This window comes from Nannobrachium achirus (assembly GCF_963921795.1).
Source record: "Nannobrachium achirus genome assembly, chromosome: 12".
NCBI lineage: Eukaryota > Metazoa > Chordata > Actinopteri > Myctophiformes > Myctophidae > Nannobrachium > Nannobrachium achirus.
In genome coordinates, this window is record NC_137832.1 from 5,922,822 (window position 1) to 6,067,000 (window position 144,179).

Consider the following 144,179-nt stretch of genomic DNA (forward strand, 5'->3'; position numbering starts at 1 on the left):
TTGAATTTTCAAACGCTTCGTATAGCGCCACCCTTTGGCCAATTGGAATAAGATTGGTTTCAGTGATATTTTGACTAACCCTCTACATCTTTGCCAAATGCCATGAACGCGTAACTTTGCATGTATGATTTAGAGGCAAAAGAATAATTTGCATAAAACCGCAATATTGATTGAATTATTAAAAAATTATATTTCACTTTAAAAGAAATCCGACCAGACAGTTTGACCGTATTGGTCCAAAGTTCATGTGAAAAAAGTTTTGTGCACTTGACGCGAAAATCCCAGGAGGAGATAGATTTTTACTGTTTTTCATATAATTCCGAATTGTGGGAGACCTAAAGGTCAGAGGTCAAAAGTTAGAGGGTAAAAGTTGTTCGGCATGAGGAGACGCATAAGTGTATACAGGTTTCATGGCTGTATTTATAACACAGCATGAGCTATACCTGTTCAAAGATCGCACTTTCGAAGGCTTCCTACAGCGCCACCATTTGGCCGATTGCTGTAAAAAGTAATAGCATACTTCGCCACAGTAAGCTGAACACATTGATGTTTTTATTTTCATTTTCTCACTAAGTATGTAGGAGTAGAAAGGAACCGAAGTTTTTTGATACTTGATATGCCTGCCTAGTATAGAAATAATGACAATATCTAAAGTGTGCTCGCCTTATAGGCGAGCCCACAACTAGAAAAATATTGTTCCTTCGAAACAATAGTGGGCTCGCTTCAAGCCGGAAAACAATGGCTATAAAAGCACAAAATGTCAAGATCGCAGGCAGTGCTCTCTTTGACGTTACTGACGTCAAAGATTGGTCCATTTTGTTCCAAAAATGTGTTGTGCAAAAGTTGACCCGCTGGTGGCGCTATAACAGGCCAATGTGAGAAGGTTGGTATCTGTTCCTTGACCTATTGGGAATGTGCTTGCAAGATTTCACGCACATCCCAGGCTGTGTTCATGATTTGAGGTGTTTTTGGCTTTGGACACATTATCGCTGCTTGCAGCTATATTTATTATTATTATTTTATAATTTTTTTGTGTGCACTTCATAGGCATGTTAGATAAAGGTCCTTAGATTGCGTGTAGAATGTTTCATGCAAATTGCAAAAAAAAATCCTAGAATAAAAACGGGTTTAAGCGTTTTACAAACTGCTCAAAATTATATAGCGCCCCCCTTTGGCCATTTGGGGTAAGATTGGTTTCAGTGATATTTGAACTAACCCTCTACACTATTTTGTCATGAAAATGTGACTTTGCATGTATGTTTTAGAGGCAGAAGAATAATTTGCATAAAAATGCAATATTGTTTGAATTATTTAAAAAAGCATGTTTCAATGTTAAAGAAATCCGATCTGACAGATCTTTAGATATCGGTCCAAAGTTCACGTAAAAAAAGTTTTGTGCACGTGACGCGAAAATTCCAGAATAAAAGCGGGTTTACGCGTTTTACAAACTGCTCAAAATGGCGGAAAATCAAAGGGCGGAGCTTACTTAACAACGACACAGATGTCTTCCGCTTGAGTCAAAGCACGCGTGTAACAAGTTGCATGTCTTCGAACGAAACGAGTCATGACTTATGCCCGTTTGAAGTTTGAATTTTCAGACGCTTCGTATAGCGCCCCCCTTTGGCCGATTGGAATAAAATTGGTTTCAGTGATACTTTGACTAACCCTCTACATCTTTGCCAAATGCCATGAACGTGTAACTTTGCATGTATGATTTAGAGACCGAAGAATAATTTGCATAAAACCGCAATATTGATTGAATTATTAAAAAATTATATTTCACTTTAAAAAAAATCTGGTTGATCAATCTCACCGTATTGGTCCAAAGTTCATGTGAAAAAAGTTTCGTGCGCGTAACAAAAAAAACCCAGGAGGAGATAGATTTTTACTGTTTTTCATATAATTCCGAATTGTGGGAGACCTAAAGGTCAGAGGTCAAAAGTTAGAGGGTAAAAGTTGTTCGGCATGAGGAGACGCATACGTGTATACAGGTTTCATGGCTGTACCTAAAACACAGCATGAGCTATACCTGTTCAAAGATCGCACTTTCGAAGGCTTCCTACAGCGCCACCATTTGGCCGATTGCTATAGAAAATGATAGCACACTTCGCCACTGTAAACTGAACACATTGATGTTTTTATTTTCATTTTCTCACTAAGTATGTAGGAGTTGAAAGCGGACAAAGTATTGAGGAGAACTTGATATGCTCTGGTTGATAGATAAATAATGACAATATCTAAAGTGTGCTCGCCAGGTACTGGCGAGCCCACAACTAGAAAAATATTGTTCCTTCGAAACAATTGTGGGCTCGCTTCAAGCCAGAAAACAATGGCTATAAAAGTACAAAATGTGAAGATCGCAGGCAGTGCTCTCTTTGACGTTACTGACGTCAAAGATTGGTCCATTTTGTTCCAAAAATGTGTTGTGCAAAAGTTGACCCGCTGGTGGCGCTATAACAGGCCAATGTGAGAAGGGTGGTATCTGTTCCTTGACCTATTGGGAATGTGCTTGTAAGATTTCACGCACATTGCAGGCTGTGTTCATGATTTGAGGTGTTTTTGGCTTTGGCCACTTTATCGCTGCTTGCAGCTATATTCATTATTATTATTTTTTTGTGTGTGTGTGCACTTCATAGGCATATTATATAAAGGTCCTTAGATTGTGTGTAGAATGTTTCATGCAAATTGCAAAAAGAAATCCTAACGGGTTTAAGCGTTTCACAAACTGCTCAAAATGATATAGCGCCCCCCTTTGGCCAATTGGGGTAAGATTGGTTTTAGTGATATTTGGACTAACACTCTACATCTTTGCCAAATACCATGAACATGTTACTTTGCATGTATGATTTAGAGGCAGAAGAATAATTTGCATAAAACTGCAATATTCATTGAATTTATTTAAAAAAAGCATGTTTCAATTTTAAAGAAATCCGATCTGACAGATCTTTAGATATCGGTCCAAAGTTCACGTAAAAAAAGTTTTGTGCACGTGGAGCGAAAATTCCAGAATAAAAGCGGGTTTACGCGTTTTACAAACTGCTCACAAAGGCGGAAAATCGAAGGGCGGAGCTTACTTAACAACGACACAGATGTCTTCCGCTTGAGTCAAAGCACGCGTGTAACAAGTTGCATGTCTTCAAACGAAACGAGTCATGACTTATGCCCGTTTGAAGTTTGAATTTTCAAACGCTTCGTATAGCGCCCCCCTTTGGCCGATTGGAATAAAATTGGTTTCAGTGATACTTTGACTAACCCTCCACATCTTTGCCAAATGCCATGAACGTGTAACTTTGCATGTATGATTTAGAGGCTGAAGAATAATTTGCATAAAACCGCAATATTGATTGAAGTATTAAAAAATTATATTTCACTTTAAAAGAAATCCGCCGAGACTAGTTTGACCGTATTGGTCCAAAGTTCATGTGAAAAAAGTTTCATGCGCGTATCGCAAAGATCCCAGGAGGAGATAGATTTTTACTGTTTTTCATATAATTCCAAATTCTGAGGGATCTAAAGATCAGAGGTCAAAAGTCAGAGCGTAAAAATTGTTCGGCATGAGGAGACGCATACGTGTATACAGGTTTCATGGCTGTACGTATAACAGAGCATGAGCTATACCTGTTCAAAGTTCGCACTTTCGAAGGCTTCCTACAGCGCCACCATTTGGCCGATTGCTGTAAAAAGTAATAGCACACGTCGCCACAGTAAGCTGAACACATTGATGTTTATATTTTCATTTTCTCACTAAGTATGTAGGAGTAGAAAGGAACCGAAGTTTTGAGGAGAACTTGATATGACGGTTAGATATTGTCACTAGAAAAATATTGTTCCTTCGAAACAATTGTGGGCTCGCTTCAAGCCGGAAAACAATGGCTATAAAAGCACAAAATGTCAAGATCGCAGGCAGTGCTCTCTTTGACGTTACTGACGTCAAAGTTTGTCCATTTTTTCCCAAAAATGTGTTGTGCAAAAGTTGACCCGCTGGTGGCGCTATAACAGGCCAATGTGAGAAGGTTGGTATCTGTTCCTTGACCTATTGGGAATGTGCTTGCAAGATTTCACGCACATCCCAGGCTGTGTTCATGATTTGAGGTGTTTTTGGCTTTGGACACTTTATCGCTGCTTGCAGCTATATTTATTATTATTATTTTATAATTTTTTTGTGTGCACTTCATAGGCATGTTAGATAAAGGTCCTTAGATTGCGTGTAGAATGTTTCATGCAAATTGCAAAAAAAAATCCTAGAATAAAAACTGGTTTAAGCGTTTTACAAACTGCTCAAAATTATATAGCGCCCCCCTTTGGCCATTTGGGGTAAGATTGGTTTCAGTGATATTTGAACTAACCCTCTACACTATTTTGTCATGAAAATGTGACTTTGCTTGTATGTTTTAGAGGCAGAAGAATAATTTGCATAAAAATGCAATATTGTTTGAATTATTTAAAAAAGCATGTTTCAATGTTAAAGAAATCCGATCTGACAGATCTTTAGATATCAGTCCAAAGTTCACGTAAAAAAAGTTTTGTGCACGTGACGCGAAAATTCCAGAATAAAAGCGGGTTTACGCGTTTTACAAACTGCTCAAAGTGGCGGAAAATCGAAGGGCGGAGCTTACTTAACAACGACACAGATGTCTTCCGCTTGAGTCAAAGCACGCGTGTAACAAGTTGCATGTCTTCAAACAAAACGAGTCATGACTTATGCCCGTTTGAAGTTTGAATTTTCAAACGCTTCGTATAGCGCCCCCCTTTGGCCGATTGGAATAAAATTGGTTTCAGTGATACTTTGACTAACCCTCCACATCTTTGCCAAATGCCATGAACGTGTAACTTTGCATGTATGATTTAGAGGCCGAAGAATAATTTGCATAAAACCGCAATATTGATTGAATTATTAAAAAATGATATTTCACTTTAAAAGAAATCCACCGAGATAAATCTGACCGTATTGGTCCAAAGTTCATGTGAAAAAAGTTTTGTGCGCGTAACAAAAAAAACCCAGGAGGAGATAGATTTTTACTGTTTTTCATATAATTCCGAATTGTGGGAGACCTAAAGGTCAGAGGTCAAAAGTTAGAGGGTAAAAGTTGTTCGGCATGAGGAGACGCATAAGTGTATACAGGTTTCATGGCTGTATGTATAACACAGCATGAGCTATACCTGTTCAAAGTTCGCACTTTCGAAGGCTTCCTACAGCGCCACCATTTGGCCGATTGCTGTAAAAAGTAATAGCACACTTCGCCACTGTAAACTGAACACATTGATGTTTTTATTTTCATTTTCTCACTAAGTATGTAGGAGTAGAAAGGAACCGAAGTTTTTTGATACTTGATATGCCTGCCTGATAGATAAATAAATAAATAAATAATGACAATATCTAAAGTGTGCTCGCCTTATAGGCGAGCCCACAACTAGAAAAATATTGTTCCTTCGAAACAATAGTGGGCTCGCTTCAAGCCGGAAAACAATGGCTATAAAAGCACAAAATGTCAAGATCGCAGGCAGTGCTCTCTTTGACGTTACTGACGTCAAAGATTGGTCCATTTTGTTCCAAAAATGTGTTGTGCAAAAGTTGACCCGCTGGTGGCTCTATAACAGGCCAATGTGAGAAGGTTGGTATCTGTTCCTTGACCTATTGGGAATGTGCTTGCAAGATTTCACGCACATCCCAGGCTGTGTTCATGATTTGAGGTGTTTTTGGCTTTGGACACTTTATCGCTGCTTGCAGCTATATTTATTATTATTATTTTATAATTTTTTTGTGTGCACTTCATAGGCATGTTAGATAAAGGTCCTTAGATTGCGTGTAGAATGTTTCATGCAAATTGCAAAAAAAAATCCTAGAATAAAAACGGGTTTAAGCGTTTTACAAACTGCTCAAAATTATATAGCGCCCCCCTTTGGCCATTTGGGGTAAGATTGGTTTCAGTGATATTTGAACTAACCCTCTACACTATTTTGTCATGAAAATGTGACTTTGCATGTATGTTTTAGAGGCAGAAGAATAATTTGCATAAAAATGCAATATTGTTTGAATTATTTAAAAAAGCATGTTTCAATGTTAAAGAAATCCGATCTGACAGATCTTTAGATATCGGTCCAAAGTTCACGTAAAAAAAGTTTTGTGCACGTGACGCGAAAATTCCAGAATAAAAGCGGGTTTACGCGTTTTACAAACTGCTCAAAATGGCGGAAAATCAAAGGGCGGAGCTTACTTAAAAACGACACAGATGTCTTCCGCTCGAGTCAAAGCACGCGTGTAACAAGTTGCATGTCTTCAAATGAAACGAGTCATGACTTATGCCCGTTTGAAGTTTGAATTTTCAAACGCTTCGTATAGCGCCCCCCTTTGGCCGATTGGAATAAAATTGGTTTCAGTGATACTTTGACTAACCCTCTACATCTTTGCCAAATGCCATGAACGTGTAACTTTGCATGTATGATTTAGAGACCGAAGAATAATTTGCATAAAACCGCAATATTGATTGAATTATTAAAAAATTATATTTCACTTTAAAAAAAATCTGGTTGATCAATCTCACCGTATTGGTCCAAAGTTCATGTGAAAAAAGTTTCGTGCGCGTAACAAAAAAAACCCAGGAGGAGATAGATTTTTACTGTTTTTCATATTATTCCGAATTGTGGGAGACCTAAAGGTCAGAGGTCAAAAGTTAGAGGGTAAAAGTTGTTCGGCATGAGGAGACGCATACGTGTATACAGGTTTCATGCCTGTACCTCAAACACAGCATGAGCTATACCTGTTCAAAGTTCGCACTTTCGAAGGCTTCGTGCAGCGCCACCATTTGGCCGATTGCTATAAAAAATAATAGCGCACTTCGCCACTGTAAACTGAACACATTGATGTTTTTATTTTCATTTTCTCACTAAGTATGTAGGAGTAGAAAGGAACCGAAGTTCCCGTCTACTGTCTGACTGACTGACTGACTGATAGATAAATAATGACAATATCTAAAGTGTGCTCGCCTTATAGGCGAGCCCACAATAATGACAATATCTAAAGTGTGCTCGCCTTATAGGCGAGCCCACAATAATGACAATATCTAAAGTGTGCTCGCCTTATAGGCGAGCCCACAACTATAGGATAGCATGTGTCTATACAACATGCTATCTAAATAACACTACATTAAACTATAGGATAGCATGTGTTTAAACATCATGCTATCTAAATAACATTCTGCTGTACATAGAATTTGGGGCAGGGAACATGGACCCTCACAGAGGAGTCAGTACTGAGACATGGACCCTCACAGAGGAGTCAGTACTGCTGTATGAGACATGGACCCTCACAGAGGAGTCAGTACTGCTGTATGAGACATGGACCCTCACAGAAGAGTCAGTACTGCTGTATGAGACATGGACCCTCACAGTGGAGTCAGTACTGCTGTATGAGACATGGACCCTCACAGTGGAGTCAGTACTGCTGTATGAGACATGGACCCTCACAGTGGAGTTAGTACTGCTGTATGAGACATGGACCCTCACAGTGGAGTCAGTGCTGCTGTATGAGACATTGGCCCTCACAGTGGAGTCAGTATACTGCTGTATGAGACATGGACCCTCACAGTGGAGTCAGTACTGCTGTATTTACACTTATCTCAGATTATTGTGGGCTCGCCTATAAGGCGAGCACACTTTAGATATTGTCATTGTGGGCTCGCCTATAAGGCGAGCACACTTTAGATATTGTCATTATTTATTTATTTATTTATATACTATATCAAGTTCTCCTCAAAACTTCGGTTCCTTTCTACTCCTACATACTTAGTGAGAAAATGAAAATAAAAACATCAATGTGTTCAGTTTACAGTGGCGAAGTGTGCTATTATTTTCTATAGCAATCGGCCAAATGGTGGCGCTGTAGGAAGCCTTCGAAAGTGCGATCTTTGAACAGGTATAGCTCATGCTGTGTTATACATACAGCCATGAAACCTGTATACACTTATGCGTCTCCTCATGCCGAACAACTTTTACCCTCTAACTTTTGACCTCTGACCTTTAGGTCTCCCACAATTCGGAATTATATGAAAAACAGTAAAAATCTATCTCCTCCTGGGATTTTCGCGTCAAGTGCACACAACTTTTTTCACATGAACTTTGGACCAATACGGTCAGATTGATCAACCAGATTTTTTTTAAAGTGAAATATAATTTTTTAATAATTCAATCAATATTGCGGTTTTATGCAAATTATTCTTCGGCCTCTAAATCATACATGCAAAGTTACACGTTCATGGCATTTGGCAAAGATGTGGAGGGTTAGTCAAAGTATCACTGAAACCAATTTTATTCCAATCGGCCAAAGGGGGGCGCTATACGAAGCGTTTGAAAATTCAAACTTCAAACGGGCATAAGTCATGACTCGTTTCGTTTGAAGACATGCAACTTGTTACACGCGTGCTTTGACTCAAGCGGAAGACATCTGTGTCGTTGTTAAGTAAGCTCCGCCCTTCGATTTTCCACCATTTTGAGCAGTTTGTAAAACGCGTAAACCCGCTTTTATTCTGGAATTTTCGCTCCACGTGCACAAAACTTTTTTTATGTGAACTTTGGACCGATATCTAAAGATCTGTCAGATCGGATTTCTTTAAAATTGAAACATGCTTTTTTAAATAAATTCAATGAATATTGCAGTTTTATGCAAATTATTCTTCTGCCTCTAAATCAAAAATGCAAAGTAACATGTTCATGGCATTTGGCAAAGATGTAGAGTGTTAGTCCAAATATCACTAAAACCAATCTTACCCCAATTGGCCAAAGGGGGGCGCTATATCATTTTGAGCAGTTTGTGAAACGCTTAAACCCGTTAGGATTTTTTTTTGCAATTTGCATGAAACATTCTACACACAATCTAAGGACCTTTATCTAATATGCCTATGAAGTGCACACACACACAAAAAAAATAATAATGAATATAGCTGCAAGCAGCGATAAAGTGGCCAAAGCCAAAAACACCTCAAATCATGAACACAGCCTGCAATGTGCGTGAAATCTTGCAAGCACATTCCCAATAGGTCAAGGAACAGATACCACCCTTCTTACATTGGCCTGTTATAGCGCCATCAGCGGGTCAACTTTAGCACAACACATTTTTGGAACAAAATGGACCAATCTTTGACGTCAGTAACGTCAAAGAGAGCACTGCCTGCGATCTTGACGTTTTGTACTTTTATAGCCATTGTTTTCTGGCTTGAAGCGAGCCCACAATTGTTTCGAAGGAACAATATTTTTCTAGTTGTGGGCTCGCCTAAAGGCGAGCACACTTTAGTTATTGTCATTATTGTGGGCTCGCCTATAAGGCGAGCACACTTTAGATATTGTCATTATTTCTTTATTAGTGTGGTTGCCCTTACAGGGCAACACACTATAGTCCTCGGGAAACTTTATTTATTCCTTATTTATTTCTAGATAAACTTTTTTTTCGGCGCGTTTCACAGCCCACAGTTTTTGTCCCACACACTCGCGCCATATGTCAAATCGACCGGCTTCATCGGGAATCGAGTGCTTCCATTTTGCTAAGAGAAAGGTTCTATCGTTTAATTGATATTAATTTATTAGTGAATTAATTTCCCCCATTGACTTATAATGGGAATAGCAAAAACTCACATTCAATTATTTTCTCTCTCTTAAACCATAGGGTCTAAAGTTTCAAAACTTGGAGAGGAGATTCATAATAATTTTAAAAATTAATTAAAAAATAATTACATCATTCGGCCACATGGTGGCGCTATAACACCCCACTTTACGTTTTGCCCTATAACTCTTGAACCGTAGGTCGGAAAATTAAAATTATTTTTTCCCTGGATTCCTTGGGTCATGACGCATCTCCCCATATAGGCCACGCCCATTTGCGTCAGGATAGATTTTCCGCCATTTTGAATTTTCTTCAAAACACACTTTTTGCCTCTTTTCCCACATATTTTCTCCAAACGTCACAAAAATCGGTACACAAGATCTCTGAACCCACGCGATAAACATAACCAAGCGATATTTCGATAGTCCATACCGTTCGTCCGGAACACGCTTCCGAAGTTAGCGAGAGGGGCCCGTTTTTCCAAAAATAGCCATAAATCATAAACGAAACATCCAGTCAACACCAAATTTTAACCACAAGTTGCGGGTGGGATATTCAACAAATCCCCAAAAGCATTTCCACTTCGACCCTTAGGGGGCGCCACAAACGCACAAAACGTAACCGTTTCAGGCCAAAACGCGTTTTTCAGGGGGAACAACCCTCTCAAAACGAAAGACAAACGATCTCGGGAGCGACGTGACAACATAATCGTCTTGCAAAACTCGTGGGAGGGGGGCGGGGCGAGCAACCACACTCGCAATTTCCCAAATTGCACATTTTCTAGTTTATATACTAGTGCAAGTATCAAAAACTTCGGTTCCTTTCTACTCCTACATACTTAGTGAGAAAATGAAAATAAAAACATCAATGTGTTCAGCTTACAGTGGCGACATGTGCTATTACTTTATACAGCAATCGGCCAAATGGTGGCGCTGTAGGAAGCCTTCGAAAGTGCGATCTTTGAACAGGTATAGCTCATGCTCTGTTATACGTACAGCCATGAAACCTGTATACACTTATGCGTCTCCTCATGCCGAACAACTTTTACCCTCTAACTTTTGACCTCTGACCTTTAGGTCTCCCACAATTCGGAATTATATGAAAAACAGTAAAAATCTATCTCCTCCTGGGATTTTCGCGTCAAGTGCACGAAACTTTTTTCACATGAACTTTGGACCAATACGGTCAGATTGATCAACCAGATTTTTTTTAAAGTGAAATATAATTTTTTAATAATTCAACCAATATTGCGGTTTTATGCAAATTATTCTTCGGCCTCTAAATCATACATGCAAAGTTACACGTTCATGGCATTTGGCAAAGATGTGGAGGGTTAGTCAAAGTATCACTGAAACCAATTTTATTCCAATCGGCCAAAGGGGGGCGCTATACGAAGCGTCTGAAAATTCAAACTTCAAACGGGCACAAGTCATGACTCGTTTCGTTTGAAGACATGCAACTTGTTACACGCGTGCTTTGACTCGAGCGGAAGACATCTGTGTCGTTGTTAAGTAAGCTCCGCCCTTCGATTTTCCGCCACTTTGAGCAGTTTGTAAAACGCGTAAACCCGCTTTTATTCTGGAATTTTCGCGTCACGTGCACAAAACTTTTTTTACGTGAACTTTGGACCGATATCTAAAGATCTGTCAGATCGGATTTCTTTAACATTGAAACATGCTTTTTTAAATAATTCAAACAATATTGCATTTTTATGCAAATTATTCTTCTGCCTCTAAAACATACAAGCAAAGTCACATTTTCATGACAAAATAGTGTAGAGGGTTAGTTCAAATATCACTGAAACCAATCTTACCCCAAATGGCCAAAGGGGGGCGCTATATAATTTTGAGCAGTTTGTAAAACGCTTAAACCCGTTTTTATTCTAGGATTTTTTTTGCAATTTGCATGAAACATTCTACACGCAATATAAGGACCTTTATCTAACATGCCTATGAAGTGCACACAAAAAAATTATAAAATAATAATAATAAATATAGCTGCAAGCAGCGATAAAGTGTCCAAAGCCAAAAACACCTCAAATCATGAACACAGCCTGGGATGTGCGTGAAATCTTGCAAGCACATTCCCAATAGGTCAAGGAACAGATACCAACCTTCTCACATTGGCCTGTTATAGCGCCACCAGCGGGTCAACTTTTGCACAACACATTTTTGGAACAAAATGGACCAATCTTTGACGTCAGTAACGTCAAAGAGAGCACTGCCTGCGATCTTGACATTTTGTGCTTTTATAGCCATTGTTTTCCGGCTTGAAGCGAGCCCACAATTGTTTCGAAGGAACAATATTTTTCTAGTTTATTTCTATACTAGATCAAGTAGACCAAAAACTTCGGTTCCGTTCTACTCCTACATACTTAGTGAGAAAATGAAAATAAAAACATCAATGTGTTCAGTTTACAGTGGCGAAGTGTGCTATTATTTTCTATAGCAATCGGCCAAATGGTGGCGCTGTAGGAAGCCTTCGAAAGTGCGATCTTTGAACAGGTATAGCTCATGCTGTGTTATACATACAGCCATGAAACCTGTATACACTTATGCGTCTCCTCATGCCGAACAACTTTTACCCTCTAACTTTTGACCTCTGACCTTTAGGTCTCCCACAATTCGGAATTATATGAAAAACAGTAAAAATCTATCTCCTCCTGGGATTTTCGCGTCAAGTGCACAAAACTTTTTTCACATGAACTTTGGACCAATACGGTCAGATTGATCAACCAGATTTTTTTTAAAGTGAAATATAATTTTTTAATAATTCAATCAATATTGCGGTTTTATGCAAATTATTCTTCGGCCTCTAAATCATACATGCAAAGTTACACGTTCATGGCAATTGGCAAAGATGTGGAGGGTTAGTCAAAGTATCGCTGAAACCAATTTTATTCCAATCGGCCAAAGGGGGGCGCTATACGAAGCATTTGAAAATTCAAACTTCAAACGGGCATAAGTCATGACTCGTTTCGTTTGAAGACATGCAACTTGTTACACGCGTGCTTTGACTCAAGCGGAAGACATCTGTGTTGTTGTTAAGTAAGCTCCGCCCTTCGATTTTCCGCAATTTTGAGCAGTTTGTAAAACGCGTAAACCCGCTTTTATTCTGGAACTTTCGCTCCATGTGCACAAAACTTTTTTTACGTGAACTTTGGACCGATATCTAAAGATCTGTCACATCGGATTTCTTTAAAATTGAAACATGCTTTTTTAAATAAATTCAATGAATATTGCAGTTTTATGCAAATTATTCTTCTGCCTCTAAATCATACATGCAAAGTAACATGTTCATGGCATTTGGCAAAGATGTAGAGTGTTAGTCCAAATATCACTAAAACCAATCTTACCCCAATTGGCCAAAGGGGGGCGCTATATCATTTTGAGCAGTTTGTGAAACGCTTAAACCCGTTAGGATTTTTTTTTGCAATTTGCATGAAACATTCTACACACAATCTAAGGACCTTTATCTAATATGCCTATGAAGTGCACACACACAAAAAATATAATAATAATTATAAATATAGCTGCAAGCAGCGATAAAGTGGCCAAGGCCAAAAACACCTCAAATCAGGAACACAGCCTGCAATGTGCGTGAAATCTTGCAAGCACATTCCCAATAGGTGAAGGAACAGATACCACCCTTCTCACATTGGCCTGTTATAGCGCCACCAGCGGGTCAACTTTTGCACAACACATTTTTGGAACAAAATGGACCAATCTTTGACGTCAGTAACGTCAAAGAGAGCACTGCCTGCGATCTTGACATTTTGTACTTTTATAGCCATTGTTTTCCGGCTTGAAGCGAGCCCACAATTGTTTCGAAGGAACAATATTTTCTAGTGACAATATCTAACCGTCATATCAAGTTCTCCTCAAAACTTCGGTTCCTTTCTACTCCTACATACTTAGTGAGAAAATGAAAATAAAAACATCAATGTGTTCAGCTTACAGTGGTGAAGTGTGCTATTATTTTTTACAGCAATCGGCCAAATGGTGGCGCTGTAGGAAGCCTTCGAAAGTGCGATCTTTGAAAAGGTATAGCTCATGCTGTCATTGCTGTGTTATACGTACAGCCATGAAACCTGTATACACTTATGCGTCTCCTCATGCCGAACAACTTTTACCCTCTAACTTTTGACCTCTGACCTTTAGGTCTCCCACAATTTGGAATTATATGAAAAACAGTAAAAATCTATCTCCTCCTGGGATTTTTGCATAACGCGCACAAAACTTTTTTCACATGAACTTTGGACCAATACGGTCAAACTAGTCTCGGCGGATTTCTTTTAAAGTGAAATATATTTTTTTAATAATTCAATCAATATTGCGGTTTTATGCAAATTATTCTTCGGCCTCTAAATCATACATGCAAAGTTACACGTTCATGGCATTTGGCAAAGATGTGGAGGGTTAGTCAAAGTATCACTGAAACCAATTTTATTCCAATCGGCCAAAGGGGGGCGCTATACGAAGCGTTTGAAAATTCAAACTTCAAACGGGCATAAGTCATGACTCGTTTCGTTTGAAGACATGCAACTTGTTACACGCGTGCTTTGACTCAAGCGGAAGACATCTGTGTCGTTGTTAAGTAAGCTCCGCCCTTCAATTTTCCGCCATTTTGAGCAGTTTGTAAAACGCGTAAACCCGCTTTTATTCTGGAATTTTCGCGTCACGTGCACAAAACTTTTTTTACGTGAACTTTGGACCGATATCTAAAGATCTGTCAGATCGGATTTCTTTAACATTGAAACATGCTTTTTTAAATAATTCAAACAATATTGCATTTTCATGCAAATTATTCTTCTGCCTCTAAAACATACATGCAAAGTCACATTTTCATGACAAAATAGTGTAGAGGGTTAGTTCAAATATCACTGAAACCAATTTTACCCCAAATGGCCAAAGGGGGGCGCTATATAATTTTGAGCAGTTTGTAAAACGCTTAAACCCGTTTTTATTCTAGGATTTTTTTTGCAATTTGCATGAAACATTCTACACGCAATCTAAGGACCTTTATCTAACATGCCTATGAAGTGCACACAAAAAATATATAAAATAATAATAATAAATTTAGCTGCAAGCAGCGATAAAGTGGCCAAAGCCAAAAACACCTCAAATCATGAACACAGCCTGGGATGTGCGTGAAATCTTGCAAGCACATTCCCAATAGGTCAAGGAACAGATACTAACCTTCTCACATTGGCCTGTTATAGCGCCACCAGCGGGTCAACTTTTGCACAACACATTTTTGGAACAAAATGGACCAATCTTTGACGTCAGTAACGTCAAAGAGAGCACTGCCTGCGATCTTGACATTTTGTGCTTTTATAGCCATTGTTTTCTGGCTTGAAGCGAGCCCACAATTGTTTCGAAGGAACAATATTTTTCTAGTTGTGGGCTCGCCTATAAGGCGAGCACACTTTAGATATTGTCATTATTTATTTATCTATCAGTCATATAGTAGACGGGAACTTCGGTTCCTTTCTACTCCTACATACTTAGTGAGAAAATGAAAATAAAAACATCAATGTGTTCAGCTTACTGTGGCGCAGTGTGCTATTACTTTTTACAGCAATCGGCCAAATGGTGGCGCTGTAGGAAGCCTTCGAAAGTGCGAACTTTGAACAGGTATAGCTCATGCTGTGTTATACATACAGCCATGAAACCTGTATACACTTATGCGTCTCCTCATGCCAAACAACTTTTACCCTCTAACTTTTGACCTCTGACCTTTAGGTCTCCCACAATTCGGAATAATATGAAAAACAGTAAAAACCTATCTCCTCCTGGGTTTTTTTCGTTACGCGCACGAAACTTTTTTCACATGAACTTCGGACCAATACGGTCAGATTGATCAACCAGATTTTCTTTAAAGTGAAATATAATTTTGTAATAATTCAATCAATATTGCGGTTTTATGCAAATTATTCTTCGGCCTCTAAATCATACATGCAAAGTTACACGTTCATGGCATTTGGCAAAGATGTAGAGGGTTAGTCAAAGTATCACTGAAACCAATTTTATTCCAATCGGCCAAAGGGGGGCGCTATACGAAGCGTTTGAAAATTCAAACTTCAAACGGGCATAAGTCATGACTCGTTTCGTTTGAAGACATGCAACTTGTTACACGCGTGCTTTGACTCAAGCGGAAGACATCTGTGTCGTTGTTAAGTAAGCTCCGCCCTTTGATTTTCCACCATTTTGAGCAGTTTGTAAAACGCGTAAACCCGCTTTTATTCTGGAATCTTCGCATCACGTGCACAAAACTTTTTTTACTTGAACTTTGGACCAATATCTAAAGATCTGTCAGATCGGATTTCTTCAAAATTGAAACATGCTTTTTTTTAATAATTCAATGAATATTGCAGTTTTATGCAAATTATTCTTCTGCCTCTAAATCATACATGCAAAGTAACATGTTCATGGCATTTGGCAAAGATGTAGAGTGTTAGTCCAAAACCAATCTTACTCCAATTGGCCAAAGGGGGGCGCTATATCATTTTGAGTAGTTTGTGAAACGCTTAAACCCGTTAGGATTTTTTTTCCGCAATTTGCATGAAACATTCTACACACAATCTAAGGACCTTTATCTAATATGCCTATGAAGTGCACACACAAAAAATATACAATAATAATTATAAATATAGCTGCAAGCAGCGATAAAGTGGCCAAGGCCAAAAACACCTCAAATCATGAACACAGCCTGCAATGTGCGTGAAATCTTGCAAGCACATTCCCAATAGGCCAAGGAACAGATACCACCCTTCTCACATTGGCCTGTTATAGCGCCACCAGTGGGTCAACTTTTGCACAACACATTTTTGGAACAAAATGGACCAATCTTTGACGTCAGTAACATCAAAGAGAGCACTGCCTGCGATCTTGACATTTTGTACTTTTATAGCCATTGTTTTCTGGCTTGAAGCGAGCCCACAATTGTTTCGAAGGAACAATATTTTCTAGTTATTTATTTATTCCTAGATCAAGTTCTCCTCAAAACTTCGGTTCCTTTCTACTCCTACATACTTAGTGAGAAAATGAAAATAAAAACATCAATGTGTTCAGTTTACTGTGGCGAAGTGTGCTATTACTTTTTACAGCAATCGGCCAAATGGTGGCGCTGTAGGAAGCCTTCGAAAGTGCGTTCTTTGAACAGGTATAGCTCATGCTGTGTTATACGTACAGCCATGAAACCTGTATACACTTATGCGTCTCCTCATGCCGAACAACTTTTACCCTCTAACTTTTGACCTCTGACCTTTAGGTCTCCCACAATTTGGAATTATATGATAAACAGTAAAAATCTATCTCCTCCTGGAATTTTTGCGTTAAGCGCACAAAACTTTTTTCACATGAACTTTGGACCAATACGGTCAGATTGATCAACCAGATTTTTTTTAAAGTGAAATATAATTTTTTAATGATTCAATCAATATTGCGGTTTTATGCAAATTATTCTTCGGCCTCTAAATCATACATGTAAAGCTACACTTTCATGGCATTTGGCAAAGATGTGGAGGGTTAGTCAAAGTATCACTGAAACCAATTTTATTCCAATCGGCCAAAGGGGGGCGCTATACGAAGCGTCTGAAAATTCAAACTTCAAACGGCCATAAGTCATGACTCGTTTCGTTTGAAGACATGCAACTTGTTACATGCGTGCTTTGACTCAAGCGGAAGACATCTGTGTCGTTGTTAAGTAAGCTCCGCCCTTCAATTTTCCGCCATTTTGAGCAGTTTGTAAAACGCGTAAACCCGCTTTTATTCTGGAATTTTCGCGTCACGTGCACAAAACTTTTTTTACGTGAACTTTGGACCGATATCTAAAGATCTGTCAGATCGGATTTCTTTAACATTGAAACATGCTTTTTAAAATAATTCAAACAATATTGCATTTTTATGCAAATTATTCTTCTGCCTCTAAAACATACATGCAAAGTCACATTTTCATGACAAAATAGTGTAGAGGGTTAGTTCAAATATCACTGAAACCAATCTTACCCCAAATGGCCAAAGGGGGGCGCTATATAATTTTGAGCAGTTTGTAAAACGCTTAAACCCGTTTTTATTCTAGGATTTTTTTTGCAATTTGCATGAAACATTCTACACGCAATCTAAGGACCTTTATCTAACATGCCTATGAAGTGCACACAAAAAAATTATGAAATAATAATAATAAATATAGCTGCAAGCAGCGATAAAGTGTCCAAAGCCAAAAACACCTCAAATCATGAACACAGCCTGGGATGTGCGTGAAATCTTGCAAGCACATTCCCAATAGGTCAAGGAACAGATACCAACCTTCTCACATTGGCCTGTTATAGCGCCACCAGCGGGTCAACTTTTGCACAACACATTTTTGGAACAAAATGGACAAACTTTGATGTCAGTAACGTCAAAGAGAGCACTGCCTGCGATCTTGACATTTTGTGCTTTTATAGCCATTGTTTTCTGGCTTGAAGCGAGCCCACAATTGTTCCGAAGGAACAATATTTTTCTAGTTGTTTGTGGGCTCGCCTATAAGGCGAGCACACTTTAGATATTGTCATTATTAGTGTGGTTGCCCTTACAGGGCAACACACTATAGTTCTAGGGAAACTTTATTTATTCTTTGGGGGATAAACTTTTTTTCGGCGCGTTTCACGGCCCGCAGTTTTTGCGCCACACACTCGCGCCATATGTCAAATCGACCGGCTTCATCGGGAATCGTGTGCTATTATTGCGATAAGAGAAAAGTTGTATCGTTTAATTGATATGAATTTATTAGTGAATTAATTTCCCCCATTGACTTATAATGGGAATAGCAAAAACTCACATTCAATTATTTTCTCTCTCTTAAACCATAGGGTCTAAAGTTTCAAAACTTGGAGAGGAGATTCATAATAATTTTAAGAATTAATTAAAAAATAATTACATCATTCGGCCACATGGTGGCGCTATAACACCCCACTTTACGTTTTGCCCTATAACTCTTGAACCGTAGGTCGGAAAATTAAAATTATTTTTTCCCTGGATTCCTTGGGTCATGACGCATCTCCCTATATAGGCCACGCCCATTTGCGTCAGGATAGATTTTCCGCCATTTTGAATTTTCTTCAAAACACACTTTTTGCTCCTTTTCCTACATATTTTCTCCAAATGTCACAAAAATCGGTACACATGATCTATGGACTCATGTGATAAACATATTCAAACGATATTTTGATAGTCCATACCGTTCTTCCGTAACAGGGTTCCAAAGTTAGCGGGAGGAGCCTGTTTTGTAAGAAGTAGCCATAAATCACAAACAAAACATCCAGTCAACACCAAATTTTAACCACAAGTGGCCGGCGCTATACTGAACATATACCCAAAAGCATTTCCACTTCGACCCATAGGGGGCGCCACAAATGCGCAAAACGTAACCGTTTCATGCCAAAACGTGTTTTTCAGGGGGAACGACCCTCTCAAAACAAAACACAAACGATCTCGGGAGAGACGCGACAACGTAATCGCCTCGCGGAACTCGTGGGAGGAGCCTATTTCTTAAAAACAAGAAACCACATCCTTACTTCAGGAACGCAGGATCCGACCGGCACCTTTTCCAATCGCGCGTCGCACGGCCCCGACGCTATCCATCCCGACGTCGTCTCCCTCGGACCCCTGCGTTTTGCTCAGGGTCCCGGCGGCGCATCCCAGCGACTCGCGCCGGGGCAGGGAAGGCAACCACACTCGCAATTTCCCAAATTGCACATTTTCTAGTTTATATACTAGAGCAAGTTCTCCTCAAAACTTCGGTTCCTTTCAACTCCTACATACTTAGTGAGAAAATGAAAATAAAAACATCAATTTGTTCGGTTTACAGTGGCGAAGTGTGCTATTACTTTTTAAAGCAATCGGCCAAATGGTGGCGCTGTAGGAAGCCTTCGAAAGTGCAAACTTTGAACAGGTATAGCTCATGCTGTGTTTGAGGTACAGGCATGAAACCTGTATACACTTATGCGTCTCCTCATGCCGAACAACTTTTACCCTCTAACTTTTGACCTCTGACCTTTAGGTCTCCCACAATTCGGAATTATATGAAAAACAGTAAAAATCTATCTCCTCCTGGGATTTTCGCGTCAAGTGCATAAAACTTTTTTCACATGAACTTTGGACCAATACGGTCAGATTGATCAACCAGATTTTTTTTAAAGTGAAATATAATTTTTTAATGATTCAATCAATATTGAGGTTTTATGCAAATTATTCTTCGGCCTCTAAATCATACATGCAAAGCTACACTTTCATGGCATTTGGCAAAGATGTGGAGGGTTAGTCAAAGTATCACTGAAACCAATTTTATTCCAATCGGCCAAAGGGGGGCGTTATACGAAGCGTCTGAAAATTCAAACTTCAAACGGCCATAAGTCATGACTCGTTTCGTTTGAAGACATGCAACTTGTTACACGCGTGCTTTGACTCAAGCGGAAGACATCTGTGTCATTGTTAAGTAAGCTCCGCCCTTCAATTTTCCGCCATTTTGAGCAGTTTGTAAAACGTGTAAACCCGCTTTTATTCTGGAATTTTCGCGTCACGTGCACAAAACTTTTTTTACGTGAACTTTGGACCGATATCTAAAGATCTGTCAGATCGGATTTCTTTAACATTGAAACATGCTTTTTTAAATAATTCAAACAATATTGCATTTTTATGCAAATTATTCTTCTGCCTCTAAAACATACATGCAAAGTCACATTTTCATGACAAAATAGTGTAGAGGGTTAGTTCAAATATCACTGAAACCAATCTTACCCCAAATGGCCAAAGGGGGGCGCTATATCATTTTGAGCAGTTTGTAAAACGCTTAAACCCGTTTTTATTCTAGGATTTTTTTTGCAATTTGCATGAAACATTCTACACGCAATCTAAGGACCTTTATCTAACATGCCTATGAAGTGCACACAAAAAAATTATAAAATAATAATAATAAATATAGCTGCAAGCAGCGATAAAGTGTCCAAAGCCAAAAACACCTCAAATCATGAACACAGCCTGGGATGTGCGTGAAATCTTGCAAGCACATTCCCAATAGGTCAAGGAACAGATACCAACCTTCTCACATTGGCCTGTTATAGCGCCACCAGCGGGTCAACTTTTGCACAACACATTTTTGGAACAAAATGGACAAACTTTGATGTCAGTAACGTCAAAGAGAGCACTGCCTGCGATCTTGACATTTTGTGCTTTTATAGCCATTGTTTTCTGGCTTGAAGCGAGCCCACAATTGTTTCGAAGGAACAATATTTTTCTAGTTATTATTATTATTTACGTTTTTAAATTGACATTAAATGAAGGAGTCCAGTAGGTGGCAGTATGAGTCTACCTTTTATACCAGAGGGTGGTTTAAGTCTCAGCTCAACTCAAACTTTATTTATAAAGCACATTACAAGGAGCCAAAGGTCGACCAAAGTGCTGTAAGGGTTAAAACAAAGAAACAAACTAAGAAAACACATTTAAACAAGAAAACAAATAGAGGCTTTACAAATAAGCCATTAGAAAGAGAAATAAAAAGGGCTAAACCAATCACCTAATGTGTTTTTGTATCTCTTTTGTGCAGTTTCTGTTTTTATTGCTAGATAACTTGTATTATTGTATTGTTCTTATTGAACTTTTAATCAGTTTAATTAATGACCTCTTCCACTAAGGAAAGGATTCCAAATAAGCTTGATGGCTTCTTCCTCTCCTTGCACAGTATTGTGTTTCCTTGATATATATTGTTCTATTTTTTTATAACAATGTGATAATAAAAGTAAACTAATAAAGGAAGTGAAATTAAAGTTTGGGGACTTTCCAGTAAGAAGCTTCAACCACACACACACACACACACACACACACACACACACACACACACACACACACACACACACACACACACACACACACACACACACACACACACACACACACACACACACACACACACTCTCTCACACATCTCACATGACCAGAGTGTTTTAAAGACATGATGGTTTCAGCAGTCAGATGTAATGAGGCTTGGATTGATGTTTAATGAACATGAACAGCATTTTACCAGCGACGCTGAACAGCGTGAGCTTGTACATCTACAAGTACACCATTCAGACATTTAATGTCTGAACATGAATCCATCACACAAATTAAAATCATTCATTGACAAAACACTGATGACAGTTGCTGTCAAACAAGTCTATGAATCTATCTATGAAATCTGCAACATGACATCATTGTACAATATGTAGTGGGGTCCCAGCTACATCTCTTTCTCTCAGCTAAGGGGTCCCTGCTTCATCTCTCTCAGCTGAAGGCCCTTGGTCTAAAAAAAAACGCTAAAAACCTCTGATCTAGACATTGAAATCAGTAAAGGTGTCTTATTGTCATGATAAACATGTTTACAAAAAAAGTAAAAAGAAAAAAAGAATGTACAGTCTGTCAGGTTAATCAACATTTCTCCCTGGTAACTGGTGATGTTTAATACAAGAATAACTCTGATTGGCTGTTGAAGCTGGGGTTTTGTGGATGTATTGTAGCTTGAAGAGATTTCAATAAATACGTCTTAGAAATTGTGAAAACAATGCAAGTGTTAAAATAATGTCTCTTTCTCTCTGAAGAATAATTCTGATTGACTGCTGAGTGAATCAGGAAGTGAAATTCAGGTTTCCTGTCAGAAGCTTCAGTGGTTCAACCACACACGCACGCACGCACGCACGCACGCACACACACACACACACACACACACACACACACACACACACACACACACACACACACACACACACACACACACACACACACACACACAACAAGCTGACAGTTACCCATCTGATTAATTAATGGCTTCTACTTCAGCTGCTTAGTGAGGAAGGCTTCCCCCAGGCTAAAATCAAAAGTACAGCCTAGGACAACTTCCCTGCAATCCTCATCAATTTTAAATTATTTGCAGAAATATTTACAAATGCATGGGGATTATTGTTTTCTTTTATGATATTCTCTTTTGTCATTCTAGTTTTTCTAGGATAATTTCTATGTTGTCATTTAGTGCTGTGTGAAGCGCTTTTTAAAAAGTGCTTTGACTGTTCAGTTTAATTAATTAGACACAATTCACAAATATTAATCCAACTGTAATTGAACTGTTTTCTGGGCCTCTAGATGTTTATTAGTGTTGTGTTATTGTTGTATTATTAGTGGCCAAGGGCCACGAAGTGGCCAAGCCCTTGGCCACTTATAGATATTGGACTTCATCTCCTTCTTCCGCCACTTTTTCTCTAGCGGCTAGACCGTGCAGTCGCTTTTTACGAAACCTGTATACACTTATGCGTCTCCTCATGCCGAACAACTTTTACGCTCTGACTTTTGACCTCTGACCTTTACTTCTCCCACAATTTTGAATTATATGAAAAACAGTCAAAATCTATCTCCTCCTGGGATTTTCGCGTAACGTGCGCGAAACTTTTTTTACATGAACTTTGGACCAACGCGGTCATCGCACAGCGTCCGGATTTCTTTTAAAGCGAAACATTATTTTTTAATAATTCACTGTATAATGCAGTTTTATGCAAATTATTCTTCTGCCTCTAAATCATACATGCAAAGTGACACGTTCATGGCATTTGGCAAATATGTAGAGGGTTAGTCCAAATATCACTGAAAGCAATCTTACTCCAATTGGCCAAAGGGGGGCGCTATACGAAGCGTTTGAAAACTCAAACTTTAAAGGGGCATAAGTCATGCCTCGTTTCGTTTGAAGACATGCAACTTGCTTACACGCGTGCCTTCACTCAAGCGGAAGACATCTGTGTCTTTGTTAAGTAAGCTCCGCCCTTAGATTTTCCGCCATTTTGAGCAGTTCGTAAAACGCTTAAACCCACTTTTATTCCGGATTTTTCGCGTCACGTGCACAGAACTTTTTTTACATGAACTTTGGACCAATATCTAAAGATCTGTCAGATCGGATTTTTTAAACATTGAAACATGCTTTTTTAATAATTCAATCAACATTGCAAGTTTTATGCAAATTATTCTTCTGCCTCTAAAACAAACATTCAAAGTAATATTTTCTCACTGTGCAGAGCTGTGCATAGTTCACCTGGTAAGGCCTTTGTCTATCATTCCAGAAGTCCCCTGTTCAAGCCTTACCTCATGCATTTAAAATACATTTTACAACATTTTGCCGTGAAAACCCTGGTATTGCAACTAAACATGGCAACCCGACCAAACATGGCAACCTTCTTAAGCAAGGGTATAAATAGTGGTTGAGTTGAAGCCACTCCCCCCCTCTCAGATTGTTTGGAGGCCGCATGATGCTGCTGGTTGCTGCTACTCACTGCTACATTATGCAGCAGCTGCAGGTCTGTACACTGTTCATTATTCCAACAACTATTCCAATTTCTAACAGTTTCATTCATTATACTTACCCATACACCTGAACAGTTCACTGGACTGGTCGAACAACGCAGAGGCGATTCACAGCAAGGGGAAAAGCAGGTTGTTCTTCCTGAGAAGACTGAGATCGTTTGGCGTGTGCAATAGGATGCTACAGATGTTCTACCAGTCTGTCATGGCAAGTGTCCTCTTTTTTGGAATAACCTGCTGGGGTGGCAACAACAGAGCGGGCGACACCTTTAACCTAAATAGACTGGTGAGGAAAGCGGGCTCTGTTGTTGGGTCCTCTCTGCAGGGGGTGGAGGAAGTTGGACTCCATCTTGAACAACTCCTCCCACCCCCTCCATCTTGAGATCTTCAGTTACTGGAGTAAGAGAGGAAATGACCGTTTTGTCTAACCAGGGCGGAGATGCGAGAGACTAGGAAAGTCTTTTGTACCGACTGCTCTCAAGCTGTACAACGAGACACACAACGGTCGATTGACAAGGACTACCTTCCGATGGTAGCCTTTTTTTTCCTTACTGGAACTATATCTGCACTGACTTTGACCTCTAAGGACCTTCCAGGGAGGGTGTTTTTTTGTGCATCTTGCCGCATCACCCTTTCTTGTTTATTTTTATTCTTTTTTGCTAGTTGTTTTTATCACTCTGACCATTGGACACTGCACTATTAGGTTGTGTTAGTAGTTTTCTTTTAGTATTTCTGCTTGTGTTTGACATGATGTAGAGATACTTGTTGCACTAACTAGCATTGACTGTATGGTCACTTGATTTGGGCACTGTATTATTTTTTGATAGTCGTGCTTTAAGACACTTTATGTATATATATTATTCGTTCCCTTTCCTGTTGTACCTTGCTCTTACTGTACTTACTGTACTCTGTACTCTGTTCTTGTTTTTTCTTTTTATCTTTTTCATACTTCTCTGTAACTTTGTAAATAACCTTATACTGCTGTGCTGCCTCTGGGCAACAAATTTTCCCCCTTGGGATAATAAAGGTATCTATCTATCTATCTACTATAATTTGGCTTTTAGATTTACCTCATACCTACCTGATCCACTCGATACACTGGCTGTGTGTGATGGAGGAACAATGTGACTTGGTAAGCTGACCATGTGCTCTGAAATGTTATGTTGTTTTTGGTTTTGGGATCTAAATGTTAAACGATTTCTTTTGGAATGTAATGCTTGTATGTTAGCTGCAACGTTGATTATTGAATTGATGTATTTTGAGTTTAATGCCAATGCCTAGTTGGGCAGATTAATGGAATTATTTTGTTTCAAGCCTGTAGTGCAGCAGATTATTTGAATTTGTTGTTCTATTCATTTGGCCCTTTTCTTTGATCCAGGCCAGGTTTATTGCCTAGAACTGAATCTGAAAGATGGCGAGCCTGCAGAAAGACTGATACAATCCTGTCTGACCTATGGTTATGGGTAGGAAAAAGCAGCCGCAGTGACACTTATTCCTAGTTTGATTTGATTTTGAAGTAATGACTTTGAGTTTCTTTATAAAGTAATGATGTTTGAGTGCATTCATTTATTCATTTATTGTTTCAAACCATGCAGGGGAAGCTCAGCCACACACCTGAAGGCCATCTGACGATCAGCTGACAATCAGTACCAGCTCCCAGATTGCTTCATTGGAGCCAAAGAAAGGCAGTGTAAGTGGGTTCATTATTCTGAACTGTGTGGAACGGGCAGTTTGAACACCTCTTCTCTACCTTGTGGCTTAACTGTAATTATTCTGAAGCTCACCTGATTTCTCTCTCCCTCCCCCACCTAGGCTGGCTGGGTTCCAACACCCCCCAATTGGAATCCATATTCTGCTCTGCCCACAGGACAGCAGCCCCATGTGAGCCCCTAAAGTTCCAAGTTTTGACCCCCAGCGGCCTTCCCCTCAACGTTTTTCAATAAAAACAATTTAAGTTTAGTTAAATCTGACTCTGCTAGCCACTTATAGAAAACAATGTTGCTATAATATTTTGCAATTGCAAATCCTTTGTGTAAATAAACTGAAATTCATACTATTGCATGACTATTTCTTTATCATGTTTCACAAGCATATGGGTCTACAATGCCAGTGGTGTAAAAGTAACGGAGTACATTTACTCAAATACTATCCTTAGTATAATTTTGAGGTATTTTATACTTCACTTTTATAGTCTTACTTCTAGGCTACTCCAGTAAATGCTCTTGCGTTGCATTGCATTGTGAGCTTGTAGATCTGCTATTTTCAAAAAATGTCAAGTTGATGCCAATACCTTTGTACTTTTATTCAGTATTTATCTCTATATATTCATGTTATTCCTGGCACCACCCCTGTTATCCTGTTAATATCCTGAAAGAGGAGGAGGCTGAAAAAGCTGTCCTGAAAAACATCATTTGATTTCCTGTTGTCCTTGCAATAAAGTGTCAGTAGTTGGCGTTCTGGGCTCTGAATGTACCTGGGTTGCCATGTCTGCTTATAATAAGCAATTTGTGTCTTGTTAAGATTTTTATTTATCCAGCCCCCACCATACAGTTTTGTACAGTGTAACCCAAAATGCCAAAAATCGAAAAATAGAGAACGTGGGAACGGGAACAAAAGGCAAAACTCAAGAAAAAGGCAAAAATAACAAACACTGCACTAGGCTATGGGGCCCTTGCAACTCTCACTGAGATGTGTTCATCTAGCTCTGCTGAGCATAACAGAGTTGCCCTGGTTTGCAGCCTCCCTTTAAAGGAGTGGATCCTACCACTAACCAGGAAACCAATTACCTTGAAATGGCTGATATAGCAGCTTACAGTCTCTCTCTCTGAATACATTACCCTTTCAATAAATGTGAAAGTGTTTTACACTACATATTCAGGTTGGAATTCATGTACAGAGCTGTTAGAAAAACTTTGCTCAATGTCTTTGTCTAACACCCCCCCTCCTCCACAGTATTGGCAACCTCCACCCCTATTTAAGTGGAGTGGTACAGCCCTGTTCTGTTTGACTTGCACTGTCACGACCTGGCCCGTAGGCAATGACAAATTGAGGAGGACACATGGTAGGGGTATAAATAATAACAATAATTTATTAACTAAAAGGGTTAACTCATATTTACAAGAGTATGAGGTGTGTAAGTCAGTAGTCAGTAGTGTCAGCAATGCATGTATGTGTGGTAAGTATGATGTGGGGTGAAGTGCTCACCAAAATATGTTATTTTCATTAGTTTTAGGTAAAGCAGCTGAGGTAGGGGGGTCATCGCACCTGTAGGCGCACCTGTAGCAGCTGTCCTGGCTTTGGCAGGGTTTTAGAGAGAGCATTTGTTTTTTGTCAATTGTTTTTTGGTTAATGGTAATCTAAAAAGTCACTTGTCCTCAGTTTTGTCCTCATAGGTTTTCCCTTTCGGTATGTATTGTTGTGGTCCAGTATTTTGTCAGTACTTAAATCTTGAGAGCTCCATGTGTGGGAGCTTAGATCAGTTTATAGTTGGGAAAGTAATGGCAGGAGTTGTCTTCACCAGGCCGGTGCAGCTGGGAGGCAGAGTGTGTTTCTGCCAGGCTGTAGGTGGCTGGGAGGTGTAGATTTGGTTTTATCCTGGCCTAAGTTTGTGATTTGTCTTGCCAGGCCGGAATGGCTGGCAGACAGTGTTAGTTTGGTTTGATTCTGTACGAAGTTTGCGATTTGTCTTGCCAGGCCAAAATGGCTGGGGGACAGTGTTCGCTTCCCCTTGTCCTTCTGACATATGGGTCGGTTGGGATGGGGGGGGGGGGGTTGGGTTCGGGCAACGCTGGATATATTGGTGTGGGGCTTTGTGCGCACACTCCCGGTGAGCTGGGAGGAGCCTCCACTCTGGGCTTATTCAGGTTGGCCTGTTAAAGGGTACTTGATGACTTATGTGGATCAGAAAATGTTGCAGGGGAGGTAATGTGACCTGTGTTTTGACCTGTGTTTTGACCTATCTTGTGGTTCTGCCTTTCTTGCTGTTAATGGCTCTGTTCCTGTCCCTATCCTCTTAGATGCTTCAAGTAATTCCGGATCTTGTTTGCTGGGGATGGTGGGCTGGTATGCCATGGGCAGATTGTATTGGTTAGAGTGACATTTATTTAAGTGGTTTGTTACATTTTCAAAACATGGTTTGTGTTATGCATAGTGGTTTTGGGTGTGCATATTGGCTATTATATGGGATACTTGGTGACAAATGGGTAGACTGAAATTAATTTGGGTTTGTCTTTAAATTGTAGATAATGGTCTGATTGTTTCAATTTTGGAAGTTTACTAAATGACACGTTTAGTATGATATGTTTTGGTTTAGCTGTTGGTGTCTCGGTCCCTTAAGGGTCCTCGTTTTGTAGGGGGAGGGTGTCACGGCCCCTGTAGTCGGCCTACTAGGGCCTGTGTGGTTGCTCTGTCTAACCTTTACTCCCACAGGTCCTGATTGCCAATCGGGTGCATTGGGAGCACCTGGCCAGTGTTCCCAGGGTGCTCTATAAAAGGCTGGGTGTGGCCGCACTCTCATTCTCTCTCTCCTGCCATGAGAGCAGCAGCACTTTTGGCTTCATAGCCTAGTTTTGGTTTGCACCATTCAACACCACCACACTACATCTTCCACACATCCACACACTGCTGACACTACTGATTACTCTCATTGACACACCCCATAGGATTATTTGTTTAAACCTTTAAGTTTTGTTCATATTATTGTTTATAGTGTAAATAAATATGTTTTGTGCACTTAAAAAAAAAAATATATATATATATATATATATATATATATATATATATATAAATATATATATATATATATATATATATATATATATAAATAAAAGGGAGGCTGGGGAGGCAGTTATTCAGTTAGTTGGACTTGGAGCATTGACTGGAAAGCGTCTAGGGGAGAGCTGCCAGGGCCCATGTGGGTGTTGCCTGTTTAAAGTAGTTTCTTAAGTTCCTAGTTAGTTTTTCTTTAGTTTCTTTTGCTGTCAAGTATTTTAATTTTCCTTTTTTTTGTAAAGTCGTCTTTCGCTATTTAAAGGCCTACACTATTCGTATTGCACTGAACCTGTTGGTGGAGGGCATTTTGGTAAAATAAAAACCCTAAACTTTGAATCTCTTTTTGGAGCCTTGGCCCTCGCCTAACCTTTACATGTGGAGTGTAAACTCAAAGGAACTGAACAAACAAAGGGTGCTGTCGTCTGGGGAGGGAGAGAGAGACTGGCTTTCCACCCAGTCTTTTATGGGGAGCCAGGGAGCACTGGCCAGGTGCTCCCAATGCACCTAATCATCAGGCTCCACCCATAGGCTCTGTGGAAGAAGCACAAATAGAGGGATCCACCATACATAGGGCTACACAGGCCCTACAGGCCAGCCCAAGGGGCCGTGACATGCACATTCAACAGAGGAGTGCCAGTGACTGCAGATGATGTGTGTGTGTGTGCGTGCGTGTGTGCAATGTCTTTAAGCAGATTGCATATGTCTATAGGGCACTGGCTGCCCCGTGACAAAGTGGTTCCCAAATCCTACAGTCTTTTGCATACATGTTGTGTAGAGGCCAATTTGTGCTTTTACCTATAACCACCGATTAGTGTAAAACTTTGTATGCACACTTCCCAGAGGCCAAGGCAGGGCCAGATTAACCCTGTGTGGTGCCCCAGGGCGACCAAGTTCAAGTGCCCCCCACGCCGGGTCGACCACGGTCTCGCGGGCCAAGGCCGCCTCATTCACGGCTGCGGCGCCGGTGGCTGCGCCGCTGGTGGAATCGCATATTGCTTTATGCCGCGCTTTTTTCTGCTGTTTTTTGTCTTTTTGCACAACCGCTTAACTGTTTCCTCCTTCCCATGTTGAATTGTTGTTTACACTAAAATGCTGCCAAAATAGCTGGGCATTGTGGGCACAGGTCAGGATACAGGAAGCATGGGAGCACACATTTGGGAGGGGAGGGGCACATGCAGGTGACAGGTCATGTCAGTGAATGAATGGCTGAATCATGTGAATACACAGACTCAGTGTGGGAATGAGTGAGAACTAGGCTACTTTTCTTTACATTATAGGCCTACATAGCCTGACTTCCGTCAGATGGTGGCAGTAGTGCGTAGCGCCCTACTTTACCGTCTGAGTTCTCTCGGCAGAGAGTTGATAACGCTCGTAAAGCCCCGGGCCAGACCAATCAGCGGCAGCTACGGGCGGGCTCTGAGCGGGGCTGAGCCAATAGAGTCTGATTGCAGACCACGTGGAAACCCAGGAGGCGGATTCTGGGTGTAACGTCATGCAGACAAGCCAATATGAGTGGTTGGAGTTGGCACTCACAGACTGTGATAGACAGACGGCCCCATCCAATCACCTGCTTAACAATTCAAAAAAATGATTTTTTTTCGACACCAAGTCTGCCGGAGCAGTACCAGATGCTAGTAGGCAGAGCGGACGCACTGCTACTATCATCTGGCGCAGTCAGGTTAAGGCCTACACACATATATAAAAAATACTATAAATATATACATTGTACCACAACCTGTAGAGTTTTTTGAGCGGTGGTCACACCGTCTCCATAGCGTGGCCGTGTGTGTATCCGTCCGTGTGTGTGTGTCTGTCTGTCTGTCTGTCTGTCTGTCTGTCTGTCTGTAGCCTGAAGTACCTTTTTTGGCCACAGATGTTAAGGGAGGGGCGCTGTTGTTCAGGCCACTGAGGCCAGGCACACTCACACACATTCACATTCACACTCACATTCACGCCCGCGCGCGCGCTGCGCGCACACACACACACACACACACACACACACACACACACACACACACACACACACACACACACACACACACACACGCAGCCTCCACCACTCAGTTCACACGAGTGTGATGATGAAGAATGACTTTTTTCACCCTTAAAATGGACACAACATGTTTGAACAATATGCTTTAAATATGCCACAAGACCCTGGACCCAAACCAAGCCATTTTCATCTTCTAAGTGTTCCCCCAGCAGCCAAAACAACCCCATTCTCCCACATTTTAAATAGACGTTTTTTTAGCCCACAAGCTAATCCAGGCTAACTGAGAAATTTTATCACAGATTCATCAAAAATGGAGCAAATGCTCTAATTCCAAGGTCGAGTTGCTGTCTAACCCTTGCCAACATGACCATGACAACTTTGGCGTTTTTAAACCACTGATTGATTTTATATGATTTTATATGGGGCCTCAGTGAGGTCAAAGAGCTAAGCAGCAGACCATATATCACCATAATAAATATATGAACCATTTCTCAAATGATCTCATCACAACCTCAAGTTCTTTATCTAAGCCTTTCCAACTGGTAAATGTAAACTTTGGTGTGTTTGATTAAGATTTATTTCTGTGAAGCCTCCTCCTCCTCCTGCTAATGTAGGCTATGGGGCTCCACATACAGCTAAGCCAGTGGCAGATACATTATGCACGCTTAATAAATAAAACATGTACCTGATGCTCCCCTGATCCATTTCGAGTTGTTATTTAACCCTCAGCTTTTTTTCACACAAAAAAAAAAAAAAAAAAAAAATCTTCAATTTTTTTTTTTTTTTTTTCAAAATATTTTTGTGCCCCATTGGCATGTGTGCCCCAGGGCACATGCCCTACGAGGCCTATGGTTAATCCGGCCCTGGGCCAAGGACAAACCTGTGCCCTGCATTTTTCACATCTGCCATTTATAGCGCAACCAGAAGGCAGACTTACAGTATGTAAAACACATTCTTCGATATTACTCCTTCAAATTTTATCTGAAAATCACACAAATCAGTACACAGTATCTCTACAGTGATGTGATCATGACGGGTTTGTCCGATATCATATTCTATCTAATTGGCTAAAATTTAATTCCAAGGTTTGCAGGATTGCTCCTTTTTGAACAAATTGTCTCAAACGCAGCCTGCTATGTGTGTGAGATTTTGCACACACATTCCCACTAGGCCAAGGAACAGATGCCACCCTTCTCACATTGGCCTGTTATAGCACTATCAGCGGGTCAATTTTTGCAAAACACATTTTTGGAACAACATGTCTCAAATCCCGCATGCATCGTCCGATTGCCGTGAAATGCCCAAGAACACGTGGTACCCTTTTCACTTTGGCCTATTATAGTCACCACTAGGCAAAAAAAAAAAAAAAAAAAAAAAAACACCTGACCTGCCGGAGACCTGTTCGGAAGAACACTGCTTCCAGTTTTTCTTTGATTTGTTCTTTGCTTTCCCTTGATGCTTTTTTGCTTTCCTGTTTTTTCTGCCTTGGCCACTTTATCGCTGCTTGCAGCTATATTTATTATTCTTCCGCCACTTTTTCTCTAGCGGCTAGACCGTGCAGTCGCTTTTTACGAAACTCGGCAGTATGGCAGAGGACTATGCCAAACGGCTAAAACGCGAAGCTCGCAACAATCGGCCAAAGGGTGGCGCTGTAAGAAGCCTTTGAAAAATGCCAACTTTGAACAGGTGTAGCTCATGCCCTGTTTTAGGTACAGCGATGAAACCTGTATACACTTATGCGTCTCCTCATGCCAAACAACTTTTACGCTCTGACTTTTGACCTCTGACCTTTCCTTCTCCCACCATTTTGAATTATATGAAAAACAGTCAAAATCTATCTCCTCCTGGGATTTTCGCATAACGTGCGCGAAACTTTTTTTACATGAACTTTGGACCAATACGGTCATCGCACAGTGGCCGGATTTTCTTTAAAGCGAAACATTATTTTTTAATAATTCACTGTATAATGCAGTTTTATGCAAATTATTCTTCTGCCTCTAAATCATACATGCAAAGTGACACGTTCATGGCATTTGGCAAATATGTAGAGGGTTAGTCCAAATATCACTGAAAGCAATCTTACTCCAATTGGCCAAAGGGGGGCGCTATACGAAGCGTTTGAAAACCCAAACTTTAAAGGGGCATAAGTCATGCCTCGTTTCATTTGAAGACGTGCAACTTGCTTACCCGCGTGCCTTGACTCAAGCGGAAGACATCTGTGTCTTTGTTAAGTAAGCTCCGCCCTTAGATTTTCCGCCATTTTGAGCAGTTCGTAAAACGCTTAAACCCGCTTTTATTCCAGATTTTTCGCGTCACGTGCACGGAACTTTTTTTACATGAACTTTGGACCAATATCTAAAGATCTGTCAGATCGGATTTTTTAAAGATTGAAACATGCTTTTTTAATAATTCAATGCATATTGCGGTCTTATGCAAATTATTCTTCTGCCTCTAAAACATACGTGCAAAGTCACATTTTCATGATGAAATACTGTAGAGGGTAAGTCCAAATATCACTGAAACCAAAAAGAATCATATTTGAACTGGGGACCCCCCACCCTGACGTGAGTAGGGGTTTCCCATGATCTGGGCCTTAGGCTAGATGCAGAATAGAGCTGGGACGTTCGCGAACGAATCGAATCTTTTGAACGGCTCTTTGAAGTGAACGATGGGATCCGGTTCGCGCAGTAGAGAGCCGTTCATTCATTCAATTCAACATCTCCTTGCTTCTCCACTGAGTACTGACTGAGTACAGTGAGTGAGTGAGAGAGAGAGAACAAGTGGAGGAGCGAGTTCATTGTTGCCTGCTTTGCTTGTTTTTTTTAGGTGTTTTATGAATAACAAAAGTCAAGGTAGCTTAATTTACACACACATTTTATGAAAAGGGTAAATACTAAATTGTGATCTCAACTGTCAGCAGAGGAACCTTGTGGATTCATGTTTAAACAAATTCTTCTTAAAAATATATAAATATACAAGGAGCCAAATGAGCCAGTCTTTTGAACGGCTCTTTTTAGTGAGCCAGATCGATGGTACTGTCTCACTTCAAAGAGCCATAAATCCCACCTCTAATGCAGAATAGACCCAAACACAGCTGCCCAGCAATTTGCAATCAAACCACACCCAATATAAAGCCAGTCTTGCTGCAGTAACTTGCTCAGTGTGGGGGCAGCAGCAGCAGGTATGTACTCTTTATTTATTTCAACAACTATTCCAATTTCTGACAGTTTAATTCATTCATTATTTATACTTACCCATGCAATAATTTGACTTTTAGATACCATACCTACCTGATCCACTCGCTACACTGGCTGTGTGAATGAGGAACATTGTGACTTGGTGAGTGACCATGTGCTCTGTAATGTAATGTTTTTTGGGATTTAAATGTAAAAAATATTTTTGAATGTAATGCTTGTATGTAAGCTGCTAAGTTGATTATTGAATTGATGTATTTTGAGTTTAAAGACGGCTTGTAGATCAGCAGATTAGCAGAATATTTTTTTAAGCTGGTAGATCGGCAGATTAACTGAATTTGTTATTTTGTATTCATTTTATTTTATATTCATTTTGCCTTTTTCTCTGTATCCAGTCCAGGTTTTTTGGCTAGGAACTGAACTGAATGATTGCAAGCCAGCCCTGTACAATCCCTGTATGATCCCAGTCCTGTTTCACCTATGGTCATGGGTAGGAAACTCAGCGGCAGCAACTCATACACAAACATTCCCCCCAGTTCTCTCAATCCCAATCTCCACTTTGCCCTATCAACATTGAACACTCTGACTGACTTGACTACCAAGAACTTTGACCGGACTGATATTTGGGAATCAAATGTGAATATCAACTGTAAGCATTCATGCTTTATTTTCCTTTTCCTTTTTCAATATAATCTCTCGCAATGCAGTTTGGTTTCTTGAGTTTTATTTAATGTTGTCATCAATGTAATTCCTCCAACCAACACCTTCTTCTGCAACAACAGGTGTAGCATATGCTTTGTAGAGGGAAAGTATAAATTGCTAGTGGACCAAACTACAAGCCAATGCATTTTAATGTTTATGCCTGCCAGTTTATTGAATGATTGGGGTGGTGGTTATAATGGGTGTGGCCACTTATCCTGGGTCTCTCCTGGACTGCTGTGGGCTGTTCCTCGAGTAATAGGAACATGCCAAGTGCTGTGAAGGAGAAGGGGTTTCAAGGGTTTCAGAGTAATTTGTTTATTTAAATTGTTAATGAGTTTCCACCCAAATTATATTTGTTTAATAGTAACGCATCTTTTTTGTGACATGTATGTGTTTAGCTGTACAATTGAAAAAACAATTTAATAATAATGCATCTTTAGTGTATAGGTTATTTTGGAAGTATTTAAGTATTGTTGCTAATTGGGGCTGTGTCCTGTGGTACAGTACACTTCTATTTAAAGGAGGCCACAGGGACAGACAAGGTAGTTAGTTGGACCTGCACTGAAGTGAGTTATGGAAGAAAAAAAAAGGTATTTGGCTGCAGACCCCATCTCAAAATATTTTGTTCCAGGGATCCCAAAAGTAAATAGGCCTATTTGCGTTAAAATATTCACTCTAGAAGCCGAATAGATACACAAAGCTCAGATCCGTTGACAAATGAAAACTTAAACTTTTTTCAATAAAAACAATTTAAGTTTTGTTTAATTTAAGTCTGACTCTGCTAGCCACTTACAGAAAATAATGCTGCTATAATATTTTGCAATTGCAAATCTTTGTGTAAATAAACTGAAATTCATACTATTGCATGACTATTTCTTTATCATGTTTCACAAGCATCTGGGTCTACAATGCCAGTGGTGTAAAAGTAACTGAGTACATTTACTCAAATACTATCCTTAGTATAATTTTGAGGTATTTTATACTTCACTTGTATACTCTTACTTCTAGGCTACTCCAGTAAATGCTCATGCGTTGCATTGCATTGTGAGCTTGTAGATCTGCTATTTTCAAAAAATTTCAAGTTGATGCCAATACCTTTGTACTTTTATTCAGTATTTATCTCTATATATTCATGTTATTCCTGGCACTGCCCCCGTTATCCTGTTCATATCCTGAAAGAGGCGGAGGCTGAAAAAGCTGTCCTGAAAAACATCATTTGGTTTCCTGTTGTCCTTGCATTAAAGTGTCAGTAGTTGGCGTTCTAGGCTCTGGGCTCTGAATGTACCTGGGTTGCCATGTCTGCTTATAATAAGCAATGTGTGTCTCTAAAAATACTATAGTTGCGTATTAGGCATTCTAATATTTTTAAACCAGTGTGTGAAGTTGGCTGATGGCCTAGGCTATAAAGAACGGCTTAAGAGGGGTGTTTTAAGATTTTCATTTATCCAGCCTCCTCCATCCAGCAATTTTGTAGCCTACAATGAAACCCAAAATTCAAAAATAGCAAAAATAAACTTTGACAAAAATAGAACTCAGGAACAAAAGGCAAAATTCAAGATAAAGGAAAAATAATAAACACAGCCCATGGATAGGGCCTTGCAGCTCTCTCGCTGTGTGGCGTGCGTGCATGCGTGTGCGTGCAATATCTTTAAGCAGAGTGCATATGTCTATAGGGCACAGACGGCTAGACCGAGCCTCCAATATGGCCTCCAATATGGAGTCACGTGCACAAGAAAATATGATCACTCGAAAATTTCAGAAATACTCAGATTACATTTATTCAGATTGATTTCACCCCAAGCCTCCAAAATATGAAGAAAAAGAAAATCAATAAAATCAAGGCACTCAGCCTACATATAACTTTGTTTTTCTTTTTTTTTAAACAAACATGGTTAACAGATCCTGTTGCTGTCTAGTGTAGTGGTCAGGGCATGTGCCTTTCATGCAGAAGGACATTGGACCGAATCCCGCTTGGGGTTGATATAAGCTTAAAATCATGACATTTGGTAGACTTTACAGTTTGGATCCTTGAACAATGTCTTATATGGAGCCTTGCCAATAATAATAATATCCGCCATTACTAAATAATGTAGTTTGCATCATAACTCCTGAACCAAGCAATATAATACAAACTGTGATGTCTACACCTATGTTGTGATGACCAAGGATTGCAATGATATCATGTACCAGCTCAGTGGCCTAGTGGTTTCAGTGTCTGCCCTGAGACTGGGAGATCCGGGTTCAAACCCGGGTCGTGTCATACCAAAGACTATACAAAATGGGGACCCAGTGCCTCCTGCTTGGCACTCAGCATCAAGGGTTGGATTGGGGGTAAGTCCCTGCGACATACTAGTGTCATGTCCAGGGGGTGTACTTGTACATCAAGCTGCCTCATGCTACATAAACAGGAGATAGGCGCCTGCCCTGTGAGACTCATGGCTCGGCCGAGTCATATGGTCTTCATGGCTTGGCAAGGCTTACTATTTACAGTATCAAACTGGGTGAATAGTATCACAGTATGTTATGTCTGTTGCATATAGTATTTTGCATACATGTTGTGTAAAGGTCAATTTGTGCTTTTACCTATAACTCCCCCGATTAGTGTAAAACTTTGTATGCACACTTCCCAGAGGCCAAGGAAAAACCTGTGCCCTGCATTTTTCACATCTGCCACCAGAAGGCCGAAAACACATTCTTCGATATTACTCCTTCAGATTTTATCAGAAAATCACACAAATCAGCACACACAGTATCTCTACAGTGATGTAATCATGACGGATTTGTCCGATATCATATTCTATCTAATTGGCTAACATTGAAATCCAAGGTTTGCAGGATTGCTCCTTTTTGAACAAAATGTCTCAAATCATGAACGTAGCCTGCTATGCGTGTGAGATTTTGCACACACATTCCCACTAGGCCAAGGAACAGATGCCACCCTTCTCACATTGGCCTGTTATAGCGCCACCAGCGGGTCAACTTTAGCAAAACAAATTTTTGGAACAAAATGCCTCAAATCCCGCATGCAGCGTACGATTGCCGTGAAAGGCCCAAGAACGCATGGCACCCTTTTCACTTTGGCCTATTATAGAGTCACCACTAGGCCAAAAAAACCTACCTGACCTGCCAGAGTCCTGTTCGGAAGAACACTGCTTCTAGTTTTTCTTTGATGTCTTCTTTGCTTTCCCTTGATGCCTTTTTGCTTTCCTGCTTTTTATGCCTTGGCCACTTTATCGCTGCTTGCAGCTATATTTATTATTATTATCGTATTATTGTTGCCCCTATTGTTTTTGGTGTCTCTGAAGTCAATCAGCTATTGCCGGTGTACACAGCCAAATTTCCGGGCCCCACTGTGCGGACTGTGGGGGCGTGAAAATTCACCGGGTGGACTCAAAATGTCCTCCGGGGCCCCCTCTGCGTGTGGACACCACTTGCTCGCCCATCAGTCCCACGGATGATTTTTGTTTCTTTTTTTTTAATTTAGGGTCCTTTTCTGCAGTTCAAGCATAATTCCACAGGGCGGCAGGCTATTTTCCAAAACTATTGGAAGTGGACATGTGTACACAGCCAGCATTACTGAATGGAAAAAATAATTTGATAGACTATCCCATCTCCGTGATTTGTAGATCTAACTTTACAGACAGTTCATTTCTATGATTTGTATATCTAATTCCAAAACCAGTCCCATCCCCATGATTTGTAGATCTAATTCCATCAGCAGTTCCATACCATGATTTGTAGCTCTAAATCCATCACCTGTCACATCCACATGATTTGTAGATCTAATTCTAAAACCAGTCACATCCACATGATTTGTAGATCTAATTCTAAAACCATTCACATCCACATGATTTGTAGATCTAATCCATACCATAATTTGTAGCTCTAAATCTATCACCTGTCACATCCACATGATTTGTAGATCTAATTCTAAAACTAGTCGCATCCCCATGATTTGTAGACCTAATTCCATCGGCAGTTCCATTCCATAATTTGTAGCTCTAAATCCATCACCTGTCACATCCACATGATTTGTAGATCTAATTCTAAAACCAGTCACATCCACATGATTTGTAGATCTAATTCTAAAACCATTCACATCCCCATGATTTGTAGATCTAATTCCATCGGCAGTTCCATACCATAATTTGTAGCTCTAAATCCATCACCTGTCACATCCACATGATTTGTAGATCTAATTCTAAAACCAGTCACATCCACATGATTTGTAGATCTAATTCTAAAACCATTCACATCCACATGATTTGTAGATCTAATCCATACCATAATTTGAAGCTCTAAATCTATCACCTGTCACATCCACATGATTTGTAGATCTAATTCTAAAACTAGTCGCATCCCCATGATTTGTAGATCTAATTCCATCGGCAGTTCCATACCATAATTTGTAGCTCTAAATCTATCACCTGTCACAAAGGCTCTGGTGGGCTGTTTTGGGCTCTGGTGGGCTGTGCTGGGCTCTGGTAGGCTATACAGGGCAGTACTGTACTAGCCTAGACATGTTCTTGTAAAACTATTGGCCGTGTACACTAAGGCATGTAGAAACTATTGCCTGTGTACACAGTGGATAATCCCATCAACGAGGAGCTACAGGACTGGCGGGAGCCTTGAGCAGACTGCTGGAGTCTGGTGCAGTCCTGTGCACCCTGGTCTGGCCTATTCCAGCCGGATCCAGCCTAGTGTAGCCTAGTGAAGCCATCTAACCTCTCCACTTCCCTAATCTATTCTCCCACTGTGCTGGACTTGGATGTGCTGGGCTGTGCTGGACTCTATCAGGCTCTGGGTGGCTGTTTTGGGCTCTGGTGGGCTGTGCTGGGCTCTGGTAGGCAATACAGGGCAGTACTGTACTATAGCCTAGACATGTTCATGTAAAACTATTGGCCGTGTACACTAAGGCATGTAAAAACTATTGCCCGTGTACACAGTGGATAATCCCATCAATGAGGAGCTACAGGACTGGAGGGAGCCTTGAGCAGCCCGGTGGAGACTGCTGGAGTCTGGTGCAGTCCTGTGCACCCTGGTCTGGCCTATTCCAGCCGGATCCAGCCTACTGTAGCCTAGTAAAGCCATCTAACTTCTCCACTTCCCTAATCTATTCTCCCACTGTGCTGGACTTGGATGTGCTGGGCTGTGCTGGACTCTATCAGGCTCTGGTGGGCTGTTTTGGGCTCTGGTAGGCTATACAGGGCAGTAATCTACTATAGCCTAGGCATGTTCATGTAAAACTATTGGCCGTGTACACAAAGGCATGTAGAAACTATTGCCCGTGTACACAGTGGATAATCCCATCAACAAGGAGCTACAGGACTGGCGGGAGCCTTGAGCAGACTGCTGGAGACTGCTGGAGTCTGGTGCACCCTGGTCTGGCCTATTCCAGCCGGATCCAGTCTAGTGTAGCCTAGTGAAGCCATCTAACCTCTCCACTTCCCTAATCTATTCTCCCACTGTGCTGGACTTGGATAAGCTGGGCTTTGCTGGACTCTATCAGGCTCTGGTGGGCTGTTTTGGGATCTGGTGGGCTGTGCTGGGCTCTGGTAGGCTATACAGGGCAGTACTGTACTATAGCCTAGGCATGTTCATATAAAACTATTGGCCGTGTACACAAAGGCATGTAGAAACTATTGCCCGTGTACACAGTGGATAATCCCATCAACGAGGAGCTACAGGACTGGTGGGAGCCTTGAGCAGACTGCTGGAGACTGCTGGAGTCTGGTGCACCCTGGTCTGGCCTATTCCAGCCGGATCCAGCCTAGTGTAGCCTAGTGAAGCCATCTAACCTCTCCACTTCCCTAATCTATTCTCCCACTGTGCTGGACTTGGATGTGCTGGGCTGTGCTGGACTATTGGGCTCTGGTGGGCTTTACTGGGCTCTGGTGGGCTGTGCTGGGCTCTGGTAGGCTATACAGGGCAGTAATCTACTATAGCCTAGGCATGTTCATGTAAAACTATTGGCCGTGTACACAAAGGCATGTAGAAACTATTGCCCGTGTACACAGTGGATAATCCCATCAACGAGGAGCTAAGGGACTGGCGGGAGCCTTGAGCAGCCCGGTGGACACTGCTGGAGTCTGGTGCAGTCCTGTGCACCCTGGTCTGGCCTATTCCAGCCGGATCCAGCCTACTGTAGCCTAGTGAAGCCATCTAACTTCTCCACTTCCCTAATCTATTCTCCCACTGTGCTGGACTTGGATGTGCTGGGCTGTGCTGGACTCTATCAGGCTCTGGTGGGCTGTGCTGGGCTCTGGTAGGCTATACAGGGCAGTAATCTACTATAGCCTAGGCATGTTCATGTAAAACTATTGGCCGTGTACACAAAGGCATGTAGAAACTATTGCCCGTGTACACAGTGGATAATCCCATCAACAAGGAGCTACAGGACTGGCGGGAGCCTTGAGCAGACTGCTGGAGACTGCTGGAGTCTGGTGCACCCTGGTCTGGCCTATTCCAGCCGGATCCAGTCTAGTGTAGCCTAGTGAAGCCATCTAACCTCTCCACTTCCCTAATCTATTCTCCCACTGTGCTGGACTTGGATGTGCTGGGCTGTGCTGGACTCTATCAGGCTCTGGTGGGCTGTTTTGGGATCTGGTGGGCTGTGCTGGGCTCTGGTAGGCTATACAGGGCAGTACTGTACTATAGCCTAGGCATGTTCATATAAAACTATTGGCCGTGTACACAAAGGCATGTAGAAACTATTGCCCGTGTACACAGTGGATAATCCCATCAACGAGGAGCTACAGGACTGGTGGGAGCCTTGAGCAGACTGCTGGAGACTGCTGGAGTCTGGTGCACCCTGGTCTGGTCTATTCCAGCCGGATCCAGTCTAGTGTAGCCTAGTGAAGCCATCTAACCTCTCCACTTCCCTAATCTATTCTCCCACTGTGCTGGACTTGGATGTGCTGGGCTGTGCTGGACTCTATCAGGCTCTGGTGGGCTGTTTTGGGATCTGGTGGGCTGTGCTGGGCTCTGGTAGGCTATACAGGGCAGTACTGTACTATAGCCTAGGCATGTTCATATAAAACTATTGGCCGTGTACACAAAGGCATGTAGAAACTATTGCCCGTGTACACAGTGGATAATCCCATCAACGAGGAGCTACAGGACTGGTGGGAGCCTTGAGCAGACTGCTGGAGACTGCTGGAGTCTGGTGCACCCTGGTCTGGCCTATTCCAGCCGGATCCAGTCTAGTGTAGCCTAGTGAAGCCATCTAACCTCTCCACTTCCCTAATCTATTCTCCCACTGTGCTGGACTTGGATGTGCTGGGCTGTGCTGGACTATTGGGCTCTGGTGGGCTTTACTGGGCTCTGATATACAAGGCAGTACTCTACTAAAGTCTAAACATGTTCATGTAAAACTATTGGCCGTGTACACAAAGTCATATAGAAACTATTGCCTTTGTACACAGTGGTTAATCCCATGAACGAGGAGCTACAGTGCTGGTGGGAGCCTGCAGCAGCCTGATGGAGACTGGTGGAGTCTGGTGCAGTCTGGTGCACCCTGGTCTGGCCTATTCCAGCCTAGTGTAGCGTAGTGAAGTCACATAACTACCCCACTTCCCTAGGCTATTCTCCTGCTGGACAGGAATAGGCTGGACTTAGGTGTGCTGCACTCTATTGGACTCTGGTGGGCTGTGCTGTGTTGTGCTGGGCTCTGTTGGGCTATATGAGGCAGTACAGTACTAAAGCCTAGACATGTTCATGTAAAACTATTGGCCGTGTACACAAACTCATGTAAAACTATTGCCTGTGTACACAGGGGTTAATCACATGTGCAAGGAGCTAAAGGCTGGCTGGAGCCTGGAACAGCCTGGTGGAGTCTGGTGGAGACTGGTGCACCCTAGTCTGGCCTATTCCAGCCGGATATGGCCTGTAATGGCCTGGTGCAGCCATCTAACCAGCCGGATATGGCCTGTAATGGCCTGGTGCAGCCATCTAACTACCCCCCTTCCCTGGTCTATACTCCCACTGGGCAGGACTGGGCTGGTCTTAGGTGTGCTGGACTCTATTGGGCTCTAGTGGGCTGTATTGGGCTCTGGCTCTATACTCCCACTGGGCAGGACTGGACTGGACTTAGGTGTGCTGGACTCTATTGGGCTCTAGTGGGCTGTATTGGGCTCTGGTGGGCTGTGCTGGGCTCTGTTGGGCTATACGAGGCAGAACAGTACTAAAGCCCAGACATGTTCATGTAAAACTATTGGCCGTGTACACAAAGGCATGTAGAAACTATGGCCCGTGTACACAGGGGCTTTTTCCTTGACCGTTCGAGTTAGGAGTGCCGTGTACACAGGATCTACAGAGCTGGCTGGAGTATGGAGCAGCCTGGTGGAGTCTGGTGCAGTCCTGTGCACCCTGGTCTGGCCTATTCAAGCCGGATCTGGCCTGTAATGGCCTGGTGTAGCCATCTAACTACCCCCCTTCCCTCGCCTATACTCCTACTGGGCAGGACTGGGCTTGACTTAGGTTTGCTGGACTCTATTGGGCTCTGGTGGGCTGTATTGGGCTCTGGTGGGCTGTGCTGTGCTGTGCTGGGCTCTGTTGGGCTATACGAGGCAGAACAGTACTAAAGCCCAGATATGTTCATGTAAAACTATTGGCCGTGAACACAAAGTCATGTAAAACTATGGCCCGTGTACACAGTGGCTTTTTCCTTGACCTTTCGAGTTAGGAGTGTCGTAGAGACACAAGACCGGGTTTGTTGGATTCAGCGTCAAAAAGTAAGTCAGAATAAGTGTCTTTTTTCCGAAAGAATGTGTAATCGTGTTGGTGGCGTGCAAATTTCGTGTCTCTTTCGCAATCGTAAAGGGTTCAAATTGTCGGAGAGACACGAAACCCATTCCATCGGATCGGGCATGCTTCAAATATGAAAAGTGTGTCCGGCCTAAAACAAAACATATTTTTTTGATTTTTTTATTCATTTTAAGGACAAAGGGCCCGTTTTGACGCCTAAAACGACCCTTTCCCTTGACCGTTTGAGTTAGGAGTGCCGTGTACACAGGATCTACAGAGCTGGCTGGAGTATGGAGCAGCCTGGTGGAGTCTGGTGCAGTCCTGTGCACCCTGGTCTGGCCTATAACAGCCGGATCCAGCCTACTGTAGGCTAGTGAAGCCATCTAACCTCTCCACTTCCCTAATCTATTCTCCCACTGTGCTGGACTTGGATGTGCTGGGCTATGCTGGACTCTATCAGGCTCTGGTGGGCTGTTTTGGGCTCTGGTGGGCTGTATTGGGCTCTGGTGGGCTGTGCTGTGCTGTGCTGGGCTCTGTTGGGCTATACGAGGCAGAACAGTACTAAAGCCCAGATATGTTCATGTAAAACTATTGGCCGTGTACACAAAGTCATGTAAAACTATGGCCTGTGTACACAGTGGCTTTTTCCTTGACCTTTCGAGTTAGGAGTGTCGTAGAGACACGAGACCGGGTTTGTTGGATTCAGCGTCAAAAAGTAAGTCAGAATAAGTGTCTTTTATCCGAAAGAATGTGTAATCGTGTTGGTGGCGTGCAAATTTTGTGTCTTTTTCGCAATCGTAAAGGGTTCAAATTGTCGGAGAGACACGAAACCCATTCCATTGGATCAGGCATCCTTCAAATATGAAAAGTATTTCCTGCGTGAAACAAACAGATTTTTTTAGATTTTTTAATTGATTTTAAGGACAAAAATTCGGGTTTCGGTGTCTTTTTCGCAATCGTAAAGGGTTCAAAGTGTCGGAGAGACACGAAACCCATTCCATCGGATCGAGCATGCTTCAAATATGAAAAGTTTATCCGGCCTAAAACAAAACATATTTTTTTTATTTTTTTATTCATTTTAAGGACAAAGGGCCCGGTTTGACGCCTAAAACGACCCTTTCCCTTGACCGTTCGAGTTAGGAGTGCCGTGTACACAGGATCTACAGAGCTGGCTGGAGTATGGAGCAGCCTGGTGGAGTCTGGTGCAGTCCTGTGCACCCTGGTCTGGCCTATAACAGCCGGATCCAGCCTACTGTAGGCTAGTGAAGCCATCTAACCTCTCCACTTCCCTAATCTATTCTCCCACTGTGCTGGACTTGGATGTGCTGGGCTGTGCTGGACTCTATCAGGCTCTGGTGGGCTGTTTTGGGCTCTGGTGGGCTGTATTGGGCTCTGGTGGGCTGTGCTGTGCTGTGCTGGGCTCTGTTGGGCTATACGAGGCAGAACAGTACTAAAGCCCAGATATGTTCATGTAAAACTATTGGCCGTGTACACAAAGTCATGTAAAACTATGGCCCGTGTACACAGTGGCTTTTTCCTTGACCTTTCGAGTTAGGAGTGTCGTAGAGACACGAGACCGGGTTTGTTGAATTCAGCGTCAAAAAGTAAGTCAGAATAAGTGTCTTTTATCCGAAAGAATGTGTAATCGTGTTGGTGGCGTGCAAATTTCGTGTCTTTTTCGCAATCGTAAAGGGTTCAAATTGTCGGAGAGACACGAAACCCATTCCATTGGATCAGGCATCCTTCAAATATGAAAAGTATTTCCTGCGTGAAACAAACAGATTTTTTTAGTTTTTTTTATTGATTTTAAGGACAAAAATTCGGGTTTCGGTGTCTTTTTCGCAATCGTAAAGGGTTCAAAGTGTCGGAGAGACACGAAACCCATTCCATCGGATCGGGCATGCTTCAAATATGAAAAGTTTGTCCGGCCTAAAACAAAACATATTTTTTTGATTTTTTTATTCATTTTAAGGACAAAGGGCCCGTTTTGACGCCTAAAACGACCCTTTCCCTTGACCGTTCGAGTTAGGAGTGCCGTGTACACAGGATCTACAGAGCTGGCTGGAGTATGGAGCAGCCTGGTGGAGTCTGGTGCAGTCCTGTCTACCCTGGTCTGGCCTATTCAAGCTGGATCCGGCCTGTAATGGCCTGGTGCAGCCATAAGAATACCCCCCTTCCCTGGTCTACAATACCACTGGGCAGGACTGGCCTAGACTTAGGTGTGCTGGACTCTATTGGGCTCTGGTGGGTTGTATTGGGCTCTGGTGGGCTGTGCGGTGCTGAGTTGAACTCTGTTGGGCTACACAAGGCAGTACTGTACTAAAGCTTAGACATGTTAATGTAAATAAACTATTGGCCGTGTACACAAACTCATGTATATCTATTCCCCGTGTACAGAGTTGTTAATCTCAAGTGTGGGGAGCTACAGTGCTGGTGAGATCCTGGCACAGTGCCCCAGAGGGGTCTCCAAATGATCTTGGGTGGTCCCAAATGATTAGCTTAATGTGAACATTGTTTTTTTTTCCACTCAACAGTGTACAGAGGCTATCTGCACATTTTTTAAGATACAATTTAAGGACCTTTTTAATACCTTTAAAATGACAAATTAAATATTAAAATGTTGAAAATAGCAGATCTACAAGCTCACGCCGCCTTGCGTTGTGAGGCATTGTGAGCATGTATATCTGCTATTTTCACAAGACCGTGTTTTACAAACGCCTCAACTCTTTTTGTGCTACCAAACAGGACAAACTGTCAAATATTAAGTGAGAAGGTTTTGCCCAGCAGGACTTTCTCACAAGTTAGGCGATGTGCATAATGCTATTCCTTTGGTCTTGGTTGCAAACACACCAACAAAACACAGTAAGTCCAAATGGAAAACAAACACACTAGTGAACTCCAAAGAAAGACTGAGGCCACTTGGCAGGAGGCACTGATCAAAAGACAGGCACTAATTGAACACTCCTGGCTTGGTGACCTGATTGGTAGGCAGGTGATGGTTGGTGTAGTAGTGTGTTGACAGCAAGGCTTATGCAGGCCAACCAAACTGTGTCCCTGGCAGGTGCTTGTAGATCTGCGAGGTGCTTGTAGATCTGCTGTATTGGGTTGAGCCCCCCTCACCCAAAAAATATTTATGGAATAAATACATTAAATATATATGAATACGTGAAGGACAACTGCCTGACTTCTATGTAAACCATACTATATGGACAGTTTTTTCTGCATGTCACTATGATGGAAAGCATCTTTAGCCTCACAATAACCATATTGAGTTACCACATGAGTTTGTGTGCACGCACAGCCAATAGTTTTACATGAATATTTCTAGGCTATAATACAGTACTGCCCCATACAGCCTAACAGAGCCCAGCAAAGCACAGCACAGCCCACCAGAGACAAATACAGCCCACAGGAGCCCAATAGAGTCCAGCACACCTAAGTTCAGCCCAGTCCTGCCAAGTAGGAGTATAGACCAGGGAAGGGGGGTAGTTAGATGTCTCCACCAGGCCATTACAGGCTGGACCTGGCTTGAATAGGCCAGACCAGGGTGCACAGCACTACACCAGACTCCACCATGCTGCTCCAGGCTCCAGCTTGCTCTGTAGATCCTTGCACATGCGATTATACACTGTGTACACGGGCAATAGTTTTACATGAGTTTGTGTACACGGCCAATAGTTTTAAATGAACATGTCTAAACTTTAGTACTGTACTGCCTTGTATAGCCCAACAGAGCCTAGAACAGCACAGCACAGCCCACCAGAGCCCAGTACAGCCCACCAGAAACAAATACAGCCCAGCAGAGCCCAATAGAGTCCAACACACTAAGTCCAGCCTAGTGGGAGTTAAAACCAGGGACTGGGGGTAGTTAGATGGCTGCACAAGCCATTACAGGCCGGATCCGGCTGTTATAGGCCAGACAAGGGTGCACCAGACTCCACCTGCTCCAGGCTCCCCCCAGTCCTGTAGCTCCTCGTTGATGGGATTATCCACTCTGTACACGGGCAATAGTTTCTACATGCCTTTGTGTACACGGCCAATAGTTTTACATGAACATGTCTAAGCTTCAGTACAGTACTGCCCCGTACAGCCTACCAGAGCCCAGCACAGCCCACCAGAGCGCAGCACAGCCCACCAGATCCCAAAACAGCCCACCAGAGCCCGATAGAGTCCAGCACAGCCCAGCACATCCAAGTCCAGCACAGTGGGAGAATATATTAGGGAAGTGGGGAGGTTAGATGGCTTCACTAGGCTACACTAGGCTGGATCCGGCTGGAATAGGCCAGACCAGGGTGCACAGGACTGCACCAGACTCCAGCAGTCTCCACCAGGCTGCTCCAGGCTCCCGCCAGTCCTGTAGCTCCTCGTTGATGGGATTATCCACTGTGTACACGGGCAATAGTTTCTACATGCCTTTGTGTACACGGCCAATAGTTTTACATGAACATGTGTAAGCTTTAGTACATTGCTGCCCCGTACAGCCTACCAGAGCCCAGCACAGCCCACCAGAGCCCAAAACAGCCCACCAGAGCCCGAAAGAGTCCAGCACAGCCCAGCACATCCAAATCCAGCACAGTGGGAGAATAGATTAGGGAAGTGGAGAGGTTAGATGGCTTCACTAGGCTACACTAGGCTGGATCCGGCTGGAATAGGCCAGACCAGGGTGCACAGGACTGCACCAGACTCAAGCAGTCTCCACCGGGCTGCTCCAGGCTCCCGCCAGTCCTGTAGCTCCTCGTTGATGGGATTATCCACTGTGTACACGGGCAATAGTTTCTACATGCCTTAGTGTACACGGCCAATAGTTTTAGATGAACATGTCTAGGCTATAGTACAGTACTGCCCTGTATAGCCTACCAGAGCCCAGCATAGCCCACCAGAGCCCAAAACAGCCCACCAGAGCCTGATAGAGTCCAGCACAGCCCAGCACATCCAAGTCCAGCACAGTGGTAGAATAGATTAGGGAAGTGGAGAGGTTAGATGGCTTCATTAGGCTACAGTAGGCTGGATCCGGCTGGAATAGGCCAGACCAGGGTGCACAGGACTGCACCAGACTCCAGCAGTCTCCACCGGGCTGCTCAAGGCTCCCGCCAGTCCTGTAGCTCCTCGTTGATGGGATTATCCACTGTGTACACGGGCAATAGTTTCTACATGCCTTAGTGTACACGGCCAATAGTTTTACATGAACATGTCTAGGCTATAGTACAGTACTGCCCTGTATAGCCTACCAGAGCCCGGCATAGCCCACCAGAGCCCAAAACAGCCCACCACAGCCTGATAGAGTCCAGCACAGCCCAGCACATCCAAGTCCAGCACAGTGGTAGAATAGATTAGGGAAGTGGAGAGGTTAGATGGCTTCATTAGGCTACAGTAGGCTGGATCCGGCTGGAATAGGCCAGACCAGGGTGCACAGGACTGCACCAGACTCCAGCAGTCTCCACCGGGCTGCTCAAGGCTCCCGCCAGTCCTGTAGCTCCTCGTTGATGGGATTATCCACTGTGTACACGGGCAATAGTTTCTACATGCCTTAGTGTACACGGCCAATAGTTTTACATGAACATGTCAAGGCTTTAATACAGTACTGCCTCGTATAGCCCAACAGAGCCCAGCACAGGAAAGCATCGCGCACCAGAGCCCAATACAGCCCACCAGAGCCCAATAGAGCCCAGCACACCTAAGTCCAGCCCAGTCCTTCCCAGTGTGAGTATAGACCTGGGAAGGGGGGTATTTTGATGGCTGCACCATGCCATTACAGGCCGGATCCAGCTTGAATAGGCCAGACCAGGGTGGACAGGACTGCACCAGACTCCAACAGTCTCCATCAGGATGCTCCAGGCTACAGCCAGCCCTGCAGCTCCCTACACATGCAATTAACCCCTGTGTACACGGGCAATAGTTTAACATGAGTTTGTGTACATGGCCAATAGTTTTACATGAACATGTCAAGGCTTGAATAGAGTACTGACTTATGTGCAGTCATGTGCACCCTGGTCTGGCCTATTCCAGCTGGATCCGGCCTGTAATGGCCTGGTGCATACATAACTGCACCCCCTTCCCTTGTCTATACTCCCACTGTGCAGGACTGGGCTGGACTTAAGTGTGCTGGACTCTATTGGGCTGTATTGGACTCTGGTGGCCTGTGCTGTTACATTATTAAACCTATTACACTATTACACTATTACATGTAATGCACTATTACACTATTAGACTTATTACACTATTACACTATTACACTATTACACCTATTACACTATTAAACCTGTTACATTATTACACTATTTACACATATTGTGCTATTACACTATTACACTTATAGTGTAATATATACGTTTTACCCCCGGGAGACCCTCCTGAGAAGCGGGGGTCTGCGGACCCCCTCCCCGTCCGGGCCTCGGTCCTTGGTCCTTGGAGTGGAGCAATAGCTTGTAGATCGGCTACTTGAGTATTTTCCATATTTCTTTTCCCGGTGGCGCTGGGGTCCCTGGGGGTCCCTGGAGCTCCAGGGGTCCCTCGGGGCCCAAGCGGTGGCCCTGCCGCCGGGGACCCCCTGGGTGCCATCCCCGTCTCTCCCGGTCGCTCCGGGGCCGAGTTAAAGCCTTTTTAGCGGACTGCAGTTGCAGGGGTCTGCCACTAGGTGGCGCTCTATGAACGGCCGTCTCCGGGCCGCCGAGGCGGACGCGTGGGTACCGGCCCCAGCTCTCCCGGTCGCTCCTAGATCGAGTTACAGCATTTTATTTGCACTGCAGTGGCGGGGGGTCCTCCACTAGGGGCGCGACCTGGTGCGTCGTTCCGGAGCACCAGGAGTCGTGGTCCCCGGGAATTCCCTGTGAGCAGCCCCTTTGGGGGGATCATTTGGTAATTTTTTAGCTTTTTGGCGGTGGTCCCCGGGGGTCCCCAGAGCTCCGGAGGGTCCCTGGCTACTCTGCAGTCCCAGGCCGAGGCCCCAAAGTCGGACAGGAGCGGAGCAGCGGCCCGTCTGGTTCTCCAAAGCCATATCCCAGGTCCACAGTCATATCGCCAGGGGTCCCTGGAGGTGGTCCCTGATCAGTAGTCCCCGGACTCTGCAGTCCGAGGCCAAGGCCCCAGAAACCCCTCAGGGACCCAGAGAGGTCCCCGAACCACACTTTGGGAACCAGCCAAGGACCCCTTTGAAACCCTGTAGGGCCCCCCAGAGGTCCCCGAACCACACTTTGGGAACCAGCCATGAATGTACTAGGCTGTTGTGAACCAGCCATGGAAACCCTGGGGGTCCCCAAACCACACTTTGGGAACCAGCCAGGGACCCCCTGGAAACCCGGGGTCCCCAAACCACACTTTGGGAACCAACCAGGCAGTAGTAGGCTAGACTATAGCTCTCTGCTGCCCCCCATTGATAAAACATAGTCGGCACAGAATTGTACACGAAAGGCAGCCAGCGAGTGATCACGCACCATGGTCACTATGAGACATGTACAATGACTGTACACCGGCTCCAAAGGGTACACGGGCCATGGTCATTAACATTGAAACTGCCTGCCGTAGACACCAAAAACAATTGTTGCTGTGATGATGAAATGCCTGTATAGCACTTTGGTACAGTGGAAGTTGTTTTTAAACGTGCTTTATGAATAAACGTGATTTGATTTGATTTGATTATCTCTAACAATGTGATCAAACCAGTTGGACAATAGACATCATGTGATCCAGGAGTGATTTGTGTTCTCAGACGTTGTTTCTGTTGCCCAAATGTGACTTTCACTTAGTTTATTAGATTTATCACCCCCCCCCCCCCCCCCAACACACACACACACACACACACACACACACACACACACACACACACACACACACACACACACACACACACACACACACACACACACACTCAGCCTCTATACTGTATTATGTGCAATAATCCTGAACATCGTCTTCTTGGAAACAGATGATGTAACACCATATCTTTAATCTGATTGGCTGATTCATTCAAACTACAGAACAAATCCTCCTTCCTTCTCTTTCAGACTCCACAACGTCTCGTGAGGAAAACATCTGTTTATTACATCAGTTAATTCTGATTTATTAAATTCAGTTGAGTTTTGATCAGTGATGATGAAGATTACAGCCACCCTCCTCATCCTCTCCTCTGTACTTCATGTCAAAGCCATCCCAGGAAGTAAGTTTATTATTTATGTTAAAACATAGGCTACATTTATATCTACTGACACTTATAGTGTTATAAATATACATTTATATCATTGTATAAAGTAAATATTCATATTATTTATATAAAATATCATCTGGTAAACTGTAGTGAAGTCTCAAGGGCATTGGAACAGTTTTGTTACACCACAACAACACACAACAACACACACACACACACACACACACACACACACACACACACACACACACACACACACACACACACACGTGCGCGCAACTTTAAATCAGTTTGTTGTTAAATTTAATGTAATGTTTGTTTTATTTCCAGAGTTCCATGAGGAGATTTATATCTTTGGCTGTTCAGACACAGCTAAAGACTCCTATAAAGAGGACATGTATGGACTGGATGGTGAAGTGAAGTGGTTCGCAGACTTCAACAAAGGGAAGGGGGTTGATGCTCGTCCTCCGTTTGCAGATCCAGTAAGATACTCAGGACGTTATGAAACTGTTTTGGCTCATCAGGCGTGGTGCAAAGCCACCCTGGAGACCTTCCGCACTGCCTTGAAGAACCCACCAGTGAAACAAGGTACACAAACACTAACTATAACTATTAACACAATTATAGTTAACTACACAACTGTTGATGTCTAAATAATGTATTGTTATATGATCATTATTTTATATAAATAAATAAATAAAAGCATTACTATATACTGTATATCAGTGGTTGGTGGTCAACGGCCCCCAGATACTGCATGTATTTATTTGGCTTCCATCTGAAGATAAGTTGTGCCAGAAAACATTTAGGTAGTGCACCTTGTAGATCTGCTATTTTTGAATAGCCAATACATGCACACACGCGCGCACGCACACACACACACACACACACACACACACACACACACACACACACACACACACACACACACACACACACACACACACACACACACACACACACTTATTCAATCAGATCTGTGGTGATGTATAACATATTTAATATCTCTGTATGTATGGCTGACCCTGGGTCTGTTGATGATGTATTTAATACATCTGTGTATTGCTGACCCTGGTGTGTGTATTGTGACCCTATATTTAATATCTCTGTATGTTTATGTTCTATGTGGCTGACCCTGGGTCTGTGGATAATGTATAACATATTTAATATCTCTGTATGTTTTATGTATTTTGTGCCTTCAGAAGAACCCAGCAGCTCCATCTACCCCAGAGATGATGCTGAAGTGGGCGTGTCCAACGTTCTGGTGTGTCATGTGACTGGTTTCTATCCTGCTCCAGTGAGCGTCACATGGACCAGGAACAACCTCAACCTGACTGATGACATCACAGACACCATCCCACAGCTCAACCAGGAAGGAACCTTCTACCAGTTCTCCAGACTGAAGTTCACTCCAGAGCAGGGAGACGTCTACAGCTGTACAGTCAACCACCAATCACTGAGCAGCCCTGAGACCAGATGGTGGGGTAAGAACTCTGTTCTGATCAATACTGTTTATTTAAACACTGTTTATAGATAAGCCACGCGAGGCTTGTGGTTACCAGGGGTAGTATACACCGGCTGAGAGGCGTTGGGAAACACAAGGCGCATTGCTTTTCTAAAACGGTCACAATATAACATGAAAATCATAGCATTCCATTATTTAAAGAAAAAAGTACACTTCTCCGCCACCAGGAAGAGACATTTCCTTGTTTACCAGCCACATCCCAGGAACGGAGTCGGAAGCCAGTGTGTGTTTATAAAGTCATTCTTTTTGCCAAAAAAATAGGGAAACAACATTTATGTGTTAGGTTAGTCTCATGTTAAGAACCATATTCGATCCATACACATGTTTATTTTCATCCAGATTTAGCTGCTATGTGGGTGAACATCACATCAAAAACGCTAGCATAGCAACCTTAACTAACAGCCGAGTATGTGCCAGGGGCCAGTTGCACCACCAGAACGTAAGTTCTACCCTAAGTTAGGGAGTAAAGTCCTTACTAGAGGCTTAGTAACTACTAGTTAGTTTGTAACTAAGTGAGTTACTAACAGGTGTTGCACCACGACTGCTTAAGGCATAACGTAACTAGTAATGCCTGTTCCTAAAGTAATGTATAGTCGCATAAAATGACGTCATAGCTCCCGAATCCAATGAAAGCGAACTGTTTCTAGTAAGGAAATAAAGCTTGTATTGTCTTTTGTCAACAGAGACCTCCGTCTCTCCACTGGCATGTGCAGTACAGTACACAAGTCACTGATATGCACGCATAGGGCGAGCGCATCCCTGCGCAGCGCTCTGCCCTGCAAACGGATTGTATCCCCCGTTGTGAAGTAACGCAGAGCAACGCATATTTGGAGACACAGGGGAAGAGAGCGCACCGTTCAATTCGCTGTTGTGCTGTATGCAGTGGTTGAAAAGTAGGCCTACTCAAATGAATTAAAAAAGTATCAATCCTGCAATATAGAAATACTCTATTATTAGCAGACACATTGTGAGCTTGTAGATCGGCTATTTTCAAATGGCCGAAATATATATAGGGCTTAATGTATGTTTTAAACAGATGGGTCGTTTCATTGTTGAATTAATTAAATAGCCGATATAATGCTGTCTGCCACGTTAGTAGTGAAGTTGCTCTACTCCCATAGAGATAGGTTACTTAGTAAAGACTTAGTGCTGCCCAAGGGGTGGTGTAAATATTTAGTTGTTACTTAGAGATACGTAAGAACTAATTTGTGTGGTGCAACACCTGACATTTTAGTAATGCGTAAGTCTTGACTTAGAAGCCATTTACGTTACAACTAGGCCACGTTATAACTTAGTAACAGCTGGTGCAACCCCGCCCTGGAGAATAGAGGCGCTTTTCGCCTTTACAAGCCCAACCTGGAGCCATTCAGTCACTGTCCTATGCATGCGGGCGGTGCTTAGAAGCACCCGCATGGCAGGATTTGAGAGAAAATCAAACGCTCGCTTCTCTAGTTCAGCCTCACAGCAATGTGGAAAGAACACTGTTCTGATAGACACTGTTTATAAATAACACTGTCTATCAAGACAATGTTTATATAAACACTGTTCATAAATAAACAGTCTTGATAAATAATGTTTATAAATAAACAATGTCCTGATGAATACAATATTTGTCATAATAAGCACTGTTCTGATGAACACTGAGTCTGTGTATAAATAAACTCCATCAAACTGATTGCAGGGCTAACAGTACAGTAGAGAGTGCATAGTCCAGGTTGGTGATAGGATTGGGTGAGTCTTCCTCAAGACCAGCATGAACCCACATATGTCTCCATGATTTCCAGTGGATTGGCAGAACATTGCTTGCTTGCTTGATTGATTGATTGATTGATTGATTGATTGATTGATTGATTGATTGATTGTCTAAGTGAGAAATGTAATTGATTTCAAGGTCAAAGTATAATATCTAGTGCCGCGCTGCAAGCTTGTAGATCTACTATTCTTGAAAGAATCGTGTCGAAGTCTTTGAATATTTCTTATCCTTCTAAGTTTTTTTTTCTTTTTGAAAATGTTTTTATGTCAATGGTGCTCAGACTGGGAACGCATTATTGTATGCTTTAACTATAAAAAAAATGAGCAGATATACAAGCTCACAGCGTGGCACAGAGCAGTAGATCTGCATTTTTTTGAATATTTTGAATATTTTGACCCGATTCTACAAGAGTGTTCTGTTTTTTTTTTTTTTTTTTTTTAAACCCTCATGTCAGTGGTGCTTAAGGACCCCAAAATGATATGTATTTGGCCACGGACCCCCATCTCAAAATATTTTGTTCCAGGGATCCCCCAGAAGCAACATTTGAGTTACAAATGTTCGCTTAAAAAATACATATATTCAAAGATTTGCCTCATTCAGCACCTCTGACCATGCCTGCAACTCCTGGTTCTCCAACACCAAAAAGCCACTGAAGACTTGGCTCAAAACCTCCGAAAACAAACTGATTTGACTACTTCTTCTCCCACACATTTTGCTAGCCTAAGTTGGCTCAGTGTTGAAGGCAGGGTTAAACAACTAAAAATGGGATTGACTTTCAAAATAGTCAATGCAAATCGCCCTCCATCCCCTCAGTACCCGCATATCTGACCAAACATCTCCAAAAAGTTAGCGACACCCACAGCCACAACACCAGAGGGAGCGCACACAATGATCTGATAACACAAAATAAGACAAATATGGATAAAATCTCCTTCTACATCACTGCCACACAGGTGTGGAATTCCTTAACTATCTCCCTTAAAACATGTAGCTCGCTGGCATCCTTCAAAACTGCACTAAAACTCACCTTTCAGGAGGCCAGAGAAGGAGGTAGATATCACTTCTCCCACAGGCGAAAGGTTTCCTATTGTCTGGCCAGGGTGGCAAACAGCACAATCATGCAAACACGTGCACATTGTGTAAATGTATTTATATCAAGTGTGTGTGTGTGTGTGTGTGTGTGTGTGTGTGTGTGTGTGTGTGTGTGTGTGTGTGTGTGTGTGTGTGTATGTGTATGTGTATGTGTGTGTGTGTGTGTGTGTGTGTGTGTGTGTGTGTGTGTGTGTGTGTGTGTGTTTCTCTCCAGATGTGGAACAGGACCAGCCTAGTGTGGGTCCAGATGTGTTCTGTGGGGTGGGGCTGACCCTGGGTCTGCTGGGGGTTGCCATGGGAACCTTCTTTCTCATCAAAGGAAATGAATGTAACTAAAAACATCTGATGATTCAAACAGAGATGGTCACGTAGTAAATATATAGTGCACCATTTAACATTTTATTTTTTTATTAATATGGTAAATGGTGCACTATATAAATGCTATATATAAAATAAAATCAACTGATTTGATGATTGCAAATAGGGGTCTGCTGAACTGGGAACCTCTTGACGGATAAAGTTGATTTGTTTTCATGTTGACATTAAAATAAAAGTTTCTGTTGTTTGACTGCATGGATTTATATCAAAAAACATAAACCTTTATGAATCAATGATAATTAATTGTTTCAGTGGAAGTTAATAACATTACTTCAATAAAACTTGTAAAAAGTGCCAATCAACCCAGTGCCAATTGACCCTTCGCTAAGCCCCTCCCCCAAAGTCCAATGCTAGCTTAGGAACCGTTGCTAAACTGGCAGCTTGCCCAGTTTGTCAGGGCCAGCTTTGTCAGCTGTCATAGCTGTCAATGTTATTTTGCCGCTCTCACACAGTTTGCAAGATAATAGCAAGAATAGGAATACCACGATAACGCGACGGTGACTATAAGAACCAATAACAGATTCCATGGACCCAGAAACTTTTCCCAAGCTGAAATCTGCACTTAAACTCAGGGGCGGATCTAGGTCTCCACTAGATTGGGGGCTTAGCCCATGCCCCCCAATGGGCAATAATTTTGGCCACACCCAAAATAAACATTCTCTTTAAATACAACCTGTGTTAAAAGATGGACACTGTTGTAAATGACCCAATCTGTCTCCTACAAGCTCTTGACCTTGTGGATCTGCTCTAAAGCAAAATGTTTCTAAATGTTTTACTTTTGGGGCTCCCTGGAACATTATATTTTGAGATGGGCTCTAAGGCCAATTATTACCCAGCTTGGTTGAATGCTTTATTCTGATTGGTCAATGCTGAAATCAGCAGTCTGATATTTCTGGATAACAGACTGCTCAGCTTGATAACAGACTGCTGCTTAATCAAAGGCTCAGAGCACCTGCTGCAGTCAGGCTGCACTGTGTGAATGTATTGCCTTAGGCTATCCAACCTGGCAGCCACGTAAACAAACACACAGCGTCATTTTCAACTAAACGTTGCTCTCAAGAATGTTTTGAAACAAATATTTTAAGCGAGAAATAGACAATGCAGAATCAGAAATGGATTCTATCTGATCAGCACTTCCTTGTTTTCCAAGGTGACCGTGTTGCGCTGGGGGGGTACAGCCCATATGCAGCGCAACACTTGGGTAATACTTTCAGCAGTCTGTAAACAAAGAAATACTTTGTTTTGTTTTGAGTTTTTAATCAAATAATTAATTGTATTGAGTAGCTGGGTAATAAACAGGATAACGACTGGCTCCTTGGTCGTTCTCCAGAAATAACAATCCCTTCAGCCTGATAACTAGTATCAGGCTGTCTGGATTGTTATTTCTAGAGAACGACCAAGGAGGCAGTCCTTATCCCGCACATGCACACTTTTTGGGGTCCATATTCAGCCCATTCTCACCCCCTCTGCTTCACCCTCCCGACGCGTTCCCAACTCGCTTTCTGCTTCACCCGTGCGACGCTTTGGAACGTTTACAGCGTCTACAGTCAGACGAGAACGGAGAGTCTTAGTACGCATGCACCGACATGTGTTTACTGGAATATTTTCCAGTCACAAGAAATCGAACCCCGGTCTCAATTTTAGCTGTCATCATGCTCTACCGACTGAGCTAAGGAGACGACTGGGAAATTCCTTTTTTCTTGTGCTTTTATCTTTGACAACGTGGATAATAACGTAGTCCCTTCTTTGAGCCGCATTCGGACGCGGAAGCAGTCCCCTGGTCAAAATTTACTATTCTGTCCATAACGGCACATAATTCGGTAACGCCGCTGAGTCGGCTCATGCGCCGTTCACACCGTTTGCCGCGGCGACTCGGTCGATAGCGCTCCCCCTGCGGCGGCTCTCGGGGCTCATTGGCGCCTGAGACAGTATGGCTCCGTCGTTTATAATGGCGTGAACGGTAGCGTCGGGTGGCTGGTAAACCCTTCATAGCGGTTAGGGTTAGGGTTAGGGTTAGGAATCTCGCTTCGGGAAGTACTTTTTTTTCCTTTCTTCTTAGACCACTGGCCATACCCAATTCGTCCAACCCTTGACACAGTAGGCAATCCCAAAGCGCCCCATCGTCCGACACAGTACAGTACTTGACAAGGCGTCGGTTGTATGGCGCTTTAAAGGTGAGAATTTGTTGCCATATTAGTGTGTAGAATCATCTGCCTCAGGTCTTAACAGGATTAACACAAATATTAGCAAAGCTGTGTAAACAATATAGGGCTTTCACCATTAATTATTTTATAGTCCATGTGTTCTAAAAGTCGGGTCCGGGTCCTTGAGGGAGTTCCATGGGGTCCTCAGATATTTAGTACACTTTCAGAGTTAATTAAAAATTAATTTTCCAATATAGATTGGAGTCCCTGAGATAGAAATACCATTAAATGGGGGTCTGTACCCTAACGTCAAACTGGGGGTCCTTGAAATTAAAATGGATGAAAATCACTGCTAGAGCTGCAAAAAGTATTCTCTTATATCTTTTCAAATGTGTCACAGTCTGGGTCGGGCCCTTGCCCTTCCCCTGTTCTACCACATTTTGCCCCTCCTGTGAGTACTTAATTGACAATCTGAACTCTTCCCGGTACCACAGCTGAGTGCTGTTGACTAATGACTGCCAAGTTGGCCAGAGACTATTTAAACCAGTCAGTGTTTGCTCTCTGGGCTGGATCATTGTTTGCTGTCCGTTCCTAAGTTCTCCTGTATGTTTTGATTCTGTTATGTTTGATACGTGTGTGCTTGTGTTACGGTATACTTTTAGTTCAGTAAAGTCTTGTTATCTGTCCTCCATGGTTTCCTGCCTTTTTGAGTTGAGTTCTGCACTTGGGTCCTCACCACCACAACACCGAACCGTGACAGAATGATCCAGCCATCTTGGACCCAGCGGAACTCTCAGCCAGAGAGCCCCTGTCTCCCCACCGTGTGAACTTCCCGGAGGTCCTCCTTCTTCTCCTTCTGGGCCGCTGTCATCCGACTGTGTAGTGGTTTCCCTCTGCGGCCCCAGTCTTCTGGGGTTCTCCTGCCCAGCACCACCCCGATCCCAGGATGCGACGTCTCGCTGGGGTGTCCCTCGCCGACATCTTCGCCAGGGGCCCCAGCCGCTGGGCCGTCGCTCGGTGGTGGTCTGCCCGGGCTAGTGACGCAGTGCCCCGCAGTCCAGTGACTCAAAGCGCCCACAGCTGCTTGTGCCCTCTGCTCCACTTAGTGCCAGAGCCCTGGCAGCTACCCCTCTCTCCCCTTTGTGAGGATCTCCGCCCCTGGGGCCTGTGGCCCAGTTCGGTACCCCCTGTCCCTGTCCTGGGACGTCTGGAAGCCGTCCCTTGGAGGGGAGGTACTGTCACTGTCTGGGTCGGGCCCTTGCCCTTCCCCTGTTCTACCACATTTTGCTCGCCCCCTCCCCTCCTGTGAGTACTTAATTGACAATCTGAACTCTTCCCGGTACCACAGCTGAGTGCTGTTGACTAATGACTGCCAAGTTGGCCAGAGACTATTTAAACCAGTCAGTGTTTGCTCTCTGGGCTGGATCATTGTTTGCTGTCCGTTCCTAAGTTCTCCTGTATGTTTTGATTCTGTTACGTTTGATACGTGTGTGCTTGTGTTACGGTATACTTTTAGTTCAGTAAAGTCTTGTTATCTGTCCTCCGTGGTTTCCTGCCTTTTTGAGTTGAGTTCTGCACTTGGGTCCTCACCACCACAACACCGAACCGTGACAAAATGGGGGTGTACAGGCTAATAAGTGTCAATTTGTGGGTCCTTAACATGAAACAGTTTGAAAACCAGTGTACTGGTCAACTAGTTTGATTGTTTGTGTGGGACAATGTGGGACGGGCAGACGGGGTAGTTAATAGCAACTAGGCTATTTAGTTGCTATTATGCTTTGAGGTCATTTGATACAACCTATCGTTTTGTTAGTAACCTGCAGTAGCCTAGGGGATATTTTAACAGGCTTAAAAACATCTTGCAGGAAAAGAGATCACAGTGATGTGTTGTTGTGTTGTGTTGTCAGGGGAACCACAGTGTCAGGCGTTATCCCTGCTCTGAGTATGTGACATCACTGTGATGTCACCTGTGATGTCACAGTGATCAATCAATCAATCAATCAATCAATCAATCAAACTTTATTTATAAAGCACATATTACACAACCTTAGCTGACCAAAGTGCTGTACAGATAAAAACAGTTTAAAAGCATAACATGAAAAATAATACAAAATAGAAGCGCAAAGCATAGACCTCAAAAACATCAAAGAGATAAAAAAACAGATATAGGCTATGGGTTCAAGGGTTATTAAAAGCTAAGGTGTGTTTAAGTAGGGACTTAAAGATGGTGATGGATTGAGCAGACCTGATATGAGGGGGCAGATTATTCCAGAGCTCTGGGGCCGCCACCGCAAATGCACGGTCGCCTCTGGTCACTCTAGTGAGGTCTGTTGGCGTGGTCAGCACTCAGCAGTGACTGGCTGGCGGACCTCAGAGCTCTTGGTGGATTGTAACGCTCTACAAGATCGGCCATATAAGTGATGTGTCAGGGGAACCATAGTGTCAGGTGTTATCCATCCGGACGGACGGACACGGTCATGTGGTGGTTCTAACAGTAAACTGTGACCTACAGTTGCAATAATTCAATAGGTTATGATGTTGTATGTAGATTATTATGTACGGGTATGTATTTAGATAATATGATGTTTTAAAATAATGACCTTTGTGAACTTTGAGCACCTTCCACTCCAGTTATCTCTGCAGGATCAGGTGATGTTAGATCTGTTGACTCTAATAGTAGATCTGTTGACTCTAATAGTAGATCTGTTGACTCTAATAGTAGATCTCATGTTATTTCAATTAAACATGTTAAACAAACTCCTGCAGTTTTGGTTTAGTGTCTACCTGGTAACAAGTGATGAGCGTGAAAAGTGTTTTTTCATTGGTTGTTGTAGAGTAGAGACAGTTGGAGAACAGAGTCAGTGTTCATTTCTCTGAAACAACTCAACTCATCAACAATTCAACTAAACTCTGAAACATCTCAACTCAACATGACTTCATCTCATCTCTGGCTCTGTGTTTCACTGAGTTTCATCTGTTTCCATGGAGCAGGTATTAATATATAGCCTACTTAATAATTCATACATTCACACTGTGTTGACATTATACAGATAATATAACTGAACATTAATGGGACATTTTTATTTTTCTATTTCCAGATGGATATCTAGTCTATGTGGCTACCCACTGTGTGTTCAACTCCAGTGAGCTGAAGGACATACAGTACATACAGTCATTTTATTTCAATAATGATGAGATCAACAGGTGGGACAGCAGAGTGGATCAGTTTGTTGGATACACTGAGTATGGTGTGAAGAACGCAGAGCACTGGAATAAAGATCCTGGAACACTGGCTTGGATGAGAGCAGAACGAGTGAGATTCTGCAAAAACAGCATTGAGAACGACTACCGCACTGTTCTGGACAAGAGAGGTGAGCTGATCTCAGAGCAGCACTCAACACTCATCACCTCATAAACTATAACATGATATCATAATAAATCTGAATAATATTCAGAGATGATTAATGGTGTTAATATTGATATTTTAATGATTATAAAACATCATTCAGTCTGCAGAGAAACCTTTCAAATTCTCTCAAACCTTTAAGCCTGATTTATACTTTGATGTATGACAGTGTCACACTATGTAAATAGATCTACAAGCTCACAATGTGTCACATGTTGACTGTGTTGTTGGAGGAGTATAAAGTAATTATATTCTAGGCACCAGGCTTAAGTAAATTAACTTTTTTAAAGAAGCAGCTAAAACTCACCTCCATACAGTACACTTGATTTTTATAGTTTTTTAATACTATTCTAATTCTATTTCATTGTATTGCTACTACTTTCATTATTATATTGTTGTTAATGTAAAGCACTTTTATTATTTAATGGAATTGTTACATTAAATTATATAATTGTCTATAGGCCTACTGTAGAAAATACAATAATGTAGAAGCTACACTATTGATCATCCTGGCGGCCATCTTGCCATTAAGTCAATGAAATGCCACCCCAGTTGCAATACGGTTTCAATGCAAATTTCAAACATGGCCGCCAGGTGAATATGGTCAATTCGGAGAAACATTGGTCTCTGGCGCCATCTGATGGCCAAACAATATAGCCTACTATTACTGATAATTACATGAACATTATTTATTAGTAAATATTACAACTAAGTGTAATACTAATAATAATAATTCACCACTTGTGAATTCAAGTCTCCATGAAAGTGAGTAATAAATAAATAAAAACATCCCTTTAACCCTACTACATACTACTGTTCTTGTCCTTCCAGTGGAGCCTACTGTGAGACTGAAGTCAGTGACGCCCCCTGGTGGTAAACACACCCACATGCTGCAGTGCAGCTCCTACAACTTCTATCCTAAGGTGATCATCGTCACCTGGCTGAGAGACGGAGAAGAGGCCACCTCTGATGTCACTTCCTCTTATGAGCTGTCTGATGGAGACTGGTACTACCAGTACCACTCCTACCTGGAGTACACACCCAAGTACGTAACAAACACCAATACATAGAAATACACACCTCTACTGGTACCAGTACCACTCCTACCTGGAGTACACACCCAGTTACCTAGTTCTAGACCAGAGGTGGGCAACTTTGATGATGGAGAGGGCCACTATATTTTCACATTCACTCAATCACTCCAGAGGGCCACAATGCATATACAGTCCTATTTTTGCTATATTCAAAAATAGGAAAAATAGTAGATCTGCTATTTTTGCTATTTTTGAATTGGAATCCTGAAAAGTAACAATTTTATTTCATTTCACATGCATTTGTGTTCTTAAGCAAAAAAATAATCTCCTTTTAGTAGCATAAGAGGGGTCAAACTAGGGGTTTGTCATGATGCCGAATCCATTGCAAGCATTTGTTTTGCAGAAAAAAACATTCCTTGGCTATAAATGGCCTCAGAAGACGATGCATGTATGGGTGTGCATTCATGTTAGTCAGAGGCCTTAGGGTTTTATTTCTCGTGCTAATCAGTCTAAAAACGCCAAATTTAGCACAGATGTAGCCCAGGGCATGCTCTAATGATTTAGCTAGGGCGCCCGAGTCGGTGACCTTCGGGGTCACCACAGCTCCAGAAAAACAATGGTTTAGTGATGAAAAGTGATTAGTCATCACTTTTCAGAGTTTTGTGGATGTTTTCTGGAGCCCGAAGGTCAACGACTCGGGCGCCCTAGCTAAATCATTAGAGCATGCCCTGGGCTACATCTGTGCAAAATATGGCGCTTTTAGACTGATTAGCATGAGAAATAAAACCCTAAGGCCTCCGACTAACATGAATGCATTGCACACCCATACATGCATCGTCTTCTGAGGCCATTTATAGCCCAAGGAATGTTTTTTTGTGCAAAACAGATGCTTGCAATGGATTCGGCATCATGAAAACCCCCTAGTTTGACCCCTCTTATGCTACTAAAAGCAGAATAGTTTTTTTACGTTTTTTCCTGTAATGTAATGTTAATGGGACACCAACTCTAGCGGCTGATAACACCAATTTAGCTGTGTCTCAGAAAGGGTTATCATACCAAAATATAATCTACAGATATAGAGCTTTTATAAAATGCATGGTAACCTTTGCCACCTTTTTGATACCGACATCTCGTATGGCCCATGGACTACTTGGTTGGAAATGGAATTGTAACAGCTGAAATCAATACTAAATCAGCATTCCAATATTAACCAAGGGCCGCATTAAGTGAAGGTGGGGGCCGCATGTGGCCCCCGGGCCGCCAGTTGCCCATGTATGTCCTAGACTATACATTGCAAAACACACCTACTATGTGAACATGTATGCCGTTAGTAGCTTTTTTGCAGTCTATTTCCTGTAGCTTTGAGACTGTTTTGTTTTGTTTTGTTTCCAGTACTAGTATAGCTTTGAGCCGTTTCCAAGGTGTAGCTGCCTCTATAATGTCCATAAATCAGTTGTGAGAGGCCTGCAGATTGCAGGAATGCCCAATAAGCAAAGAGCTGACAAGGCATTTTTGTGTTCAGTGTCTGTGAGAACTGGCAGTCGCCTCATCACCTGGAAGTTATGCGGAAACGCCTACTGAGTGGCAAAAACTCTGGCCTTGACAGCTAAACAGAAAAGTCCTATCTGATTGCATTAAAGGACGTTAAACAAATTTAAACTCACTTTGTCACTCGAATTGCCCCTCGATTTGCCATTATGCATGCGCACACCCTCTATATGGAGGAGACGATGCTTCCTGTGTCCGTGATCTGTATCCTGAAACACTTGTTGTTGAGTTTCAAGTGTGTGTGTGTGTGTGTGTGTGTGTGTGTGTGTGTGTGTGTGTGTGTGTGTGTGTGTGTGTGTGTGTGTGTGTGTGTGTGTGTGTGTGTGTGTGTGTGTGTGTGTTACAGATCAGGAGAGAAGATCTCATGCATGGTTGAACATCCCAGCCTGACCGCACCTATCATGATGGACTGGGGTCAGTTACTGTAATCTACCGTACTGTAATATGTACACTTTCTCTCACACACACACACACACACGCGCACGCACACGCACACGCACACGCACAGGCACACGCACACACACTAGAGTTCTCAACGGGCCTGAAAATTAAGGCCCGGCCATAACTGGGCCCTAACTGGGCAGGCCCGAGGCCCTACCCGGCCCTACTAGTTAGCATACATTTTAGGCCCTACCCGGCCCGAAAACGTCGGGTTGGGTATTTTTATTTTTTCATTGAGCTCAAGGCCCTACCCGGCCCTACTAATTAGCATACATTTTTGGCCCTAACCTACCCTAAATGCTGGTCGGATTCGGGTATGGTCGGCAGGGCCGGATCTAGACATAGGCAAAGGGGAGAAATGCCCCCTAAATGCCCTGTCTGCCCCACCAAAAATATTAAACTACTTCAAATGTTATGCTACAACTACTGTAAGTAGATGGATAGATAAACTGATAAGATATTAGAGAGAGGTGTAAGATCTGTTATAGGTATAAGTGTGCCAAAATGCTTAGTTTTCTATGCATTTCGGGTGTTTTTTTCCTGGCTGGAGGTGACCCCTATCATTTCTACCTGCCCAACCTAGTGCTAAAGGCTAGATCCGGCACTGATGGTCGGGTTCAGGCAGAATTTGAGAACTCTAACACACACACTGGAATCTACTATAATCTCATGCACTCTACTGTAATGTGTTGACTGCATTGTTGTACTCTACTGTAACAGTCTTATATCATAATACAAGTGTGTGGTTGTTCTATCATCAGATGATTCCATGCCAGATGGAGTGAAGAACAAGCTGGCCATCGGAGCATCAGGTCTGGTTCTGGGTCTTGTCTTCATCCTGACTGGATTCATCTACTTCCAGTGGAAGAAACGAGGTGATTATCATGTTAAATTAATTAATGCACTAGTTGTAGTACGTGAGTCAATTGACCTTATTCACATCGTGGCCATCTTGGATCACATGACCACATAAGGTGGCAGCCTGCATTACAAACCATTGTAAACAATGGAGCGATGGTCCCGATATCATATTAACTATTTGTTGTTGGATTGTTCTTGATTAATATGCAAAAATCACAATACAATAAGTTATTATGATGGATGGCAGAGCAAGCACTAGTCTGCATAGATACTGTAGCACGTCTTTGTACAGAGTAACATTGCAACCTAACTGGGGATGTTGTTGTTATCATCTGCCCATTTGTCAATTTCGTCAAAAGAAATTGGTTGAACAGAATTCATATTTTGGGACCATCGCTCCATTGTTTACAATGGTTTGTAATGCAGGCTGCCAACCCATGTGGTCATGTGATCCAAGATGGCCGCGATGTGAATAAGGTCAATGACTCAGGACTCAAGTCCAATTTTTCATTGACTCGGTCAGGTCTCGGTCTCGCCCACGACTCTTTCTCAGACTAAGAGACTCAGGACTCTTCCTCCACAGAGTCCACTCCAGTCAAGAGTCAAGACAATGCAATGAAATAATTGTATTAAACCCACATTATGAGGAGCCCGTTCACATTAATAGTATAAGAGAGCTGTCTGGTGTTTTTCATTGATAATTTAATAGATGAGAGTTGTCTATTAGACGTCTAGCTAAAATACGCCAAATATATTCCTAGATTTGAAAGTTTTTTAGACGTCTAAGCTAAGACTAGACGTTGATAGGACATTATTTCTACGGTTACACATTAGACGTCTAAAATATAGACTGTCTATATATAGACGCCTATTAGACGTCTAGTCTTAGCTTAGACGTCTAAAAAACATTAAAATCTATATGTATATTAGACGTATTTTAGACGTATAATCATCTAATAGACCAAAAATGTTTAGGGGGAAATGGACAGTTCACTAGCTAACAAGAAACACACCATGAAGGTTTAAGGGTTTTAATGAAGTAAAGGGCAGATAAATAATGAGCAGTGATCGATGAGCAGACATGGATCTATGGTGTAAACGATCATGAATCGATCAATGATAATAATGAAATCAAGCAGTAATGAGTCCGTAGTGGAAGGAGGGGATTGGGGAGGGTGTAGGTTCCGGGGAGGGTCGCAGACCCTGGAGTCTTGGGGTAGGGGTCGTATGGCGTAGTCGTCTGCACCGTCGGCGTCCGTGGACTGAACCCCCCGGCAGGAACCTGAGAATAGAAAATAGAGAGAGGAGGAGAGGGGGATAGGGAGAGGAGAGAAAGGTAGAGTGAGAGAGAGAGGGGGAAAAAAGGCTGTGGTGGTGTAGGGGTGGTGGAGGGATACGAAAAAGCAAGAAGGGTTCTGGGAAGTTAGAGTGAGGATAAATAGAGCTAGGTAGATGTCTAGGGGGCGGAGCTAAGGGCCAGGTAGGCCAGGTAGGTGGTGTGAGAGCAGGTAGGTGGAGAGGGGGGAGGAGTCATGGTGTGTTTCTCTCTCTCCTGAACTTCTGTTGTTCCAACACCATTTCACTAGCTAACAAGAAACACACCATGAAGGTTTAAGGGTTTTAATGAAGTAAAGGGCAGATAAATAATGAGCAGTGATCGATGAGCAGACATGGATCTATGGTGTAAACGATCATGAATCGATCAATGATAATAATGAAATCAAGCAGTAATGAGTCCGTAGTGGAAGGAGGGGATTGGGGAGGGTGTAGGTTCCGGGGAGGGTCGCAGACCCTGGAGTCTTGGGGTAGGGGTCGTATGGCGTAGTCGTCTGCACCGTCGGCGTCCGTGGACTGAACCCCCAAAAGTAAACATAAGGGCCACTACGTTGGATGTTGGGACAGTGTGGACTGACCCCCAAAAGGAGGGACAAAGGGCAACTTCAGGACTACGCTAGGGCATGGTCGGCTGCTCTGAGGTCGTGGACGCTAGTGCATTGCATATGTAGCGCAAGAAGGATTGCGAGGTCCACCTGCCTAGCAGTTGGACGGTGTGATCTTGTAGGCCACGGCTAGCGGCTGTGGATGCGGCGCCGATGCGGAAAGTGGCCTGGGAAGTTCTCTGCCGAGAACCCTGAGATGGTGAGAATTTGGCGGAGGTGGAGATGGAACCAGCTGCGGGTGGCTACTGTTCCGTTTTCGGTAGTGAACAAGGGGTCTGAGGGTCGGGCATTAAGGGAGAGTCTGGCTCGGATAAGGTTGGCTAGGGGTTCGTATGGGCTGGTTGGGGAGCTGAGGCGGAATAGGTAGATGGGGGTTAAACGGCACTGGGAGGCTTTGCTCTTTTTGATTGTAAACACGAGGGTGTTGTGGTCGTGGATACCTAGGTCTGATAAGCGAGGATCGATGCTGGGGTCGAGATTTGTGAGTTGGAAGTTGAGGCGCTGCAGGCCTTTTGGTTAGAGGGTGGTTTGTGGGTAAGCGTGAACAGATGGGACGAGCCAGTGATGAGTTTGGTGAAAAGAGAGATTCCACGGAGGTAAGCTCTGATTGTGGAAACTCTGGTGGAGTGTGTGGATTGGCTGTAGCTGATGTAGGCTGAAAATGTTATGGGGTCTAAGGAAGGAAATTCAAGTTGTGTGTGGTGGAACAACCTGAAATTTGGTCCGTGCAGTCCGGTAGGACGATATGGTGGAGTCGGCAACGCCCTGGAGGACGGACTGCGGGATGGGGTGGTGGAGGGGGTGGTTTATGGGAAGGTGATGTGATGTCCAAAAATGGTTGGACCGGGACTGGATGGGGATCTGAGTGTGGAGCTAGTGTCTTGAATTTCTGAAGCATGCAACGGTAAAGTGAGTCAGCTATGGCATTGTGGTAATATGGGATGGCGGCTGAGAGACGAAGGGCCACTGCTGGACTACGGCGTTGTGGCGGTTCTGAGGTTGTGGACGCTCAGATGCTCTGATTGATGGCCGTTGAAGGATGTTGAGCTCTGTGTGTTGAGCATTATGTGTCGAGTGCTAAGTGTTTACGCTGTGGGGACTGCTGTGAAGGGGAAGCTGTGTGTTGGGCGCTCCAGTAGGGAACCCTGTGAGGGGAACGCTGTGTGTTGAGCGCTGTAGTGGGGAACGCTGTGAGGGGAACGCTGTGTGTTGAGCGCTGTAGTAGGGAACGCTGTGTGTTGAGCGATGTAGTAGGGAACGCTGTGTGTTGAGCGCTGTAGTAGGGAACGCTGTGCGTTGAGCGCTGTAGTAGGGAACGCTGTGTGTTGAGCGCTGTAGTAGGGAACGCTGTGGGGGGAACGCTGTGTGTTGAGCGCTGTGGTAGGGAACGCTGTGTGTTGAGCGCTGTAGTAGGGAACGCTGTGTGTTGAGCGCTGTAGTAGGGAACGCTGTGTGTTGAGCGCTGTAGTAGGGAACGCTGTGTGTTGAGCGCTGTAGTAGGGAACGCTGTGTGTTGAGCGCTATCTGTTGAGCGCTGTAGGGAAAGCTGTGTGTTGAGCGCTGTAAGGAACGCAGTGTGCTGATTGCTGTGTGTTGAGCGCTCTGTTGAGCGCTGTGGGGAACACTGTGATGGGGGGCTACGGCGTTGTGGCAGTTCTGAGGTTGTGGATAATCAAGATGCTCTGATTGATGGCTGTAAGGAATAAGACTGAAGGGGTGACGGGGGCGAGTGCTGTGTGTTGAGCGTTGTTTGGGGAGCGCTGTGTGTTGAGCGCTGTGTGTTGGACGCTGTGGGGACTGCTGTCTGTGTAGTAGGGAACGCAGTGTGCTGATCGCTGTCTGTTGAGCGCTTTGGGGGGCACTGTGTCTTGGGCGTTGTGGGGAGCACTGTGGTGGGGGCGCTGTGGCGGGTGCTGGGGGGAGTGCTATGTGGGGAGCGCTGTGGGCTGGGTGCTGTAAGGGTGCTATGTGATGATGCTGTAAGATGGCACTGTATTGGGTGCCCTAGGAGCGCTGGAGATCGGTTGGAAGGCCGGGTGGGAGGGGAGGAATGTGGGAGGGGGGAGTGGAGGGATGGTTTGCTCAGGCTGGGTGAGCTGGGCGGAAGTAGCCGTGATGTTGCCGATGTTGTATGGCAGGGGTCTGGGAGAGGGGGGGGTGGATGGTAGAGGTCGGGCGGGCCTATGAGCTAGGGCTTGGGAGGGTTCTGGGGGCATGAGGACCGGGCATGGGCGCCATTGCAGTGGCTGCAAACGTGGGGGAGCTTGCACGAGCTAGCTGTGCACCCTAAGTCATTAAGATTATTGCAGGCCATGCTACTGCCGCAGAACAAGACTGGGCGCCCGCGCCGGTTGGTGGTGTTGTTGTGGGCCGGATAAAAGCGGGAGGGTGCGGGGGTTGGGGAGGGGAGGCCTAGTAGGGAGGGTGGGTTGTTGGCTGGGGCGGGGGAAGTGGTGTCTCGGGAGGTGGAGGGGCGGGGTGCGGTGAAGCTGCACTGACTGGCTTGGTGGGCTGGGTTGCCGCAAGGCTGCAGGATATGGCCACTCTGCCTGCTAAGATGTGGCAGTACGGCTCCAGGTCTAGGTAGCCCCGGTATGTGGCCAGGTTCCATTGCCTTAACCTCGCGGAGGCCATGGCAGAGAACTGGCGGTGGTACTCTTGGAGGAGGGACCCTCCGAACCTGACGGACAGGTCAAGCACCACCGCCAGGTCGTCTTCCGGGTCCTGACGTCTGTTGGGGAATGCGGGGCAGGTGACATCTCGGAGGATGGAGAAAGCCAGGGTACGGTGAGGAATGATGATCTGGTGGGGGTGGAGCTGCGGAGCTGGATGGAGATGTATCAGCAGTCCAGGAAGCGGAATTCGGTGTTGGCAGCAGATGGACGGAGGAGGGAAGCCAGGTCTGTGTCATTGCCCTGGAGGTTCTGGTATGCGGAGGGATGCTGGGATGGGTTGTGGGTTCCGAGTGGTGGCGTTGGATGGCGGGCGGGCTGTGGGGAGAGAACGGGGGGGGGGATGGATGGGTGGGGTGATAAGAGGAGGACAGGAAAGAACAGGGGGGGGGGAGGGTTGGGCAGTGCCATCGCTGGTTGTAGGATGGCATGCCCGAGAGAAGGGAAAGTGAAAGCAGGCGGGGCCTGAGGTGCGCTGGTGCCAGGTGTGGCCACGGCAGTGCTGTTGTTATTGCCGGTTGGAGGGGAGGACAGAAAAGAGGAAAGTTGAGGGGGATGTAGGGATGAGGGTGCAGGGAGGGGATGAAAGTGCAGCCTGCGGGACAAGGGATGATAAGATAGACAAAGAGACGTTAATGGGTGGGTGGCAGGTACGGGGTTAATGACATGACACGGAAGTAGGAATGGTAGAGGTCGGAGAAGGGCGAATACGTTGAAGTATTTTGATACGAAATACGGAGCTGGGTCAAATATTTAGCAAGGTACAATGTAGATACGGGCCGGAGAAATGTATTTGAAATCAAATACGTATTTTGTATTATGAAAATACATGAAAATACATTTTATAAAATGTATGCAATGATGAGTAATTTATAGATTGATTGTCAAGTATTAAATTAAATGCCTGTCAGTATGTCTAAGAATAAATTGACCATACTATGGCAAGTAGAATGATAATAATGTCATTAGAGAAGGAATAATGACATTAGACATTGAAGTAGGGATGGTATAAGTGGAAGGTGAAATGGTAATAATGGCAAGACATTGAAAGTATTTTGATGCAAGTACAAGTACTGGGTCAAAATGTATCGAATACGAAATATAAATACGGGCCAGAGAAATGTATTTGAATTCAAATGCGTATTTTGTATATTGAAAATACTTGAAAATACATTTAAAATGCATGCAATGATTAGTAATGTTATGGATTGATTGTCGAGTATTAATTAATTCGAGTATTGAATTAGTTGGAATGATAATGGCTAGAAGTGGGATTGGTAGTAATGGTATTGGTAGTAGGTTGCTGTAGGGAATTAGTGAAAATATTATGAGCAATGAATGATGAATCGATAATGGATAGGAAGAAAGGATGATAATGAAATAGGAAAAGGGAAGAAGGGATGATAATGAAGGTAATGCGAGGAAGGGACGATAAAGAATAGGAATGGGAGGAAGGGATGATAATGAAAGGATATGGTGGCTTGGTTGTTGTTTCTGGTCGGGCGCGGCCTGGGCAGCCGTGGGAACTTCGGGTCCTTCTGCTTCGGGTTGGCGGGTGACGTCATCGTTGCGCGCCCGGCTGGATGAAGGCCCCGGTTTTGTTGTTGTGGTGGCCAGCTTCTGTGTGGAGGCGATTTGCGGGCTTGCAGCTGCCGCTGGAGTCCTGGTACGGTCCGGTCACCGATGTTCGGTGGCGCGGGATTTGTGGCTGTTGGCGGCGGCCGTGGTTGCGGCGCTCGCTAGCCTGGGACCGCTGGCTGAGCCGGCTGCGGGTCGGGGAGCGCCGTGCCGATCGCTGGTTGTTGTCTGATCGCCCCGGTCCCGCGAAGCGGCCGGTTTTGGGTGGCTGTATGGGACCGATCGGACCGGGCAGGGTTGGATGGATGGAATGGCGGGAATGGAGGAGCGGCGGGAGTAACCGGAGGCGCGAGAAGAGGCAGACTGGCCGGTTGGGTTGATGGCGGTGCAACAACAGGAGGGAGCGGCGGGAATGGCTGGGCTGGCTGGAGTTGTTGTTGGGCCGTCCGGACGGGAGGCTGGCATGGCTGGGTGTCGGGGTAATCGACCGGGCTGGTTCCCATCCGAGGCGAAAAACTCAAGAGCTCATGGCGAGGCAGGTAAGAGCGAACGTTGTTGCTTGTTGAGCCTCATACGAAAAAGCAAGAAGGGTTCTGGGAAGTTAGAGTGAGGATAAATAGAGCTAGGTAGATGTCTAGGGGGCGGAGCTAAGGGCCAGGTAGGCCAGGTAGGTGGTGTGAGAGCAGGTAGGTGGAGAGGGGGGAGGAGTCATGGTGTGTTTCTCTCTCTCCTGAACTTCTGTTGTTCCAACACCATTTTAGTAGGAAAACCCATTGTCTGGAAAATGAGTCAAAAAGTGCAAAAAGAAAGTGCAAATAATGTCTGTCTGTCTGTCTGTCTGTCTGTCTGTCTGTCTGTCTGTCTGTCTGTCTGTCTGTCTGTCTCTGCGTGTCGTCTGTCGTCTCTCCTACCAGGTCGCGTTCTGGTGCCGACAACAAATGAGGATCTTTAGGCTCCTCCCACATTAAGGTTCACTTCCTCTTCCTGTTTGACACAAACTCGCATTTATAAAACTTTCACTGGAAACTGGTATTTTCATTTTCAGAATAACGTCTCATACTGTATAACTCTACTGTAGATAACTATAACTCATGAACATCCAACTAATAAACTACTAGGGCCCAAGGTGGAAGGGCCTTAATTATTTTATGCTTTAGCTATTGAAAAAGAGCAGATATACAAAGCTTGTAGATCTGCAATTTTTGAAAAGTTGTGAAAATGTGTGCAAATATTTGAATATAGGCCTATGTATTTTTTAAGTGAACATTTGTAACTAAAATGTTGCACACGCACGCACGCACACACACACACACACACACACACACACACACACACACACACACACACACACACACACACACACACACACACACACACACACAGCTAGTACATACTTTGTAGTTGCCTTGGACTTTCCTGGTTCCTTATTTTACACCTCTGTAAGGTTTGTCTTGTTTGGACTTCCTGATCTAGCCAACTGTATTGTGCTTCTGAAAAGTATTAGTTTTCTTGTTTTTTGCATTGTGCCTCTGAAAGGTCTTGTGTTAATTTGGACCTCAGTGAACTGCTTTTGAGAAATTAAGCCTTTTGAACTTTCTGATTTTGCTTGCAACTACATTTACTTTTGTAAGCTTACTATCTACTTAATAAACTTTATTGTTGAACCTATTCCTGCTTGTGGCTCTGCATTTGGGTTCAGTCATCCTGCAAATCATGACACGAGTTAACAGATAGTTTATGATGATAAAATCATATCATAGAGTTAACTTACAGTTAATGATATCAGCGTTAACTCTATTATCATAAAGTATATGTTAATTATAGCTTATGATGATAAAATCATATCATAGAGTTCACTTACAGTTAATAATATCAGCGTTAACTCCATTATCATATAGAGTATGTTAATTATAGTTTATGATGATAGTCAATATCAAAGAGTTAACAGAGCTAGTTTACTTATAATGAAAGTTGTTAATCAACTATTAATAGGTATTTAACAATGCATTAGTAAGAAGTTTAGTAATAGAACAAAGGGGTTCTACAGCACGCCTCAGCCCATACGGTGCATCACAGGAGCAGGGACCTACGAATGCAGAGGAGAGACACTGGAGCAGCTGGGACAAATATAGGCTTTTATTTCAGTACCATGCAGTACAAAAATAATGACTGACATTTGGATGCTGCTGCATCTTCATAAATGGCAGCGATTATGGAGTTGTATTTGTACAGAGGTGAGAGAGGGTTGAGCTCTCAATATTGGTTGTTGGATCTCTGTACTACCAGGTACTGCATGTCTGTGAAGTGCAGCAAGCGACACAGGATTGGCTCGGATTACATGGACAATTACATACAAATACACTTTAATGCAGTGATACTGTGTCCATATAATGTCATACAGAATAAGATTCACATAAAAAAACACAGTGACACAGTTCATAAGGGGCTATAAAGCAGGGGTGGGCAACTTTGATGATGGAGAGGGACACTATTATTTTACCCTCTAATTACAATGTAAAGCAAAAAAAGGTTGTCCTTTAACTGGTCACAGACAAATCCAAAAAGAATTGCAGCTCCACCTTGTGACAAATGTCAGAAATTGCAATGAAAGTGACAAACAGCATGCAGTCAGTCAGCAGTGAGCACCAGCACTATGCTGTGCTATGAATGAACAAATCCCATGCAGTCAGCACCAGTGTACTGTTACTGTACGCTGGGGTATGAATGAATAGGTAGTCATGTGCACTGTACGCAGTTTTTAAACTGTACACTGTTACACTGTATGGTTTTTGTTGTTTTTGGGTTGTCTTGGGTGACTTGTTGTTGTCTTGTTGTTGTGGGTTGATGTTTTTGTGTGTAATAAGGCTGAGAGTGCTCCTGGCACAAGCATTTCATTGTATGTCTGTACCTGTATGGATATGCATGTGACTAATAAACCTAAACCTAAACCTAATAAATCCCATGCAGTCAGCACCAGTGTACTGTTACTGTATGCTGGGGTATGAATGAATAAATCCCATGCAGTCAGCACCAGTGTACTGTTACTGTATGCTGGGGTATGAATGAGGGCCGGGGATCCAATGAACTACACGGTAGAGGATGGGTTTTTTGGGGCGATGACCGATGATAAATTGTCACAGGATGTGGCCTCAAAAAAAGAAAAAAGAAACAAAACAAGTTCAGCTGATTGAACAGAACACAGAGGAGAATGAATGAATAGTTCTGATCTTCAGTCAGTCAGTCAGTCAGTCAGTCAGTTGGTGCTACCGGTTCTGTTCCATTGGGTTCCATAGTCTGGGAGTGGATAGGTTATGTTAGGTTGGCAGTCTGTTTGCAGGTGTCAGAGCTGAACAGCTCATCTCTCCACTGATACACGCAGCCCTGCCTCTGACTGGTAAGTAACCTGCTCTGTTCCATACTGCTCTCTTTGATATTATTTTTCACTCTAAACGTTATTATTTCTTACTACCGGTATACTACTTTTTATACGTTTATATGTATACCGACTACCGTGGAAGTCTCGTTGTCTGGATTGTCTTTTTTTCTTCCAGAATGATCTTTTTCCTCCCACAATGTATCTGTAGACTGCAGACTAAATATTCTTGCTCTTATACAGTGTACATCAATATGTCGTCGTCATCATCATCATGTAAGATTGCAGCTTTCTGACCCTGTTGTACCACCGTCCAGTCTGTCTTCATTTACCTATTTTTCACTTTGTCTCTCTCGTTCTTTGGGTCCCACCCACCCACCCACCTTCTCTCTCTCTTTTTCTTTTTCTTTCTCTCTCTCTCTCTCTCTCTCTCTCTCTCTCTCTCTCTGTCTCTCTGTCTCTCTGTCTCTCTGTTTGTCGGTCAGTGCTCAGCCTCCACAGCGGTTCAGCGCAGTGAAGATGATGATGATGATGATGAGAGTGACCTTCAGGATTCTGCCCATCCAGGACGGTCCCTGTGTGTCCCTGTCTGCTCTCACCGTGGCTCTGAGCCTTGTCAGCGTCACCCTGCTGCTGCTGGTGGCCCTGAGGGGCCGTAAGGGCCACGGGGACCCCTACAAACCCCCAGGTCCCCCGGGACCCAGACCCTGGCCCCTGGTGGGCAACCTGCTGCAGATGGGACCCCAGATCCACCTCTGTCTGACCCGCATGAGGAGGGAGTACGGAGACGTCTTCAAGGTGAGAACATTATCATCCTCTTTCTTTCTTTCTTTCTTTCTTTCTTTCTTTCTTTCACACTTTCACACTTTCACACTTTCATACTTTCACCATTGCTGCTCTCCTTCCCTGCTGCTACTCTGTGACCTCAGGCTCACATACAGTACTAGGTAATTTGCTGCTTTTTAATGCACAGCAGTAAATCATGTACTTTATCCTGTATATACAGTATACTATGTGTCCTACCATTGCCTTTCTCATGAATGTCTGAAATATTTGCCTTTGTGTATGTGACCTGTTGCTATCCTTGTAAGAGCCAAATTAAAGGAGTAGTTCACCCCCAAAATGACGTTTTTTTTCTATTGATTTGTCACGCCTTGGAGAGTAGAGTTCAATAATATTTTTAGTTTTTTGTCGCATTCCTAAGACAAAAATGTGATAACAATAAATGTACCCCCATTGATTCCGGATGGGGACCCGTTTCGAAACGGGTCCCCATCCGGAATCAATGGGGGTAAATTTACTCGAATACATTTTTTTGTCTTAGGAATGTGACAAAAACCAAAAAATAGTATATCTACTCTCCAAGGCGTGACCACCGGTAATCAATAGGAAAAAAAAGTCATTTTGGGGGTGAACTACTCCTTTAACATGACCTCAATGACCGGTATAGAGACAAATTGCTTTGACCAGTTTAGTGCACCTATTGTGCCTCAGTGTTGGTCTCAGCCTGTGAGTAGGCTCTGTGATCTAACCTTTTGATCTAATTGTAATTAAGAAAAGCATCCTTATTACCGCAGTCACTGTCTGGATACGTACTTTGTGCGTCAAGCATATTTCCCCTCACTGCTGCACTAGAAGTGTGCTAATTTTTATTGAGGAAAAAAGAAGATTGCCACTTCAATCCTGTTATCCCTCCTCATCTTTAATCTTCTTCCACTTTCCTGAAAAACTACAAAACTTATGTACTGTATGTTTGTACAAAATATTATTTCAGCCATTGTTAAAGGAGTAGTTCACCCCCAACATTATTGAACTCTACTCTCCATGGCATGAGTAATCAATAGAAAAAAAGTCATTTTGGGGGTGAACTACTCCTTTAACATGTGTAGCCCAGTGGTTCTCAACCTGTGGGTCGGGAACCACAGAGGGGTCCCCAGAATTATTTTGGGGGGTCCCCAGATGATTAACTTAATGTTAACATTGTTAGGTTTAGGGTTTTCACTCAACAGTAAACAAACCAACAAACAAACAGTATACGATACGTTTATACTTGGTATCTGCACATTTCTACTGTAAGGACTTTAAAGACCTTTTTAGTACCAAATGTTATAGGCAGAAATTGTTAAAAAAATAAGAAAAAAAACAACGCCTCACAATGCATGTAGATCGGGTATTTTTACAAAGCAATAGTTCGAGTCAAACTAATTGTAATACCAACTCCTACAATTCCAAGTGCTTGTGCAGGGTGGGGGGGTCCCAAGTTCAAATTTGATTATTTTGGGGGTCGCAGGCTGAAAAGGTTGAGAACCACTGTGTTAACCAATGGTGCAACAGTAGAGCTGTTTTCTTCTCATTCACGTCGGTAGGCACTATAAGCTGCGGCTTCTGCCTATACCTTTTCGGACCAACATGTGAATTACCATAAATAACTGTATTATAATGGTTGTATGAAATGGTACCGAAATAAACTAACCTAACCAAAACTCATCGTTTACGTGACCTTCCAGATCCGTCTGGGCTCCCTGGGCGTGGTGGTGCTGAGCGGCAGCGCCACCATCAGGCAGGCGCTGGTACGGCAGGGCGAGGCCTTCGCCGGGCGGCCCGACCTCTTCACCTTCTCGGCCGTGGCCAACGGCACCAGCATGACCTTCAGTGAGAAGTACGGCCCCGCCTGGACGCTGCACAAGAAGCTGTGCAAAAACGCCCTCAGCTCCTTCTCCCAGACCAAGCCCAGCGCGGGGTCCGGCGCCACCTGTCTGCTGGAGGAGCACGTGTGCGCCGAGGCATCGAGGATGGTCGAGGCGTTTCGGGAACAGGCGGTGAGGAAGAAATGATAATACAGTAGCTGAATACGTATAACCTTTAAATGTTACCATCGATGGTGATACTCTTAATTCAGGATAATGCTTTTGAGAAGATGTGAGTGACGCCATTTTGTAGTTGAACCGGACCTTTCTGACCGAAAAGTTCGGTGGTTGGAGTATGGACAGGGCTTTAAAGGAGTAGTTCACCCCCAAAATGACTTTTTTTCTATTGATTAGTCATGCCATGGAGAGTAGAGTTCAATAATATTTTTTGTTTTTTGTCACATTCCTAAGACAAAAATTTGATTAGAGTAAATTTACCCCCATTGATTCCGGATGGTGACCCGTTTCGAAATGAATGAGGGTAAATTTATTGTTATCACATTTTTGTCTTAGGAATGTGACAAAAAACAAAAAAATGATTGAACTCTAGTCTCCATGGCGTGACTAACCAATAGAAAAAAAGTCATTTTGGGGGTGAACTACTCCTTTAAGTTAAGGCATAAGAGCTGGTACTTCTGACGATAAAAATAGAGCCCTTTGTCTCCACTAGGCCTGATAGCTATTGTTTTGGTAAAGCCTATCATGTTATGGTTCAGCTGGCAATGACAGTAGAACTGTGATCTCTGACTTGTGCCTCCTGGTAGAACTACCGTACCACTAACATGAGTGTTATTGTACTTCTCCCCATGATTAGGGATGGAGCTCGAAACATGAGCCTGTTACATACTCGATAACAAATGTATTGAGTACCCGGTATCAATAAGCTTTGGGCTTATCAAGCCTGTTATTGAGCATACAGCATCCCATGACGTCATGTTTAAACAAGACAAGAGGCGATCAAGAAATTATTACATAACGATTCCTAATATAAAGCCATTTAACACTTATTGCACACTAATGAATGCTTGTTTGAATGATAGGCAAAATATTATTTACTTTTGTTAATTGTCATCTTCATAGATGGTGGTCACTGGTCAGCCACAAACTCAGACACAACAACTGGCCAATAATTAAAGATACCAGTTCTGTTCAGAATTTGTCGTCTCACATCTTTCCACAAAATATTAGAAAACGCTCAACAGTGGGCTCGATAAAAGCCCGGCTCAATAAGCAGGATCGATAAGATGCTCATTAAAATTAACAAGCTCCATCCCTACCCATGATATCATGTACATACCGTTGTTTTGGGTTCACATTGGCACATTTCCTGTGGCAATCTGCCCAGATCATGCATGTCACACGTCTTCTTTTTCTTTTTTCTTTTTTTACTCTCAAAAAGTGCCTGCAATGTAGTGCATTTGAAACTACATAGCAGTGCACATCATGGGGTGATCACTGCTTGCCTCCTGTGAATTGTTTTATTCAAATTTGTGTTTATTTTATTTTGATTTTGTTGCTGAGTGAGGTCAGCAGACAAAGTGACATGAGTGAGATGAAAAAACTTGAGTGAAATTTGCCAATGTCAACCAGAAACACCAGTAAAGCATAACCATCACCACCTCATAGAATATTGTCTCGACTCCTAATTGCCTCATCAATTATACGGATTGATTCAGAATTCCACGTCGGCGGCGGGTCTGGACCCCGCGGTCCCCCTGGTGGCGTCGGTGGCCAACGTGGTGTGCGCGCTGTGCTTTGGGAAGCGCTACGCGCACGACGACCGCGAGTTCCTGGCCATCGTCCACATCAACAACGAGGTGCTGAGGATCTTCGCCGCCGGCAACCTGGCCGACTTCTTCCCGGTGTTCCGCTACTTCCCCAGCCCGTCTCTGAGGAGGATGGTGGAGCACATCCACCGCATGAACCGCTTCATGGAGGCCAGCATCCAGGAGCACATGCACACCTATGATAAGGTGAGGCTGGCCGGCACGCATATGCACACGCACACATGCATGCACACACACACGCACACACACACTCACACGCACATATGCACGCACGCACACGAAGGCACGCACGCACACGCACATTTTAACAATTTATTTATGACCACAGAAAGGTTTGTAGTGTATTGTCGACACTATCTGTAGTGTATTTCCGGAGAGTTCTGACGTACATATTAGACTGAATTCTTAAGTACGAAGTAGGTGTGAATAATTCTTAGCCTTGTGCTGGAGAGGAGAGACGAGAAGAAGGCAGGTAATCAGGTTCTTCCATCAGTTTATTAGACAGAGACCGACAACGGAGCAGTGGAGACTGAGCGAGCCCGTCGCCGGCTCACCCAGTGGGAGACACACCCAACAAACATACATTCAGTGCTACTTACGGTATATTGGCCAATTTCAGTCAATCATTACCTTGAAAAGAGCCACACATACGGTATATAGGCTCAAGGGTGAGAATGACCACAGCTGTTTGTCCACTCATAGTTACATAAAGATGTCCTGGTTCATGCTTACCTAACCTTAAGGATATGGACCTAATATTAAGAATATGTAGTTCTTACGATACTACATCTTCATATAGCGGAGACGACACAATACTTACAATACCAGCCTTTTTGCCTCTTTTTTGGGCATCCCAAGTTGTTGAAACACTCTAACAACCAGCCTGTATGCGTGCGTGCGTGCGTGCGTGCGTGCGCGCGTGCGTGCGCGCGTGTGTGCGTGCGTGTGTGGTTATCACATGGGTTTCTGATGCATTTACCGGTATATAGCAGGCACTTTACATAGATTGTGCATTACATTCACCCATTCACACAGATTCATTACATTCACCCACACACATTCATACACCGATTGCAGAGGAAACCAACCTGCTCACCGGGAGCAACTAGGCTTTAGAATGCTTAGACCATCAAACAAGCATAGGAAATGGAGTGGCAAGAGTTACTTTTCTTTTTTGCTTTGTTGCATATTTCTTAGGATTAGAAACAGACGTTTCGGCTATCAGCCTTCTTCAGTGTATCTTATCCATGTATCATCATATACTGAAGAAAGCTGGATAGCCCAAACGTCTATATCTAATCCTAAGACATTTACTGTTAATATTTGACCAGCAGTATTAATACTTTTACACATCTACTGGGGTTGATTGAGTACTTTTACTTTAAATAAATCATCTGATGTATGATGATCTGCTGAATGCTGACTGTTCCAAACACACGTTTGACTCACTTTGCACTCGTCATCTTTAATCAGATTGTGACAGAGCAGCCTCTGTCACTTTAACAATGTTCACAAATATACATTCATTCTATGCTGTGTTGTATATTTGTTTGCCTATACTTAACATGTAGATTCTCAGTCCCAAAGAAGGTGCACATTCTGTGGTGACTGGAATCTAATGTTGTGTTTATCTGTTCATCAGATGCTGTATGGGGATGCTGCTTGAAGCTGTCTATTGCCTTGAGGCCTAACTGTGCTGAATAATAGAGTACAAGTAATAGATTACTGTTGAAGTGTTGATTGCTACTTGGGAGCATCTGGGGTAGATTGCTCCTGCACTGGGGTTGGTTAATTTGATCCAGAGGGTGGAGCCTTGTGTCTATATAACTGAGCTGAGCTCAGTAGAGTGGGGGCTGCCATGGGGAGAGGTTAACAGACACGTGTGCGCGCTCTGTTCAAAGTTAAGTTCTGTTCTTTGATTTACTGTATGCTTTGAGTTAAAGTTTGTTTCTGTTGTCCGGGCCTGGAGTTAATAAACATTGTTATTTTACCTGCAAGCCTGCCTCATGTCCAATCAATGACATTTTTAAAGGGTTTTCACTGACTTTAAGCCTCTCAACAATCCCACTTGGTAACAATTGGTGGCAGTGGTGGGATTGTGACGCTTCCAATTGTCAGTAGCAAAACACCCAAAATGTCTGGACGAGGGCGTGGCCGACTTATACCTACTCGCAAAACACCTGGGCCGATGGCAGAAAGTGGCAAGGAGCAAGTGGAGGAGCCAGAGGAGGAGCCAGTGGAGGAGCCGGTAGCTGATTCGGATGTGGGAGGGGCCTCAGGGCTGACTGTTGGTGCCCCAGCAGTGCCGGGCCAGCCGGTGGAGCCAGCGCCAGAGGTTGAACCACCTTCCATAAGGCCAAAGATACCAGCTGCTGTGCCGTGGACAACCCATGGCACAGCTAAGTTAAGTACTCCTCCTCAACCTTCACAAGAGCCTGTTCTTCTTGACCAACAGTTTATGAATGAAATGAGGGATTTCATGTATAGGCAACAGAGAAGTGAAAAAAGGTTGTTTGATGGACTTGAAGATCTGAAACGTGTTGTGTATGAAAAAAAACCCAACCGGTTGACTGATGACCCCGCCAGTCACCAGAGTTTGTTTTCCCTACCCACTGCAGCTCCACAACGCCAGCAGCGCATGGCAGAGCCGCCGCCTGCCCAACCGGAGCCACAGCCCATCCGCCGCTACGACGGGGCCAAGATTCCAAACTTCTGTGAGGGTGAAGATGTGGAGAGCTTCTTCATTCGTTTCGAGCGCATCGCCAGGACCTGGGGGTGGAGTCATGACGAATGGGCGGCTCGGGTCGTTACCCTCCTCACCGGAAAAGCTTTGGAAGCCTATGCCAGCATGGATGAGCAGCGCTCTCACCTCTATCACGACGTGAAGGCTGCTGTGCTTGTCAAGTACGACGTAACCGAAGAAACCTACCGCCAACGATTCAGATCCACGAGTCTACCAGTCGGAGAGTCGCCAAGGGAGACCTACAACAGGTTGAAGGGGCTCTACAGGAGGTGGATGCGACCAGAGACGAAGACGAAGGAGGAGATGGCTGAGACACTGATCCTCGAACAGTACCTGCGTGTTCTCCGCCCAGATGTCCGTATATGGGTGAAGGAAAACCAACCACAGACGGGGGAGGAGGCTGCAAAACTTGCTGAGAGGTATCTGGCTGCACATCCATCTGCACCTCGGGAGCCATCCCGACCCTACAAGGTGACTCTGGGGCAGTTTAAAGCAGAGGGGGTTAAAGGTGACGAGGTTCTAGCCAAGCGTGATCCAGTGGGTGGGACAAGGTCTAACTCTAGCAATGGGTCCTTTATCTGTTTCTATTGTCACCAACCCGGGCACAAGGCAGCTTGGTGTCCACTTAAGAAACCTAAAGAGGCTAATTTATGCTATGTGCCTAGACCAGAGATTCAACCCACTATGCAAATGCCTATGGCAAAGTCCCGATATGTAACCTCCATTCTTGTTAACGGGCACGATGCTGAAGCACTGTTGGATACAGGTAGTTCCCAGACACTGGTGAAGGCAAAGTTTGTAGATAGTGAGTCTTTAAACTTTGGAGACCTGGTTGGTTTGGGGTGTGTTCATGGGGAAGAACAAATGTATCCAACTGCTGTTGTAAAGATGATGATTGAGGGTCAAGCCTACATGATGAGGGTGGGTGTGGTTGATCACCTGTCATATGATGTCATTTTGGGGGATGATCTACCAGTTCTAACTAACCTCATTCAGTCTGTGCCCAAGTCTTGTGCTGTGGTTACTAGGTCTCAGTCCAAAAGTTTGCAACCCCTGCCTGACATCGATCCAAGTCTGTTTGAAGGGGGTACAAAAGTTAGAAAGGCTAAAAGTCAGCGCCGCCATGACAAGCATGTGGGGAAGGCCAGGGTGCAGGAGCCAGCCTTGGAAGTTCCAACTCCTGAGACCACTCTGCTGGACCCACAGTGGCATGTCCCTGACAACTTTAAGGAGCTGCAGAGAGCAGATCCTTTGCTTCAACCTTTGTTTGCTAAGGTATGTGAGGTAGATGGTGAACCTGTTAAAGCAGCTAATTTAATTGGTGATAAATACGTCCTCAAAGATAACCTGTTGTACAATGCAAACAGTGAGATTCATAGATTGGTTGTTCCTAAGTCATTCCATCAGCTAATTCTAAATTTGGGACACCACGTTCCGTGGGCCGGCCATTTAGGCCAACAGAAAAGCTATGACCGAATCAGTAGAAGGTTTTATTGGCCTAGACTCTACCAGGACGTTCAAGAGTACTGTAGAACATGTACAGAGTGTCAAAAAGTAGCACCAATTCGCAAATCAGATCGTGGACCTTTGCAGCCTTTACCCATAATTGGCACACCATTTGAGCGTATTGGTATGGACATAATTGGACCGCTGGTTACCAGTAGTTCAGGGCATCGATTTGCCCTTGTAATCTGTGATTATGCTACCAGATACCCAGAAGTGTATCCTTTACGCTCCATCCAAGTCAAACATGTGGTCCGGTGTCTGATAGATCTGATTTCAAGAGTTGGTGTTATGTCTGAGATTTTGACTGACCAAGGTACTAATTTCATGTCAAAGGTGATGAAATTGTTGTATGCACAGTTGGGCATCAAAGGCATTAGAACTACCCCGTTTCATCCAGAGACTGATGGCTTGGTTGAAAATTTTAACGGCTGTCTTAAACGCATGCTAAAGAAGTTTGTGGATGAAACGGGTAGAGATTGGGATAAGTGGATTCCTTTTCTCCTTTTTGCATACAGAGAGGTTCCACAAGCCTCAACTGGTTTTTCCCCTTTTGAGTTGGTTTATGGCAGGCAGGTTAGGGGGCCCCTGGACATGCTCAGAGAGAGTTGGGTGGCTGGAGAGCCAGCCCAGTGCAGTATTGTCTCCTACATCCTCCAAATGCGAGACAAACTGGACCAGATGAGACACCTGGCCCAAGAAAACCTGAGGGAGGCCCAAACCAAGCAAAAGGTGTGGTATGACAAACATGCTAGAGAGAGAGACCTGAAACCTGGGCAAAAAGTACTGTTACTGCTTCCTTCTGGTACCAGCAAGTTACTGGCAAAATGGCAAGGCCCTTATGTGGTTTCTAGAAAAGTTGGACCAGTAACTTATGAGATCTTGTGCCCAGAAAGGAGACGCCAGAAGCAGATTTTGCATGTTAACCTGCTGAAAGAATTCAAGGAGAGAGTTCCAACCCCAGCAGCAAAACCAGTGATGATGGTGCGGGTGGCTGAGGATGGAGATGATGAGTCTGAAATGGAGCCAGTTCGACCTCAAGGGGGTGCCCTTGAGCCTCCTGACCATCTGAGTGAAGAGCAACAACAACAGCTGGCCCAGGTACAGATGTCATTCCCTCCCCTCTTCCAAGAGAGACCAGGTCACACAGATGTTATCAGCCATGACATCATTCTGAAGGCACCTACACCAATCCGACAAAGGCCCTATCGTGTTCCTGAGAGAATGGTGGAGTCATTGAGGAAAGAGGTAGCCACCATGTTGGAAATGAATGTGATAGAGCCTTCAAAAAGTGAGTGGTCAAGTCCTGTTCTCTTGGTTCCTAAGAAAGATGGAAGTGTTAGATTTTGCACAGACTTTCGTAAATTGAACAGTGTTTCCTGTTTTGACTCCTATCCAATGCCCAGAATCGATGAACTGCTTGAAAGGTTAGGAAAAGCTAAATACATGACCACATTAGACCTTTGTAAGGGATATTGGCAGGTCCCACTTAGCCCTGCATGTAGACCATATACAGCCTTCCGTACAACTACTGGCTTGTATCAGTACACAGTGATGCCTTTTGGTCTGCATGGGGCACCGGCTACATTTCAAAGGCTCATGGACATTGTGTTAGCTGATTGTGGACAATATTCAGCAGCTTATCTTGACGATGTTATCATTTACAGTGAGTCATGGCAAGAACATCTCTGTCACCTTGAGCAGGTCCTCCAGAAGCTGCAGAAGGCCGGGTTAACCATTAACCAAAAGAAATGCTCATGGGCACAGGAGGAGGTGAAGTACCTGGGGTACCGCATTGGGCATGGCCAAATTAAGCCACTGGTGGAGAAGTTGGAGGCCATACGACATATACCGAGACCGCAAACTAAGAGGCAAGTTCGTTCACTACTTGGCTTAATTGGCTGGTATAGAAGATTTGTGCCTCATTTTGCCACAGTGGCAACACCAATAACTAATCTCACAAAGAAGAGCACTTCCTCCCATCTTCAGTGGACTGAAGAGTGTGAGGAGGCCTTTAAAAAGTTGAAAGAACTGTTATGTCAAGATCCTGTCCTGATGAGTCCTGATTTCAATAATGAGTTTCTTGTGCAAGTGGATGCCTCTGATGTTGGCTTAGGTGCTGTGCTAGCCCAAGGAGAGCCTGGAGAGGAGAGGCCCATTCTGTTCCTGAGCAGGAAGCTCTTCGACCGAGAGAGAAAGTACTCGGTTATTGAGAAGGAGGGTCTCGCCATAAAGTGGGCAGTGGATTCTCTTAGGTATTATCTGCTTGGACGGGAGTTCAGACTACAAACTGACCATCGGGCCCTGAAGTGGATGCAGTCCATGCAGAGTCAAAACGCCCGAATACTGCGCTGGTGTCTGGCTCTTCAGCCATACAAGTTTACTATTGAGTACTGTCCAGGTGGGAGAAACATAATAGCTGACTATTTGTCACGTGTGCCAGGTATGCACAACCCAGAAGGAGAGGGGGAAAGAAATGTGACAGAGCAGCCTCTGTCACTTTAACAATGTTCACAAATATACATTCATTCTATGCTGTGTTGTATATTTGTTTGCCTATACTTAACATGTAGATTCTCAGTCCCAAAGAAGGTGCACATTCTGTGGTGACTGGAATCTAATGTTGTGTTTATCTGTTCATCAGATGCTGTATGGGGATGCTGCTTGAAGCTGTCTATTGCCTTGAGGCCTAACTGTGCTGAATAATAGAGTACAAGTAATAGATTACTGTTGAAGTGTTGATTGCTACTTGGGAGCATCTGGGGTAGATTGCTCCTGCACTGGGGTTGGTTAATTTGATCCAGAGGGTGGAGCCTTGTGTCTATATAACTGAGCTGAGCTCAGTAGAGTGTGGGCTGCCATGGGGAGAGGTTAACAGACACGTGTGCGCGCTCTGTTCAAAGTTAAGTTCTGTTCTTTGATTTACTGTATGCTTTGAGTTAAAGTTTGTTTCTGTTGTCCGGGCCTGGAGTTAATAAACATTGTTATTTTACCTGCAAGCCTGCCTCATGTCCAATCAATGACATTTTTAAAGGGTTTTCACTGACTTTAAGCCTCTCAACAATCCCACTTGGTAACACAGATCAAATACACATCGATACACATCACTGTCACATAGAAACTAGATGATTAAAACCTGATCCATACTGTATGTGACACACACTACAATATAAAACATGTTATTAGGAATAACCAAAATCAAACCAAATGTCATGCACCAGTATATCAATATAAATACAAACTGTCTGACAAATCAAAGTATGCTATCTTCCAGTGTCCACCACACAGCTGCGTTTATATTTGTAATTTGAAACCGAATGATAATAATAAATAATTACCGCAACAGATTTAAAATAATAATTAATAACCTGCCATGATTAATCAATGCCAGAGGGCTTTTTTATTGGATGCCAGACCTTTCTAACTGTGGTTTTCCAGAGTGACACAGATCTTCCCTGGTAACACCTGCAGAGGGTCGTTATAATGACCAGTATTAAGGAATGGAAACAGTGTCTCAGTGAAGGTGTGTGCGAGGGTGTGTAGGTGTGTGTTAGAATCAGGATCAGAGAAGGACAGCTGTCCTCTGTCCCAGTCCAGCTGGACTCTGATCCTCCGGGGTTTCTGATTCACAGAGAGATCACTCGCCTCAAACTCATCATCAGGAGAGGAGACTGCTCTATATTCACCCTGAAATAACTCCATATACCACGCACTCCCTGGAGCATCTCCCTTCCTCCGGAAAGACTTGTCACACACACCTACTTCCCAGCAGTCATTGTCTCCAACCTCAACATCCCAGCTGTGAGACCCTGAGTTAAAGCCCTCAGAAGCCAGGAGATATAGCCACCTGTCAAACCTCTCTGGGTTGTCAGGAAGCTGCTGCTCCTCTTCTACATACCTCACACCGGTCAGATCATCGGACACCATGAGTCCAGGGTGAGCAGTGTTGGGGTCCAGGATGACAGGAGTGTAGGAGACAATGTCCTTCATCTTGTACCAGACTCTGAAGGTCAGGTTCTTCAGGTGTTTGGCCTGGTCTATTAGCGCTCCTCCTGAGAGCGGAGGTGGCTCCTGCAGGGTGAGCTGTACTCCCTCCGTGGTGGTCTTGTAGTTCTGCAGGAACAAGTGGTGGTCCTGGGCTCTCAGCTGGTCTTCAGCAGCTTGGATTGCATCGGAGAGGGTTTCCATTTCTCTGCTCAGAGCCTCAATCGTCTCCTTCATATCCTGACTCTTCTGAGACTCCTCCTCCCGCAGAGCAGCCACCCTAGCCTCCTCTTCCTCCTGTAGGAACCGACGAAGACTCTGGAACTGTTCCTTAATCTGTGTCTCTGTGTTCCTGGCCTGAACCTTGATGTGTTTTTTTGTTTTGTTGTAAACTGTCTTAACTTTATCAAAGACCTTCAGTTTCTTCCTTAAAGGCTTCAGTGATTTCCTGACCTTCTGTTTGCAACGTCCACACGCTTCGTCGACGGGCAAGAACTTGTGTCCGGCGTGTTTTTCTGAATCGCGACACGCGACACACACCGGCTGTTGGTCGTCCAGACAGAAGAGCTCGAGAGTCTCAGTGTGTGCGGTGCAGAGGACCTCAGAGCTCACCGACGAGGAGTGCCGGCCTTTCTCCTCCAAGAGGTTCTCACACAGCTTCTTCAGAAGATGGTCCCTGGAGGATCTTCTCTGGCAAACAGGACATTCTTTAGTTGGTCTTTCTGTCCACCAGTCCTGCAGACAGTCTTTGCAGAAGCTGTGGCCACAGTACAGCCCAACGGGATGTTTAAAGATGTCATGACACACAGGACAGCTCGGCTTATCCTCTTCCTGAACAGTCAAATGGGAAGCCATTTTGTCTGCGGGTCACACAGCTGATCTGGAATGTTCTCTGAGGCCGTTACACCAGAAGACTAAACAACAACAACAATAACATTATGAGCAGTGGTGGGAAATTTAGGCTACTCACATATTTTACTTACGTAAAAGTATCAATACGGCCATGTAATACTCTGTTAAAAGTAAAAGTCCGGTATTCATAATGTACTTGAGTAAAAGTATGAAAGTATTGGCATCAAAACTTGAAGAACCAAAAGTAAAAGTGCAAAATGTTTGAAAATAGCAGATCTACAAGCTCACAACACTGCGACACGTTGTGAGCTTGTAGATCAGCTATTTTCCGATTTTTTCATATAGCTTGGAATTCCAATATATGGACATATTGTGTGCGTTTCATGTGGTCTATAACATAAGACATCTATGATTTCAGACGTCAGTCATATCCATGTTTGGGAAAACATTTTGTCCACATTTTGTCCAACTTAAACAACCAACCGCAACTTGAATCACACTTGCAAATGAATTCCGTCCTGTTTGCCGCAAGGAGCAAGACGTTTTTTTACCCCAGAAGCAAGATGTTTTTTTACCCCATCTCTCTCCCCATTTCTTATCAGTCTACTGTCATTAAAGGCATAAAACACCCCCCCCCCCCCCCCAAGTAGCTGTTGCAGCAGTAGCTTTTAGCAGCAGTAAACTATGTAGAAGGCTACTAGCATTAGTGCATCCATCTATTCATTGATCTATTTTTTGATGAATTGATATTTACCTCTCTGTTCCATCTTGTAGTCTTCTCTGACTACAGAGTGAATCTCAGTCTGAGAAAGTGGTACATACCAAGGGTGTTTTTTGAGAGTTGCTCCGTCATAATTTCTCCTATTTTGGGCAGCATGCCATTACACTGTGTATTGTAGGTGAGCAATGATCATACAACATGTCACAATGTGACATGTTGTTAGCATGTTGTTGTTGCAGAACAGCAATTTTTGAATAAAATAAAATCAGTGATTAAAGAAAATAAAGAATTCATTCATATTTTGATCTATCCAAACATTGTGAATGGTCATTTATATTTAAGCTTATTAGTTAAATATCCCTAAATGGAAACGTCTTTCATACCGATTGGGAAAACCTTTTGACAAAACAAATATGGGTCAAACTCAAAACACTCATCGGTCCTTTTAAATTGCACATAATGCAGGATGCAGCAAGAAATGGCGTTATTGAAAACTAAGCGCTTCTGAACTCCAACGCTTAGAAAATTAATCACATGCGTGGAATTCAATGACAGAAAGTAGCTCATAACATGTCTACGGTGCATTTTTTTATTATCAAACAAACACTTTCCAGAAATATATAAAGAGGATAATTCGAACAGGAATATATTATAGTATAATTTGTCCCTGTTGTCTCATTCTGAAGGGGTTTTGTTCAGAACACATAGGCCTACCTGACAAAAGACCATTGATATTAAATATTAATGATGATAGTTAAATAAAATATTGTAATTGCGATGCATATGTATGTGATTTATGTTATGGTCCGACTGAAAGTACATTATGTCAGGAGATGTAGTCGGCCCTTGGGTGTTAATATGTTCTTATGTGGCCCCCTTTGAAAAAAGATTGGACACCCCCTGGTCTAGAACAAAACATGGGTGCTGGGTGGTTCTAGGGCAGGGGTCTTCCAATGTTTTTAGGCCAAGGACCCCTTAGTTGAGAGAGAGATGAAGCAGGGACCCCCACAACCTTTTCATAGATTCCATATAGTTTCATTGTTTGACAGCACAATCATCAGTGTATTTTGGATTAATGTAAATTTGTGTCTTCAGATATTTAACCACTTGAACTGTCAATACTTAATAGACCTTTCACTCTGTACTTAGTCTGCTCTTTTCCCCCTCTACACCAAAGCTCTTTGCCAAAAATAGCTACGAGCTTGTAGATCGGCATTTTTGGCTAAAGTTCTCAGAATATGGACGCTAGGTTTCAAGACAAAAACGTTTCTATCACTTAAAGATTTGGAGGACCCTCTGTAGTAACTCTGGGGACCCCCTAGGGGTCCCGGACCCCCTGTTGAAGACCCCTGTTCTAGGGATGTCCAGAACAGGGTCGGTTTGGGGATCTCCAGTCTCCTCTCTGAGAGAACAGAACAGGGTCATCAAATGTCCTGAAATGGCTCCATGCTCTGGGCGGATGGCGTGTCGACAAGTGTTGTTCTCTGGCTCCACTGATTCGCTGTCCATTCTCTAATCCGACGATACACACACACACACACACACACACACACACACGGTGGATGCTGTGCACATAGTTAATTGTCGCCAAAAATATGACAAACAATGTCCCGGCAAGGAGCTTTTGTTCTTGCGCAGAGTGGCTAAAATGTTCGCACGCACTCTAATTAGGAATTAGCATTCTGCCGGAAGACACGCGCCTTAGCATCAATGGTTCCTCTCTTCTCTGCCCCCCCCCCCCCCCCATACACACACACACACACACACACACACACACACACACACACACACACACACACACACACACACACACACACACAACCCCCCTGATTCTTTATATAGATTCTGTTTTTTTGTTTGTTTGTTTTTTTCAAAGCACTGATATAGTTTCAGTGAACTTATAGCCCTTCGAACTAACATCTGAATAATATCTAGATACATAACAAAAAAGTACCTCATTGTTACATTATTAAATATCTTATCTTGAATGCTGTTTGGTGTGTGTGTGTGTGTGTGTGTGTGTGTGTGTGTGTGTGTGTGTGTGTGTGTGTGTGTGTGTGTGTGTGTGTGTGTGTGTGTGTGTGTGTGTGCGTGCATTAATATAGCTCCTTTATCAAGGCGCTTTAACAGAGATTGTGCATTTCATTCACCCATTCACACACATACCGGTACATGCAGGAAACCATGCAAGGCACCAACCTGCTCACCGGGAGCAACTAGGGGTTCAGAGTCTTGCTCAAGGACTCTTCCACACTAACTCTGGGGGAGCCCGGGATCGAACTGGGAACCCTTTGGAACCCTCTAAGACGGCAACTCTACCCCTGAGCTACTGCTGCCCCAAGCGTGTGTGTGTGTGTGTGTGTGTGTGTGTGTGTGTGTGTGTGTGTGTGTGTGTGTGTGTGTGTGTGTGTGTGTGTGTGTGTGTGTGTGTGTGTGTGTGTGTGTGTGTGTGTGTGTGTGTACATGCGTACGTGCGTACGTGCGTGCTTGTACTTATTCAATCTGCTGTATATTCTCTGCGTACTTCCAGAATGTGACCCGGGACATCACGGATGCCCTGATCGCTCTGTGTGAGGACAGACACCTGGACCCAGAGGACACCGCTCTGCTGACCAACTCTCAGATCATCCACACTGTGCTGGACATCTTTGGAGCAGGTCAGTCACACACATCAACCACACTAACAACAAAGACGGAGAGCCAGAATGTCATGTGAAGCCTGACCTATTTATAGTCAAGTAACTTGCCTATTATTATCTGGATAGTTTATCTAGAACAGGGGTTCCCAAACGTTTTTGGCTCAGGGCACCCCTATAAATATTTTTTTTCCATCCGAGGCACCCCTACATTATATTTATAATTTTCACTCCTAGCACCTTAAATTTATGCCGTATTTGTGGTGAGGAGATAATTGCCATTTTGGTTAGAACTGACTGAAAATAACTTTGTACTTCAAGTTTAAAATGATGCGAACTAGTTTTTAAGTGTCCAAATGAATTCCAAATATTATCAAATGATCTCACGGCACCCTTGGACTGCTGTCACGGCACCCCAAGGTGCCCAACCCCTGATCTAGAAAGCAAGAAAGAAAGAAAGAAAGAAAGAAAGAAAGAAAGAAAGAAAGAAAGAAAGAAAGAAAGAAAGAAAGAATTGGACTAGTACTATAGTGTTTTGCCCTGTTGGGCAACCACACTAATGAATGGGCTTGAAACGGTGGAGCAAACATACATACAGTAACAAACATATTGTACATACAGTAACAAACATACTGTATACATATACAGTAACAAACATACTGTACATAATGTAACAAACATACTGCATATACAGTAACAAACATACCCCCATTGCTTTGAAAAGTGATGTTGACCATGGTGGTGTTGTCATGCTTTTATTCCCAACCAGGATTTGACACCATTATCGCTGGCTTACAGTGGAGCCTGTTGTACCTCATCAAGTTCCCTGAGATCCAGGACAGGATCCACCAGGAGATAGGTACTGTACATGATATCTAATAGATTCATATTAATAATACACTATAGGAGATAGGTACTGTACATGATATCTATACATTCATATTAATAATACACTATAGGAGATAGGTACTGTATCTTAATCCATGGTGTGCACCTCTATGTCTGTATACTATGTACACCCTCAGTTTGGGTGCGATGGTAGCACTTCCCAGTCGGACCAGATATGACACAACAATGTGTGTGTCTGTGATCAATATATTACATAATACATGAAGACTGGAATACAATCAGACATCAGCATCCGTATATCGTCTCTGTCGGGTGGAAACCTCCAAGTGTCCAAAACTGTTAGTTTTCAGGATTCAAATTCAAAAACTACAAATACTATAGAAACACAAAGGGCTCTATTTTGATTGTCTTAAGTACGAGCTCTTATGCCTTAACTTAAAGGCTGGTCGGAGACAGTATGGACAGGCCTTTAAGTTAGGGCATAAGAGCTGGTTGAGACAATCAAAATACAGCCCAAAATGTTTAAATATGGAGATAAGAGGTTTCTTTCTGACAGCAAACAATATTTTAAAGAGCGAAAGTGAGATACTTGTCCTTTCGTCTGTCTTTGATGTAGATAAACACATCGGCTCAGACAGACTACCCAGGTTTGCAGACAAGCCGAAGATGCCTTTCACCGAGGCTTTCCTATACGAGGTGTTCCGCCATGCTTCCTACGTCCCTTTCACCATACCACACTGGTAAGACTTATCTATGTCCCTTTCACCATACCTCACTGGTAAGACATGCTTCCTACGTCCCTTTCACCATACCTCACTGGTAAGACCTATCTACGTCCCTTTCACCATACCTCACTGGTAAGACATGCTTCCTACGTCCCTTTCACCATACCTCACTGGTAAGACCTATCTACGTCCCTTTCACCATACCTCACTGGTAAGACCTATCTACGTCCCTTTCACCATACCTCACTGGTAAGACCTATCTATGTCCCTTTCACCATACCTCACTGTAAGACATGCTTCCTACAGTATGTCCCTTTCACCATACCGTACTACTGATAAGACAAACATGGCCAAAGTGTGTTACTGTATACCTATGCTTGTTTCTCACTTTTCTTCCATATTGAACCTGATTGCAGGTCAGTTTTTTGGCGGAGATGGTCAAAGCAGACATTCTTTTGGAATTAATTATCCTATGATCTCAACCTTTTGAATCCATTTGTACACTCTCAGATTTACAGTATACAGTACCTGTAGTTGTCCATTTCCGCTGCACTTTCCCATATACGTGTAGCATCCTATGATTGGCTTGGGAGCAGATTTGAACTGGAAATGCATTATGACATCTTCATAGGGGTTTACGGTTCAAATCTGCCGACCAAGCCAATATTGTCAAATGAACTGGAACAGGAAAACGGGTAAGATGCCCTCTCCGTAAACCTGGGACTACAGTTGTCTTGCCCTTTAAACCATATGTTCTCCTTCCAACAACCACAGCACCACAACAGACGTCATTCTGAACGGATTCTTCATCCCTAAAGACACCTGTGTCTTCATCAACCAGTACCAGGTCAACCATGATGTGTGAGTAACATTGATGTTATACCAACGTACCTCTTTTTCATGTATTTATTCTATGTTTTGTTTTAGTTTTTTGTGTTGTTTTTCTCCCATGCTTGCTTCTTTCCTTTATTAATGAATTCACTGGTTCTCAAAGTGGGGTCCGAGGTCCCCCAGGGGTCCTTGAGGTTCTCCCTGGCTAAATGATTGATTTTGAGAACCAATTGAGTTTGGAACCGAGCTGAACATTACAGGTCTGTAACTCTGAGAGTGTACAAATGTAACCAAATCGACCTGTAAAAGGCCAGTTGGGGACTAGCCTTTTACAACTCCAATGCAACTCCTTGCAAAAATATCCCCAAATTGCGCCGGTCAGCAACTGGAGGTCAGCCCATACCACCGCAACGGTCTCTAAAACGGTTTTGTTGCAAGGAGTTGCATTGGTGATGTGGCCTGGCCTAAACGGTCCATTTGGTTCCATCTGTACGCTTTCAGAGTAATGGGGTCCATGGACTAACACATATCAGACTTCAAGTAAAAAATAAAAATAAAGAGAACCAGTGGGTTTATAGAATATGTTTATACCTCTTACACTCATTGGTTCATGGGTCCTCTTGTGGTTTGTACCTCTTACTCCCATTGGTTCATGGGTCTTCTTGTGGTTTGCCTCGTGGCCATGCAGGGACCTGTGGGGGGACCCGGACACGTTTCGCCCGGATCGCTTCCTGGACACGTCAGGCCTGGTCAGCAAGGAGCTGACGGAGAAGGTTCTGATCTTCGGCGCGGGGAAGCGGCGGTGCCTCGGCGACACGTTCGCCCGCCTGGAGATGTTCGTGTTCCTGACCACGCTGTTGCACGGCCTGCGCCTCCAGAGCGTCCCGGGACAGCAGCTGGACCTCAGCACCGACTTTGGACTGACCATGAAACCTCACCCCTACCGGATCACCATCACCCCCAGAACCTCCCCACCATGAAAGCTCACCCCTATAGATCAGTGATTCTCAACCACTGCGCCTGGGGACCTTTGGTGTGCCCCTGAGAAGGGTCAAGGTTAGGGGTGTAATGACATAGTAACTGTATCGAAATATCGTTTTTAACTTCAAGGTATATCGAAATGAAAACGGCTAAAATCGAATCGTATCGTTTTATTTTGTATTGTATCGAATCGGCAGTGCAAAGAATCGATTGTATCGATACTACCTACTTGGGCATTGTGTTTAGCATTTTTAAGAAGAACATTTTAAAAGGAGGGGTTTAATTACTTTTCCATTCCATATAGCTACACCGGTCCATGGATAAATGTGTGTAATCTCAAGGTTCATGTCAAGGTGCAGGTTTGTCAATATACTGTACAATGTCCATGTATTTGGCAGATAATCAATGTGTTTACTTATTTATATCCATAATAATACATGTTTCCCTTAAAAACCTGCACTATCCACACCTTTCACACAGATTTAATGTATTTTTTAAATAGTTACTATATCGATTTTAAATCATTGAATCGTATCGTATCGCCATGAATGAACCAATATCGTCCATGTATCGTATCGTCAACCATGTATCGTGATATGTATCAAATCGCTATTAAAATGTATCGTTACACCCCTAGTCAAGTGTGCCCCTTGAAACTGCTTGAAAGCCAGTATTGTATTTATCATTTTAAAAATGATTTAAACTAGTGAAAACAGCCGATCTACAAGCACACAATGCCTCGAGGCGTTGCGTGCTTGTAGATCTGCTCTTTTCACTACTGTTGTGCGACAGCCTTGTATGATGAAGCGGGGCTTTACTTTGCGAAGAAACGTACACATTTGAAACTTGGAGATACAAGGTTTCTTCCCGACAGTGACCATATTTACACCCCCGTATTATGTTGGTGTGCCCATGGATTCTTGGGACATGAAAAGTGTGCCCATGCAGAAAAAAGGTTGAGAAACACTGCTATAGATCCCCATCACCATCACTCCCAAGCAGGCCCGGATCTACCATATGGGCACTTTGGGCACGTGCCCAGGGGCCTGTTTTTTTTTTTTTTTTTTTTTGTTATTAATCAGAATTAAATGAATGATGTCCACCACCCCCTGAAACAAATGATGTGAGAATGCTGCTGAAAAGTGCTGATTGTGTGTTAAGTACAATGTACAATATTTCATGAAAGTCAAGTCAACTGATTAAAACTCCGCCGGGCCGCGCTGAGCCAACTGCTGCAGATGTTATATTGGACCTACATATTCCTACAAAACATTTTGCGCGCACACGGGGGCCCCTTGGCGCTTGAGTGCCCAGGGGCCCTCTGAGATGTTAATCCAGCCCTGCTCCCAGGCTCTAGAACCTCCTTCAACAGGGGGTGCCGGGGACCCCTAGGGGGTCCTCAGAGTTTTAGGTAGGGTAAGTGATTTCATTTAAGTTTCAGTTTTCATGTAGGTGACAGGCGGGGCCTTCCTCCAATCAAGATCAAGTGGGTCAAGTGGGCCAAACACTCTATACTATAGTAACTAGTACTATCAAAACATAGACTAATTTTGTTATTATTTGCGTGTGTGCGTGCATGTGCGTTTGTGTATGATATATTAAAAATAATAATAATAATAAAAGATTTGAATGTTTACTGATCTTTGATGTTTTTGTTTCTTTGCTATTTCATTGTATTTCCCCCTAACCAAAGTGATTAGCAGGTTTTCACACATTTTCATGTCAGCTTGTAGATCTGCTATTTTCGGGTTTGGTGTAGAGGGAGAAAAACAGCAGGCCAAATACAGGGTCAGAGGTCGTTTACAACACTGATCACAGTGCAGCTGTCAATCAAACAAGTCTATGAAACTATCTATGAAATGAACAAGTAGAATCCGCAACACAACATTGTGTAAAATAATATGTAAGTGGAGGGGGTCCCTGCTTCATCTAGCCTTCAGCTGAGGGAGTCCTTAGCCCCAGAAAACCTTGAAGACCCCTGCCATAGTGGTCCCCCCTGTGAGAATCACTGGTTTACATAAAAACCCCTGAATAGATGACTGTACAACGTTCTCATAATCAAAGTCACAGTTATCCTTGAACAGGAGCCAGCTTGGACAAAACGATGACATCACTGTCATAACAACAAGAAGACCATTGTGGGCATTTATCAAAGGAAATGGGGGTCAGTGAGCCTGCGTGTGGTCACACAGGATCAAAGAGGGAACCCATGAGTCAAGACTTCAATTATGCACGCTTTCGGGGCGCCCACTAGCCTACCGGTCCAGGCGCAGACCACTTAGGCACAGTGTAGCCTGAGAACGTGTTGCTGGATTGATTCCAGATCCCGACTACCTTTGCTGCGTGTCACTCCTCATCTCTCTCCCTGTCTCCTGTCAGTCTACTGTCCTATCAATAAAGGCATACAACCTTATTGAGTAACATCAAAAACTTTCCCTTTCCTTTCTTCTGTAAAGTAACAGTTTTGGGGACATACAGTATGCCTATGTGGTTATCAGATCTTTTCTTTCTTTTCTTTTTCCTTTATTTATTCAGGGGAGCCCATTGAGAGCAAGCTCTCTTTTTCAAGGACACCCTGATCACAGCATAAAAACAATACAGCAATGAAAAAAACAACAAACAATTGAGTCATAATACAACATCATACAACATCAGAGATGCACATAAACAGTTTTTACATAAAGCAGGTACACACACTATGTAGAGTGTCCTCAAGCAGCACTTTAAATGCCTCTATTGAGACCAATCGAGATAGTTTGAGTGAGTCCTGAAGTTTTTTACCATTTGTGTGGAGGGTAGTGAATACAGGCTGTCTTTCCTTGCTCAGATCTGCTGACACAGGGAGGCTGACAGAACCCTCGCTAAAAACACCAGGACAACGATTCACTCGTCCTATGGACTCTTTGCCCTCCTGGCCCTTAACTGTGGAATAAACTCCCTGTGGCACTTAGAACAACACACTCACTCTCCTATAGCTACCGCTATGTTCTTCTTGGATTCGTATTGCTTTGCATTTGTTGTATTGATATTGAAGTATTGATAAATTAACTTGCTTATTGTAGTTCGCTCTTTATTAATAGCGTCTGCTAAATGCTTAAATTGTAAAGTGTCTCCCCAGGGGGGACTTTTAATACAGGACAAAAATAGGGTAGTGTCGATTTGGCTAGCTACTTTTGCCATGTAGCTTGTAGCTTTGGTGATAGCTATGCTGTAGCTTTAGCTGTATTTAATCAAGTGTAACTTGCAGCTTATAGGTAACTACATGTTCCTAGTAGCTTGCCCATCACTGCATACACATGAATGGCTGTGCCGCGTGTTGTGAGCGTATGTGATTAACAGAAACCCCCGACATGGGTCCTCACCAAGGCCAACCCATCAACCCCGCCGTCCTCTACGGTCTTCAAATGTCCCCCTCTGTTCTGATCTGTGGTCCCTTTTGTCCCTGGCTTACTTCTAGTCCATGGAGCCCATAGTATATACATTAAACTATAGGAGGACGCTAAAGAATAACAGATTACTTTGAGCATGTGTACATTGTGTAGGGTGGCCTCTGAGCTGAACCAGGGCCAAAGCCAAAGCCAACCCGGAGCAGCACGCAAAGTTAACAGTCACGACATGTCGACGTGCCATCATGGACATGCCAGACCAGGGGGGGAAGTTCTGCAGAATTAAGATGAAACAAACCCCGAACAAGAAGTTCCTACGAATGGCCGCTAGTTTTGCTGTCGTGGGGGAAAAAAACGAACTCCCTGTGAGGATCAAAGCTGCCCCCACCCAAGAGACTTTTAAAAATCATGCACTTTAGGTGCTTTTATTTTTGAAGTAATCCCGACCGTAGAGTGCCAGTGATTTCCCCCATCCACCTCCGCTTTTATTTTGAAGAGCCAGAGTCAAAACGTGCACGTTTTGTGTCACCTCACGCATTTCACTTATAACCCAGATGTTGTTATGTTTCACCATAGAGAAGCCATTGCCAGCCTCAGTAGATCATTGTCTTGCTATATTGCCGTGAAATAATGCAGTTCTGGGTGATCCAACGTTTTTTTTAGGATAAAGACGTTTTTTTGCAGCAATGAATGGATCTGTTTGGGATTTTTTTGCTCCACGATGACTTCATCACCCAGTGGAAATGGCCCGGCGTTTCAACTTCCACCATCGGGTTCCTTTGACGGCGCAGTAAGGTATTATGAGAAACGTCACAGCTTGTCCGCGTCCGTCCGTCCGTCCGTCCGTCCGTCCGTGTAGACGCGTACACATTTTTACGGACTATGGGTTTGCCGCTCTGACATCATGCTCTGACGTCACTGTGATGTCAGGAGAACAACTCTACCAGAATGGGTTTGCCGCTCTGAAATCACACTCTGGCTTCACTGTGATGTCACACTAACAGAATCCCTTTTATGCCCATATATGGAGTTCCCTGATGTCATCAATATTAATGATGCCCTGTTAGAGAGATCCCTGTGATCCCAGGGGGAACAAATCCCTTTTATGCCCATATATGGAGATCCCTGTGATGCCAGGGAACAAATCCCTTTTATGCCCATATATAGAGATCCCTGATGTCCACATCACTGTTGCGCGACCCTTTAGGGCGAGGTCAATTGTCTCCCTGTCTTACTAGTAATATAACATGTTATATGGTATATTTCCTGAACTTCTTCAGGATTGGCACACTACCGCCCAGTTCCGAAATCCCGAAGAAGTTTGGGATTGGCACTTTATTTAAGATATAGGCCTACCTTTTCACTAGAGGACTCCTGGGTTCACTTGTTGGTTTTGTGTTTTGTGGGTTGTGTGTGTGTTTAGTTTCATCACCTTCCTGTTCCAGGGGTCATCAATGTGTCCGTACGCTGTGGCAAGACTTGGTCTTGTTGTCCCATGTTAGTTTCTCACATAACATTATAATGTTCTGATTTTGATCTGATTTTCTGATTTTGATGATAAGACCCAATTACAGGATGTCTCAGTCTCAGGTTTTCTTCAGAATTACAGTATGTAGCCTATGACACTGATTACACTGCTTCTTTAAAGAGGAGGTGCCATAGTTTTGTACTTTTTCTGTTTTGTCTATGGAGTTACTGTAACATTACTCTATTAGACCCCCAGGTGTGGCTATACTATAGAAACATGTCTTCCCTGTCTATTTTTGGTTACTTCCTGAAACCTGAACGCCTCTGAGCTCTTTACTTTGTGTGCTTCTGGTAATATTACTGTCCGCTCATTTGTATGTCCATGGCAGAAAATGTGTGACAAAAATGTCCAACACATGAAGCCAGCATAGCGATGACCTGAGTGACTCCTGCGAGTTCTTGTTGTCCTAGTAGTCTCCTCTTCTTTGTCTTGTTGTCCTATGTTTTACTCTTTTCTCTTTCTTTGGACTACACCTTGCAGCGCACTACAAATCTCTAACCTTGGGCTTAGATACATGAACGTAGATTTCTCATTGGCTGCTGCGGTTTCAATTCTCGCTGGGGACGCTGTGGGGCGTGTTCTCTCCTCCGCGTCATCAGCGCTCACGCCCTAAGGTGGGGTTAGCGAAAGGGCCTTTCTGTGTGGAGTTTGCATGTTCTCCCAGTATCTCCTAGGGTAGGTAGGTACCCTCACAAAAAACATGCAGTAGTTCTGAATGTCTCTGTTGAGCACAAACTGCCAGGACCAGTGACTTCCTATAATTGTCTTGTCAGTGGTCCAAGCCGGGGTCTCCAGGTCAGACCCAGAGAGGAGCGAGCAGCACGCGATGCCCTGGATTCCCCCCGGTCCTCTGGGTCTGTGTCTCTGTCTCCCCCACCACCACCACCAGTGTCTCTGGCCCCCTGTGGTGGTGATAATGGGTCCCTGTCCTTCTCCTAACCCTAACCCTAGATGCCTTATTGGGCAGCGATCCACCATATCCACGCACGCTGTTGAGTGTCTGAAACGGTGTGTGTCCCAAACAGTTGTGTTTGACAATGGATACAAGTGGAGCCAACAGACCAATATAGAACACTTAGTTAAACCATTTGGATCATCGCCAAATGTGATTGGAGGGAGAAGGATCGTGAGACACATTTATTGGTTCCATTTGTACTAGGGGTCTAACGATATAGTAACTGTATCGAAATATCGTTTTTAACTTAAAAAATCGAAGTATATCGAAATGAAAATAGCTAAAATCGGATCGCATTGTTTTTTATTTTGTATCGTATCGAATCGGCTGTGCAAAGAATCGATTGTATCGATACTACCTACTTGTGCATTGTATTTAGCATTTTTAAGAAGAAACTTTTTAAACGAGGGGTTTAATTACTTTTCCTTTCCATATAGCTACAATGGTCTATCGATAAATGTGTGTAATCTCTGGGTTCATGTCAAGGTGCGGGTTTGTCAATATACAATGTCCATGTATTTGGCAGATAATCACTGTGTTTACTTATTTATATCCATAATAATACATGTTTCCCTTAAAAACCTGCACTATCCACACCTTTCACACAGATTTAAGTTCCTTGCTAAATAGTTACTATATCGATTTTAAATCATTGAATCGAATCGTATCGTATCGCCATGAATGAACCAATATCGTCCATGTATCGTATCGTCAACCATGTATCGTGATATGTATCAAATCGCTATTACAATGTATCGTTACACCCCTACTGTTGAGTGTCTGAAACCGCGTGTGTCCCAAACAGTTGAGTTTGACAGTGGATACAAATGGAGCCAACAGACCAATATAGAACACTTAGTTAAACCATTAGATCATCGCCAAATGTGATTGGAGGGAGAAGGATCATGAGATGCATTTATTGGTTCCATTTGTACGCTCTCAGAGTTGCAGATATGTAAGGGTCCATTTGGTTCTTAATCTTAACTGTCAACAATTTAGCTGGAGACCGCCTGGAACTCTCCCACATGCAGACTTTTTGCCCTTGACGGGGTTCCAGGGAGTCCCCAGCAACATTTGTTTAACCACCATGATCTAGAAGCTTGTGAGGCATCGCATTGTGACCTGTTGTGAGCTTGTAGATCTGCTATTTACTAACACATTGTTAAACCTCTTCAAAGATTGTGAGAACGGGTCCATTTGGTTCAATTTGTAATAGGCCTACTCATACCAAAGTGGGGGGTCCTTAACATTAAAAGGTTTAAGGAACATGAAGGTTTTTTTTAATATGTCCTTATGGTGCATAGTTCCCTCCAAGCCAGCAGTTCCCAAACAGTTGGTCGGCACCCATCTTTCAAAGTAGCCGATCTACAAGCTCACAATGCGTCTCAATATGACACATTATGAACTTGTGTATCAGCTATTTCAAATGGGGCTTAAGTGGTTACTTCATACGGTATTTTTGGGTCCCTGGGAGACACCAATATATTTTGGGTCTGGAGAAAAATAAAAGGTTTGGGAACCATGCAGTGCTCCAGACCAGCCCTGTTAACAACACAGGGATGCTGACAGAACCCTCGCTAAAAACCTCAGGACAAAAATCCACTCATCCTAGACAATTTGCCCTCCTGGCCCCCAAACCGTGGAATAAACTCCCTGTCGCACTTAGAACTACAGACTCACTCCCCTAGCTTCCATTAGAAGTAGAACTACAGACTCACTCCCTAGCTTCCATTAGAACTACAGACTCACTCCCTATAGCTTCCATTAGAACAACAGACTCACTCCCTAGCTTCCATTAGAACTACAGACTCACTGCCTAGCTTCCATTAGAACTACAGACTCACTCCCTAGCTTCCATTAGAACTACAGACTCACTCCCTAGCTTCCATTAGAACTACAGACTCACTCCCTAGCTTCCATTAGAACTACAGACTCATTCCCTAGCTTCCATTAGAACTACAGACTCACTCCCTAGCTTCCATTAGAACTGCAGACTCACTCCCTAGCTTCCATTAGAACTACAGACTCACTCCCTAGCTTCCATTAGAACTACAGGCTCACTCCCTAGCTTCCATTAGAACTACAGACTCACTCCCTAGCTTCCATTAGAACTACAGACTCACTCCCTAGCTTCCATTAGAACTACAGACTCACTCCCTAGCTTCCATTAGAACTACAGACTCACTCCCTAGCTTCCATTAGAACTACAGACTCACTCCCTAGCTTCCACCGTGGACTGAAGACTCACCTCTTCAGACTCCACCTAAACCTATAGTAGGCTACTTACTGTAGCACTCGCCTATACCCTTAATGACCATACATGAAGCTACCTATGTTATTGTTTTTCTAGTTTGATATTCCTATATGCATTTGTTATATTGTTGTTAATGTACTGACATATTATCTTGTGCTTATTATAGTGATGTGTATTACCTGCATATTGTAAGTCACTTTGGATTAAAAGCGTCTGCTAAATGCCTAAACTGTAACTGTAAACTGTGTATCTGTTGTATGTATCCAGCGACTATTAGGCTCTCATCTGCACACTGACTGTGACTAACGTAATTAATCAAAACCATTTAGCAGTGGTCCCACTTGACCCCCCCCCCCCAACATCTCTGATTCCTTTGATAATAACAACCCACTTCCAACATGTATTTCTGATTTAGATATTTTTATTTAACAAAAAGGCAGACGATACAGCATGACAACACATGCAGGGTGCCAGGGGTGCAGGTAGCAGGGTGCTGCAGGGACCCAGGGGTGCAGGAGAGACCGCGGGGCTCCTGGCCCCCCCTCCCTCCAGCAGCTCTGTCTCTCCCTCCTTGAGGCTCTCCTTCAGCTCCTCCAGACGAGCTTTGGCTCCCTCTAGTGGCAGGTCGAGCTCACCATAAACCTGCATGATGCACATAATTATATGATTGATTGATTGATTGATTGATTGATTGATTGATTGATTGATTGATTGATTGATTGGTTGGTTGGTTGGTTGGTTGGTTGGTTGATTGATTGATTGATTGATTGATTGATTGATTGATTGATTGATTGATTGATTGATTGATTGAAGACTTTATTAGAAGTTTGAATAGGAAAGGTACAGTTTCATGACGGTAATCACTGGTATACAAGGTCAACTAAAAGGATAAACGCCTCAAGAAAGCTTTGGGCTTGTTTCAATGAGGCATCATATTGTGACACGTTGCGAGCTTGCAATGAGAAATGAGCAATTTCATCTTCTGCTCCTTGGCTATAGGGCATAGCAGTGGGCGTGGGAGATTTACAATTTCTTTCACAGAATCAAAGGTTTTATGGTCATGATTCACGAGGATCCAGGATGCCTTGATTCTAGGCTTAAAATAATTGATAAAATATATTTTTAAAATCTCTATGGGAATAATGAATGGCAGATTCGTTTTAGTGGCACCAGTAAACCACCCACACTGCTTTGCCCTTGTACAGGGGTGTCCACACATGAGAGCTACTTTTAACATGACCAAAACAATATCTGAGGAGGCTTTGGAATAGTGGCACTGGTGTTACATAAGACAAACGCACTTGAAATGAGAAATAGTGGGGGGAAAGACTTCATCCCATTCTGTATGGAAGTGATAGGTGTTCGGGTTCTTTGTAAATGACTCTTGAAAACAAATCATTGCATTGGGGCTGGTTTGACTACTTTAGATGACATGAAGGGAGCTGACAGGCCCTTCTTTATTTCAGTCAATCAAGTCACCTTGATTGAAGTGACAGATGCCAAAAAGAGGGGTTTTGTGATTTTTGTTCTATAAATATTTGCCTAACAATATTTGTATAGGGGCATGTCATGTGGTCTACCTGCACAGCCTTTGTGATCTACTGGTAGATCACGGTCTACCTTTTGGGCAGCCCTGCCCTAGTAGATATGTAATGTTATAAGCAGACATGGAACGCAGCAGGGTACGATTGGTCAGTTTGCAACCCACCTCAGGTTGTTGTTGTGTTGTTGTTATTGTTGGTGGTGGAACTTTGTTTCCTGATGTTTCTCCTTCCTGTGTGACTTCCTGTTCCTCTACTTCCTGTTCCGCCTGCCCTGCTGGTGACGTCATCAGCATTTCCTGTATTCTTCCCACCTCCTGCCTGGCCGTTTGCAGCTCCTGCAGCGCTGGTTTAGTGTCATCAAAAGGTTGAGGTACACACACACACACACACACACACACACACACACACACACACACACACACACACACACACACACACACACACACACACACACACACACACGCATGCATTATTATGTACCAGTAAGACGCCTATAAGGGCGAAATGCCTCGCCCTAAAGGGTGAGGTCGCGCCATATGTCTTGACCATAATGGATTCTGTTAATGTGGTTCTCCTAACAGGGCATCACCTGGGATACAATCCCTTTTATGCCCATATATGGAGATCCCTAACAGAATCCCTTTTATGCCCATATATGGAGATCCCTAACAGAATACCTTTTATGCCCATATATGAAGATCCCTGCCCTAAGTATCTGACATCACTGTGATGTCACCTGTTTATGCCCTAATATGGAGATCACTGTTCTGAGTATATGACATCACTGTGATGTCACCTGTGATGTCACAGTGATGTGTCAAGGGAACCACAGTGTCAGGCATTACCTAGTCTCGCGTGGCCAGACTGTTGCCTCCGCGATTTGGGCAAATGCTCCCGGCATACAGTCTGGCAAACGGAAATAGAAACGATGAGTGCGAGATAAAGCGGATGTGACGCAACTGCTCCCTTGGTGCAGTAGCAATAACATGTCCTACTGGAAGCGTTAAGTCTCCTTTCAATATTTCTGGGGCGTTATTTTGTCTTTCTCTGGTGTTGTTGGTGTTACTTCCATGATGTTTTCAAACGTTTTCTTAAACTATACACCCATAACAAGAATAGGCCGCTCGAATTACTTTGTCTGAGCTATTGTGTTTCTGTTATGTTTCCAATGGGACTACAGTTCAGTGCAGCACTGGCTACTTCCGATACTCGCCGTTCGGGAACTGCCGTTCCAGACTCTATATAGCATTCGGAGATTGTGGAATAGGTCGCAATTAGTTACTGATGCTGTTCATAAAGTATTCACTCACACACAGTGGACTCACTAGTGCAGGGGTTCCCAAACTTTTTAGTCTCAGGGCACCCCATGAATATTCTTTTAATCCGAGGCACCCCTACATTATAATTTTCACTCCCAGCACCTTATATTTATAGCATATCGTCGTTGTCGGGTGGAAACCTTGTATGTCCAAAACCGTTCGTTTTGTATTTATCATCTGCGAGGCGTTGTGTGCTTGTAGATCGGCTGTTTTCACTAGTTTTGTGCGACAGTCTTGTATGATGAAGCAGGGTTTTACTTGACCAAAAGACGTACAGTACACATTTGAAACTGACAGTGACGATATTTTAGTGATTATGTTGCGAGGAAAACGTTGAGATAATAGCCATTTTGGTTATAACTGACTGAAAATATCTTTGTACTTCAAGTTTAAAATTATACTAAATATAAGTGTCCAAATACATTCCAAATATTATCAAATGATCTCGCGGCACCCCTGGACTGCCGTCACGGCACCCCAGGGTGCCCCGTCACCCACTTTGAAAACCCCTGCACTAGAGGCCTGCTGGTTGTATTCAGTATTTAAACAGAGTAGACTCACTAGAGGCCTGCTGGTTGTGAAGAATGTCCAGCCTGGTGGAGAACAGCTCCAGGATCTTGCTCTGGCCATGAGATGAAGAAATGACAGTCAAATAAGACTCGAAACAACAGACAAACTCACTCCAAACTATCTGATGGTCAAATAGAAGACAGAGTCAAAACAGAAGACAAATTCACTATATATTTATGGGATACAGGTCAAGTGGGACTGTGGGCAGTGGGTTCACTCAATGGCTATTTTTGTCCTAAATATATAGATTTATATAGGCCTATATCATAATAATAACTATAAGAGTATGCTTTGGAAAATGGTTGTAAATAAAGTATACACAATTTGATGGTAGGCCTATATCATTATCAGACCTACATCAACTTCTTGTTTTGTAGTTATTTGTAGAAATATTAGGCCTTAAATAAAATGTCATGTATTATTATGTTAGGCCCCCGTTTATACAATAAATGTAAATGTAAACAAGGTCAAATATAAAAGACATGCATATAAAAATAAATGGTGTCCAGAGTTCTCAGGTGTGGTTACCCAGAGTAGGTACCAAATGGAGCCAGTAGGGGGTGCCATAGATCAGGACATAACATGAGTCAGACTAACTTACAGTCCTGTTAGAATCTATTAAGTCTGTGTGGTGGAATTCAATCCAACCTTTTCTCTGTGCCACTGCTGGGCCTCCTCTTTACTCCTACTCCTCTCGGCTCCATTCTCCTGCAGGAGCTGCTCATTCTGAGCTCTCAGGACCTGTACAGATAACACAGATAGTCAGGACCTGTACAGATAGCACAGATGATCAGGACCTGTACAGATAACAGAGATGGTCAGGACCTGTACAGATAACAGAGATGGTCAGGACCTGTACAGATAACATTGGTGGTCCTTGTTTGGTGGTCCTTGGTTGGAGGCAAATTCAAAAGCCCAATACAAACTAAACCAACAGTCAAATTTCACAAACAATGTGCTTTATTAGTCTACTAGAGCCCCATTGTGAACCCGGACATATTGAGTACACCAATGTTTTATGTTAGAAATGTTGAGTAAGGGTCCCCAGCATGTAGAAACAGCCGGATGCTAACTTGCATATGTTGAGCAATTTTCATAATTTGCATAATTCGATTTATTTAGCATAATCCCCCATAATAATGGATAATATGTCAAAAACTGATTGGCCGAATTTGAACAATATTAGAGTGGTTTTGGGGGTTATTGAGGATGCTGAATAAATTTTCTAAATTCAAAATGGCCGTTTTAAACCGGAAATGGCCTTATACCAACTTAAAGTGGGGTGATTTTGATACTTTTTTGTTGATTTTCCAGTTGGTATATGGCCATTTCCGGTTTAAAACGGCCATTTTGAATTTAGAAAATGTATTCAGCATCCTCAATAACCCCCAAAACCACTCTAACATTGTTCAAATTCGGCCAATCAGTTTTTGACATATTATCCATTATTATGGGGGATTATGCTAAATAAATCGAATTATGCAAATTATGAAAATTGCTCAACATATGCAAGTTAGCATCCGGCTGTTTCTACATGCTGGGGACCCATACTCAACATTTCTAACATAAAACCTTGGTGTACTCAATATGCCAGGATTCAGATTCTGCCAAGTGGACTATATCCCCGCAAGACAGAAATGAATTCAGCATCCTCAATAACCCCCAAAACCACTCCAATATTGTTCAAATCGGCAATCAGTTTTTGACTTGACTTTTATTTGATATTATCCATTATTATGGGGGATTATGCTAAATAAATCGAATTATGCAAATTATGAAAATTGCTCAACATATGCAAGTTAGCATCCGGCAGTTTCTACATGCTGGGGACCCATACTCAACATTTCTAACATAAAACCTTGGTGTACTCAATATGCCAGGGTTCAGATTCTGCCAAGTGGACTATATCCCCGCAAGACCCGAATTAATTTCTACTGACCAATTAAAAAAAAAAAAAAAAATCAGATGGTGTTGTAGGAGTCCTAATCACAGGAAAATGTAATGTTAAAACATTAATAATTGTAAGGTTTTATAGCCATAAATCATAAATCATGCTCTAATTTGCATTTTGGGGATATTTTTCACAATAATAACACATGTACATGTTCTAGACATTCTAATGGTCATGAAAAAAAAAATATTACAGGCATTTTACTAATATGTTTTTGTGAGGAATAGCTTCAGTTAAAAAGTGAGATGTTGTTCGTCCAGACGCTGGAATTTCAACTTCTCTGGGAGGTGTGAATGTCAGCCTCTGTGGGGGGTATTTATATGCAAATATCGTGGCCAATGGCATTGTAATACTAAACAATAGGATTTAATGGTGATGTTAATGTGAAAAAAGAACAGGAAAACTAATTATAACATTTTTTTAAAAATGATTTAAAAAATGTTGCCAAAAAGCAACGCTGGGCCTTGCAGGGTTATAAAGTCACAACCAGTTATAAAGCATGCCCGGCATTGTATTGTTACTGGCCGGCATTGTGTTCTTTAATAAGAAGCCTTTTTATCCGATCGTTTTATGTTTGCCCATGCATTTCCTGGTGTTCCGCATGCGCACCATGACCAACCCCATCTATTGAACACAGAGATGTGGGCGTGGCCTTGCAAAAATGGGTCCAGAAATACATGGGAAAACATAAAACGATCGGATAAAAAGGCTTCTTATTAAAGAACCCAATGCCGGCCAGTAATTATACAATGCCGGCCAAACTTTATAACTGGTCGTGACTTTATAAAGCACTTTGTTTGTGAAATGTGACTGTTGGTGTAGTTTGTATTGGGCTTTTGAATTCGCCTCCACCAAGGACCACCAACGCAGGTAAATCCTGACCCATGACTGTCGTACGTCAGATTATCGCTGTGTGTGTGTGTGTGTGTGTGTGTGTGTGTGTGTGTGTGTGTGTGTGTGTGTGTGTGTGTGTGTGTGTGTGTGTGTGTGTGTGTGCGTGCGTGCGTGCGTGCTTGCGTGTGCTGACCATGACTCTCTTCTCCCATTCTTTGTTCCTCAGCTCCACCTTCTCCTGGTAGAAGGTCAGGATCCTCCTCAGAGAGTTCAGCTTGTTCTGATAATGAGACCTGATGGTCTGCACCGTGCGCTCCTACACACACACACACACACACACACACACACACACACACACACACGCACACACACACACACACACACACACACACACACACACACACACACACAGCAAGAATTATTTATTTGTGTTTTTTTTATCTGGTCTCGGTCTTGACTTGACTTGGTCTCGACCTGCGTTGGTCTCAGTCTCGACTCAGACTTGACCCCCTCCCACACTCAGTCTCGACTCTGACTCTCCCCCCCTTGGACTTGGTCTTGACTTGGACTCTCTTTAGCAGTGCCGAGGGAAGTAGGGGTGCTGGGGGTGCGGCCGCACCCCCTCCCCCACGTCCCACCGCACCCCCCACCGCACCCCCTAAAGGGGGGTTGGGGGAAAAATATTGCCGATCGGCAAGTAGAGGCTCTGACATCAGTGGCGTGAAGTAGGAGCTATTGGCTACTTCTATTTCCAGTACAATTTCAAAATAAACATGTGTTGAATGATCGATTGTATAGACAAAAAAAAAAAGAAAGGCTCTTGTTTTGAAATGTGCTTCTGGGCACTGTTTAGACAGGAAATGGCTTTCAAAGGACTTCCCTTTTAACTTGTCTAAGCGTCTGTCTCTCCGTGCGTAACATATGCGTCACGGACTCGGGTGAATTATAACAATACGGGCATAAAAGGAATATACAGAACACCAAGACAACACAACCTAGGCTATGAAGGCATTACACATCGCCCTCTGCTAGCCCTGGCGTCCTCACTGGTGAGTCGTGGCTAAAGACTTGTAATGATGAATGCTATGTTATGCTGCTGTGCTGCCTGGCTAGGCTAATGTTTGGGCTAGCTAGTGGCTAATGGCTATGGTGTACCAGAAGTTGACCAGCTGTTTCCTAACACTGGGGTCTGGACCGATGCGGCGGACAATATAGCATCTAATAATATCCTGCAGGCTGCAATCAGATCAGTGGCATATGGCCACTGTGTGCGCATTTTTTATATGTCTCCGCACTGTCCACAGCCCGTTTGGAGAGGCAAAGGGAAAGTTTAGTGTGCAGTTCCAAATTGTGTTACATTTAGCTAAAAAATAAACCGCGGAAACCCGAATAAAACCTGCAAAAAAGGTTATAAAACACAATTAAAATCCGCAAATAACCGCAATTTTTCGCGCACGCGCTTCGCGCATGCGCGCGCGGGGATCGGATCGTGACACGATCGACAGCCCCTCCTGCCTCAAATTAGTTCCCGCGGCTATGCTCTTTAGGTGGACTCGACTACAACACTAGTGTACAGTTTTCTTTTGGGAAGTCGTAATCATAAAAATCCCCATGTTCAGAAAAATGTCCACACTTTCTATCCAGTGTTGTTTTTGACAGCAAATTTTGATTTAGTTTTATGAGCCGTTATTACATTATGAGTTGCTACATAGTCTTTTGAATAAAAATGTCTTTTAGTTTTAGTCATAATTTAGTCTCCTGAAAAGTATTAGTATTAGTTTTAGTTTTAGCGACGCGCTGTGAGCTTGTAAATCTGCTATTTTCAGCACGCAAAACCTGAGAGCAACCAAATATAAAATTACTCTCTTCTCCACTAGTCCCTCCCTAAGGTTTTAGTCTAGTTTTTATTTTGTTGACGAAATTGTCAATATATTTAGTCTTAGTTTTAGTCATCACAGATTACTTTTTATTTAGTTTTTATTTAGTTTTCGTCAGTGAAAAAAATGGAGTCGACAAACATTTTTCGTCATAGTTTTAGTCGACGAAATCAACACTGTTTCTATCATTGTCCTACTTGCGCCAGGAGAGTGTCCATTGAGTACTTCGTTGGGTGATGTTTTATGCAGGCTCAATGTTGGCATATCCACAGAGTCCAGTCTAGTTACTTGCTCCAGCAGAGGGTGCAAGTACTGCGTTCGGCTGCTTGGTGGTGATGCCAATGGTGAGTGCACCTTATGGCGCACTCGCAACAAGTAGACGCGAGTTGGCACCTCGACAGTTCTAGTTCTATCCTACATTTGGTCCTCGTAGAGGACCAAATGTCGTTTCCCAAAAGTGGAGTGAAATATGTAAATTATTGGCTTAGAAATGCAACAAAAACTATGAAATCTCCATGAATTCAAGTAATAAATTGGCCTCCTGTGTTAACTGTACATAGTTGAATAGGATGGGGTAGGTCTACGCACCAGTATTTTAACATCAGTTATTATGGTGGTAGGCCTACTTGGAGAGACACATATTCTCTGAGGTGGTACTTGGTGTAAAAAGGTAAGGTAAGGTAATTTATTTGTAAAGCGCCTTTCAAAACAAAAGTTACAAGGTGCTGTACAGTATACACAATGAAATAAAACAAAAACCTCACAGAAAAATAAAACAATGCATATGAATTAACAGTAAGTACATGTTAATAAACAATGTTACACACCAAAGTGATTCCTAAATAAGTGGGTTTTTAACAGTCTTTTAAAAGCATCTACTGACTCCGCATTTTTTAATGACAGTGGTAAGCCATTCCAGAGAGTAGGAGCTACTACTGTAAACGCTCGATCCCCTTTAGTTCTTAGCTTCGTTTTGGGAACCTTGAGTAGGCGTTTGTTTGACGACCTAAGGTTGAGAACCACTGGTCTATACTATTGTGGGGAGAGCCATTGCTGAAAATAGCCGATCTACAAGCTCACATTGTGTTGCATTGTGAGGAATTGTGAGCTTCTTCGTCAGTACTGACCAGATGAAGATCTGTTTAGATCAAAACAATTGTGGACCAAATCATTGCTTGATAAAAAATGCTCTTAGATTGGAGTCCCAGTGATGAAAATCTAATCGGTACCAAATTGGGGGTCCTTGCAAATCCTCTGTGTTCTGCAGAGCTCAGTCGTACCTGCGTTATGCACAGTTCAGCTGACTCATAGGGGATGTAGATCTTAACATCCATTGACCTATCAGCTTCCATGCCCTGGTCCCTCTCTTCGCTGTCATTGGACAGCTGAGATTCTGACATGCCTGTCAGAACCAACACACAAATGTAATAGAGCTCAAATACGGCTCGAGCACAATACAGTACAAGATGTGGACTAGAATCCTTTTGGCATGTGTTCTTTAATGTTTGATGGCTTTTTTTAAATATGTGTGCTGGTATTTTCTGTTGTAAGTGTGTGAAATTAGATATCTGTCACAGTATAGAGCAGGGGTCTTCCAACAGGGGGTCCGAGACCCCTAGGGGGTCTCAGAGTTAGTGAGTTACTACATGGAGGCCGCCAAATCTTTGTGTGATAGGAACCTTTTTTCTTTTAATCACTTGAATCACTAGAATGTATTTTCTGTAGGTTTGGTGTCGGGGGAAAAAGAGCATATCAAGTACAAGTTTTCAGCATTTAAGTGATTAACTGTCTGAAAATACACGTTAAAATGAATCTAACACTGATAATAGTGCTGTCAAACAAGTCTTTGAAGTTATCTATGAAACCAATAAAAAGGTTTAATGTGCAACATGTTCACATCATGTAGTAGTGGGGGTCCCTGCTTCATCGCTGTCTTAGCTAAGGGGTCCTTGGCCTGAAAAACATTGAAGACCCGGCCTTGATATAGAGACTTTAAATTAGGATTCTAACATTGTTTCTGAATGACCTCAAATAAACAAGGTGTCAAAGCCTTAACAAGATTTTACTAAATGAAACCTTTTTAGAGATTTTAGTCACTGACATTTGTGACCAAATTTGTATTATTTAATTTGATTTTGTCGTGTAATTAATGAAAAACTATAAGACCCTTCCCCCACTCCCCTGTTTTTGTCCCCACTAGATTTGCCAGGAAAAACATAAAACCTGTGAGCTTCCTTATTAAACTTCAGCTTCCTTTGTTAAAATCCTGCCCATTCCCTGCATACTTCATTAGTGACATTCCACACTCCATGTCACACCACACCACACCGCACACACACACGGACGCACGCACGCACGCACGCACGCACGCACACACACACACACACACACACACACACACACACACACACACACACACACACACACACACACACACACACACACACACACACACACACACACACACACACACACACACAGTGTGTGTGTGTAACAGGACCTTGGCTGGGGTGTTTCCTGCGATCGGCTCCGATCCAGCGGCGGAACGCGTTCCACCTCTTCAGCCACTGGGCCTTGTGTTGAACCACCTCTTAAACAGAGGAAAACATGGACCGGACAACGTGGATCAATTTCAACGAATGGTACATAATGTATATCGGCCCTTAATTCGCTCACTTTATGGAAGTCTATATTTGGTCCCAACAAGATTTGAAAATTATCAAATAATTTAAGAAATAGGCAATTTTATTTTAAACAGTCAATCTACAAGCTTTAGTCAAACTAAATGTAATTGCCTCAACTCCTACATCCCAAGGGTTTCACAGGGTGGGGGGTCCCCAGTTGAAATATGATTATTTTGGGGGGTCACAGCCTGAAAAGGATGAGAACCACTGATGTAGAAGATGTCTTTTGTCTGGTGTGTGCATGCGAGTGTGCATGTATGCGTGCGTGCGTGCGTGCGTGCGTGCGTGCGTGCGTGCGTGCGTGTGTGTGCGCGCGCGTGTGTGTGTGTTATCTCTTTATTCTTATCAATCTATTGTAAGACAGACCCAGCGCTTGCTGTCCTAACAGTGATGAAGCTCGGAGAATCTCAGAGGTATGTCTTAAACTAACAATAACATCTATTATACATTAACACGTGTATTAACTATTAACATATCTATTGCACAAAGTCCCTAAATAACCTTCTTCCATTGTCCTTTTCACTGCATTCTAGCGGTTATAGAATGTATTGAAACTCTATATTTATACTAGTTCTGTGCCTGGGGTGTGTGCACAGTATCTAAGGGATTGAATGTAGGAGTCTCAGAAGTAATGTTGGAGTGCCCGTTGGGCATCTTTATGCCCATATATGGTGTTCCATGTTGGAGTGCCCGTTGGGCAGATATTTATGCCCATATATGGTGTTCCATGTTGGAGTGCGCGTTGGGAAGATCTTTATGCCCATATATGGTGTTGTGGCGTGATTATGGATCCCACTGGGAAAGATGGATAACCACGCCCCGGACTCATTTTTGAAGCTTGTGATTGGCTTAACCGGACTTAGGGAGCACTCCGTTGTAGTCACTTGGACTGCGCGAGGTGCACCAAAACCCAATTATCATTGCGTTTATCGTGCGCTTGCCCAGGCCTTACGGCCTGGGCATAAATAGAACGATTGCATTCACCACGGCTTCGTAACTAAGGTCCGCTGGCCTTCGCCCCGCTTGCAATGTCGTGGACAATAACTGTGAAAACGAGCGCTCTATGCCGTTTCCATCCATCTTTCCCAGTGGGATCCATAATCAGGCGGTGTTGTGTTGTGGAGTGCCCCTTGGGCAGATCTTTATGCCCATAAATGGAGTTCCGTGTCCAGGGCAGGCCAGTCTGTGATTTCAGTACTATGACGTCAGAGTATGACGTGATGTCAGCATGCAGACAGACGGTTACCACGGCGGCAAAACTGTGTAGTGTCAGTGATGTCAGCATGCAGATGGACAGACATTCACGACTACATTAATAGTTTGTGATAGATTGTGATTCACGAAACATGATGTGTTTTTTATATCTTGGACGGAATGAAACAAACAAATCAATACATGTGAGTTTACCTTTTATTCATCAAGTTTAAAACACGTCTTACATAGTTCAGATTATAACGATTTATCTATTTATCTTATAACAATAAAAAAGTATATATACAAGTAATTAAAGAAGTGTCCTGGACCAAAACAAGCAGCGTTAGAACAAAATTGTACAATAAATAAATTACAGTCTATTTTAACATAACGTATTTATTTACATGTTATGTTTATAATTATATTAAACTCAGAAAATGCAGGACAAATCCAAACTGCTTATTTTAGTTTAGATTGTGCTAAGAGTGATCTATTTAAGTAGTACAATTCAAACATACTCATCTTATTAATATTAATACTATCAATATTATTAATAATTAGCTCCTATTTAATACCGTCTTGAAAGTAAAAGTGAATATTGGCCGGGCCTTCTGTAAATGATTGACACATTCCAGCATGGCCCATGCAGCTGCTCATCTCTTAGCCCCGCCCCTTTGGAGGTATGTGGGCGTGGCCCCATGCTCTTAGCCCCTCCCCTCTGGAGGGATGTGGGCGTGGCATCATGCACTTAGCCCCTCCCCTCTGGAGGGATGTGGGCGTTGGACCATGTTGATACTTTCCTCCTAGCATCACCTTGTTTTGAGGTGGAGAAACAGAAAACCAGGTCAGGAATCACATGCAGGGAATCATCTCCATGTGTACATAACAAATACTGTCTGGCTGGTGAACCCACTGTACCCACAATACACAACGTCTGGATTAGTGTACTACATATTTAAAGCTATACTGTGTAAGTTGCTCAACTAGAGGTCAGTAGCTCTGTAGCAAACCGCGGTCGCGTCCGCGTCTTTCGGCCGTTTTTCACCGCGGCCTCACACCCCCGCGTCTGCCTCCACCTCGCCGAGATCTATCTTTAGAGGGGTCCCTGGTTCCTGTGCGTTCAGGCATTCCGGAGAAAAGGACTCCTTCACCCGAGTAAATGCTGTTGTTATGTTGAGGCAAGCTACACGGGCGCCTACAAATATGGCCGCCGTATTGTGATAGCGACCCCACTTCAAGATGCGCTGTGATTGGCCGGCAGTGTATAACCCTCACTGTGATTGGCCGGTAGTGTATGATGACGTATTTTTTCCGCGAAAACCGGGCCCGGTCAGGATCATAGAAAACATATAAAGAGAAGGCTTTAGAAGCTGAAAATAACGGAGTGGGTGTTCTAAAACGTTAGCGATTTGACAGTTAGGACAATTTTAAGATTTGTTTTATAAAAAAAGTTACATGGTATAACTTTAAGGTGCCACCTATGAGGATTTCATAGAATAGAGCTTTTTAATATAATAGTTGTTAAACCTTCTTGCAAGTTGAAATTTCAGTTAGAAGTTAGTTCCCACAGGGGTAGTTGAGTTTGTTTGAGAAACCATTTCCCTGGTCCTCTTGAGAAATGGTGGTTTTGTTTAAAGTCAGGATTACAATTTAACAGGAAAAGATTCAGGTTGGGTTTAGAGTAGAAATAGGACTAGACATTTAGACGATAGGTTTAGGGGTTGGGCTGATTTAAATTATAGTTGTGTGAAATATTTTATACGCCTCTAAATACGCAGTTTTCAGTTTTATGTTTAGGTTCAAAATGGCATTAAAATTTTCATTCATATTCACATTTTTTGAATATTTCAAACAGCTGATCTACAAGCTCACAACGTCTCGATGTAGACCAGCTTTTTTAAGTATTTTAAAATGTATATTTTTTTTCTTTCAAAATTGTAAAAAAGAAAAAGGCCAAGAAGTTTAGGGATAAAGTAAGTGACTGTGAGTATGGCATGTATGAAAGCATATCGTCGTTGTCGGGTGGAAACCTCGTATCTCCAAGTTTCAAATGTGTATGTTCTTTCGCAAAGTAAAGCCCTGCTTCATTGTACAAGGCCGTCGCACAAAAGTAGTGAAAACAGCCGATCCACAAGCACACAACGCCTCGCGGTGCGAAGCGTTGTGTGCTTGTGGATCTGCTGTTTTCACTAGTTTAGTTCATTTTTAAAACGATAAATACAAAATGAACGGTCTTGGACATACAAGGTTTTCACCCGACAACGACGATATCTGTTAGTGTCTCACCTGCTGTGTCCTCCAGGTCAGGGTCCAGGTGTGTGTGGTGAACCAGACATGGCTGCTGGCAGCGTCTCTCCTCCTCCGTCACGTCGGGCACACTGCCAGGCAGGAGGTGCTGGGGCAGGGGGGGCACAGCCGGAGGGGTGCGGCCGCCCCGGGACGACCCCCGCACCCCCTCCTCTGGACTCGCCGAGCGTTCAGCGGGCTCCCAGGCAACTGGAGGGAGGAGGAGGGGGGGAAAAGATTCAGTGGCAGAAACAAACACACGCACGCACGCAAACACACACACACACACACACACACACACACACACACACACACACACACACACACACACACACACACACACACACACACACACACACACACACACACACACACACACACACATGGTTGCCACATGTACACACATGCACATTTAAACGAAGTGTGCCCATCTTTAGTTTCAAATGTGTGTGTGTGTGTGTGTGTGTGTGCGTGCGTGCGTGCGTGCGTGCGTGCGTGCGTGCGTGCGTGCGTGCGTGCGTGCGTGCGTGCGTGCGTGCGTGCGTGCGCGCGCGTGCAAATAATAAGCTACATTGTGAAATAATAAGCTACATTGACCCTGAGGTAGCTCAAAATTGTACTTAAAGGGGAAGACCACCCATTTTCAATATTGAACTGTGTCATTAATATACCTTAGAGGAATTGTGTGGAAATAGAAAAAAGGTTCCCCCTCTTCTGTGTTGCCTAGAACAGGAGGATTGATTTTGGGGTTTGTATTGTAAAGTACAACTTGATGACATCACACATTGTACTTTACAATACAAACCCCAAAATCAATCCTCCAGTTCTAGGCAACACAGAAGGGGGGGAACTTTTTTTCTATTTCCACACAACTCCTCTAGGTATATTAATGAAATATTTCAATGTTGAAAATGGGTGGTCTTCCCCTTTAAGTACAGCGGCGGCCTTTGCTATGTTTCACCCGTTTCAATTGAAACGGGCCTCGGCCGCCATGCAGGGGGCCTCCGACTGCCGCTCAGTCTCAGTCCAAATGATGGTAAATCCGACTGACCGTCCGTCAAGAGGCCCCCACCCTCGCAATGGAGCCCCCTTTCTCTATCACTCTGCCGTGCTGCCTAAACCTGGGTAACGTTTTGCGCATTGGGAGGTAAAGGGGGAGACACTTTCTTGTGAAGGACAACAGGAAGAGTAGACAGGTGTTATGGCTGCCATGTTGTCGTGTTACTCGTGTTGTGAGAGATGGCTGCATGCTGCTGCGAGCGATATCGAACATTCAAAACTATTTGTATCAATTAAAATATGCCACGGACACCTTCAAACGAGACAGCGATGCACGAGCAAGCACATATTACCTCTTGAAACGGGCCTCCAGATACTTTCGGCCGCCCCTGCTTAAGCATACAGCACTTTGAGTAAATGCACCAAGTTATTTTCCACCACTGTGCATGCACTCACACACACACATGCAGGGCTCCAGTGTCCAGAAGGTCTGAACCAGTGCACTGTGTTTTGTTCTGATCAATGCACTGCTCCATTGCCTCCCTATGGAACCACTGTTAGTTCTGATAACCTGACTGCTCCACTAACTCTCTATGGACTCAGCCAAGCAGCTGAAATATTTAAACCTCTTCTGCTCTTCTGTCTTTGTCTGTCTGCCCACAGGGCGTTTACTCTCAGGTGCAAAGATTAGCTGAGGTTGGTGCTTCTGGCAGGGCAGATGCCACAGATGCCTGACAGCCTGTCAGAGGATACCAGGCAGAGGTTTTTCAGCATGTTGCATGACTCTCTCCCTGTTTCCTTTTGTATTCATCTTGATGTGTCTTATAATAGTCCAGTAGCCAGCCCATAGAGCCCCATTGTGAACCCGGACATTTTGAGTACCCTAAAGCTTTATGTTAGAAATGTTGTGTATGGGTCCCCAGCAGTTAGAAACTGCCGGATGCTAACTTGCATATGTTGGGCAATTTTCATAATTAGCATAATTAGATTAAATTAGCATAATCACCTATAATACTGGAAAATATGTCAAAAACTGATTGGACGATTTGAACAATATTGAAGTGGTTTTGGGGGTTATTGAGGATGCTGAATCCATTTCTGACATTTTCTAAATTCAAAACGGACGTTTTAAACCGGAAATGGCCATATACCATCTTAAATTGCGATGATTTTGATACTTTTTTGTTGATTTTGATTATGAATTAAATTATAAATGTGGTTATTTATATGCTTATAGATTATCTGCATTTCAAAAGCAATATATAGACAATCCACACAAATTATTAGAACAATGACTGCCACAATAGCCTATCAAAAATAGTCACTTCATCATTTGGAAAATCAACAAAAAAGTATCAAAATCATCGCAATTTAAGTTGGTATATGGCTATTTCCGGTTTAAAACGGCCATTTTGAATTTAGAAAATGTCAGAAATGGATTCAGCATCCTCAATAACCCCCAAAACCACTCCAATATTGTTCAAATCGGCCAATCAGTTTTTGACATATTTTTTATTATTATAGGTGATTATGCTAATTAAAGCTAATTATGCTAATTATGAAAATTGCCCAACATATGCAAGTTAGCATCCGGCAGTTTTTAACTGCTGGGGACCCATACTCAACATTTCTAACATAACATTTTAGGGTACTCAAAATGTCCGGGTTCTTTCTGGCTACTAGACTATAAGAGGGATCTACTGCAAAACTCAGTACAGTACCAGCTCGTTTAGAATTTCCACCCTGGCTGAGACTGGTGGGAGGTCGGGATTCGATCCCTGGCCGTGGTCATACCAAACACTGTAAAAATGGGACCCAGTGCCTCGTTGCCTCCCTGCTTGGCACTCAGCATCAAGGGTTGGATTAGTTGGTTTTGTTGAAACGTTAAATCATTTTTTAATTCAGTCTAACCAGTTACACGGCTAATAAAGAAATGCATTGACCCAAAACTAAAAGTAACAACAAAACAAAGTATTTCCTTGCTTGCATTAGTGAAAGTATATCCTTAAGTATTCCATGGTCGACTCGGAAAACAAGGAAGTGTTGGTCAAATAGAATCAATCCATATTTGGTTACTGCATCGTCTATTTCTCGCTTCAAATGTTTTCAAAAACATTCTTGAAGAGCAACGTTTAAATGAAATTTTGTGTTTGTTTACAAGGCTCTCATGTTGGATACGGCACACAATTCACGCAGTGCAGTAAATGCTCAGAGCCTTTTTGATATGAGCCAATCAGGTGCTCTGAGCCTTTGATTAGACAGATTATGAGCCAATCAGGTGCTCTAAGCCTTTGATTAGACAGCGATCTGTTATTGAGCGGAGCGATCATTATCAAGGAGAAACACACCGCTGAATTCAGCGATTGACCAATCAGAATCAAGCATTCAACCAAGCCGTGTAAGCAGAGTGTGTGCATGCTTGCGTGCGTGTTTTACTCACGGCGCTTGCCTGCAGGGGCCACAGAATGATGTCTTCCTACTTTCTTTCCCAGAAAGGTCAAGGTGTAGGACGTGTTCTCCGTTCCAGGTGAATTCACGTACATCCTGACAGACTCTGTGATGCTGTTCTTTATGTTGTGTATGGTTTTATATGGGAGCATAGGAGATACTGTTCTGTATGTTGTGTATGGTTTTATATGGGAGCATGTGAGATACTGTTCTGTATGCTGTGTATGGTTTTATATGGGAGCATGTGAGATACTGTTCTGTATGTTGTGTATGGTTTTATATGGGAGCATGTGATGATGTTCTTTATGTTGTGTATGGTTTTATATGGGAGCATGTGCTCGCATCTTTGTCCACAACCTGGAGAGAAAAGAATAATGTATTTACTGTATGCAATAACATAACATAAAGACTGTTTACCTAGCCACCCTTGACTGGAGTCTTCCAGGGCTTAGCCTCGGAAACCCAGGCTTATTTTGGCGATCTGAAGAAAAATAAAGCCTGCATGGGCTAGCCCCCCTATAACTGTGGTTCATGAGTCATGACATTTTAATTGTATATAAAATAAATGTAGACGTTGAGATATCTTATTTTACATCAGTATTGTTCATGTGAACTGGTTTGTTTATGCTTATCCATTATCATTATAAAATCGCTATGATTTATCTCTCGTTTTCCAACGCGGATCACTTCCTCATTTACTGAAAGCGGACAGCAGCCAGCAGCGAGTCACCCAGATGCCGGGGGACTAGAGATGGGATTTATTTAGTTATGTAGTTACTTTAGTTATTTACATCTACATTGCAAGTAAAGAATCTTTGTACTTTTTCCACAACTGTTCATTAGAAAGGAACGGCTCCCTATACTGCAAACCGGATCCCATCACTCATTTCAAAGAGCCGTTTTAAAGACTCGATTCGTTTGCGAACGTCCCATCTCTACGGAGGACCTGGTGAGATTTGCCGGGGGCATAGAATGTCCGTGTTAGGTTAGACTACCCAGGGCTCTATACTAGATATCCTCCTTTTCTCTATTACACCGAATATCTTTGCTGAAAATAGCCGATCTACAAGCTCACAATGCGCCCCAGTGTGACACGTGGTGTGTTTGTAGATCTGCTATTTTGTCAGAAGATATGTTTGGTGCGTTTAAATGTTCTCCCCCAGAGGAGAGGGAACACTGGGAATCTCTGTTACCCGGGCCGCGACCCGATTCCGGATAATCGGTTGAAGATGGATGGATGTGATTGTTTTTCTTTTTTTACAATGCGATATAACAAATTCATAACTCAAGAAAATGCTTTTTTCCTAGTGTTAAGCACAGTAATATAGAACTCTAGTTCTACCTATAACCTGTCCTGAACTCTACTCCAACTTGAGGCTCAAGAGAAACATTGCAAACGTCAAGCTAGGAATCCAATTCAGCAGATTAATTCATGGATTAGAATGGAATTCTGACAAGATAAGGTAAGATAAGATAAGATTTAGGCCTCATTTATTATCTGGCAATTGAAATGAGTCTTGCGCTCCTTTATAAGCACTGGCCAACAACATCACAATGCACACACACACACACACACACACACACACACATATAATCAATACTATGCATACATTCAACCATGCTTGAATTCACACGTTGCATGGGAGTTGAATAAAATGTTTTAAAAAGGCAATAGTGTCAATTAAAGACTTAAAGAACATTAGAGAAAATACCAGATATATTAATATCAATATGTTGGTCCCCATCATGATGCCAATACTTGTTGCAGTGTAATAGCAACAGCAAGGTTTTGATGGAGAGAAGTTAAACGGCAGAACAAATCAATTCCGTTATAATTACCTGGCAGGTATCAGAGTGGATCAGGCCCGTTTAGAGAGAGATCCAGGTGCTACTGGTGTCGTCCTGACCCGGCCGTTGAGCGGAGGCAAACGCTACAAAGCTGTGATGGAACTCAGTTCTCTGTTCTCTCCACAGGGAACCAGACTCTTCAGCGCTCTTTAAATATTAACCCTGCAAGGATGGGGTTTCACAGGCTAATGGCTGCCTGGGCCCCCGCCGAGATGACCGGAGCGGAGCGGAGTGGAGCCGCCAGGTAAACAGATAAACTAACGGTCCTCAGGTTTCCTGCTGTGTGTAAAGATACAGATTGTAACTGGATGCCACACACTGGGGACACACACACACACACACACACACACACACACACACACACACACACACACACACACACACACACACACACACACACACACACACATACACACACACATACCGATACACAGCATGATTGTATTAGTTAACTTGCGAGGACATCAACATTTTGGATGCAAATTTGATTGCGCACCGTCGCCGTGCGCTGAGAATAGACCATCTACAAGCTCGTGTTATGAGCTTGTAGATCTGCTCTTTTTGGTGCATGACGACAGCCAGCACATATTTCTTTGAATCTGCATTTAACTCGAACCCTAAATAAGGCCTAATCCTAACCCTAACCCTAAACCTAACCCCGGCCTAAAGACTTAATCCTAACACTAACCCCAGCCTAAAGGCCTATAACTCTCATTCCCAAACCTACTGTGACCCTAGCTCTGGTCCATAGCGTTAGTGGAGTTCTCCCTAATGCTATGTTCCTCTACCTCCGCTCCTGCTTGGCGAAACCGGAAAGCCAGCTCATCTGGTCTGAAATGGAGACTCCATTTCTTCAAGTTTTTCAACATTTATTGTCGCCCCTGCGGGTTCATTTGGTTCCATTTGTACACTGTCAGAGTTATGAAGAGCCCTTGAAATTTGAAATTTTTAGAAACACGTACTAGACTTTAGGATCGCCCCGCTGGTTAATAACAACACACGGAAGGCTATAGCGAGTGCACTCATTCAGCCCCTCAATGACTATGGAGTCCACATATGGTATTGCGACGCCTCAAAGGCCCTAAAAACAAGGCTCCAAACAGCCCAAAACAAACGGATTAGGGTCCTGCTTAACCTAATAGACTTTAGTGGCCCTCACAATTATAGCAATACAAGTATATATATACACACACACACACACACACACACACACACACACACACACACACACACACACACACACACACACACACACACACACACACACACACACCTCCTGCTGTGTGTGTGTGTGTGTGTGTGTGTGTGTGTGTGTGTGTGTGTGTGTGTGTGTGTGTGTGTGTGTGTGTGTGTGTGTGTGTGTGTGTGTGTGTGTTTGTTTCCTGGAGACCTGGGGACCTCACTGTGTCCAGGGTGAGTCCACTTTGTCTGGGTCATCAGGGGGCGGAGCCAGGTGTCCTGTCACCAGGTATACTACACACACTGGTAAACAAGTTACCTGTCGCTAGGTAGACTACAAGCTCAGGTAAACACACAGAAACACATCTGTGATCATTGTTTTGATCAAATAGGAGTATAGCTCTATATTGTAATACTGTACAGTACTATGTATTCCCCCTAATCATTGCTATGGAGCAGTGGTTTTCAACCAGTGGTCCACCGTGGTCCCCAGCTAAATGATGGAGAGTTGGTCTTTAATTATTATGTGTTGGTAACAGGAAGAGTGCGCACCTTTGATGTAAAATGTACTATTTGGTCCAAAAATGAAATAATAATAAATAATGATAACATATTTGGAAAACGGTCTTAAGAAATCTACAGTATACATTATTAGAATATGATTCTACAATTGCTACAAAACCTGTAGGTCTAAGCTACATCCAATCATTTGGGCATAAGAAAAGTTGAAGGGTATAATTTAAGCCCGACAATGTTGTACTTCTGCATTTTCAAATCCTTTATATTACTTAAGACCACTTTTCAAATATATATAAATAGATAGTGCCCTTGGCTTGCACTCTTCTTGTATCCTATGTTTAATTGCTTAAGAGTGTCTGATAAATGCCTAACTAAATAAAGTCTAGAGGGTCTAAATGGTTAAATGTTGTCGTCTCTAAAGAAGGAGGAAGTCACAGGAATAACCCCTCCTTCCTCTTTCATAACCCTTCAGTGCTGTGGATTTGGCAGATAGAAAGTTATGTCAAAAATGACAACAATGAATGAACAGACATGCACTGTGTGCCCCCAACACACACACATGCACACACACACGCACATACACATACACACACACGCACACGCACGTGTGCACACACACACACGCACGCACGCACGCACGCACACACACACACACACACACACACACACACACACACACACACACACACAGTGTAATTGTTTTGGAAGAAGCTATACTTTTTCTATAGTTGCATTGTGACACAGTCCTGCTTACACAATTATTTATTCCCTTTTAATTGTACATAATTTCTCAGTTTTAATTTGTATAGTTTTTTGTTCAACACTTGCTTTGTAAAAGTTTGTTTAAACATCGCATGTGTTGGCATGTTTCTCCCTCTCTGGGGGAAGAGAGAGAGAGAGAGAGAGAGAGAGAGAGAGAGAGAGAGAGAGAGAGAGAGAGAGAGAGAGAGAGAGAGAGAGAGAGAGAGAGAAATAAACGTAACCCACATACTGTACTAAGGTGTGGGGTGACATGTCATGTCATCAAATATGTGATGCAAACAAAGTGTATCAGTCTTGCAGCCGTAGCCTCTAATCTAATCTCATAGTGATAATGATGTGACTACTAGCCCTACTACTACAATAGCTCTACTGTATGCAGGAAGGTTATAATATCAAGGAAAGCAGCATGTCATTATATAGTTACTGTAATCTCAGCTGTATGAAACCGTATATCCACTACTGTGGCACGCAGCCAACAGGGAGCGTATCCATGCATTTGCTGGCTGTGTTGTCATGACAACAGATGACAACAAAACGGTGGAGCCACACCTTTGGGGAAGATCACTTTCTGTGATGCTTGATGCCGACAGCACTGATTTTCTAGTGAGATTCATATCCATTTAATTCTGTACTCTGTTCAAGCCACGCCTGTGGGGAAGCTAAACTTCAAGATCTTCAAGCAATAAAAACGTGTCTCCATGCGACAGGTTTTTATAGCTTGAAGATTAGTTATTGTCAGGAATCAACAACGGATTATGGATAGGTACCATATAGTGTTCGAGTCTGACATTTGCTTTCATATCTTAGATATGGGCAACTGGCAGCCTGGGGGCCACATGCGGCCCTCTCCTTCACTTAATGCGGCCCATAGGTTAATATCTGAATACTGATTCATTGATTGATTTCAGCTGTTACAATTCTAAACATGCAAACATGATCCGCTTTAATTACTCCAGTCTATGACTAGCTTAATGACTAGTCTTTTTTATGCACAATTTATTTGTATTTAAGTTAATAAAATTAACATAAGAACATATAAATGCATTGAAAATTAAACAAAAATGTCTCTTTTCAGGATTCCAATTCAAAAATAGCTCAAAATAATTCAGGATTCCAATTAAAAAAATAGCAAAAATAGCAGATCTACAAGCTCAAAACGCGAAAACGCGTTGCAGTGCAACGCGTTTTGAGCTTGTAGATCGGCTATTTTTGCTATTTTTGACTGTATATGCATTGTGGCCCTCTGGAGTGAGTGTGAAAATATAGTGGCCCTCTCCATCATCAAAGTTGCCCACCCCTGTCTTAGATACAAAAGCAAAACTTTATTAAATACATGTATGATAGTCTTGATCCGAGGCTATACAGTATACGCCAGTGTGAGGAATCTTGACACTATTATGCAACGTGCAGCAGCCCTAACGTTTTTGATTTATCCACCATCTGTTTTCAAGCCAAGCCTAAATTCTTGCCCGTCTTTGCTTTTATCTGTTGATAAACGGTTCCAGATCAGCTTGCAGGCAGGAGGAGGCAGCAGCAGCAGCTCAGCTGCCATGCAGTGAGTCAGTCAGTGTGGATTGGAACAGCTAGCAGACCCCCTGTCCAATAAGAACACACTCCCAGGGCAGGAGGCTGAGCCTGTCGCTAGGTGGGGTTTGTCTCGTGTATAAATAAACCAACATTGCTTCTGCAACGCCCCTGGTATCACAGTTTAGGAACACTTCTCCCTTTTGGCCAGCTGGTAAGAAACATTAATTCATACTATTTTGATGCACTGTAAAATGATAAAAAGTTTCAAAAGTCCTCAAAAGTACTTTAAGTTGTCTTTAGGTTGACGTTGATGTGATGTTATGCGTTCAGGTTAGTACAGAGGACTTTCTCAAGGAGTTGATGCTGGGTGGGTGTGGTTAGCAGGACAATGGCACAATGTAGTTTGAAATTGTATTGTTAATGAAAAGTGGAGAGCTGCGTTTTAAAAGGCAGTCATATTGAAAATAAATTGCAGGACTGAACTTGAGTGTTGGTCATTATAAGTTGAGTGTATACTATACTATCCTAGGTGTGGCTGCCTGCCTACAGTCAGTTAAACCTACAGTAAATATAGATATAGGATAACGGAATCCGGGATTTCAGCAGTGATCAAAGTTCAAGTCATTGTTTTTCCCCCCGGCTGAGTTGCATACAGCCTTGCAATCACAGCCTACAAGTGAATTATAAATCTGTCTGTGCCTTGGACCCAATATCCTTATTAGATTAGATTAATTAGTACAGTATTTTATAACTGTCTACTGTAGGAGCTGAGAACAGTGTAGAGATTGTATATGGTCTGACTCTGAATAGACTAACATTCTTTCATTGGTCTAACTAGCTGGTGAAATAATAGTGAAATCAAACTGTTCATCAGTTTGATATTGTGCTGCTGGGAACCCCCTGTAAGGACCTACTGTACAGTATGGGGGTCCTGGACCCCCCTTTGAGAGCCACTGACCTGCAGACCCCATAACATAATATAAAACATGGAATGGTAGTAGTACATATAGTCACTGTTGTGTAGTGAGAGTGAATTAGAGCTGATGTTCAGTAAGATTCGGTGACGCTCCATTCATTTGTTTATTGTATTGCTCACATGTTCCACTCCACTGACTGTGGACCCATTCTCTCTCACTCTCTCTCTCTCTCTCTCACCCTCTCCCTCTCCCCTCCCTCTCCCTCTCCCTCTCCCTCTCCCTCTCTCTCTCTCTCTCTCTCCCTCCCTCTGCAGACATCAGTCCATCTGTCCCACCATCTCCAGCATGTCTTTCATCCAGGAGTTCCTGCAGCAGACCGTCTATCTGGGCATGCCCGATGAGTCAGTACGTATACCGGAACACCCTGCCTGTGCACGGGCCAACCAACCACGCTGGCTCCTTTTCTCCTCCCTTCTCCCTTCCCTTCCTGTGGTAACAGTGGGATGGAAAGTTTTACCAGGCAGGCACTAGCGTACATAGTGTACAGTACTGAGGAGAGGGGGAGGAGGGGAGGAGGGGAGAGAGGGACAAAGAGACAGAGAGAGACAGAGACAGAATGAATGACTGGGAAGTTTAACCATAATAAACCAGTGGTTCTCAACCTGTGGGTCGGGACCCCTAGGGGGGGGTCCCCAAATTATCTTGAGGGGTCCCCAGATGATTAACTTAATGTGCAACATTGTTTTCTCACTCAATAAACAAACCAACATAAAGTTTAAGTTTATAGAGGGTATCTGCACATTTCTAAGGTGACAATTTACAATTTAATACCTCTAAAATGTCAACTTAAACATTGGCCAAATTGTCAAATATTAGAGGCAGAAATTGTGAAAATAGCAGATCTGCTATTTTCACAATAGAACTGTGTTATACAAAATGTAATGCCTCGACTCTTAGTGCTCGTCAGGTTGGGTGGTCCCCAGTTAAAATATGATTATTTTGGGGGTCGCAGCCTGAAAAGGTTGAGAACCACTGATATAAACTACATCAACTATAACTGTGTCGTACAACAAACTGTGAAGTTAGCCGATCTACAATCTCACAATGAGTCACATCGCAACTGGTTGTGAGCTTGTACGGCGTTTGCTATGTTTGAACATTCCGATTTTTGGGGGGGAAATTCTTTAAGATTTTGTCACTTTCTTAGAAGGTTGTTGAAAATCTTGTTGGCACTTCACGGGCTGTGTGTGAGTTTAAGGCGTGGCAGCAAGGAGAAAGGAGGTTGTGAGAGAGAGAGATGAAGAGTGGAGGAGGAGGAGGAGGAGGGATGATGTTGTAATGCGGGGAGAGAGAGACAGAACAGCCGGGAGGTGAAACGATAAGAGTTCATGTGCCGGCGGGGTGAGGAGGAGAAGGAGGAATTGGGAAACAGATGACCATACTGAGTCTTGTGAGCGCTGCTGCGTTGCAGAGCCGTGTGAGAGTGACTCATGCTCTGTAGACGCAGGAATTTGAGCCCCTCCCTTCATAAACTCCACAAACACTACTTTAATACTTAGCCGCTACTTCTCCCCGGATTCTTAAAGTGAACTCTGCTCGAGTTTTTCCTCCTTGACTTCATTGTGTTCTAACGCAGTGTTTCTCAAACCTGCAAATGTCAAGGTCTCCCCTTAACTCTGACAGGGTACACATGGAACCAAATGAACCCGTTAGGGTTCATTTGGTTCCATTTGTACACTGTCGGAGTTACAGACTTGTATGGTTCCATTTAAACCCCCTTAAAGGAGTAGTTCACCCCCAAAATGATTTTTTTTCTATTGATTAGTCACGGCATGGAGACTTGAGTTCAATAATATTTTTAGTTTTTTGTCACATTCCTAAGACAAAAATGTGATAACAATAAGTTTACCCCCATTCGTTCCGGATGGGGACCCGTTTCGAAACGGGTCCCCATCCAGAATCAATGGGGGTAAATTTACTCGAATCAAATTTTTGTCTTAGGAATGTGACAAAAACCAAAACATATTATTGAACTGTACTCTCCATGGCATGAGTAATCAATGGGGCTGTTAAGTATGACATCATTTTGTAGGCAGAGGAGAATTTCTGCCCCCAGTTTCCGTGAATCTTTTTACTATTTTTACTATTTACACATTTTTCTTCTCTTTGTTGTTGAAAGGAAAGTGTTAGAATTATACTTTAGTCGTTATTTTTGTCTCGGATCTGTTGAAAATAGCGAGGGACAGAAAATGCTCTGGGGGCAGATTCTCCTCTGCCTACAAAATGATGTCACGGCTTAAAAGCCCCATAGGAAAAAAAAGTCATTTTGGGGGTGAACTACTCCTTTAAAGGAACCCACAGATTCAGTGGAATCCACTTTGAGAACCACTGTTCTAACGTATTCCCTCTCAATTAGTCAGTTTTCTTTTGCTTTATTTGTCCATCTGTGTTTGTGAATTCTCTGACAACTAGCTGGTGTCTTTCAGACTTTACCCAACGAGGGAACTGTCACCCCGAACCCTCACTTCAGCGCCAGTGGAGATGTTGGGATCTTGGACAAGGCCATCAAGACCAAAGGTGACGTTTAGACACACATGTGCTCAGACATGTGCTCTGCTCACACATGCACCTATACACACAACATGCGTGCATTCATGCATGCATACACACGCACTTCTTTATGACACACTGCAGGAGAGAGGGTCTACACTGTACACACATTGAGAGAATGTGAGCATGTGTGAACTTGACTTGGTGATGTGTTTTCAAAATCATGTGTCTAGACCTAGAGAGTGTCCTGCCCTCCACTAAATGCACACACACACCCTCTGCTGGCCAATACTGATCATTACCAGTAGAAATCCTAACTTTGATTTAATTAGAGATTAGACCCTACGCTGGCAGAAATACTGTGTTCCTACACTACTAAGAACTCTTGATTTGTAATATGATCGATCTGAATTAACATAATGTCCCTGAGAGTGGTTTCTTCATGAATGTAAATAACTGTGTTCCATAAGTGATTGAAAAGATAAAAGTATTCCTACTGACAACAGCTGTGCTAACTGTGTGGTCTAACAGGCGTGGATGAGAACACCATCATTGATGTTCTGGTGAAGAGGAGCAACGAACAGAGACAGATGATCAAAGAGGCGTACCAGCAGGCCAGTGGCAAGGTGATAAAACACACCACGCACGCACGCACGCAATTCTTCTTCAAATGTGACGACAAAACATTACCGTAGTGGTTTCTATGAATTGTGTACAGAGGACCAACATTGAAACAAGCCAGCTTTCTTGGGTTTTAAATCCTCTTAGCAGACCTTGTATTGAACTTTAACTTTCCTGTGCTTTTTTCTCCCTTTTTTGCAAACTGCTATTAAAGTATTAAATCAATCAATCAATCAATCAATCAATCAATCAATCAATCAATCAATACTTTGATTGACCTTTGACTTTGAGCACAGAGCACTTGTTGCTTGAAATATATATATTTTTATATATTTTCTTAGTCTTTGTCTAAGGGTCATCCTTAAAGCTTTTGTGGAGTGCGAGTCTTTCCCTGTCAGTTTTCCAGCAGTTTAATTACTTTGGACGTACTGTAGGCCAAATGAGATTTTAACGATGTATTATGAAGGGTTCACGTAGAAACAGAACATGAGTGATGAGTGTTTGTTTTGTTCGTGCAGCCTCTAGACTCTGCCTTGAAGGCCGCTCTGAAGGGAGATCTGGAAGAAGTGGTGTTGGCTCTGCTGAAAACACCAGCCCAATACGACGCACAGCTGCTCAAACTGGCCATGAAGGTACAGTATGCATGCACAAACAGCATTATAATGTAGGTTATAATATACCCATGCACACAGGTTCACATAACACTTTAAAAGCTCAAACATTGACATGAAACACGCTGAAGCGTCGTTAAAATAAAAGTGTTATCAGCTGATATCAGTGATTTCCTGACATTACAGTCACGCTTCCTTCCTCGCATTCAAACTGCTTGTCTGTGAAAGGGAAGGAAAAGGGTGAGACGTGTTTTTAGTACAGCAGGTCTTTGACCCTATCTCTCTCTCTCTCTCTCTCTCGCTCTCTCCACCCCAGGGTCTGGGTACAGATGAGGACACGGTGATTGAGATCTTGGCTTCTCGAACCAACAAGGAGATTGAAGCTATCAAACTAGCCTACAAGGCAGGTGTGTGCCAAGCAGTTTACCGCACTCTCAATCTGACAACGCTGTTTTTGTCAATATAGGCAAACATTTCCAACGAAAGTATAAAATATGGCTTAACTAGTAAGTCTTACAGAGTCATGAGGCCGGGAGCCTATCTCCTGTTAATGTAGCGTAAGGCAGCTTGATGTACTGTACACCTCCTGGAAATGACACTAGACCAGGGGTTTTCAAAGTGGGTGGCGGGGCACCCTGGGGTGCCGCGACGGCAGTCCAGGGGTGCCGCGAGATAATTTGATAATATTTGGAATTTATTTGGACACTTGAAAAAATATTTACTATCATTTTAAACGTGAAGTACAAAGTTATTTTCAGTCAGTTCTAACCAAAATGGCAGTTATCTCAACGTTTTCCTCGCAACATAATCACTAGAATATCGTCACTGTCGGGCAGAAACCTCGTATCTCCAAGTTTCAAATGTGTACGTCTTTTGGTAAAGCAAAGCCCTGCTTCATCATACAAGACTGTCGCACAAAACTAGTAAAAATAGCCAATCTACAAGCACACAACGCCTCGCATCGTGAGGCGTTGTGTGCTTGTAGATCTGCTGTTTTCACTAGTTTAGTACATTTTATAGATGATAAATACAAAACGAACGGTTTTGGACATACAAGGTTTCCACCCGACAACAACGATATGCTGCTGGGAGTGAAAATTATAATGTAGGGGTGCCTCGGATCAAAAAAATAATTATGGGTGCCCTGAGACAAAAAAGTTTGGGAACCCCTGCACTAGTATGTTGCAGGGACTTACTGTACCCCCAATACAACCCTTGATGCTGAGTGCGAAGCAGGGAGAGTCTTTGGTTTGGTATCTTCTCAGGGCAGACATGCAATCTCACAAGTTGTACAGATACAAATCTGTTGTTTTTGCTGAGCGACTTGGTCATACGACTTATGAATCAGCCTTTAGACTAGAGACTAACTTGAACTCTCCTGGAGGGTACAGTTCTAAAATAAAACTCTTAATGACATCTTAAATAAAAGTGCTATTGTTTGGTTTAGTTAGTTTGTGCAAAACAGTGTCCTACGGCTGCCTTCTTCAGAACGTCCCCGGTTTCACTCCCGGCCAGATGGACTGTTTTCTGTTCATCGTTCCACTGCTCTCTGTCCACCTTTCCTCACTCACTTCCAAAAGAATCTATACAAATGCCATACCACTTTAACCCATTTAAGCCTAAAATTATTGAATGCTTTAACCAGTGAAAAATAGCAGATCTACGCGCTGCGAGCTTGTAGATCTGCTATTTTTGAAAAAGTCGTGAAAATGTGTGCAAATTTTTGAATATATGTATTTTCAAAGCGAACGTTTGTAACTCAAGTTTTGCTTCTGGGGGGGTCCCTGGAACTAAATATTTTGAGATGGGGATCCGTGGCCAAATAAATATCATTTTGGGGGTCCTTCACATGAAAAGGTTTGAGAACCACTGACATAGTAGTCTCTCAAGAACAGACTGGCTGAGCTCCAGTTAAGTGAAAAGGACCTTTTCTTTGCCGAAGGCTGGCCAGATTGTTGACATAGAAACATAGGTTTTTCAAAAAACCTGAGAAGGATTCAAGAGACACTTATAGAATCGGGTAAAAATTCAGATTTTCACGTTTTTTCAAAAATAGCACATCTACAAGCTCGCAGCGCGGCACTCGGTGCCGCGCTGTGAGCTTGTAGATCTGCTGTTTTTCAATAGTTAAAGCACAAAATAATGATACACAATATGTGTACCCGTTCTAAAAGGGTTATCAGACTATTTACACTACTGTATGTTCTGATTTGTTCTAATAATTATCTCATGGTTTCTCTTCGTAGAATACAAGAAGGATCTCGAAGACGATATCAAGTCTGACACAAGTGGAGACTTCCGCAAAGCCCTCCTCGCCCTCTGCAAGGTGAGCTGTTTGACTTCTAGAAAGCTGTTTCCACTTTTGTTCCCCCCACATAAATGCTGAATCGAGTAGTCAGTAGTCACACATCTATGAAAACTATTGAGAGAACAAAACTGCAAAAGGAGTTTGATCCCGGTCCACACCGTAGTGTACTGTAATGGTAAATGGTAAATGGTGCATTTATACATGCCTTTATCCAAGGCACTTTACATACAGTAGACTGTGCATTTAGGGGCGTCACACCAAATCCTGGGCCCTGGGTACAAGGATTCACTGCGGGCCCCCCATGAATGTTAACTATTGAAAAATAGCAGATATAAAAGCTCGCAGCGCGGCACCGAGTGCCGCGCTGCGAGCTTGTAGATCTGCTATTTTTGAAAAATCGTGAAAAAATGTGTGCAAGAAACCCATGTTTCCATGTCAGTGATGCTCAAACCTTTTCATGTGAAGGACCCCCAAAATGATATGTATTTGGCCACGGACCCCCATCTCAAAATATTTAGTTCCAGGGACCCCCTCGGAAAGCAAAATTTGAGTTACAAATGTTCGCTTAAAAAATACATATGTTCAAAGATTTCACGACTTTTCAAAAATAGCAGATCTACAAGCTTGCAGCGCGGCACTCGGTGCCGCGCTGTGAGCTTGTATATCTGCTATTTTTCATTAGTTAAAGTTACTAGGGCCCCTCCACCTTGGGCCCTGGTAACTCAGTCCCACTTTCCTACCCCTTGTGACGCCCCTGTGTGCATTACATTCACCCATTCACACACACATTCATACACCGATGGCAGAGGAAACCATGCAAGGCACCAACCTGCTCACCTGGAGCAACTAGGGGTTCAGAGTCTTGATCAAGGACTCTTCCACATTAAAGGCCTTTGCACACAGAAGCGTTTTTTCCGCACGGAAAAAAACGGACGATTATTTTTTTTTTAAAGAAAACAATGATTCTCTATGACCTCATGCACAACGGCTCCGAATTTGCCATGCGGCAGGTGGCTGCGGCTGAGCATTTCTTTCCCGATCGAACCCAATTCTTGGCGGATGCGGTAAAAACTCATCGACTCCTTTTATGACTCCTCTTCGGATCCGCAGTGAGGATTCCGCACAGCCTTGCACACCAAATCCAATGCGTTTTAATCATGCAGCAAACGGAAAGAAACGCAACGGTCCTGTGTGCAAAGCCTTTACTCTGGGGGAGCCTGAGATCTTTGGGAACCTCCATGTTCTATTGACGGTTTCTCTACCCCTGAGCCCCTAATGCTCTCTGACCCCCCCCCTGCAGGCCAATAGGACAGAAGGAGTGTGTGATCAGCTGGTGGACAGTGATGCCAGGGCTCTGTACGAGGCGGGCGAGCAGAGGAAAGGCACCGACTGCTCCGTGTTCATCGATATTCTTACTACCAGGAGTGCCCCACACCTCCGCCAAGGTACCATGGTGCTCCTCATTGTCAATGTCACGCCAAGCAGACCTTCTGTCTGTCTGTCTGTCTGTCTGTCTGTCTGTCTGTCTTTGTGTATGGATGGACTATGACATTCTCACCGCTTTGTCTTCCAGTGTTTGAAAGGTACACCAAATACAGCAAGGTGGACGTGGCCAAGGCCATCGACCTGGAGATGAAGGGAGACATAGAGAGCTGTCTGCTGGCCGTCGGTAAGACCGCTATACTGTCACTCATTCATTCGTTCATTTGTCCGTTCATTCATTCATTCATACATTTGTTCAGTAATACATTAATTAGTTTGTTCCTTCATTCATTCATTCATACAGTCATTATTCTTTTCTTTACTTTCAGTGAAATGTGCAGGAAGCAGGCCTGCATTCTTCGCTGAGAAACTCAACCTGGCCATGAAGGTATACAGACAAATGAAACACATGTGTGTGCGTGCGTGCGTGTATGTGTGCGTGTGTGTGTGCGCTTGTGTGTGTGTACGTGTGTGTGTGTGTGTACGTGCGTGCGTGCGTGTACCGGTATGTGTGTGTGCGTGTGTGTGTGTGGTTCCTCCCGGTCTGACTCGGTGCTTCTCTTCCAGGGAAAAGGAACCCGCACTAAGATCCTCACCCGCATCATGGTGAGTCGCTCCGAGGTGGACATGAAGCGCATCAAGGAGGAATACAAGAAGAAGTACGGAAAAACCCTCTATCAGGAGATACTGGTGAGTCTACTGTAGAACTAGCCTCGGGATCCAGGCATTTCACTGTTGAACAAACATACGTACTGTAGCTTCTGCCCTTGTTGGTCCCACCAGACAAATGGTCTACAGACATCGTCCTATTTTATTTTTTTACACTGTTTAATGTCTCAGTCAACATCTACACATTATAATTCAGCTTCATTCAATTATCAGTCACTAATACTCACTATATATCTTCCAAGAGTCCCATATGAAGAATACTACAAAAATTGAGACTTTAACCACTTAAACCTTAAATACTTCATTGACCAGGGTCCCCCAAGGCTCTGTATAATTGGTCCCCTCCTCTTTTCCCTCAGCCACAGATCAACCCACCCACTCTGTAAAATACACTTTTTGAGTAGAAAATAAAACATGTCTGCCAGACAGAAATTATTTTGTTTTACTCCACAGTGCCCACTAAAGATTATGGCCAATGGTAATACTGTGGTGGGTTAACACGCACAGGACAATTATTAAGCACGATTATAATTCACTGCATTCTAGCCCTTGTTTGGTTATACAGAGGCAGCATTCACCTTAATGCATAGGTATTTTGACTTGAAAGAGTTAACACACACCTCCAGGGTGTTGACGTATTACCTCTGCGACAGGTAGTCAGTTTTGTTGTTGTTGTCTGTAATAAAAGGAGTGCTACTTGGTTCTCCAAAGAGGAATAATTCTCCATCATTTCTCAGCCTGCATCCGCACTCCTACAATACGGTATATATTAACACAAATGAACCCTCTGTGTTCTCTGTTCCTTGAAGGACGACACCAAAGGAGACTACGAGAAGATCCTGCTGGCGCTGTGTGGTGAAAACGTTTAGTCCTCTAAGACCTTCTGACTGGCATCCATTCCACACTCTAAATGACCAACTACAAAATGTTTACTACAATTTGACAACAGCCAAAACATAGCCACTGTTTTATTAGTTATTCTAATGTGTATTAATGTCATGATATTAAACACCTGCCCACTGTAATAAGCCAAAGATCATCACGAGAAACAGCAATTGCTCCTAGAGATATTTTATTTTCAACATCCGTCTGTCGGCGCATACTGTTTGCCACTAGATGTTTGTTTGGAAGCAGCCCTGTCTTATTTACTGAGAGAGCGGTCGTCTCCATAATATTTGTACCTTGTTGGGTTCTGACCTTTGGCTTGAAGGGAAGGAAGGTTCGCTGACACAACCTGGAATAAGAACTGATCCCAGTTCAGCTGCAGTGCAGCAGAGGCTCGTAGTACCAAACCCACAACAACAGCTGCAGCAGTGCTCTGGAAGAAACCTGGATATTTTTGCAAATAAAGAAACTGCTTTTTATATACCTGAGTCTATTATTATTATTAATGGACCTGAACCTCATGCTGACAGTACTGTAAAGCAGGACAATGTATTTTCTCATTGTCAAATATTTTCAGGTCAAGGACCCTCACATTGATGTGTATTATTAGCCTATCCATAAGTGAACCACATATGACCATGTGGAGGCCATCTGTATTTGGGTACTCAGGAAATATAAGCAATGAGACAGAGACAACAACTCAGATATTTAAGTATGAGAGGTTTAGAAGTTTTGGAATACTGAAACATACATGTCACAATGGGACACGCTGTATGGCTCAACAACATATGCAACAGAACACACCAGTAACAGGCAGTCCAGGGAGTCCAGGGGTCATCAATGATATCTGTACACAGACAAATTTGTCCGTGACAAGACATAGCCTGGTCCGTGGCATATTTTAGATTTTGTATTTTTCACACACCATTATATTGTTCTTATGGGGTCCATTTGGTTCCATTTGTACGCCCTCAGAGTTACAGTTCTGTAATGGTCATTTAGGGCTGTTTTTCTAATCATTTTGTACGTCCGTGGCAAAAGATTAATTTTGACAAAATGTCCACCATGCACAAGCATGGCGATGACCCCTGGAACAGACACACATGAACAATGACAGCAATAAGCCATCCCTGTGACCTAAGGGCCATCTGATAATAAACTAGAGATGTTACCGATCAATCGGCAATGGATCGGATCGGGCCGATCAAAGCGTGATCGGCGATAATCGTGGTTTAGATCAAAAGGTAAATTCACCGATCCGATCGGATCGGTACATCCAATCAACCAGCAGTTCAGTATGCCCACTTGAGGCCATTTTGGGGTATTGATTTCCACAGTGCTGAAGGAATAATTAGTTACTGCTATGATAATAAATACATAGTAATGCTGGTAAATAACTATAAGGCAAATATGTAAATGAATTCATGAGTGAATGAATGAATTAAAGTTAAAACATTAACATTTAGAAAATATAAATTATAACTTGATCGGATCGGTGATTGATCGGTATCGGGTGATCAAACTTTTGTGATCGGTGCTCGGTGATCGGTTCCAAAAAACCTGATCGGACCATCCCTATAATAAACACAGGACAACAGATCATCAGACCAGATCTGACCTGTACTTACCTTACCTTACAGCCTTTCTGGACACGAGAAGCAGCAAATACCTTTAACATAAATACCTTGCCCTGAAGACGAGATCTCAAACAGACCTTTCCACAAATATTTATGCGAGGGGATTGTATTATATATAGTATATACTGTAGTAGAGTAGCCTACTGTATATTTGAGTTAATTTAAATGTTCACATCTCAGAAATCCTCCACACAATACAACCCATATATCTTCCAAGACAACGATAAAATGGTAAATGGTAAATTTATATAGCGCTTTTATCCAAAGCGCTTTACAATGTGCATTACATTCACCCATTCACACACACATTCATACACCGGTGGCGGTGGAAACCATGCAAGGCACCAACCAGCTCACCGGGAGCAACTTGGGGTTCAGTGTCTTGCCCAAGGACACTTCGACATGTAGACAGGAGAAGCTGGGATTTGAACCACCCCACTCTACGTCCTGAGCTACAGCCACCCCCTAACGATAAGAAACCAGCCTTAATAGTACAATAATAGACTGCTACACTCCTCCTTAAATGAAACAGAATCTTTATACATTCCCTCATTGAGGTAGGCTATAACTTCTAGCCACTAGTGAAATAAGGTGAAGTTAAATTGTTCTTCGTCACTGCTGGGTACCAGCTGGAACCCCCCTCAAAGACCCACTAGCTGGGGGAACCCCCATAGAGTTATATAGAAGGGAACCCCTGGGCTGGGGTTTCCCTGGACCTCTGAACATCTTGGGTTGCCAGGTTTGGAAAACATGTGCATCAGGAAACAGTGGGGTCAGACAGAGTACATAAAGATATTTAGGTAAAAACAGCAGTGGTGTAAAGAAAATAAGTACATTTACTTTGATTGATTGATTGATTGATTGAAGACTTTATTAGAAGTTTGCATAGGAAAAGATACAGTTTCATGACGGTACAGTTCACTGGTACAAGGTCTACTAAAAGGAGATCCATGAAAAGACTAAGCTTATTTCCACAGGAAACCATTTAAGTATCTCATATAACATTGAATGACAGACGAATAGAACACAGTAGATATATAAAGAAAAGAAAAATGAGAGAACAAAAAAAAAAGAGTCTAAACAGTAAGTAAGTAAGTATATACAAAGAAGGGGCAAGGGAGGGTAGGGTTGGGCTAGGTTAGTTTTTTTTACCAGTTGCGAACGGCTGCTGCCTGTAAGTGGTTTTTCAGGGCAATTTTAAAGGATGCTAGTGATCCACACTCCTTTATGGCCTTCGGTAAGGCTTTCCACATTTTGGTGGTATAGCAGAAAAAAGAGTTTGAGTAGGCTACTGTAGTCCTACTAAAGTACAATTTGGAGGTAATTTGTAGGCTACCTTACTTGAGTATTTCCAATACTTTTACTTCTTCTCTACTCCACTACATCTCGGATCAAAATATTGTACTTTTACTCCACTACAATTTCTTAAAAATTGAGTTACAGGTACTAGTTACTACTGTAGTTACTTTGTAGATATTAAATTATAATATTATAAAATATACATGAACTGCTTTAGCCCTATCTTATACCGAGGACATTTGAAAATAGCCGATCTACAAGCTCACAACGCCATTGTGAGCTTGTAGATCTGCTATTTTCAAACATTTTGTACTTTGGTAGGCCTACTTGGTATGCTTACTGGTTGATTGATTGATTGAAGACTTTATTAGACGTTTGCATAGGAAAAAGTACAGTTTCATCATGACGGTACTTTATAGTACATTTTGATCCCAACACTTTTACTCAAGTACATTTTGAAATTCGGATTTTTTACTTGAAACAGAGTATTTCTATCTTGCAGTATTGATACTTTCACTTAGCAAAACATTGCAGTAGGCTATTTTTTCCTCCACTCCTAAAAGGGATTGCAGCACAGATTGCAGGATTGCAGCACAGAATCTGGCAACGGTCGGTGTCCACTGTCCAGACAGAGTCAGAGCACAACAAGACAGCAGCAGGTTAACGTCTCTTCTCTCAGTACGTGGACACATTTCATTAACATAACATAACATAAATAAGGGCTGCTTTAGACTGTACAGCCTGTATACAGACCATAATAACATCCATGCTATCACACTGTACTGTACACAGTCTACTGGAGCAGCCTGTCAGTTTTCCAGATTGAATGACAACAAGCCAGCCTGCAGCAGCAGCAGCAGCTAGCCACGCAGCTAGCCTAGCCTGGCAGCTAAAAGTCACAGTATTATCATTAACCTTAAGATACCTGCCAAACTAATGTCGACGCGACGTTCTTTATGTTGTCTTAAATACAACTAGAATGTCTAAAACGCGTGTCAACCTTCTGCGTCTGTTGTGAATGGCTTCTTCTGAAGTGTGTGTGCTAGCAGCTAGCTTAGCCACAGCTAGGCTAGCAGTAGTAGTTCAGTCAGCAGCAGGTGCAGTGCTGTGGTGCAGTTATGTGATATGTGTGTAATAAAAGTTTGAAACTAGGCAAATCCTCAGTGCTACTTTAACTCACACTGAGGGTGAGCAAATGGACCCCCAGGGTCTTTAGATCAAGCCAGTGAATGTCTAGGTTCTCAAACTTTTATTTAATTTAAACTCAAGGACCCCCCCAACTCTTAAGAGTGTACATGGAGCTAAATGGATCTGTGTCGTTCCATTTGTACCCCTAAGGGTCTGTTTGAAGCCCACCCCTCACTAAACACTAACAGAAACCCCTTTCAATTGTTGCATAATGTTACCATGGACACTACAACAATGTTACAGTCTATACATCAGTGCTTCTCAAAGTGGGGTCCGGGGACCCCCAGGGTCCCCAGCAGAATGAGTAGCAGCTTATAGGAACAGTATTCTAGATAGTTAATAACTGGCCAGACTGGCCACATACAGACAGTACAGTATCACTTTGGGAGTAATTAACATGAAACAGTTTTTGAAGCACTGTGACATTAGCCTGTCTCCTAATATTCCACGTGTAGCTCAGTTACATTATGTTTTATTGTGTTTTATCCAGGGCCTATTGACTGCTCTCTCTTCTACTGCGTTTTTGTGATTTGTTTGTGTTTTATTTGGTATTTAATTAATTTCCTTTTGCCCTAATTTATTTACCCTCTCACCCAAAAGGCATTCATTGTCTTTTGGCCAGGCAACAAATAAACACATACGAATATGTTCTTTACTAGTTTTGCCTGCTTAAATAAAGGTTTAACTTTGCCATATGTTTACATAACAAAACCATACATTTCTCTGGGTATACCTGCAGTTATTAGCCAGTAGTGTGTGTTCACTGTCCTGCATAAACACATTGCCCCTCTCCTTGTATGTTGGTGTTTTTGAAGACAAGGATGTTTTGGGTCTACCAAGTGGCTGATAACTGCTGCTATATAGAGGGGAATGATGGGTGACAAAAATCTATTTATTGTTTTGCTATATGTAGACTATGCACAGCAGGGCAGTGTTACATGCTATGCCATTTAAATACATATGAAAATATGATAAATGACATCCCTCTGCTTCTCTCAATCCCCTCCAGCATGTTCACAATGACCTGACCAGCAGACAGCCCATCTCTCCTCCTGTCTGCCTGCCAGTCTCTCTGCCAGGCCGGGCAGGGCAGTGGGCACCATGCTGAACGATAAGCTGGTGTTCCTGGGGCTGCTCTACTTCGTGCAGGGCATCCCCTACGGCCTGCAGTCCTCCCTGCTGCCCATCTACCTGCGCGGGGCGGGCCACTCCCTGACGCGCATCGGCTTCACCAAGGTGCTCTACTTCCCCTGGGTGCTCAAGGTGTTGTGGGCGCCCCTCATCGACAGGACGGGCACCAAGCGGCGCTGGCTGGTGGGCACCGTGTCGGGCCTGGCGCTCACCTGCATCTCCAGGTGCGTCTCCTCTCCAGGTTGCTGTACCTCGTGTACTGCCTGCCACCCGTTGATATCTTCTTTTTAACATGCTCCGTCCTTATGTCTAACCTCATGTAGGCCTATCTGCTATGTTTGATCATGTACAGTATGTATGTTTTGTGGCGACCAAAGGTCGCAGTTTAGTATGTGAAACGGCACATGCTGTCTCTGGACGCCTGGACGTGTACACTTTTTTACAGTCTATGGGTTTGCCGCTCTGACACCACGCTCTGGCTTCACTGTGATGTCACACTAACAGAATCCCATATATGGAGTTCCCTGAAGTCATCAATATTAAGCCCATATCTAACAGGAGGCCACATTGGCCACATACCACACTAACATAATCCATTATGGCCAAGACAGATGGCCAAGACAGCCCATATCTGTGTGGCTGGTTCTACAGACAGGGATCTCCATGTATGGGCATAAAAGGTTATGATGTCAGATGTCATAAACATCATTGGACTTTCACATAACAAATAACAAATGAGTAAGCATGTTTGGGCTCTCACAGCATAGCTCCATATACAGTACATGGATCTCCATATATGGGTACCAGGGGTCTCCATATATGGTTAACTGGTCCGATATACTGTACATCACTGGCCAGATGGCCAAGACATGTCGCCCTGAGGTGTCTTACTAGTACCTTATATGTCTATGTTCATGTACATATCTGCTACTTATTGCTCCTTATGTCCAACCTCATGTACTGTACATGGATAGGCCTATCTGCTTTTTTTTTTTTTTTTAGCTGTGCTACTGCTAACCGCTCCTACATCTGGCTCTAGACTCTTTGCCCTACTGGCCCCCAAACTGTGGAATAAACTCCCTGTTGCACTAGAACGGCAGACTCACTCCCTAGCTTCTGCCGTGGTGTGTGACATACATTCAACGTATGTCACACACTTGGCTCATTGTTCAAGCTTCACGGGATGCTTAGTGAAGTGAGCACTGCTCACTTCACACTGGGTGTTATTTTTGTACAGACTGCATCTTGGATGAATAAGTGTCTACATACGGTATCTTTAACCTGCTTCTTTCCTATGTTCTGTCCTTGCTCTCCGTCTCTCTGTCCCACACCCCCATTTCCCCTGAAAACTACCAACCATGGATCATGATTCATGCTACAAAAATCACGTCACCTACTTCTTTACCACCTGTAGACCTGTTTGTTATGTCACAAATTAAAGTTGATTTTGATTGTTTCTACTTCCAGTGCTGCTCTGGCTCCGGAGGCTCACATCTACGGCGTTGCAGGGACCCTGCTGGCCATGAACTTCCTGGCGTCCGTGCAGGACATCGCCGTGGACGGAGCTGCCGTGGGCCTGCTGAAGGGCCGCGGGGAGCTGGGCCTCGGGAACACAGCCCAGGTACTAGCATGTTGTTATAACTCATACAGCCCAGGTACTACTACTAGCATGTTGTTATA

At 43.3% G+C, this 144,179-nt stretch overlaps 6 protein-coding genes across 6 annotated transcripts in view; 5 read left to right on the forward strand and 1 right to left on the reverse strand.

The window, feature by feature from the left end:
- Positions 1–51,367: 51,367 nt before the first annotated feature.
- Positions 51,368–56,199, forward strand: LOC308295974 (H-2 class II histocompatibility antigen, A-Q alpha chain-like; the record flags this gene model as incomplete). The annotated part of the gene is made up of 4 exons (XM_080739078.1): positions 51,368–51,505; positions 51,824–52,081; positions 52,696–52,977; positions 56,078–56,199. The coding sequence occupies exons 1-4, from the start codon at positions 51,439–51,441 to the stop codon at positions 56,197–56,199; spliced, it is 729 nt and encodes a 242-aa protein (XP_080595204.1). The 5' UTR covers positions 51,368–51,438.
- Positions 56,200–59,331: 3,132 nt separating this feature from the next.
- LOC308295001 (H-2 class II histocompatibility antigen, E-S beta chain-like) lies at positions 59,332–73,030 on the forward strand (the record flags this gene model as incomplete). The annotated part of the gene is made up of 6 exons (XM_080737937.1): positions 59,332–59,617; positions 61,484–61,756; positions 62,623–62,836; positions 64,720–64,787; positions 65,576–65,689; positions 72,780–73,030. 6 exons carry the CDS (start codon positions 59,332–59,334, stop codon positions 72,815–72,817), a joined length of 993 nt encoding a protein of 330 aa, XP_080594063.1. The 3' UTR covers positions 72,818–73,030.
- Positions 73,031–75,757: 2,727 nt separating this feature from the next.
- Positions 75,758–95,536, forward strand: cyp1d1 (cytochrome P450, family 1, subfamily D, polypeptide 1; the record flags this gene model as incomplete). Its single annotated transcript, XM_080737938.1, has 8 exons — positions 75,758–76,036; positions 77,746–78,057; positions 79,602–79,898; positions 92,046–92,172; positions 92,921–93,010; positions 93,617–93,740; positions 94,500–94,586; positions 95,245–95,536. The coding sequence occupies 8 exons, from the start codon at positions 75,758–75,760 to the stop codon at positions 95,534–95,536; spliced, it is 1,608 nt and encodes a 535-aa protein (XP_080594064.1).
- Positions 87,379–88,797, reverse strand: LOC308294923 (nuclear factor 7, brain-like; the record flags this gene model as incomplete). The annotated part of the gene is made up of 1 exon (XM_080737863.1): positions 87,379–88,797. The coding sequence occupies one exon, from the start codon at positions 88,795–88,797 to the stop codon at positions 87,379–87,381; it is 1,419 nt and encodes a 472-aa protein (XP_080593989.1).
- A 31,839-nt stretch (positions 95,537–127,375) lies between the features above and the next one.
- Positions 127,376–137,711, forward strand: anxa1a (annexin A1a). Its single transcript, XM_080738256.1, has 12 exons — positions 127,376–127,412; positions 128,433–128,523; positions 130,605–130,695; positions 131,200–131,294; positions 131,808–131,921; positions 132,217–132,307; positions 134,147–134,226; positions 135,509–135,653; positions 135,782–135,877; positions 136,020–136,078; positions 136,258–136,380; positions 137,169–137,711. Exons 2-12 carry the CDS (start codon positions 128,464–128,466, stop codon positions 137,226–137,228), a joined length of 1,014 nt encoding a protein of 337 aa, XP_080594382.1. The 5' UTR covers positions 127,376–127,412; positions 128,433–128,463; the 3' UTR covers positions 137,229–137,711.
- A 3,087-nt stretch (positions 137,712–140,798) lies between these two features.
- mfsd3 (major facilitator superfamily domain containing 3) overlaps positions 140,799–144,179 on the forward strand; it is a 46,551-nt gene continuing 43,170 nt past the window's right edge. The window contains exons 1-3 of the mRNA XM_080739077.1: positions 140,799–140,858; positions 142,378–142,723; positions 143,967–144,120. Coding sequence (XP_080595203.1) covers positions 142,470–142,723; positions 143,967–144,120 — 408 coding nt within the window. The 5' untranslated portion in view covers positions 140,799–140,858; positions 142,378–142,469. The remainder of the gene's footprint in view (positions 140,859–142,377; positions 142,724–143,966; positions 144,121–144,179) is intronic.

What these genes read in the sequence shown, in the direction of transcription:
- anxa1a (XM_080738256.1), top strand. Translation starts at nt 128,464, where the DNA reads ATGTCTTTCATCCAGGAGTTCCTGCAGCAGACCGTCTATCTGGGCATG. An exon ending in CAAGGCCATCAAGACCAAAG is followed by an intron (nt 130,696 to 131,199) that starts GTGACGTTTAGA and finishes GTGGTCTAACAG; the next exon opens with GCGTGGATGAGAACACCATC. An exon ending in GAGCTGTCTGCTGGCCGTCG is followed by an intron (nt 135,878 to 136,019) that starts GTAAGACCGCTA and finishes CTTTACTTTCAG; the next exon opens with TGAAATGTGCAGGAAGCAGG.